The 144,179-nt window shown below is 35.9% G+C and overlaps 9 protein-coding genes and 2 long non-coding RNA genes across 17 annotated transcripts in view; 5 read left to right on the top strand and 6 right to left on the bottom strand.

Annotated features, from left to right (window-relative positions):
* LOC139773866 (protein O-mannosyl-transferase TMTC1-like) overlaps positions 1-2,201 on the top strand; it is a 166,975-nt gene extending 164,774 nt beyond the window's left edge. For both annotated transcript variants that reach the window (XM_071708648.1, XM_071708647.1), the window contains one exon: positions 1-2,201. This exon is cut by the window's left edge and continues 1,313 nt beyond it. The gene's annotated coding sequence lies outside the window, so the exon portion shown is untranslated.
* Positions 2,202-24,311: 22,110 nt separating this feature from the next.
* On the bottom strand, positions 24,312-25,473 carry LOC139773831 (uncharacterized). The gene is made up of 2 exons (XR_011718430.1): positions 25,129-25,473; positions 24,312-24,670 (listed from the first exon to the last, which is right to left on the bottom strand). It is a non-coding gene; the product is annotated as an uncharacterized lncRNA (long non-coding RNA).
* Positions 25,474-69,963: 44,490 nt separating this feature from the next.
* On the bottom strand, positions 69,964-72,910 carry LOC139773865 (myrosinase 1-like). Its single transcript, XM_071708646.1, has 7 exons — positions 72,745-72,910; positions 72,147-72,280; positions 71,732-72,065; positions 71,281-71,623; positions 71,030-71,180; positions 70,283-70,524; positions 69,964-70,187 (listed from the first exon to the last, which is right to left on the bottom strand). Exons 1-7 carry the CDS (start codon positions 72,893-72,895, stop codon positions 70,043-70,045), a joined length of 1,500 nt encoding a protein of 499 aa, XP_071564747.1. The 5' UTR covers positions 72,896-72,910; the 3' UTR covers positions 69,964-70,042.
* Positions 72,911-75,883: 2,973 nt separating this feature from the next.
* LOC139773864 (myrosinase 1-like) lies at positions 75,884-78,693 on the bottom strand. The gene is made up of 7 exons (XM_071708645.1): positions 78,528-78,693; positions 78,065-78,198; positions 77,650-77,983; positions 77,205-77,547; positions 76,954-77,104; positions 76,211-76,452; positions 75,884-76,109 (listed from the first exon to the last, which is right to left on the bottom strand). Exons 1-7 carry the CDS (start codon positions 78,676-78,678, stop codon positions 75,965-75,967), a joined length of 1,500 nt encoding a protein of 499 aa, XP_071564746.1. The 5' UTR covers positions 78,679-78,693; the 3' UTR covers positions 75,884-75,964.
* A 1,703-nt stretch (positions 78,694-80,396) lies between these two features.
* On the top strand, positions 80,397-83,166 carry LOC139773863 (myrosinase 1-like). The gene is made up of 7 exons (XM_071708644.1): positions 80,397-80,547; positions 80,875-81,008; positions 81,086-81,422; positions 81,523-81,865; positions 81,968-82,115; positions 82,596-82,837; positions 82,941-83,166. Exons 1-7 carry the CDS (start codon positions 80,397-80,399, stop codon positions 83,083-83,085), a joined length of 1,500 nt encoding a protein of 499 aa, XP_071564745.1. The 3' UTR covers positions 83,086-83,166.
* Positions 83,167-87,115: 3,949 nt separating this feature from the next.
* On the top strand, positions 87,116-89,894 carry LOC139773862 (myrosinase 1-like). Its single transcript, XM_071708643.1, has 7 exons — positions 87,116-87,266; positions 87,594-87,727; positions 87,809-88,145; positions 88,246-88,588; positions 88,686-88,836; positions 89,341-89,582; positions 89,669-89,894. Exons 1-7 carry the CDS (start codon positions 87,116-87,118, stop codon positions 89,811-89,813), a joined length of 1,503 nt encoding a protein of 500 aa, XP_071564744.1. The 3' UTR covers positions 89,814-89,894.
* A 487-nt stretch (positions 89,895-90,381) lies between these two features.
* LOC139773833 (myrosinase 1-like) lies at positions 90,382-93,026 on the top strand. Its single transcript, XM_071708587.1, has 7 exons — positions 90,382-90,620; positions 90,779-90,912; positions 90,994-91,327; positions 91,430-91,772; positions 91,873-92,023; positions 92,526-92,764; positions 92,873-93,026. Exons 1-7 carry the CDS (start codon positions 90,470-90,472, stop codon positions 93,024-93,026), a joined length of 1,506 nt encoding a protein of 501 aa, XP_071564688.1. The 5' UTR covers positions 90,382-90,469.
* Positions 93,027-99,490: 6,464 nt separating this feature from the next.
* Positions 99,491-106,023, bottom strand: LOC139773858 (UDP-glucosyltransferase 2-like). 3 transcript variants are annotated; one of them, XM_071708634.1, is made up of 7 exons: positions 105,909-106,023; positions 102,600-102,711; positions 101,672-102,156; positions 100,837-101,207; positions 100,452-100,671; positions 100,138-100,357; positions 99,491-99,903 (listed from the first exon to the last, which is right to left on the bottom strand). In XM_071708634.1, exons 3-7 carry the CDS (start codon positions 102,150-102,152, stop codon positions 99,609-99,611), a joined length of 1,587 nt encoding a protein of 528 aa, XP_071564735.1. In that variant the 5' UTR covers positions 102,153-102,156; positions 102,600-102,711; positions 105,909-106,023; the 3' UTR covers positions 99,491-99,608. The 3 variants fall into 3 exon arrangements, with proteins under 3 accessions (XP_071564735.1, XP_071564736.1, XP_071564737.1); XM_071708635.1 differs by having other exon boundaries at positions 102,622-102,711; XM_071708636.1 differs by lacking the exons at positions 102,600-102,711; positions 105,909-106,023 and adding an exon at positions 102,301-102,508.
* Positions 105,887-111,753, bottom strand: LOC139773859 (UDP-glucosyltransferase 2-like). 4 transcript variants are annotated; one of them, XM_071708641.1, is made up of 7 exons: positions 111,447-111,753; positions 110,518-111,002; positions 109,596-109,743; positions 109,373-109,469; positions 108,993-109,212; positions 108,679-108,898; positions 106,354-108,443 (listed from the first exon to the last, which is right to left on the bottom strand). In XM_071708641.1, exons 2-7 carry the CDS (start codon positions 110,996-110,998, stop codon positions 108,152-108,154), a joined length of 1,458 nt encoding a protein of 485 aa, XP_071564742.1. In that variant the 5' UTR covers positions 110,999-111,002; positions 111,447-111,753; the 3' UTR covers positions 106,354-108,151. The 4 variants fall into 4 exon arrangements, with proteins under 4 accessions (XP_071564739.1, XP_071564742.1, XP_071564740.1 ...); XM_071708638.1 differs by having other exon boundaries at positions 105,887-108,443; positions 109,373-109,743; positions 111,447-111,748; XM_071708639.1 differs by having other exon boundaries at positions 109,373-109,743; positions 111,469-111,749.
* Positions 111,754-112,779: 1,026 nt separating this feature from the next.
* On the top strand, positions 112,780-114,455 carry LOC139773861 (uncharacterized). The gene is made up of 3 exons (XR_011718441.1): positions 112,780-114,001; positions 114,091-114,212; positions 114,351-114,455. It is a non-coding gene; the product is annotated as an uncharacterized lncRNA (long non-coding RNA).
* A 311-nt stretch (positions 114,456-114,766) lies between these two features.
* LOC139773860 (UDP-glucosyltransferase 2-like) lies at positions 114,767-118,687 on the bottom strand. Its single transcript, XM_071708642.1, has 6 exons — positions 118,125-118,687; positions 117,324-117,805; positions 116,482-116,852; positions 116,102-116,321; positions 115,786-116,005; positions 114,767-115,552 (listed from the first exon to the last, which is right to left on the bottom strand). The coding sequence occupies exons 2-6, from the start codon at positions 117,799-117,801 to the stop codon at positions 115,258-115,260; spliced, it is 1,584 nt and encodes a 527-aa protein (XP_071564743.1). The 5' UTR covers positions 117,802-117,805; positions 118,125-118,687; the 3' UTR covers positions 114,767-115,257.
* Positions 118,688-144,179: the final 25,492 nt, after the last annotated feature.

Raw genomic sequence — 144,179 nt, 5'->3', positions numbered from 1 at the left:
TTTTATATCTTTCTTTTTGTCATTTGTACGTCGAGGCTGGAAGCTGTACACGAAAAATAAAATTATGGTGTCGAATTTTATCTTTTTGATGATAATGACAATAGCACAGTGCATAAGATGAGAATACGTATATACTTTTCGGACTCTTTCTCGGATCATACTTTGTGTTCCTCTCTCGTAGATACGCAATTTTACGCACGTAAATACACGGTGCCAATACTAGGGTAATGAATGTGCCGCTAATTTGTGGCGTTTGGTATGGCTTTTGTATGAAAATTAAAGAAACAAATAATTTTAAAGAAATACATTCTTCGATGAGCTTGGTATGGCAATGTTCTATTGCAAGTATATCGTAAAGAAAACTTGTATGAAAATTTATCTTTTCAACATTTATTAATTTATTATAAAAGAGATTAATTAAGCAGTATTTCACACGGATTAGATATTGAAATATCAAAATTATGTTATTTTATTCACTGTAATATTAAATTGCTAACGAGTTATTTAAGTTAAATAAAATATTGCTGGGAACATTTAGAATAGAATCGATTCTTTTGCGATTAATAATTCATCATATATAACTGTTTAGCGAAATAAATAAAATATAACTTGTTTATATATATGCATAATGTGTTGGATTCTAATTATTTGTATGTCCCTTTACGAATACTTGTAAAACATTGTCAAAACTTAATAGAAGACCAATGTATATACCTGTATACAGAAAAGAAATGTTACATCGAAAGTTTTGTCGATGCTTATTAAACTTCTCTACTATAAATTACTGTCATGTAATATCGTTATAACGAACGAGTAAATAAATTTTGGCCATCCGGTTACAACGGCCTGTGGTACTTTGCAGAACACTGCGGATAGTTGGAAAAATGCAACGAAACGAGAATAAGATCTAAACTATAATGGTATATGGAAATGGTAATGCATATGTATGAAGTTACATTTTCAGTTGCTATATCTTTCTGTCTACGACTCTTGTTTGCTATTCGCAGCTCGAATATCTTTATTTCAATATTTTGTTTTAACGTAATAAACATTAAATAGAATACCTATCAATTTCTTCGTTTAATTAATTTATATTTAATAATATCAATTACAACATATAAACTATACTTAATATTTTTTAATTTTATGTAAATGAGAATATAAATTCAGTTATACGTATATATTACCCTATATTAACAATCAATTAAATTGGAAAGAATTTAGTTAATAAACACAACAGCATAATATATAAATTATACGTTAATCGGCCAGCGTCAATCAGAGTTGCATCAATTTTGCGCAAGCATAATACTATCATTACAACTAAGAAATGAGGAATCAAGCTTTTTCCTCATAGGCACCGTACGGATGAGAAGCTATTAAAATAAGAGGTCATAGGAGAGTTGCTCATTAGCTAAGGTAAGAAATAAAATATTTGGAGGCTAATACATTTAATACAAGGTATGGAAGTGAACTGAGTATTCTATTTTTCGTACGTTTAAGCCTTAGGCATTTCTCCAATTTTAACGGAAAATAAGCATTTAGCACCACTGCATTTCATTATGAATTCAATGAGATAGCGTAGTTGCATATATAAAAATTACATTACCCGTGACAGATACGTCTATTCTGCTATATTAGTGAAGACAATTTTGTGATATTATGTAATGGTAATTAAACGTCGAAAAAGCCCGACGGTTAAAAATAATTTGCAATTCATATAGCTGCAGGAATTGAGGCCCGTACTTTTCATGTAAATGTTAGCGAATATAATTCAATTATTCAACATATATTACGATATATTTTGTTTTTATCGTAGCAATCGTTCTCTTATCAGGACGTTTGGCCGATCGACAAATCCAACAGCCAATTGGCGTTATCATCATACGAACGAAACTAACGGGTGGAATGTTTCGTAAAATGATTAGCATTATCGATCCGTTTAATACGACAGACGAAAGCAAGAACGTTTAAAAAAAGAAAGATACAAAATTGGAAAACTCGCGGTATTGAAGTGCGGAAGTTCGGTATCAGAAATTGAACGTGGGGCCGTGTATAATTAGCCGCAATTTGATTAGTCTAGGTTACTACTTGATAGACCAGTTTGTATATCTAATTATGATACGTTATTACTCATACTCATTGTGAATAATACAGCAATTATAAATTATCATAATAAAGTGTATGTTTATATACATATACCCACGTGTGTTTGATTTATGTGCTGGTATCCGACAATATTGGCGATTCCAGACTACCTATACCTAATCAATTATCCAGTTTTCCCCCGTTTAATTATGGTCGTCCGGCCAAAATTGCGGTCTCGTCGACCAAGCTACGGCAAATTTACAGATCGCCCTTCCTCCCACGGCAAGAATAGGTCGACAAACTTTAGCCGGAACTAACATGATAGCGCGGCCATAATTTTCATTAAGTGCGTTAATGTGTATTTGTTATTGCAATCGCAATAATGTATCGCAATTACGGTTGTACGTTTACCGAAAAGATCGTTTATTTAGTATCGTTAACGCGGTGTATTTGCTTAAATTGAGAGAATCCAATATAAAATAGCATTCATTTCTACGCCGTGTAAATATTTCAATTTAAACGAATTGCGTTCGACATGTATCATTTGAATAAATTTTTTGTTTTAGTAATAAATTTACGCACACAGACACTCTCCCCTATACCAGCGAAACGCGAGTCATTGCCAGAAACGGCCGAAATAAATAATCGTACGCGATTCTTTTCATTTTGTGGACGAATACATGCACGCGCATAGCCGGCACACACCTGAGCAAACCTACCAAGCCGTGCGCAGGTGGTTTTGAAGAGTCGCTGGCATTATGTTCGGCTCACAATGAGCGCGTACTAACACTTACACTCTATAGTCGGCAACGCCTGGAAATAATGGAGCCCGCCGCAATGCAGAATTTCGGTGCCCCGGTAAGTATCGTGTAATTTTAACGGTAATTGCCGGCGGTTTAAGCGCGCCACAATTGAAATAACCCTTATGCCGCCACTATCATAGAATGTCGACATAAGGATTGTGCGAGTAAAAATAAAAATTTTGAATTTTGCACCATTACATCGTAGGCTATTTTTATCTTATCTGCGCTTCGTCATTTAACCGAAAAACGTTATTTACATAGTAACAACTTTAAACTATCAAGACGATTTTCTTACGTCGTGAAACTTTCTTACGCGACCTCGGTCTCGGGGATTTTCTAAAAAGGGTTGCATGCCGTATTTCAGTCACGTAGAACTAGTAAATTGCTTCTCGCTACGATCTTTGAACTTGTGCAAAATTCTTCTTTTATCATAACGTTCTTTCGTACCATTAAAAGCGCTAGAGAAGCAAGCACCGATTCTATGGTCAGCGACAGCCATTCCTTTTCTATAGCTTAAGTTCACTCGATTGACTTTTACGGCTCTATATCTATGTTTCTGTAACAAGAAAACGAAAGCATTTATAGATGCATTTGGGGTGCGCCGAGCCGTGTGGTTTGATTTACACTGTGCGAAAGTCGGCTATCACGTTTTGGATAGGCGGATTTGCCGATAATGGCAGATGGATCTGCATGATCCGGGAACCAACGTGGGAATACGAATCCGGACATTATCCTGGCGCATCGTGACGGTTCGCTAACATAGAACGGATGCATGTACGTCCCGGGCTGCATCGAGTGCAGCTACGTGATCCGTATTCGCTCAACGTTCCCGAGATACGAAGGTCACGCCTTCCTCGTGCCTAATGACCCTTAACCTTTGCCCCCTGGGATCTTTTAAAACGTTGACGTGTGACACCTAACGGTATGCATATGCGACCGACAGCTAACATCGTGAGATAGCTGTCCGACTTGCGTATTATTATGAAAGACAATAGCCGTCGGCTGAGTATAGAGGAATGGCGTTCCAATGTCGGATATTATAATCTCAATTCATCCCCCTGTATACGCGCCGACCATTAACGTCATCGATACGCCGAGATCACCGACGAACCTGATTAAATCATTTTCCATGTACGCTCGCATTATTTACGCGCGGGCTCGCGCAAAATCCTTGACCAACTATGCCGCGTCGATCTATTATCTTCGTGTAAAGCGGATTTACGTACGAATACAATCGGTCGGTTAAATTAACGACCCCCGTACTTTCCATCCCGCCGCATGCATATAGCCATGATGCATCGTCGTTACGATAAAACTCTCCTGGGAGGCGTGCACGAGCGCCCGGGATAAAGCGGCGCGATATTAAATCGCGACCCGCGTCCGGGCGCTTATTTTTATCTATCCCCGTGAAACCTCTATGGATCGCGACGTATTAGATTCACATAGGGACAAGTTGCCTATGTTGGAGCGAGAAGAGAAATCAGTGGCGTGAGAAAAACGTGGATGCCGACACACATGTGTACTTCGCGCCCGCGTGCTAAGTTATTTCTTTTTTTTTTTTTATTATCGTAACAGCTCTACGTGTATCGAATACGCACGTTATTTGTCGGCCACTATGCTCTTCGAGGATTTTTATTCGCTCGATACCGTTTTATCCCTATTGCCGGGCGGTAAGATGGACGAGAGGGTGACCAAAGCCGAACGACGGCGCTTTCCTTTCTGTCGCGATGAACGTCGCATGATAGCGTGTTGAAAAGTATACGACAGGAATTTTCAATGGCATGAGTGAATGCGAATGGACCGCGTATTGCAAAGAATGAAAAGGTTCGCTCGAAGCCGTCTTATAAATCGATATCGATGCAACGCCCGAAATATTTCTACACGTCGCCACGTGCGTAAATATTCAATAAAATAATATGCAATTGTAATTGCGGGGTGAAATTTATTATTTTGTTACGCGGCTCCCCTAACGAAATTTACGATATGCAAATCTATTTCCGATATTAATGTCGAATGTACACCGCCGCGCTATAAATAAAATGTTTTAGGCAGTTGTAACGGCAGTTGCGTAAACGACCGATTCATTGCTCCATTCTTCCGTTCGGATCAGCAGATTTATTTAAAAAAATCATGCGACTTCGACATATAATTCTTTGTAGAATCCCGCGTGGGAGTCAAATCGTTGGAACTGCAACGCGAAACTCTGATTAAATCACCAACAATATTTTCGTTATACGTATTCAGTTTTAGTTTGTACGCGTCGTATCAAAAAGTCGATTTGGAAAACGAAACTCTATTTTGGCGAATACGACGAGAATTCGCCTCGCTCGAGAGAAAAGAACGTTTTATATTCTACCTACGCGTGTATCTGTGCACCGACTGCAGGCGAGGAGAAGCTGTAGGATTTCAATTTTGCCGAAAAGCAAATATTGTTGCTCGGTCACCCGAGTCGAAGATCCTCACCCTCCCCCCTTTCTCTCCTCTTCGCAGCGCTTATTGCGCGTTACGTAAAGTCAAACGTATACGGAACGAAATGGTCAAGGATGAACCGAGGCACGTCAGACGGTTGTATCTCTCCCTGGTTTCTCGCCAGAAGGCTGTCACGTCTTCGCGTAATTAAACTTCCGGGTCCGTCAGAGCTACCTGAGACCCATCCAAACACCGTCTGGGAGCCTGCAGCAACCTGCCTTTACACGCCAGATTCAAAGCGCATGTCACGGCGAGGAGAGGAAAGGAGGATATTTTGTGCAGCTTTTAATTTCGCTGTCTCACGGATCTCTCACTGTCGTCGTTGGCCGTCTTAGCACTTGCACGCGCTACGGAAAGTAACCCGATTTTCCTTTGTTTCGCGTTAATTATTAAATGAGCTGAATAATTTTACGAGATATTACAAAGTTCTTTAATCAAATTCCACCGTGCGCTCCGACCATCGTTATAATTTTGAAGGTTTTTGTTAACTTGACACACGAGGTTTTACGTACTTAGATTAATTAAGCGTTAAATTATTTAATGAGATCTTGGGCGAATAGTTGATAATTTCTTCTCATTACTTAGTAAAATATTGACGTACGTAGCGAAAAATGGTAACTTAAGGATATCCAAATGAGTAATTTGATAGATCTGATTTCGTTATATGTATAACTTAAATTTCTTAGATTTTTGTGGAAATATGTCTAGATAGTAGGGATTAAAGTCGGAAGAATGACAGAAAAATCATATACGCATTATATCGGATGAATTAATGTGGAAACACGAGAAAAAGAGTCGCTGCAATTGCAGAGGAGTCGGACAGGAAAATGCCAGTACGCTAATGAGCCGTTAATGGTAAATAAATGGACCAGCAAGCTCGCCTGCATTGCACCAGCCCATGGGACGTGACGTCAGCTCTACGTCACCGTTGATTAATGAGCGAGCTTTGTTCCTGCCGAGGTCAATTACATCCAACTCATCCCCCCAGCGCTACCCTTTCCACTGCAAATTCACGATTGCAGACTGCGCCTTTTGATCTAAATTTCTTTCGTATGACAGAAATATATGCGTTCACAGGAAGGAAGGGGGGGAGATATATATCATATAGAAGATAGATTTTAAAAAGTGAGAAATAAAAGGCTCGTGAATTTTTTCATACGCGAAATACATAAAAATAATTTAACAAGGGAATTCGCTTATGTATATAGAGTTACAATTATTACAATAGACTGCCCCGTCTTTCGGCGTGTCGCAAGTAATATATCAGCGCGTTTGTACATACGTGCGTGACTGCGTAATTTGTTGACCAGTTCAAAGATTCAAAGACTGAAAAGTTTATCGCTACGCGAAAGCCCTTGAAGGCTCGATCACTGGGTTAGCAGATAAAAGTTTTACGTGAAAACTCGCGGACATGGCGAAACGGAGTGTATTCGCCCATCGATCTTAGACTTTCGAACAAGCCCGCGGTCGGATCGAGAAAAATGAGTCTTTGTGAGTGCACGTGCAACGGTGCTGTTTGCGGTTAAGAATGGCGGAAGGAGCGAGAAACGAGAAAGGAAGAGAAAAGTTGCCGCGTTAGGTAGCCATGGCAGCGGATGAGATTGCAAAAGCGTTCCATCGGGGTGTAAATCGATCGATGTAAGTTCCAGCCGGTTCGCTCTTCGGCTCAACGAGAGTCATATTCTTGGAACAAATTATCGATTTCAGACAATATTAGCGAACGCAGCAAGAAACGTGATCGCGCCCAAGATGATTACGATATTGTAATTAAATTACGTTGAACTGTTAACGGAACTAATGTTTTCATAAAACTGCGAGGTCAGTGTTTTTTCAATATGCGCAAACTGGACGGGCTTCAGCAAAATGAACTGTATTTCACCGGCATACTAATTTCCATAATGCGTACTGAAATTTCGCTGTACTGCCTTTGTACTGACATACCCTCATGTGATCGTATTTATATATTATACGAAACCATATGAATTGACTTCCAAGCTTCATACATCTCTGTACATTTTTGTCCCGAAACTGCACAATATTCTTTTTTATCCTGTAAAACAGGACTCGGCATTTTATATTTACTAGCACCACAGACGCGCGCTTCGCGCGCGCTATTTAGCTTTAACATTATGCTATTACTATTACACTATTAATTTCTTGATACACACAACTGTCAAAATATACGATGACAGCTGCAAATGAAGTAAGCGCAGCGAGAAAACCAATCAGCATCGCGGAAAAGCGGCAACAATAAATTCGACTATCGACTTAACATGCCTTTTTTTAGAAAGGAAAGCAATCGTAAGATAATTGTCTTTTGAATCTTTTCACAGAAGAATTAAAAATTATTTAAATGTTATACTGAATTATATAAAAAATAAAACACAATAAATATTTTTATAAAATGACCTATGTATATATTAAGTTGTAATATATTGCCTTCGATGCAACGATTTAATATCTTTATTGTGAGCTGTCGGGATAAAAATTTGAAGAGATGTATGCAGCTTGGAAATTGTATCTCAAAATTTCAAATTCTATATGAAGTTTGGCGCTTTAAATATAATTCTCGTCCCTGAATTGTGAAAATTCTATTCCAATTTTATCAATTTAATATAATAATACAATAGGCCGATGATTACAAATAATACAATAAAGTAACGTAGATTAATGCACAATGTTTTAAATAATATTTGAATAATATCATCCAGTTATATAATATTTAAAATATATTTGACCAATATTCATCCCTATTTTTTTATACAGATGGATTTTTATATTTCGCAAAAATACACAAAGCAACTGAGAAATACATAAATTTATTCAAGAAAAGAGAAATATGATAAATAATTTAATTTTTTCAAGAAATAAGATAAGAATGAGATTAGCGTAAAAACGCAAAGCATATCAAGTGCAGGGCTTACATGAGAATAAAAATTTCATTTTATCAATTTCATTTTATCATTAATATAAATTAATGCACAATGTATATTTAAACAATATCCATCCAATGAAATAATATTTAAAATATATTTGATGAACAATATTCATCCCTATCTTTTTATATATAGAGAGATGGATTGCTCTGTATATTTCGCAAATATACAGAGCTACCGAGAGATACATAAATTTATTCAAGAAAAGAAATATAGTAAATAATTCAGCTTTTCAAAAAAAAAAAAGACTGTAAAAAAGCATATCGAGCGTAATAGAGTCTACATTGCACGAGAATAAAAATTTCGTTTTACCATCTAATTTGTGGAGACGCGTAAATACGATCGTTAATAGTTCACCAAAGCATTATCACTAGGAAGCGGTGACCAATCATTGTAAATAAATGAACAGTTAGAATCAACCGTAAACAAATGAAGCATAAATGACTTCGCTCACCGCGGTCGATATGCCATCGCTGCTTCCATGTGTCAGTTGCCATTGCAGATCTCACATACAAGCGCGAATTGGTCCAGAAAACATGATCACGATCGCGGGTACTAATTGTTATCGGATCCGACAATCACCACGCACCGCCGTTGGCAATTCGGCACTCGCGTCTCGGTTTACCGGCTCAATTTTTCGCGCGGATTCGGATTACATGCGTAACGCGCGTTACACGTAAAACAGTCGAGCTTCAGGAAAATCATTCACTTGCCACCTGCATCTTCAATCATAGTATCGTTAGTTCGATCGCGAAATTAGCCGCCGGAGTAATGAAATACCTTTTCGTTTCGCAGCTCAGACGACGCGAGCGGAAACTTCGCGACGGTTAATTACCGTATATATAATATAACATATACACCATCGCGAGATAGATAAACCGTGATAGAAGTTACGACTGTCTCTTGATTACCGCTCGAAATGGCCCGAAAATCGCGAATTATGGCGACCGTTTGTCGATCTAACGTTCAAATGCGCCGAAAAATTCTCAGTGGCTCAGTGGCTCGAGACCGCGGCGTGACGTGATTTCCACCAATCAGGGGGCAGCTAAGGCAGCTTGCAAATCGTACTTCAGTGCGTACGTGATAGTCGTTCGCGTCCGCGTCGCGTCGTCGCGACTCGCGACTTGTTTCGTTTCGGTACCGCGGTACCGGGTAGTCGGGTACGCTATTATTCTCGCACGTTTCTCAGGCTTCTCGGCGATCCGCGAGTATTCGGGGTTCCATGTGCCGTCGCGGGACGCGAGTCACGCGAGTGTCTTCGCGCGGGCCGAAATTCTCGGCTCGGAAACGCGCAGGTTGTCCGACGGGCCGACGCGACGCGGCGACGGGGTGTTTCGCGAGTGAGTATTGATCGAAGCGCCCGTTGATCGTTGCTCGGGACTTGTGCGAGTGACTGCGGCGACACGGTGCAACAAGCGAAACATCATCGATTCATCGACGAGTGAGTAAATTTATTTATTATATTCGCGGAATTTTAATTGGTACGTGGCGTCATCATGACGATCGCGCGTTCGCGAACGCTTTTGCCGGTGCACATCCGTGCAAACTAAATAATAATAAATAATTGCTATTGTGTCAAGTGTAACTGCTGTTGCAGAATTCGTTCTTCTATTAACTATTAAGTATTTTAATAGACCGGAACCGAACCAATATTTTCGTCCGGTCCGGGTCCTTGATTTTTATCGTAAAAGTGTTACTTTTAATAATTTGTAACGGAGGCAAAATTCTCTTAAAATTTTTTTCACTACCGTAATTAATTTTTATATGCATATTTAATAACTGTCTGAAATTTAATATATTTTTATTTTCTTTGCAGAGCGACGGCGATACCGATTCGAGCATTGCAACCGTCTTCTGCAGTGTCGGTGAGTTTTATTTAAAAAGTGACGGAATTTCTTGATTTTTGTCTTTCGATATGATATGTTTCGGTTCCGATTTCGGTTTTCTAGCTAACAAAAGTATCGGTATTGCGCAAATTAATTTTTTTCCGGTTCCGGTTCAATAAAATTTTCTTTAAATTATTATTAAATTAAATTTTTTACATACGCATACTGCGCCTGTGGATATGTACTTATATCAAAATTCTCTAGCGATTCATCTCTCGAATATTAAGTATACAGCAGCCAGACAAATCCGCGGGTGTTAGGCTCTCAGGTAAACGAGACTTCGATATCGCAACTGCCGTTTACATAAAAAAAAAAGAGAAGAGAAGTTTCCTACTATTTTTTAAAATATTTATCCCGCGAAAGACGGTTCTCTGCCGATCTTCTAGCCAGTTTCTGATCTCGTGTATGTACTCCGACAGCAGTGAGTCTCGAGAGAAAATCTGTCGTGCGAATTTCACGCTTCCTGCTTGGGTCGTTTCGACGTTCCCACGGCGATTTCGCGTTACGAAACTTTGATGGCTGCCATGCCTACTACGAGTACGCACTACGATAACTTGTCCAAGATCCATTCTTCACTATACCAAAGAGTTGTATAGCGAGTTTGTTCTATCGAATTTTCAGCGGCTCCGTACACTGCGTGCTTGAGGTAAGAGGAGCTTACCGAAACTAGATTACGTCTTGCAGTCAGGAAGAATAAAAAGAAAATAATAAAAAAATATATATATAAAACTTCGAGTTAAATAGACATATCAGTGTTTATAATTATTTCCTGCATATACTTTTGATTGGGTACCTCCAGAACATCCTTAACAAGAGTTTAAGTCGAGACATGAAATATTCATTTATCGATTTATTTAGGATACGTATAACTTTTATAAACAAGGACCCGGACCGGACGAAAATATCGGTTTGGTTCCGGTTTCGGTCCATTAAAATACTTAATATATTTAATATATTTTTATATTTTTTGCAGAGCGACGGCGACACCGATTCGAGCGTTGCAACCGTCTTCTTCTGCAGTGTCGGTGAGTTTTATTTAAAAAGTGACGGAATTTCTTGATTTTTGTCTTTCGATATAATATGTTTCGGTTCCGGTTGGGTCTGGGTCCCTGGTTATAAATGCGTTAGAAACGCTCCAAGATAAGATATTTATTTTTATAGAAAGGCTTATATTAAAATGCGTAATAAACTGACGATAGAGTAGCGATTGCATACAAATTCTATTAAACGAGACGTAAGTGCTCTGTAATCTGTAATCGCCCTCGTTTTGAAAGACACTTCAGCCTTAGCGATCGAGTTATTCGTAAATTGCAGTAACGTGGAATACAGACGGGCCAAATGTATCCTCGTTTACGTATAAACTCTTGACCATCGCCCCTTCCTCCTTTTCGGCATCGATATTTTATTAAATCCAGTGCGATGTTTGCGATTACGCGAACGTTCCGGGAACGATTTCCATTGTAAAACGCGATAATCGTCGTGCACTCGCGTGTGTCGGCAAATTCATTATTAATTCCCATCTCGACGCCATGTTATATTCCATGCAATAAACGAATCGTGTTGCCCTCGCGCGTTGTAACGCGCGCGTCGGCGCCGGATAATCTGCCCGCGGACCGCGAGCTCGTTCTCGCATTTTCGAAAATCGTTACGTTTCATGCAAATTCCGGCGTGCGATTTTCGTGCTCGGGTCGCGCCGGGGCAAACAAGCCGTCGGCAAGAGAGAGGTGTGGATATAATCCGCGCGACAGGAACTCGTGGATTACTCGTTATTAATTTTAATAGAATTTCCGTGCGCGCAATCGTAACGAGCTTGTCCATGGCCGACATAAATCGCGCTCGCGTTTCCGACCCTCGGTTATATTATCACCGCTATCGCGTCGCTCGCCGCGTTTATGATGATAAGCATGTCACGCACTGTTCCGTTGTGCAAACCGTGGCAACGACGATTCGATTAGCCGGCACGATAGCCTACCTTTTCGATAATTTATAAGGGCGCACGCGAACATCCCTCTGGTAGGACTGCGGGCGCCACCGCCACCGCTACCACGGCGTGGTGATCCATCAAATTTGCAAGACCTTCGCTATGTACGCTTGTATCTCCGCGGCAGGTGTGCTCGAAAAGCCTGTGCGAACTTAATCGATCGATTCTAACTGCTAACTCTGCAATCGGTCGCGCGCAAACGGAATATCGCATGGAATATTAAAATACATTCGGCATCGGTGGAGTCACCTGCCTGGATGGCATATTCCTACCTCATGGCGTATTAATGTTTTACAAACTTATTTTATAAAGAGCAAACTCGTTTCGCAAACTTCGCTATTCTTCCTTGAGGAATAGACCTTATCAGATTGTCAATTGATTTTTCGGCACTGGAAATTTAATATTCAATCATTATTTGTATTAACTTTTCAATCTTTCATAAGGTAGAAGGTCCAAAATTCGTCTCCGCGCCTAATTACGTCTCCTTCAATTTCTTGGTTCTGTCGCTAAAAACGCTATCGGCGCCAGCATGTGTGTATAGAGGAAGACAAACAGCCACTTGCAAAAGTTGAGTGATCTCTAGGGAGCTTCCGTACTCGTTTTACGAAGATTTTTCGTTTTCTTGGTAACGTGAGTTCTTGCAATGTCATTATTAATAGTTTTTTTACGCCTAATGTAAGCACTGTTTTTATATTTTCTGCATGTCATTGGCTTAGATACGTTGTCTTAATAGAAAGATGTGTGAGTTGTGTGCTGTCAGGTTAACTTGTTGAGAAGATAGGAACCGCGATGTTAGTGTGTGGTGTGTTTGAGGGTTTTTCCTAATTTCGTCCCTTGGATGAGTGAAATTTATTTGTGATACTTGCTTGGAAGGCTAAATGCTCATCTTACAAAATAATAATAAGGTTATTAATAATTGATAAGGTTATTAATGTTTTTTTTTTCAAGTAGTTATATATTTTTTGAGTTTTGCTAAATTTACGTTTTTAATTTTCTATAAGTATACACTTTTGTAATGACTTTTAGTAAATAATATGAATAAAGTTGAAAATTAAAAAAACAAATCGTAATTACTTCATTTTATTTTAATTCAGTATGGGGACGAAATTGGAAACACTTTTTTTGGTTTCGCCGAAAGTAGATACTTTTGAAATTAATTTTTTTGGGTACTAACAATTGATTATACAGGCGATTTTGTCTTGGTTTCTAAGTATAAAGGGATATTTAACGAAGGTAATGTCAAGTTTTTGAGCTCTTACATTATTTAATATACGGTCTCCAGGTACGAAGAAGTGACTAGGGGACGAAATTTGGGCCCCCTACCTTACTAAATCAAATTTTTCATTTTTCGCACACTTAATTTAATTAAATTTAAAAGTTAAATTAAATTTCCGTTAATGGAATTTTGTTTAAGATTAACTCGATTGACTCTTCTTTGAGGAACATTTGATTTTAATTTTACCAAAAAATTCGATGTTGATAAAAATGCAATACTACAATAGTCTAAAAGCATCGCGTACATTAGTCTTCTGGTATCTTTTATCATTGTCGAAGTTAGGGACGGCGAGAGATTATTGCGTGCTTGCTTCGGTCACTTGATGGCAACGGCTAAAACGTGCCATGGAAATAAATGATATAGCGTCCCGAACGTAGCTTCTGAATCAGTACATCCTTAGAATCCGACGTTTCCCGACGAGAAGGGAAATGTTACGGCCGTTACCGATGACGGCTACTGCTTGCGAAGGCTTGGTCTCGACGACAGCGTTTTCTATATAGAATAGGCTGTGTGGAACCAATGGATGCGGAGAGAGATATGTATTATGCATGTGGCTGGTTGATCCGTGACCCTTGCCTTCTCGCAGCCCTTCTTTTATCCTTACTTGCTCGCTCCTAGAGTGGCTTCGTCGTATAAGCGACTACTATTTTTTTTCGGTGAGCTACCTAAATATTTAAAGGCTTTTATCGTACATTGGCGAGGCACACCAATATACGCGCTCGTCGATCGTATACTTACTTAGGTGACAAGGTAGCTTAGACTGGCAGGATAGTAGAAATCGTGAAGAGAATTTTTCGCGGGTCATACGCATGCGCAGTTTAACGAAGTTCCGCGCGCTAATCGGCGAATGAATATGGATGGAGCATGCATTAATTCGTCATTTTTTAACCCGCCGTCTCGCGAATGCCTCTCACTATCTGCGTTTCATGACGCTTACCCGTCAACAATCTCCGGGCTGCGTGCGAGAATTCGTTCGCGTCGCCTTCCCTTTAATCGTTATCAACGATGTCGTATTCATTACCCGTACCTACCGATCGACTTGAAGAGAATCCCCCCTTCCTCCCTCCCTTGTTATCCGAATGGGTCTCATCGCCGAAGGCCGTAATGATTCGACTCTAACTTTGATGCAACCGCGTAATCCGCAGAGTCAGGGATATATCGTACACGGAATAAATTTTCAACGGAGGATCTTGAGCTTGGGATGATTACCGCCGGATACAGAATGTAAATGCTACTCGTGCCGCATGAGAGCTGAGGATCCCTCGAGTTACTTTATATCCACTTAAATATGCGTAGTCAGAGAACGGCCAAGCTGTCTAAATTAGATTGCGGGTAGATCCTTTTTATAATGTATTATAAATCTCTTGAATCGATAACGAAGGGACTTTCTGTTAATAAAAATGTTTGTATTACATAAATATACATATAAAATTACGTAAGGGTTTTTGCAAAAGTTAATACAGTTGATAATATTATTGTAGTGTAGGGTGTAAGAGTTGCAAAAGCTGCGGCGAGTTTTTAAAGAAACGTTTCACAAACTTTCATTTTGTTGCGGCTAAAGAGAATACCGTGACGCGTTTCTGCCCTCTTAGCGAAGGCCAACGGAGAATGAGACTTGTTATTTAACCCGAAGTCTAAATAATGCAAAGTTTTAATGACCTCGCGATTCTCACCAATGGACCTCTTACCTTGTGTGCGGCCCGCCATTATCTAGCCGTTCCTTGGTAATTCGCACAAACGCAGATTCTGCCTTTAGTTCCCTAAGGATACCTTGTGCTAATTTGGTCAATCTAATATAATTTTCGTAAAGCCATTGATAATAATTTCAATAATAATTGTATCATAATCTGTTTGTTTAATAAATGATAATGCAATACAATTTTCACTACTTTAACTGACCGAGAATAGTTGAAAACATTTTATAATTATATTGTGATAAACCACATTTCTATCGTTACAGCAGTGCATATCCTTTTTCAATTTCCCGTTTCTCTACCGTCAATATAGAAAATAATCTGGGGCATTATACATTTATTTTGCTTTCAGTCTGCCCGTCTTCGGACTCGTTACTTCATATTTTTGCATATCTTACTGATAAAAACTGTACTCTTTTAACATCTTTGAATATAGAGGAAAGTCCCCTATTATGAGACAGGATCCTAATATGAGATATGTTAAGCTAAAAGGCCCTATATAGGCCCCATCTGTTGATCCCACCATGAAAAAACTCCGCCGTCTCATATTAGGATCCTATCTCATAATAGGGGACTTTCCTCTATTATTCAGAAAATAATCTTGTAATAGGTATATAGGTTCATATCCTCGCTCGCAAAAGATACGCGATAACGGGGGCACGCGGTCGTATGGCGGTGGAATGTCGCGCTGTGTGGAATCCGAACCGCGATATTGCATATCGCAATGCTGCGGATGTCGGGTTGTGGATCGATTTTCGTTACGGCCCGGTACCCTGCTGCGCCTTCTACATAGGAACTCGGAATATTCGTGATAGTGTCTCGTCACCTCTCAGACGATTCTCGTGTCATGTCGCGAATATTACTGAGATGTACTACTGATTCACGGATTGTTCATCTCTCAACAGGTCATATATTTCAAAAATTGCTACATATTTTGTGTATTTTTTGTGCAAAAAAGAAATTTGCATAAATTGATTCACGTATATTTTGTTAACAGTAGCAAATGCATTTATCACTCGTTTTTATATATTTATGTATTGCATTTTCAAGATTGATTGTATTATCTATTGATTTTGTTTTTATTACATAGACAATTGTATTTACAAATTAAATTTGAGGTTTTTTTTACATTGCTCTTTTTTTAAAAGGCCAAGCTTAGTTAATATTATTAAAAAAATTTTATTTCATAAAACTTGTCTTGACATTTGAAAAAGATTAAGTTTTGTGCTCGTCATCATGTTGGGAATTTCCTTTGCACTTTGACGAAAACTTTCACGGATATTTATATTTTTATTCAGACGCCATATAATCTCAGAGAGTAATTATAAAAGATTATAAGTTTGCGAAACAGCCGCGATAGCAAAAAGGACAGAGTGGGAGCGGGGGGTATTATTTCGCTCGCTACTACGTCCTTCCAGATCCCTGACCATAAAAAACTAATTTATTCTCAAGGAAAGAGGGGTAAGGCCAGGACGGACGAGAAAGGGCACCGGCATGGCCAGCCTCGTGTTCTCAATGGCCCTTTCGTAGGCTGCGCCGTTTCGTACTGCAGCCGAGTACGTAGGTATATCATTTTAAAGACGTGCCGCGAAATAAGTTTCTAAGTAGTCTGCCGAGAGTTTCGTCAGGACTGCGTTCCCGTCTAAGTAGTTACCAAGTAGTTTGTGCTGCCGGAGTCAAGCCCTTCCCGATATATTATGCAGGTGCGGGGATACTCCTTTTCTTCGCGATCTCTCTCGCACCGCCTCGATTTCACCCCGCGTTTCTCTTCTTCCTCCCCTCGGTCTCCTACCACCCGACCGGATACTACCTGCTCTCGGCGCGTTCTTATTCCCGTATCTTCCTGCCTCGTCCTACGCGCTTGTTTCTTCTTTCTTGTCGTAGTAACTATAAACTTTATCAGCGAACTTTGACCGCGAACGCTTGTAACGAGGTGTTAGTACCGAGATATCGCGTAGGAAAATCCTAAAAAAAAAGCGCTATAGAAACTTTTGAAGCGGAACGAATAAAATCCTCATGATTCGCTTGTTTGCGATCTAAGTTATTAGGTACTCTATTAGAGAAATTACATCCCGAGGCGACATAGACTTCCTTAGCAAAATAACTGGAAGATGCTGCGTTTCAAAATTTATTTACTGCTTACGAGGATGTTTCAAGCGGGTAGAAAAAGGGAACGAAAGCTTACCGAGGATGACATAAGTGAAAGACAGTTGAAAGATAAATAGGACCTTTCCATTCGGCAATGGTATCTTGGCGGTCAGCCATCTGGCAGTGTTACACTTTTATTTTCGACGTGAAAGTTTAAATGGTGGGTTTGCCGTTGCTACTGCTGTTTCTTCCGAGATTGACGCCGCTGCTGTGCTTAAAAGCACGCAGCAGGGAGTAAAAGTATACCTATTTTCCACGGTAGCACTCCTGCTGCCAGCCAATCGTAAGTCACAAATTGCTGACTTCCATCACGAGTTCCACGTGATTTATCACGGAAGTAGCGGCGAAGGGTTCTGACCGTAATAAGTGAATTTTTATTATTCAGAGAAATAAACGAGTAAGTGCCCGTAAGCATTTTTTTTATTCATACAAGAAACAAACTCTTTTTTCGGTAATTTATTTCTGGATGATTGAAGATTGCCGATATGAAAAAAAATTTCATCGATATAAATTGAATTGAATAGTACCGTTGCAATTTTTTTCATTTTATTATAGATATCGGAGGAAAAAAGATAATTGAATTGACCTGATTTCCGTTTGTATACATCGAACAAGTGTGCAAACGTTGATCCACAAACGATGTTTCCTTTCACTTCGCCATTCGTTGTGTTTCTTCGCAAACAGAAATCACTCATGGAAATGCGCTGTTTTTGTTTTCCCATATTTACTGCGATCCGCGAATTAATTAGGTGTACACTAGAGAGGCCGGTCGAAGCAATGTTTACGAGAACGCGCGACAGTCGCTCGGAACTACCAAATGAACCAATCGAACCATCGCCGAATATTCGTTTCGTTATTCTTTGGATTTCGCTATTCGTCGGCATAGCGGCTAAAATCTACGAGCATAACGGGAAAACGCGAGAACGAATTCCGTCTGAGCGTCGCCACTACCGGCACTACCGCCGCCGGAGAATTTACCTCGAAGGAATTCAAATATATACTAAGCGCCTCCATTCGGTACAGCCCTTTCCTCGCACCACCCACAATCTAACAACCTTGGCACAGCATGAAGCTCCATTTACTTCCGTTCTACCTCCTACCGTTGCAGACGAACCACAGTACGTCCGCAGAATCCCGTACTGTGGAACATTGCCGGCTCGATTTGCCATGTAAACGATAAATTAGTAAGAACGCTCGATCTCGTGCTCATTTATGCATTCCAAGAATCACTCCGTAAAACATCTTTATTTCTTCTTTTTTCTTCGTTTAATTAATTAGAAAAATTAGTTATCTCATTAATGATATACAATAGTAAAATGCGTGGTGTATAACTGTGAAATAATAGGAAGCCATTATGAAAAGTGAGGTAAAATTAATAAATTACTCAAATTTCCATAAATTTTTAAAATTTGCATCTGTAAAAATATAGTCATATTGATAAAAAAGCATGTCATATAAATCGTGATAATTACAAGCGAGATTTTATAAATTCATATATTATTTACATTAATACATTTTCGAATATTTTTTTTACATATAAAAACGCGCATAGTCGTGTTTACTTAATGTTTCACGCTATCAAAATTAAAAGATAAAATATGAATACATTTCTGACATGCACGCTCTCATACATATACGCCATACTTGCACTTGCACTAAATGTTGGTTGAGTTATTGTATCCGGCAGTAAGGAATATTCGCGTGCTTTGCATCAAGCCACCGAACTGCAAGCTGCGCTTTCATTTTGTGCAATTCCGTTTGCATATAGACACGATTCTTCGTAACTACGCCATGTTACGCTGAATTTACGATCTTTGCGGTAAACGTTACTGGTAAGTTTTGTCAAGGGAATATGTATTTATGTACACATATCTAGGAATTAGTCTTTTCGCCAAGAATTTTTGTAACGCGCAACGTAATATTGAAAATATGTATCTTTCAATATTTTTTAAACATATTTTTTGGATTACACGAGATATCTAACATGAGTATATAGAACAGCGATGTCCCGCAAATGTTTTGATGTTTATATTTAATATAACGACATGTGGGAATATATCCGCATATAATACATACATATATATACTTCTAAAACTTTTCTTACGAAATTTTACTAGTATACGTATTGGGAAAATATAAATTCAATGAGGACAAACATGTACAACTCTGCAATTGCAAAGAATTGTATTTCTTGGAATACACTACGATCGTAGAAACTATCGAGAACTTTGAATCGTGTTGCGCAACTTCGAAATGTCTTCTACATATGTCTTTAAGTTCATATATCACGTACGATGCCATACGTGTGCGAAATCATACACTTCTGGAGGCATGCTCCTTCAAATATGACGCATATACGCTTGCACGTTAAACAATGCGCGGTAATTCGGTGCACGTGTTACTCGTGTGGAAGTCATGCATATTACCGTGCCTGTGTTAAATAACTTAACTAGACGTTACTTGGTTTGTTTCTAGGATTGTTAGTTTAGATTATTATTAATTTTATGTGAATTTAATTATAAAATTAGACATTTAAATTCCTTTGAAGTTATATAGATCTCAATTACAATCCCAGAATGCATTAAAAAAATTTCAATATGATGAATACGCTATTATAATTGTTTCTCCTCTCAAAAATGAAATGTAATGTGTGTCTGTCGAACATTTTGTTGTGTTAACAACATTGAAATCACTTTAACCAAGATGCTAAGCACAAGCATGTCAACGTCAATCTGGTAGACCCTTGCAATGCCATGTGATAGCTAAGTTAATCTGTTCGAAGCTCTCCTCGCATACTAAACAGCCTCTTAGTGCGAACAAGATGTTTTACTGAAGTGCCTCTGCACAAGCTACTTAGGTATGTAACACTGCGTCCCAAGTTCGTGCACGTCTTTAACACCAAGCAGCCGGAAAGACTTACAAAATCGTCCCTTTTTACGTTTCGACATTTCCCAGCATTATACCGTAGTAATACAATTGTTAATGCTCTATAAATTACTTGGATCTCAACTTAGAATCATCATTTCATGATTATAACGTGTTTAGAAATGTTCTATCAAAGGATGGCGTAAATATGTTCTATCACGTTATCAATACTTAAATAATCAATATTATTCCATAATGTCTTTTCATCAAAAATAAAAAAAATATTACTAATTCTTTTAGTATAAAAAATGTATTTGCATTATCCCACGCATTAGACTTTTGCATAAGATAAACAACATTGAAAATTATAGTTGACAATGTGTTACAGTTGGCAAATTGCATACATTTGTTTCCAGTCAGATGCTTCTGATTCGCACCTAAATGATTCAGACTCTTTATAAATGGTATGTCACTTTTTTTGCACGTGAATTTCTCGGAAACGATTTATGGCAAATCGTCCCATTGCAAGCCATCAACATAGTAATCAGATAGTCAATGTTCCATTACAATCGTACATACAATTCTAGGAAGTCTATTTCGCATTGTCCAAGAATCTAGATCAATGCATACATTATTCATAGTCCACACTTGCGCTCCTACTAAATCGAAATTTTTCTCTTAAAACCTTTCTAGATGAGCATGTTTATCGAGAATCGAATAATTGTAACAAGTATAGCTTAAAGTATTCACGCAGCGTGAATACTTTTCAGATTAAATATTGCTTTACACTTATTATTTTAACAAAGCTTGAAACATTTCTTTTTCCCGCTTTCGTTTAAATTGTTTATATTTTCTTCCGCGAAATATTTTAGGTATCTACGAGATAAATTTAAAATATGAAATACAAAATTATTAAACTGTTTTTCTAATAAATCTCACGCTACCGCATTCTTATCGCATTGTAGGAAATCAGGGATCGACCGTAGCGAGGCAGCGCAATTAGTCGCGGAAGAACTTTTTTCTCTTTTCTTCGCGCAATGACGTTTAGATAAGAGTAAAATAAAACGTAATACAGTCGCGTGATTACGACCGTGGACGGCGCGCTGGCTCGATCACGCAATAGATGCGGTGCGCTAGATGACGGGTTTTTAATAGTTGGCGGGCTGTACCTGATTGATTATCGAGAATTTCGATCATTTGCATGACTCGGGCTGGAATAAATTGGCGATCGCTGTAGCCTGACTGACGTTGATCGATGGAATATTTTATTTCGGAACGAGAGCCGCGGATTATACCTATAGCCTTGTCGCACTTCCCCTTCTCAACCCTTCTCCCGTCACTCTATTTCTCTCATGGTGCTGTCATCAGCCATGACGATTTTATTGGGACGAAATACGGGCTCACATAACGCTTCGACATATATGAGAACGTGTTTTGGATGAAAAACGGATTCCTGCATATGACGACGGTTCATGCAGGTTCTTTCGAAATTTAAGAGTCACGAATTAACGCGAAACTTGTATCAAGCGTGATAGCTGTAAAACTAAAATATTTATCTGTTATCTTTGGCAACGAATTACCTACAAAATTACAACATATTATCAAGAAAGTTTTATCTTAAAAATATCATTCCTAAAAATCGATCGCCAAGGCTCTGTTATAATTCTGTGTCATCGAATCTCTGAAAAAGCCGTTAACAACTGATGCAAACCAATTTCAATATACCTCGTGTTGCACAGCATCTATTACCTGGTCGAATAGACACTTTAACAAGAACTTTTGCTACTATGATCCATCACTATCAGTCTACCATACGTTATAGCAATAGCCATGGGACACGGACGCTTCTGTCCCCGGGCTTCCAGATTTCTCTATCAATCACAAGGTGAATCAATCACGGCACACCCTGCCTTCGTTAAGCGGAGGCCATTTTATTTTCTGCCTCCTTTGTTCTTTTATCGCTCCATCTCTAACTCGACAGGTACACGATAGATGCGACGCAACGTGCACACATCCATTTGATAATATAATCCGTACAGAATAGCTTCTAAAAGAGATGCTACGATATATGAATAAAACAGCCAATGAACGGTACAGAGACAAAAAAAAGTCTTTGTTAAATGGCTACACAGGGTTTTTTGTCAAACGCGAAACAGCAGCTTTGAATAGATTAAATGGATATTTGCATTTCTCCCGCATATTGCTTCTTTCTAATTTTTTTACATGTAAGCGTATGTGGTTTTGCACATTCGGTTGCTTGCCCGCATTGATGGTGGAATGTGCAAATAATTTTAATTGTTGGCGTCACAAAAGCTTTTCCTTTTTTTTATACTTCAAACAATTTTATTTTGTTTCGTATGATTATCCCTTTCCAATGAATTATTTATATAAATGTCAATGCATTATGATCGCGAGGGGGTTGATGAATGTATGTTCAAAAGATTTTGCAGCTGCATCAGCAATGAGCGATTAACTTAAAGGTTTATGCCAATGAAATTTTCGTATGGCTTTGTAATTTTCTCGCTCCAGTCGCTCTTCGGGTCGAGTGATACATTTTTTGTGTGCTTTTTAAATATTTCAGTAATCGTTAATTAATAGACCGTCGGTGGATGTCGTTCTATAAAGAATTGTTCAGGGAAGCGACAATTTACTTAACAATTGCATTATCGAGTGAAGTGACACTTCTACTGGTTTAACCCACGCAGACTCCTTTAGTTTTAATCGATGATCTGCCAATTGTTGATCCACTTGACAAACACGTTTCGAAACAATTCTTATGCAAATCCTGTTTCGGTGTGCATGCAATGCAATTCTTTCCTATTCATATTTAATAAATTTAATTCTGTGAATAACAGATTAAAACTCTCGCAGTATTGACGAAGAAAACTTGCATCATTATTAGTATAGTTTTACTTTTAAAATGTTCTTTCCACAATTGTATATCCGACATTTTTGTAGTTACATTTTTATGTGATTTTAATGGATGAAGAGTCATCTTGTTACAAGCATTCTAATTTGATTTCAGTCTAGATTTATTTCATTATAAAAGAGATGTTATTGGATGAAAAGGCATTACAAGAAGTTATTCTCGTGATATCTTGTTTTACTTCCATTTCATTTCGTTTCATTTCAATCAAGTAATAAAATAAAAATAGATTTTATCAGATTTACATTTAAGGTATAATTCTATACGAAATCTTATATTTAGCTAACCTTATTTGTGATTTTATAATCCATAAATTCGTCTTATATTTGTCAAATTTATTGGATAAACAAATGTCTTTTTATATACCTGTCACAAAATTCACAAATTCATCAGATAAATGATACCTTTATATATCTTGCGATTTTATAATTTGAAAAACATCGGAAAAACAGCTCATTGAAATGATAATGTCGCTCTAAGTGCGATTGCTGATTAGCTCGTTCGTTGAAAATAATCACTAGATCGACATTTCTGAAATTCTGTAGTCTGCTCCGATTTCGTCTTTGTTAAAACGATGGGAGAGAGCCTATGGGCTCCCCTAAGACCAAGATCGTGAGAGATGAGGAGTATTATGGCTCAAGCCTCGGATAAATGGGGATTCACGCGTCGTTAATACCGCACCGCCACCCTCGAATCTATACGGGGGAGCAGATGGCATCGATTAATCGGCTAATTACTCAAACACTAAATTCACAATACGATTTAGTTAAATGAAGGATGTTGTTGCATATGCGCATATACTCGTCCTTTGTTTAGAGATAATATTATAATAAAAAACCCCGTATCTATGGCCCGTATCTATAATTGCTAAAGAACTTATAACTGAAATTAATCTTGAGACTATACAGTTTAATAATCAGATTTTTAGAATTAATTTGATATTTTTATACGATATGTGCGCGTGTATGTATATTATGTCATGTTTGCTATTGTGATTTAATTGAGACATTCAGACAAAGTTCGTCTTCTACAGTTTGAGTTTTGTTTCTCGTGGTATAGTAATAAAAAATCTAGAAGTAAAAATAATATATTAATTTATATAAATAATTGAAGTAAATTAAATATCTCGTTAATTAGGATTCACGCGACAATATTCTTATTCCGAAATAATTTTTCAATTAAATAAAATTAATCGTTATTTTAGATAACGCTAATGAATTTATAAAACAAAACGTAAAATGTGCTGTAACGGTTTATTTATCGAAATTGGTTTGAATTGTATACAATATCCGGTATATGGTTACATAGTTCGTTTATATTTTGTAGAAAGTCAAACTAACGACATGTGGTACCGTACGGTGTTTGCGTGTGCGTGAAGTTGGCACCCTTACTTTAAAATTCGATAGTTCTGATTAGAGTTCCAGCTTTTTTTTCGAAGAGTATAGGAGTATTTTTATGTTTATAAAAAAAGTTCCGGTAATTAACACCATGAAAAAGGCAATTAAAAAATGCAGGGGTGCTAACTTCACACCCAACTTTAAGACCGAATTGTTCTGAAAGACAGCTCATCTGAAGCATTTTGGCGAGTACTCGAGTTCCTGAAAGAAGAAAAAATTTTTTGATTTTTTCAAAAAACAAAAAAAATTGAAAAAGTCTGATTTCAAGCCAGAATAGTTCTAAGTAGCTCATTTGATTCTTTTCGAAAAGTTCTAGAGTTCCTGATAAGTAAAAAATTGCAAAACCTTAGAATTGAAAAAAAAATTATCATCAAAAGTTACGTAAATGATGGTCACGGCAGACCTTCGAAGTCGAATATCTTCTTAACTATAGAGCGACATTTCCATGATGCGTGAATAAGAAATTCAAGGCTCTGGCTTTCGTTTGCGCTTTACAAAACCGATTTTTGTACCCGTACTATCGTTATCTATAATTTCTGCGTGGCCGACGTTACTTTGTACATGAGCATGAATAAATTGCATGTTATCTTTTTTAACCCTGAGCGATCCCCTTAAGGGTTCCAAGCCCTTTAAAGCATGCGATTATCTTTCATTTTAACCGGGGAGTCGAAGTTGGCCGGCCTTGCAACGTGGGAGAAGCGGACGCGATTTCCGCCACCGTTAGAAATCGCCAGTTCCGGCAGGTCTGTGCCGCCCTTAAGAGATCCTTCGGCTCCAGGAAGGCCAGTACCGACAACGCCAACTCTTTCGGCAGCAGCGATATGAAGTCTCGCTGAAACTGCGGCTCTATCACCTGCATCATGTGACGCACCTGCGTGGGCTCGCATCTCTCTATTAGTTCGTCTATCGCTAACATCCTTTCTGCGTTTGACCATCTCTGAAATTGTAAAAGCCAACTATTCATTTCCGGAGGAGGATTGTCCTTAGTAGGAATGACACATCTCACGCGTGTTTACCCTTATCATCTAGCTTTCTCGCACTCATTGTATGAGACTTTTCTTCTGGATTAAGTTTTTTACAAGGTAGACAACACTCTGTTTCACTCTTTCGCCGTTGGACAGCGTCCGATGGCACACAACTATGCGATACTGGACTCTCAACCTGTTCAGAGAGAAGAGGTAACGCTCGGGACTGTGACACGGGTGACTGACAATTGTTGCGAGTCGAGCCCCGGCGTCGGGCATGCTTGAAACGCAGTGCCCGTGCACTAGCGTTCGACACAGATGGATATCCATTCACGAAATAATTTATTACTATTTATTTCTATTTTAATTTGACACGGCTACTGGGGGAAAGTCTCGTCGAGACCGTGAACATGTTCGGACGTGTTTTGTTCTGAACAATTTTTGAACATTAATTGCTAATGCAATCAGCGCCGAGTTTGGATTGAATCTTTCGAATCTGTATTTATTATTTTTGACTTGTTCTTGGCCGTTATGTGATCTCGAGGGGGATTAGGTGCCATAAAATTTACAAAGAAGAAGAAAAAGGCTACTGGGGGCCACGGCTACTCGTAGCACGAGTCTCGTGCGTCAAGAGGCGTAATCGTTTCTATACCCGATAAATGGCTCCTACTCTGGAGGGGTCAGCTACGCACTCACTGGGTGTCTCCGGACTAATCGAGTCACCACTCTCGCATCGTGCGCGCAGTGCCCGGACCATCCGAGAACCCGGGCGTGAAGATTCATTCTTTGACTTTTTCATATTTACTGCGTGTTGGAGAGCAAACGGATTGACAGCCGGCGAGAGCTCCCCAGATAACCGTGCCCTTTCTTGGCTGTACAACTCACCGTGGACAGCGGTACTTGAGCCCGTATCACTACAGGCCCTTAGAGAGGCACTCAGATCGCCATTGACGCCACTTGGTTACTGCAGAGTGCGCCGGCCAGCCGACATCAGATCTTGCGACCGGAGCCGTACTGAATCGGAACAGCCTTATTGTAGCGTTCCAGCGAGACCACTGGGAACCCTGGGAGGTGGACGCATGGCTATATATTCGCATCACCAGACCAGTAACTGACTCTGACCCCAGGCCCAAAGAGATTCATGCAGAGAATCAAGAGCCTAAGAGAGCCTGACTTCTTCGATACGACAGTGCCTGCACCAGCGTAGTTTTCAGGCCACTCGGATCCTCGGATTCTAACACGGATACTTTTTCGCGCCACACTTCTTTCCACGATTCACAAAAGGTAGTAGTCTTTTTGAGAATCACGATTTCGTGGAACGATATAGGCGTGCAGTTATTTATTAATTTTGTTTGGCGCAAAATTTGTCAATTAATTCAGGAAGTAAGAAGTCTCTCTTTCTGCTCTGAGAAGCGAATGACGTTGTTACCGTCAGTATATACCGTTCAGCATCGTATTTCAGCAAAATGCTTCAGATTCTATTTAGAACTATTCGGTCTTAAAGTTGGGTGTAAACCTCATTTTTTAATTGCCTTTTTTATAATGTTAATCGCCGAAACTCTTTTTATAAACATAAAAATACTCCTATACTCTTCGAAAAGAAGCTGGAACTCTAATCAGAACTTTAAGTTAGAATTTTAGAGTAGGGGTGCCAACTTCACACATTCCTAGAAGATGTCAAGCACGACTACTTGTCACAACACAAAAAAAAATCAGTACACGCGACTAATTATGCTCTCTTAATTAATGATTGTGAAGTATTTTTTTTGTAGCCTATTTATAGTTATTAATAACTTTATATCAATTGAAACAAAGGTGCACAATATAATTATCGCGTTGTATATAATTTTATTTTGAATATTTTTAACTGATACGCTTTTTAATACGAGATTTATAACTATAAATATCGGTTTACAAATGTAATAAAACCGATTTATATGTTACTAAAGAGATAAGAAATAAGTACTACGAACTGATAGACTATTCTCGCAACTGGAATGTAATCGATACGTTTTCACAATTTGTTTTAATTATCTGCCGAACAGTGTGCTTGTTTTTTTTTTAATATTTAACGTGTTAATTTTCATATTCTCTGTGTATTTAATTGATTGCACATTCGACACGTAACTGCATATTATATGAAACAGGTGAATATTATGTGATATAACGTAGTTCAATGGAGTCACATAATACGGTCGAAATGTTTTAATTTGAATATTTTTTTACACAGAACGCTTGCATAAGTTTACCATTTGAAAATATTGAATAACCCGATCTCATTTATGTGGAATTTATCGAAAAATATAAAATCGATTATATCCATTTAAGTAAATATTAATAAAGTTTCGCTCAAATGTTTGAAAAAGTGTCTGTTATTATTGTTGATTTGATTTAATATTGTTTGGACGATGCAATTATGTCATCGAAATTCATCGTTTCCATCTCATTAAATGGACTTGACAAATGATAAAATTTTATAATCGTCAATGTTTGAAAATCGTAACATTTCTATGAAATGCGATATTATGACAAACTACAAGTCTCGAAGTCTTTTAATAGAAATTCCAAGAGTCTTGAGACACTTTGATTATTTTGTAGGACAATAAAAACATGATAAGGAATAAAGACAGTTTTATAGGATAACAGACTTTGCGTTGTGTTTTGTTACTTTATCTATGTAGAGTTCAATAGCCTTTATGGATCGCGTGCATTATATTACATATAGTTTACTAATGCACATAGACAGTAAATATCAGTTTTTTGCTCACAAATTAATATCAATATTAATTAAATTTGTTCACATACAGTTATGTCTGCAATAAATTTGTGGCGGTTTGTGAAAACAGCTTGTTCAGCAAAATTATAAATTTAATTGTTCTAGTATCAACGACGTTAATACGCGAGTCAATGTATTTTCGCGTGACAAACGAGGTACATTTCTCCCTCATCGTAAACACATTATTCGGCAAATTGCACGGATGATTCAGCACGCATGACAATTTCCTCGACGATTGATAAATAGAATCGAGCCACAAAACATTTTTTCTATAATGTTTGTGCGGTCGAAACAACGATTTACTCAATTACGCTGCAAATAATATATTAGCATGGGGTATGTATGTTTGGTACGTATATTAGTCGGGAGCTGCTTAATATTTTACTGTGTTTATTATAGCGGTTTAACGGTAACCGATAGTTTACTCGAGAATTTTGGCCTAAACAGAAAAATCGTGTTTCCGCGTGGCTTGCACGCTGAAATATACCCGGCGTTTGCGTACACGTAAATACGTAATGAACGTCTACTACGTCACTTACGAAGGCATTTAAACGGTTACCCGCACATTGGGCAGGTTCCACCCGATAGCAATTTACATGACCGTAAGCAAATACTCCGGATGTATTGACTGTCAAATATTATTTGCAGTTAGCGTGTCTAACGCTGATGCTGTTTCATTTTAGATCTATATTCGTGTATATATAGGGTGTCAGTTTGTAGCCGCGTAGCCAAATGATTAATTACTTAACGCGTTATGCCGACAAAAATAATGCGTGCAAATAAAAGCGGCCATTTAGCGATGAATTTTCATTAGCCAAGCTATATTATGGATACGCATACACTTCATATTTGCACATTCATCGACTCCTGCTGCGTATTTTACGTTCTTACTGAATAAATAAAAAATATTCATTATTTTTCATGATATATTTTTATATGAATATACGATGTACGCTGCTAAATGTTACGTCGAAAATTATTAATTGCCTTGGTTTTGCGTTGACACGCAAAGATATATGTATATACGCGGTGCTATTTTTGGAAATTACCCTCGTAAGCACATAAATTTATTTTTTCCCTGCACAAATAGTAAACGTTATTATTGGTCTCATATCATAAACATTAAACACCGAAAGCAAATCATTCTCTAGCAGAGCCGCATTAATTTGCAATAATTATTAATTATGCAATATATTTTACAAAACCAATCAAAGAATATTATCGGAGTTTATGTGCGTGTTTATTTTCGAGGTACGATGAGCAAACACAAACGTGTTTGCTGAATTTTATGGCGCGGTAGGTTCAACGAACGCGAACGAGCAAGTACTACACAAGCGTACTCGATTTTGCTGCGGTCGTCATTGAATTAATGCCAACAGCGCAAGTAGATACGAAGAACGGATGCAATCAATGTCGCGGTCGTTAATGTACCGTCTAAACTAACTGCGCCTGCAAGCGCCGACCACAGTAGTCGGAAGTAATTCCTTTCGAGAATTTGCGAAGGGTAAGGGTTGTCCGCTTAGACTTACATTAGCGTGGCTTACGTATGGAGTTAACGTTGATTGCGTTCACGCGCGACGTTTACTTAGCGGTGCTTTCGTCAACTAGGAAGATACCACACGTGAGACAATAACTTCGCACACACATAGGCGTACACGCGCGATGTCTGTTGTATCACCGAATTTTGATGCGAAATCAAAGCTTGATTGATGATCGCGGCCGTTCTTTTTAGTTCAACGCGCATAGAAACAGATAAACGCCGTTCCCACATACCCACAACATTTTTCTATCTATTTTGATTGATAGAATCGAAAAAGAATAGTTCATAAAAGAAAGAAATGCTAGGATCATTCTACGTCAATTTGATAACTATAGCACACATTAAAATGGATATTTTTTACTAACATTTCAATGACGTTTGCGATTGAGGAATCAAAGAATCTCAGAAATAATATCGGGGGTATTTATCGATATTTTTAGTAAAGCGAGACGTTAAACTATTCAAGAATATATTATTGATTTGTACATAATCTCCAAAGGTGAAAACAATAGAGTACACTGAGAAAAAAAGCTGTTGCTTCAATTAAAGTTGCTATCACGGAGTGCCAAAAACATAAGTAGTTTTCTCAGTGTATTTCCCCTTTCATTACAGTTTTCGTAAATTCAATTAGAATCGCGTGGCTACAAAGTCGCTGATAAAGTTGAAATATATAAATTGGATCGTGAAAGTAACGAGTGCGCAGATGTTGCCAATTTCCTCTTTGGTGAGCAAAGCAGATGCTTACGATGCTTACGCGCGGAAACGCGCGAATCCAGCTGCGTTGGAAAGCATTTCGACACTACGTGGATAGGAAATGTTTATACTTTATGACATCATCCTCGATGTGTTTCCCGATCTTGACCACGTTTATCCCAGAATACAGTGCATAAAATTTTCGTAAAATTGTATTCGATGCAATATTAAATATAAACCTCTATTATAATCCACCTTTACGAAAAAGACGAGAAAAAAGACAATTTTGCAGTATGTAAATTTTGTATTAGCGACTTAATTATTTCAGTAAGAATAGTCTGAATATTTTCTTAATTAATTTAAAAATCTTTTATTAATTAAAAATCTTGAGAAACATTCTTTTAACATAGTACAGAATTATTGATGTTATTGATGTTGTTGAAAGCTCGAAGTCGTTGCTCGGGTTACCCGCCCATAATCGCTGCCCAGAGATTTAATCTTATACGATTTCGTCACAGGTTGTTTCGCTTCACTTTCCCGCGACCGTTATCGGCGGTAATCATACCGGTGTAAATAGCAAACGAAGGCAATCAATTGCCAATTGAACGGTCATTCCCCACGATACGTCGATGTACGACACCATTACCGCAGCTATCTGTCGACTCACCAAATCCATCGGGTCGAACCCACCAGCCGCTGTCGCCTCATGTGCGACGATTATTTTGCTTGGTCGCGGTAGGTACGGGGTAAAATCTCTTCAAAACACCAGTTGTGCGATACCATGATTGGAAATATTATCGGCATGTACAAATATATGCGTGAACAAAGCAATCATTGATATCATATTAAAATTTTTCCATATTTAAAAATAATTAGTCTGAAGGGATGAATATAAAGGCATTATATGCGTGTGCGTATGCATGTGCATGTGCGTATATGAGACGTGTGTATGAGATAGACATATTTTTAGTTTGAATATGCTGTTCAACATACTATGATGTAAAAACATGCGTAGCAATTTATATAAAATATTCGAGCTGATTGCGCTGAAGAGGCACAGTAAAGTGAAGTTATTCGACGCATTTGTTACAAGCGCTCGTTTGAAGGCCACTTACACTTCATCGCGCAGGCAGCGGTTTGAGGTAATCGCTATGTAAAAATTTGCGAGCCGCAAGGAAATAACGCGCGGCTTTTAAGCATTCGCCACGCCGTGAAAACGCCCGTGGGTTTAAGAAAGAAAATTCATTGCCGTTAAGCATGTTATAAACAGCTCCCCAAGTAAGAAGATAGATGCGATAAAAAGAAATCTCTGCGTCGTTCGTTCCACAGTTATTAATGAAAACAACGAGCTCTGCGGCAACGTTCATTAAACAATTAGAAACACTGCATGCTATTTTACATGCTATTTTAGATAGGCTCTCTTTTTTTCTTGAGCGATATCGTAAAATAAAGCGTGTTCGTTGATTCAAGTTGATTTAAATAAATAATTTTTTAGGTTGCTAAGGAAGAAAAGAAACAAATAACTGTTAATAATTCGTCGATAATCTATAAATCCGTTGTAAAACAGTTCTACTTTCCCGAGTGGTCGTCGTAATTGATGCGTTAGCGACTTTCACGCTTTATTTCCGACAAAGATATACCGCACTCTTTCTCTTCTCGTTTCCGTCGCTCTTCCGCCTTTCCGTTCAGGTTCTCTTTCCGCCTCCCTCCATTACTATCAATCTAATCTCTCGCCCGTAGCTGTGCGTCTCTTAATCCGTTTCGTCGTATTTCTCGCGCTCGTTTACGCGCTCCTTCTACAGCACACTTGGCACCGTCTACAAATGCCAATTCCGTATCTTAGATTGGCCGTCTCGTTGCGTCGTAAAGTCACATCCACCTCATGCGGGAGTCGCTTATTTAAACGGCCGGAGAGATCGCAATCACTAATGTTCCTCGGTAAAAAAGAGGTGCATGTGTATTACCTGCGAGTAGGAGATTTCATCGCTGCTATCGACCACACGCTCTTACCTCTCGTTCTTACCTCTCGTTCTTCTCATAACGGTACTTTGATACTCTCGTCTAATATGGTTGCCCGGGTATTGCGCACAACAAGCGAACGAAAACGTGTGCGCTCGTACGTGAATGCTTTTTCCACTTCACGGCGAAGCGCATCGAATCGGAAAGTATACCGGCGAACACACGAGGCTAACGGAAAAGTCGAATTATCGTTGCTAGCTTACTATCGAATGGCTTTCCAATCTAAAGACGTGCTCTGCGAGGATTTCTCGCGCGCTTTTAACCGACAAATGAATTCGAAGAGGCAAGCGGCGTTCCGAGATATCGACGGTCCCGGACGGCGCAATTTCCATGAGCGTTTTCGAAAGACTCGCAAGCCTTGTATGGGATTTCCATTTTGTTCCATTCCTTGTCGAGTTTATCTCGGACAGAGCCTGTTGCAATCGACTTAAGAATCGTAAGATTTGTAATTTTATTATAGATACGGAGATTGCTGTCGTTTTTGCTTTCTGTTAAATTATACAAACTTGCGATTAATTGATGCTCGAAGAATCGGATAAGACAACTGACGTTCTCGGTGGCATTTTAATTTGAATTCAGGAAGCTTCTGTACTGGTTTTATGAAGATTTTTCGTTTTCTTGGTGACGTGAGTTCTTGCAATGTCATTAATAGTCCTATACGCCTAATGTAAACGTTGTTTTTATGTTGTCTGCATGTCATTGGCTTAGGTACGTTGTCAATAGAAAGGTGTGTGAGTTGTGTGCCGTCAGGTTAACTTGTTGAGAAGGTAGGAGCCACGATGTTAGTTCGAGGGTTTTTTCTAATTTCGTCCCCCTTTATGTTTCTAAATTCGTCTCCTGTCCTGGATGAGTAAAATTTATTTGTGATACTTGCTTGGAATGTTAAATGCTTATCTTAATAAAAATAAAAAAAAGATAATGATAAGGTTGTTAATGTTTTCAAGTAAAGTTATATTTTTTCTGAGTTTTGCTAAATTCATGTTTTTAATTTTCTAATAAGTATAAAATTTTATATTAATCCACTACAATTATGTTCTCTTTTGTAATGACTTAGTAAATAATATGAATAAAGTTGAAAATTAAAAAAACAAATCGTAATTATCTCATTTTTTCGGAATTTAGTATGGGGACAAAATTGGAAACACTTTTTTTGGTTTCGCCAAAAGTAGATACTTTTGAAATTAATTTGTTTGGGTACTAACAATTGATTATACAGGCGATTTGTCTTGGTTTTCAAGTATAAAGGGATATTTAACGCGAAGGTAATGGCAAATTTTTGAGCTCTTACATCATTTAATACGGTTTCCAGGTATGAAAAAGTGACTAGGGGACGAAATTTGGGCCTCCTATCTTATCAAAACTACAAAAAAATTACTGTTAGAAAAAAGTTAAAAAAATATATCTAATTTATATAGTGGAAAGTATTATTTAATTGAATAAAATTGTACGCCTCATTGAGAATCCGTGATATCACAAATACCAAAGCCATTTTATATGGCTTCAGAAAAGGAAAGCTTCCACAATCGCCGTCGGTGCAAGTTCCACTCGTGGCCTTTCCATCGGCCTTCATTTCTCGCTATCTCCTCTCAAAGCGGTGAAGTTGTCAAGGATAATACCGCTTCCAACTGCTATTGCAATAAAGCTTGAGCTTAATACTCGCCTGCAACTCGTGGATTTCTCGCGGGTCCGACAAGACGAGATTGAAAATAAGTTTAAAAAGCGAACAATTTCGAGAAACACACACTGACGAATGAGTAACCAATTTCTAATGTAATAGACACTAATTCTGATCAAATATATTTATGAAAAATTTGATATAAACGCAACATTAATTGTCACGCTGTAAAATTTAATTCGACGCTTGTCTGACTTTTTAATATTAATTTTTTCCTTTTAATATGTCCTCAACTTTACGACCAAAATTATTATCTGTCTGTAATTCTCCATCATGCACAATCTTCAATTTCCGGTATCGTTTTCGTTCGTTGGCAACGGATTCCGCTGAGCCGCTCGCTACTGTCGCAGATCGTGCGCATCCATTCGGAAACGCGTAGTTCCCATATATTGGTAACGACTTATCTTACGCGCGATTCGAAAACGGTGTCGATTCTACATATTCCCTGCTTGCAACTTCAGTTTCGGGAATATCCGGGAATATTTCCAAGCCAAGCTGTCGCGGCGCCGACAGTACGACAACGCTTCACGTGCCGGTTTTACAGTCGCCAGACTGGCTCTTTATCATACTTTATTGCAATAACTGGGCGAACTTTTATATCCATGACGGAGTTTAGATATGAGCTTTAATGAACGACGGACAAAACGAGAGGCGAAGATGTGGCATCGGAGGGGCTCGCTCAACGGAAGTCGCGAAGGAGATGTCCGCGAAAAGCTTGGTCGAGCTTTACGACGCTGTTTTCCGCGCAACTTCTTCCTCTTTGCTGCTTCATCGACCTCCCTTTGTTACATCCGCCTTCGATCGGGCCGGTGTCCTCTGTGCGACGGAAACCCTCTCTTGCTCCATCAGTATGCCAAGGCATGCTTGCCGTGCTACCGCATCTCCATTAATCCTCCGACTTCGACTCTGGTTTAAATTACCGGTCAGAATTTCTATGCCAGACCGGACTTTCGGCGCTCTGTTATTACGAACAGCACCGCCGCCGCCGCCGCCGCCGCCGCCGTTCGCATCCGGACCTTCTCCGTCACGTCTACGAACGTCGGATGCTATAAACGACGAGACGGGCATGACACGCTGTTTGGCTATGAAATCGATGCATTTCATAGATCGCTGCTTTCCAGTCGCCGCTGCATCGCGCCGTTTATTGGCAGTGATTGATCCGATACACGATATTGCTGTTACGTCGTCTATAGGATTAAAAATGACTGCGCTTACGTCAACACTGATGCTATTTTGCACGGGATAACATGCACTTTACTAATGCACGGTTACTAAAAAATAAATTTCTTTTTTCGTATCATTTTTTTACCATATTTCTACGATAATAACGCTTCACTCTATAATCCAGTAATTTCTGACGTTGATAAACGGAACTCTTGAACATCTAACATGAGACTTGTAATAGCTACATTTTTAGACATAAGGTAGGGGGCCCAAAATTCGTCCCCTTCAATTTCTCGGTCGCTAAAAGCGCTATCGGCGCCAGCACGTGTGTATATAGTGGAAGGCAAACAGAGCCACTTGTGAAAGTTAAGTGATCAAGGAAGCTTCTGTACTGGTTTTATGAAGATTTTTCGTTTTCTTTGGTAACGTGAGTTCTTGCAATATTATTATTAATAGTCCTATACGCCTAATGTACAGTAAGCGTTGTTTTTATGTTCTCTGCATGTCATTGGCTTAGGTACGTTGTCAATAGAAAGGTGTGTGAGTTGTGTGCCGTCAGGTTAACTTGTTGAGAAGGTAGGAGCCGCGATGTTAGTACGAGGGTTTTTCCTAATTTCGTCCCTCTTTATGTTCCTAAATTCGTGTCCTGGATGAGTGAAATTTATTTGTGATACTTGCTTGGAAGGCTAAATGCTCATCTTAATAAAAAAAATAATGATAAGATTATTAATGTTTTTTTTAAGTAAAGTTATAATTTTTCTGAGTTTTGCTAAATTCATGTTTTTAATTTTTTATAAGTATAAAATTTTATATTAATCCACTACAATTATGTTCACTTTTGTAATGACTTTTAGTAAATAATATGAATAAAGTTGAAAATTAAAAAAACAAATCGTAATTACCTCATTTTTTTCGGAATTTAGTATAGGAACGAAATTGGGAACACTTTTTTTGGTTTCGTCAAAAGTAGATACTTTTGAAATTAATTTTTTGGGGTACTAACAATTAATTATACAGACAATTTGGCTTGGTTTCTAGGTAAAGAGATATTTAAAGAAGGTAATGTCAAATTTTTGAGCTCTTATACACCATTTTATACGGTTTCCAGGTACGAAAAAGTGACTAGGGGACGAAATTTGGGCCCCCTACCTTAATCAGAATTTTGATAAAAGTAAATGTTTTTTATATTATTTTTATTCTTTAATTTTTATGTTATGAGAAATTTATCAGCTATAATATTACGGAATCTATAGCGAAAAAGATTGTAGAGTTATTTTGAAATATAGCTCAGTTAAACGTATCGCACGTTTTCATTGGCGATCTGTGTTCTACGTAGATCTGCAATCTGAAAAGTACTTGACATCGATATTCTTAGGATAGTCTCAGTTGAGAAAGGCAGAAAGTCGACGATCAATGGACAAGTTACGGCAAACGGAAATCCACCCGAGTGTACAGAGGACCTGATAGATTCCGCATCGGCGCATTGAAATTCAGAAACGTCGGCCGTCGTGCGAAAGTCGCGACGTTGCAATGAAAAAGCTCTTCTTCTCTATCGCTTTCTCTCGTGTCCAGGGAGACCAAAAGTCCGTCCGCCGCTCGAATCTTCGCAATACGGTGGAGATGGCGGGCGCGGGTAAGAGAGCGCGAAAGAGAGATATCCGCTCACTTCGCAATTGGGAACTTCTTGATGCACTACGGATACGTATACTCGGACGGAGAAACTGTGCTCGAATAAAGTCGAAAGGGTACTGGGGACTCTTATTTCATTGCGCTTTGCGAAGCGTGCCACGCAAAGTTATGCAGTCTGTCGGAGTGTTATCGGTGATGTGTCGGCTACTAGCAAGACCTCTCGTAAATATATTCGCGCGCGTACCCGAAAGAGAAATAGATAACATATTCCAGACACGCCCGACAGTCTCGATATCCTTGATCCGTGTATCTGAGATAGCAGAACTATTTACCGAGTTTGCATAATGGGACTTTCGGCGCGCGAGATAGACAGTTGATTCTTGTTCGTGAGACAGGATTATAGCATGTGATAGCGCGTGTCTCTTCTGCAGAGCAAATCTCTCTCCCTGCTTCTCATCTTTCCCCTCTCACTTTCTCTTCCTCTTTGTGACGTTGCAAAGTCACTTTTATTGCATTTGCTGGACAGAAAATTTACATAAATATGCAGCATAGCATGAATTTTACTATCGTATATATTAGCTTATATTTCGGAAATTCGGGTACATAATGTTTAAATAATTTAATGACATATATGGATGTGTGTCATTGCATATTTCATGCTTCGCATTTATGTATCCACATTGCTGACGAGGAACAAATTCGGGCGCTCCCCTAAACACGTTGTGACATTACTCTTCCTAATGACTCAAAGCTGGTTTACAAATATCGTACAAGGAACGCGACGGGAATCCGTTACAGAGACGGCTGAACGTGGCGCAAGAAAGATTACGGAGATTATTCGAGAGTTTCCAATTTGCAAATACGTTCAATATCACGCCGTCTCGCCCCTATCGCAATGTTCGATGCTGCGCGTTGCGATAGGTCATTTATATTCCACATTCCAATTTTGCTTCATTTGCGCAAAAGATTGGGCTTTAAAAGTTCAGCTGGCGCGAGTGCGTTCAGGATGCATTCCAGAAAACAATGCAGAATAGAATACGATGACGATAGCGTGTGCTATAGGAGAAAATCTCAGTCTTTCCTCGGATATTGCTCGTGTATTCAAACTTGGAGAAATAGTATTAAATCACGTGCTCAATTTACTATTGGCGACATCTGCGAAATACTTATACTTTTGTCATAATGGATAATATAGTTCCTTTGAAAGTCAATCGATATCGAGTCATCGAATGTGATATACGTAAATAAAGACATACGGGTTTATTTGAGTGTGAACTTATAACAATCTGGTACTTTCTTAAGGTAACGACCATGTTTCTATCTGCCGATACTTTTGAAACGGGGAGACGAAATTGAGCTGGAGGCGGAAGTAGATGGATCAAAGAGCGTGATATTTGAGAAATATACGATTGTTTGTATAGCACTGATGTGCAATTTCTTTAATATTTATTGAGAGCATTAATTACACATTAAATTATTTTACCAGTAGATTGTGATAACAAATAGGCTATATAAGAATAAACGCGGTTGTTGGTGCGTAAGTTTTTAGATTAACGGATTACTATTCCTTGTTAAATTTAAATAAATCCCTCTTAATCTGAAAACTTACGCACCAACAACCGCGTTGTACCTTTATAACCCCATTTATTACCTCAATTTATTGGTTTTATTATCGTGAGTCCCTCGTGAGTTAGTTTTTTCTTCTTACTTGAAGTTATTTTACAATATAAATTATTTTTTATGTGGATATATGTTATTTTCTAAATCTTATTTTATTAAGAACAATAGAGGTTATAAATGTAGAAGTAAAACAAGAAATAGTATACGCCCGTTTCATTCGAAGGATGACTCGTAATGCTTAAAGGAGTATCTTGAAAGAGGGAGAAATAAGAGAACGAACTCTTAACTACAGTTGTAATAAAATTGCGAAGCAGCAGCTCGCAAAGTGGAAAGTAGGTGTAAAGAAAGAGACGAGTGGAGATTTTTCGCAGTTACGTCTAATTGTAGCGGCGGGCGAGGCGGCAGAAACGCACAAGGGGAAAGAAGAAACTTCATGATATTTTCTTGCAATTATGTTACGGGCGCCGTGTCGGAACATTCGGCATCTCCATTGTCAGTTAACCGAGCATCAGACTGTTGGCGCGCGCGCGCGCTTCTAAATTAACATTAAAGAGGCACGTTAAAAGCGTCGACTTCGTTAAGGCTTGTCGAGCGTTTCCTGCTGCTTTTGTCCCGGTAATAGAGTATTAAGCAGCGAGATCTGATAAGGTCATTCCTGCAGTCGCGGCGTCCTGCCGAGCTGTAGGAAAAGATCGGCTACAAGTCGAGGCGGCCGGCGAAAAAAGGGGGGGACCCTAATGTCCGAGACAGGATCGAGCTTAATTTAAATTAGATCTTATCCGTGACGCTATATTGATCGCACGCGTATACGCGAGAGCGTCGGCTCCCTCGAAATTCTTCGCGTTTTCGCGCGCATCTCATTTCGCCAGGCGAAACGAACCGACAAAGTTCTCGGCGCCAACTTTTGCGTAGCGCGAGTTTTACGAAGAAGAGCTCAAAAGTTTTTCACCCCGTGAGCGGCAGAGCGGATTTTCTTAACGCTTAATTACTTCTGGACTCCGCGAACATACGGCGTATTTCGTTCGATAAATCAGTCAAGCCCTTGCCACTTTCTGCACTACACTATACATTTACTTGAAATAATTTTAGAAGAATATGAATTATTAGTTTTAGAAAAATATAAACGACCAGTTCAACGATATTTTTCATGAAACAATAAACCTATAAAAAAATAATCTGTCAAGTATAAAAGATATATCTATTTTTTCGCATATTTGTTTGACCAAATCGTTCGTTTAATTGATTAAATCAATTCGGTTGTATCATTAAAAGAGTGATTGAATTTTGGGATCAAAAGGAATCCGTTTATAGTAACTAGCGAGCCGGATGAGTGATCGTTTGAAGCAGGGAATAAATTTAAATCAAGCTTTATCCGCAGCGCTATCGATCATGACCAGCTTTCGGAATACTTAAGGCTTTGTCCGCATTTAATTTCGCCGTCAGCCTCAACATTTTTGCGGAAAGTTTTGATCCCGTATGACGTGTGCCGAATTTCTTAATTTCTTACAATTGTTAGAGCTTTTTTCATTTTAGGCGGATACGTGATATTTGTAATTCTATTTTTATTTTATTATTCTAATCGTTCGATAAAATTAGAGTAGCTTAAACTTAAACTTAAGGAGGTTGGTTGCTCAAATCAATATAAGAATTAGGTAGTTGAAATTTATGGAGAATATTCGTCTATGGGAATCTGTCGTCCATGCCAAAGTTGAAGACAATTGTCTGCATGCAACGAAACTTATCTAAACTCAAACGGTGATGGCTTCTATAGTTGGCATAAAGTTAAGTTGTGAAGTTTGCTTAAACGATATATGCGAAGCACGAGAAGATTTTTACAATCGAATCACGGACTTTTTCAAAGCTCGATCGGAGAGAAAAAGGAAAGACTATATTCGCGGAGGCTAGCAGGTCGAAGGTGGATAGGTTCTACCGGGATTCAACGTGATGCGATCCATCTTCGTCTCTTGAGCGAGCAACGGCTACAGCTTGACTCTTCTCTAGTTTCGGAGCACGCTCCTTCATCATGTTCACCGATACTCTCATCCACTGATCCCCGCATCTCTCGCCTACGTTCTTTCTAGCTTAGTGAATTCAGTTATGTGTACACAAGCGCCTTTTTCGTACAAACTGTTTTTTTTTATTGCTTTTTGAATAAACTAAATCATTTCTTGCTGGTTACTTTTCTCTTATTTGTCCTCTCACCGGACAAAATCATAATCAAGTTAATGTACAGTATCCAATATAACGAGATAGTTGTTTGTGTGTGTTATATGTAGGTAAAGGACATTAAAAAATTGCATTTCATAAAAAAAAATTAATTAAAAACCCAGATAATTAAATTAAAATCTCAACATATCTTTGTTCATTAATCAATTAATGAAGACTACGGAAATTTGGAGATATTTTCAAAATAATCAATTAATAATTATAATTATCAATATGATGTACCAAACTAAGCTAACATGCGTACTACGTGAATACTTTGAATCGTTAATTACACACAAACAACCCTAATTAATTAAAATTAAATATACATGTGTAACAATTAATAATAATACAAGCAGCACGAACTCTGATATTATGCAGAAATGTCATTATATTTAGTAGTGTAATTTCAACGAAGAAAAGAAATTTAAATAACAATTTGTATTTGTTTATATAAACAAATTGAATAATAATAGCAATATTTTGAAAAAATTTTATTTAATTGCTTTGTTAATTACGCAGATTTGCATTTAACTTAATATTACTGAAACTAATAAATACATTTTAGTAGAAATGGAAAAATTTTGTCGCCGTAATTTACGGCATATGCAAGCACATATAGTATAGCTTCCTAATCGACATTCAATAATCGATGTCCAAATTTCTCTCTACATTTAATACTGTTCGTAAAGCGAAATTCTCGGATATTCGGAAATGTAGAAGTACCTCCGTTATAATTTAACGACTTCGTGGGACCTTTGCCTCTGACAAACTTCAAGGCGACCGCTCGTTACGCCTAACAAACATAACTTGGACACATTGCCAAAAGTCCAATAGAAACTTGGATTGTAAATTGTGCGTTGGGTTAAGTAAAGGCCACTAGACAACGAAAAAGTTACAGTAAATTAGTTTAGCGTTAAATAAAAGTGAGTGCTCGGGACCTACTACTTTGCTACTGCTTTTGTGCAGTCACGCAAAGACTGAGAGATTCTGTTTCCGACTTGAAAAAGGATTTTAAATTCTATATACATTAAATTTTTCAAATAAATCATGAATTATTACATACCTCTCACAATAGTTCGGATAATTTCATTTTTTCCATGTCGATAAATCAACCGATATACTTTATAAGAATGCAACCATTTTATAAAATTGGATTTTATAATCATATCTCCAAAGTTTTTATAGATTACATTTAGTTATAAATTATAAATATATTATAAGAAATATTTTACTATTTCTTGTTAAATATATCTTTTCGTAGATTTCATAACTGTTCTCTTCCTTTACCGATACATCTATATCGATTTTGGTCATCTTTACCATATCATCTTTTCATACCGTAGCAGTGATTCGAAATCGAAAGGAAGACATCGCTATTTTTTGATAGCGATGTTTTTTTATTGAAAAGAATGAAAGATTCTTCCCCACACAAGAATCTTCGTACAACGATAAAAAAACACATTTTCCTAAGCCAAGTCGGTAGCAGCCTGGCCTGTCGGTTCTATCGTACTTTTCTCCGACGTAAACGAGATCCTTTTCCAAGAGAAACCCATTAATCGTGCGCGTCTACACCGAAGTGATACATTCCACCGGGAGGATTGGTTTCGATGGTTCTCGAGGAGTTTTCAGTCGATCTCATTTGCCGGTGCAGTCGGGCGCATCCTGTGACCCTAAACACTTTTCCTAGCTGATTCAGATCCTCGCAACTCGGCTTCTAGGAAGCTATCGGTGTTTCGTCTCGTTTCTAACCCCGTAGAGAGCGAGATTCCAACCTCCTTCTTATCTTTTCTCTCGTGATCCTTCATTCCCCCAGTGGGATAACCCGATTTAGACAAGTTTTTCTTTCCTTTCGTTTGAGGTCGATTATTTAAAAATGATGGTAGTCTTCTGTGGCCCGTCCCTATTGTCATGCGTTTCAGAAGAATTTGAAACGATGGACTATAATAAACGTATTTCATATTTGTTCATAAATATATAATTGTTATTATAAATTCGGTAATACAGAAAAATTATAAAAGAACTGATATTTTTGAGCAAATTTTTTAAATATTAAAGAAATATGTTCTCGTTGTTTATATTTTAATTTAATTTTGTTTTCTTATATGAGTATATTAAGGAGGTTGGTTGACGTCCCACTGCGGGACAGGCGGCGTGGCAGGGGGAAAGCATATAGGTTAAATTTTCGTCGCGTGAAATAAATGAATTTTAGCAAATGTCTAAACATGGAATGCATTCAATTGCTGTTTCTTAAGGTTTAAAAAGAGTTGTTTGTATTACAATTGAAACTCAAATACGTTATTATTCACGTTGAAATGTGGCAATAGTAAATGTGGTCCTGTTTTATTTTTACAATTTCTTGATAACTATATGTAGGTAAATCATTTCAGTCTTCAAAAAAGTCCTTCCTAAATATGTAAAGAATTATTTGCACCTATTTCATTAAATTCTTATTTTTAATATGTTTTCGAGAGTTACAGGTTAGCTAACATTTTTGCTATGTCGCTGTCGCCCGTGTATAAGAGAGAGACAAGAGTATAATTTCAATAATTAACTACTCGACAACCATATCAATTATTTTAATATTTTTTTTTTAGTTTTGAATTTATCACTAATAAAGTGAACGGCCAAAATATTGTAAATACCGAGTATTAAGATTGAGTGGTCGCCTGAAATATTTAAATAATGAAATTTAAAAAAAAAACTTGAACGGTTGGATGCCTAACTCATTGAAGAATGCAAATTTCGAGGGTGTTTTAATTAGCCGTCTCCCCGTTTCGTCGGTACGGGGCAGATCGTTTCGTGTCAGGCTCTGAGATCTAAGTAGAAATTGAATTTCGCCAAAGAATGAGAAGAGTTCTTCGCGGAATCGAATCAGGAAAGATCGTTCTGACATCTCGTTAGATGGAAAATTCCATCGAATATCAAGGAAGGACGAAAATGTTCGGTATGGAAGTTATATCATCTCGCTCTCTAGTTACACGGTGGTAATACGATTTAATTCAGAGTAACTAGGACCGTAGATGCTGTTAGGCGAAAGTACTCCGAGATTCTCTTCATCCGCTTGATAGAATTTCCAAAAGCAGCAGCTTTCTCGATAAATCGCGATAGTTCGGAAGCGCCGTGTAAAGTCGTGAGAGCCGTAGGTGAAAAGTTCACGCTTTCATACATACGTAGTTCCTTTCAAGGACGTAATAAATAATTTACCTTCATCCAGCTTCGTCGAATTTAATAGCTCTCGATAACAAGCGATCGATGAGTTATTTTTCCTCTCCCCTTCTCTCTCTTTCTCATTATTCTCTCACTTTTACTCACCCATACATCTACTGTTCTCTTTCTCTCACTACAATTTCTATAACACATCGGAATTATGCATGAAGGAGAAAAGGGAGGTTCCGTGAGACGAGAAAGGACTACTAGCTCCTGTATCTTATGGAGTATGTTGCCTGAAGGATGGGAAGATTCGAAGAGGCGGATGCAACTATCGCAAAAAAATACCCTATTACGAAGGCACCGTTGGAGATGCTCGAGATCTCGTCTTTTTCCTATATGGAGAATGCAGAGTGCGATAAAACGGCGTTTAAAAAGGAGCGGCGGATAACAGAGGCGAACTGAGTCATATATGTTTTATGACAGCAACATCAGAACAGAAGGTTCTTGGGAGGGAATCAGTTTTCATTATTCTTTTTTTAGATTATACATTGTTGGTGATGACTTGTATAATGCTTATTTAATTGCCGACCGATAGCTACGCTACTTCGTAATGACCTGCTTTGTATTGAAATTTTGATAAGCTGAAAGCGGTAATAGCACGAATAAAATATTAATTAATTGCATTATTACTGTGCTGTACTGATAAAAAGATGAACATCATGTCTGATTCGTAAATGTGTACATCATTCATATTTTATTTCAAAGGTGCGAATTTATTTCCAGTATTTGGGAACAATTACGTTACAGACTGGAAGATATTGAAAACTCGCAGGCTTTAATAGCAAATATCTATATACCGTGTGGGGCATTTAAATTAAGACACCTAAATATTTAAAAAATAAAGCAAAATAGAAAGAAATGTTTCAGACAAAAGTTGTAAGGTTTAAATAGACGCATTTAACAGCAGTTTTAGTTTGACTATATGTGGCGTTGCCAAAGTCAGATTTAAGTCATCTTACTTTTTTAAATAGAAACCCTTATTTTTTATTGTATCATCTTTTTCTACCAATAAATTTGAACAACTTTCGTCTGAAACATTTCTTTCTATTTTGCTTTATTTTTTAGATATTTAGGCGTCTCAATTTAAATGCCCCACCCTGTATATCTCTTATAGTAGATCTAGAGACGATGATCGTAAACATGATCTGTTAAACATGAGATTACTCTTTCTATTCCATTAAACGTATAATTCGTGATTCCGTAGTCTATATGCTTGCAGAGAAAATCGTTAATGTCGTGGATAGTTTTCTACATAGCGACACAAATTGCAACGCTTTACGCCTGATGAGATCGCATAAAGTCAGCGTAGGTCGATATCGTCTTAAGAAATACCACCTCGCCTCTCAAACTATTTTTCCTTCGAATCCAATTAAGTTTTAAAGGTTTCCAACGTGTCCAGAAATTATGTAACGATAATTTTTTCCAATACTTAAGTTCATCATTTAATTTGTACAACTATATAGATAGCCGTCGAGTGTGTATTTTTCCCATGTAAAAGCTATCTTTTATACATACTTCATGCCAAAACGATTATGCATGACAAGCTTAAAAAGGCAATAATTCTTTAACTTGTTATCCATTAACCTGATCTTTATATGGAGCTATGTATTTTTTCATCTTTATACAAAATTTGTTGTACTGAAATTGTATTATTTCGCTTGTAAAAATAAGTTCTCTACAATGTAGGTACAAAATCGAATAGTGTTACGGCAAATTGCATTGATTTTTCTGGACATGTTAATGCTACATTTATTAGTTTTGCATTTTACTTAATTTGGACAGTAGTCCGAATAGCATAGCGTTTATGAGCGCGACGATGTTCGACCGCAAGCTTCACGGGGCGGTGGAAGAACAAGCGTAGTTACATGTAGGTCGATCAACCTCGCGCGATTGTGTTTGTGTTTTCTCTGTGTGCTCCATACACCGAAACAATTAAAATTGCTTCTGCGCCGTAACGACTTCGCAAATTAGCTCGGGCAGTCAAAGGACGCTTCTAAAGGCCTCTCACCCGATGAAAGTAACGGCCCGCCAATTCGCAACGCGCTGACCTCAGGTAAAACTGCAACCTGCATCGGTGGTGACTTCCGGACGAGCGGAAGTGCCAAGTTCGCCCATCGTTACACCGCATACCGCGTATACCGCAGCAGTACTCACAGACCTCTCCGCAACTACTATTATCTCTTCTAAACGATTTGTTCGATGCATACTAGCGCGCTAATAGTCATACGAGCGAGGTTAGTCGCGGTCGAGCGACTTTGGGTTGCGCAACCGAGTGGTTTATTTATGATTTATTTATTCCTATAATGCAAGGAACGCACACTGTCCTTTTTTTACTAAATGGCATTTATGCAAAAAACAGAGCAAAAGTATGTCAATCAAAATAGATCTGGTCAAAATTTAGCATTGTTATTCTACAGTTAATGTATTATAGATAATTGATCCTTTAATTCATAATAGACTTTATAATAAAGCACAAATAATAATTAAGATATCAATCTCTCTCATTGCATGAATAATAATAACTCTTTTAATTTCGTATTCCAATTCCATTATCATGTCCACTGAGATTAATACCATATGCCATTATAATAGAAATCCTATGTTATCTATAATACTATATGTTAATAATACTAGTAAATATATATTGTTGTACTAGTTAAATTATATGTGCTATTAGTCAATTTAGATTCTAAATTAAAACGCCATGTAGGAAAAACTAATTCACAGACGCACCTAACTTTTCTAGAGATATATATGGGCTTCCTGTGAAACGAAGCACAAGTAAGTGCACTCTAATGGGAATAAGAGTGGGAAACTTTTCTCCCTTTTCAAAGTATGAGAGATTGTATCAGGAGAAATGCCAATGCTTTATTTTTCTACGTTATTGCGAGCAACAAGGAAGCAAGTCCCGACGGAATAAGGATCTCAGAGGATCCTTCGTGCGGGACAAAGAGAACGATCGATCGATTCTTGCCCAGAACTGTGGCTACCGTGGAGTCTGGCCTTGATCATAGAAATGGAGAAACCCAATATAAGTTGCCAATAAGACGGCAGTTGCCGTTGTTCCTACCCGCAAATTAAAACTATCCTCTTTTGCTGAATCCTCCTTCACCTTTATTTCTTCTTCAACAGTGTCGTCAAGTAATATTTGACATTGAAACAACAATAGAATAGCAATATTTTCTTAACAACAGGAAATTAACCAAAGACAATTACGCGAATGATTTTAAAATAAAATAATTGTAAAAAATAAAAATGATTTAATCGCGCGCGTCTATTGTTTCTAATTTATCGTCATAATAAATGTTTTTTGCTCTACAATTTTAAATTAAACCGCAGTGTTGTAATTGTGATTTAAGAAATTCCCAAATGCTTTTTTCTGTCATGTTGAACACTATTTTTGCGTAATTAAAAAAAGAGTTTGATCGTTTCTGAATTTTAAATGCCTAACGAGTTCGTGCTACATATATGTCTCATCATGCAATCTGGTTGCATTGTAGAAATTTGCATTTTGAAATGCATCAATGTATGGCAGTGATATTCCGAATACCGAATATCCTTGTGATAATAAGATAAAGCCGCGTATATCTCGTTCAAGCTAGTAGTAGTATTGACAGCACTGGCAAGCTTTTACATAAACCGATCATGCACTTTTAGAATAGTACTATTGAGATTAATACCTAGCTTTGTTTCTATTTGCTTGCTGATGGACTTTTTAAAAATTCCGTACTTCTCTATTTTCCAGAACTCGATACAACAAACATTCGTATGATACGCATTCGGGTAGCTATATAAAATAAACAAATCGACAAAAATAAAATTTTTTCTCTAACATCTAATAAAGCTTTGTGCAGGGTAAAAGTATAACTAACGGAATATAGTTTTTACTTACCGCTCATGCCGTCGCGTGATGTACTCTGTGCGAGACAATATCTCGCATTTCTTGATAATGTAACTTCACTATTATAAAGCATACATCTCGAAAAGTAAATTACTTGAATCGATTATTGTTCATTTGTATCATTTGTATTTAGTGTATTTATTGTGGTGCACTTTTTACCACAATATTATCATTTTAGTCATTAATATCTACATCTTATTAAATAGAAATATCACGTACATTGAATATGTTATAGCATCCACATAAAGGAAGTATATGAATATAATCGCCGTCCGTTAAGTGCGCTTCCATGTTTCACATCCTCTTATGTATATCTTACAAGATTATTTCTCGTTGATGCAACTAGAAAACCAGGAGCTGCATAAATAATTTATAACTTAATACGCTCAAACAGGAAAAAAAGGCTGTGGCCGTTAAGAAAGATATATGACGATTTCCTTTATTTTCAGTATATAAGTGCAGAATTTTAGTAATACACTATATTATAGTAATATACTTGGGTGATGTGTGGAACAATGTGTGTCGTTTATCTAGATTAACGTAAAACATTGTTTTTATTAATACTGAGCAAATTTTTATACAAACACCGTTAAAATGTTCTATAATTCGTGCATTTAGTTTATATAAGATGTCGTAAAATCATCAGTCATTTTTATATGAACAGATATTTTCTATGTTGTTGAACAGCAACATAAAATTGATATTTTTTTTGCATGCAAAAATGTAATTGAATGACGCAATCGATTTGTAGAATTTTTTTATTTGCATGATTAATTATTTTATTTAAAAATCACGCGATTTCAATCAAATACAATTAACTAAAGAATAAAGATAGATTCTTGCATTCCTGAATTTTTGTTTAGTAAAATCTCAACACTTACAATCAATAATTTTACAAATTAGAACTGTTATTTCATTTTTTTTACGTTTATTATTAAATAAGATTGTAAACTAACCAAATAATTCATAGGTAAGAGATTCTGCAGCGAGGCAACAATGATTCTGTTACATTCTGTACGTCTATATTTTACATGTTAGTTATGTTCTAACCCGTACATACTCGTGTTATCCTTGCAATGATGATACGCAGAAACACCGTAACGTGACAGATCACAGCAAAAGTTATATACACGTTGATGCAAGGATTTCGTACTCGACGTCACACGCGACGTATTATATGCATATCCAAGTTTGCATTGGTGTTATTGCTCGGAGATTTGACTACCTCATGTTTACACGGTATACTATATATGTTGCAATCTGTGTAAATAAAAAAATCATACAAGATTTAAAATGCGCTGTTGACATTGATAATGAATTATGCAAGAATTGCATATAATTACGTGTTCGCAATCGAATGATTTAAAAAATTGCTACCGGTAAATTTGACCATATTTAAAATGTAAATACGGCATCCAGTAAAAATATGCTAAACACTAGACATGACGAGTAACGCGACAAGCACGAATATTTTCTGTTTACACGTTTCTTCAGGCGACGTACGTGGTCGAACTTGTCCCTACGTGTTAGCCAACCTTGCTTCCCGTGGTTCGATAAAACTTGGCGTTTTGCATAAAAAGCACGGGCGATATTTGGCGCTGAATATCACCGAGGTGAATACCTGGCGATATACGTGCAAGAAATCTTGACTGATGCCGGAGGTGGCAATTCGAATACCAAATAGCGCGAAGGAGATGCGTTTGGTGTTGCGAATAAGAGGAGCGGTGAGAATCGCAAAACCGGAGCACGAGGAAACGAACAAGAGCGCAAGAAACGCGCCTTACTCGAAATATTAGGAACTTTCCACTCGGAAATATTTGCTCTGCTTATTATTTATTGATAAAGAAACGGCGCATTGTTGTGTAAGGCGAAACTCGTTTAAACTTTCTCGTGAATTTCCATTTTTGTGATTGTCGTCTCGCGAACGCGGCGAATTGGAATTTTGTCGAGGAGAATATAGATATCATTTTATTAATTTTTTATATCTCGATTCATATTATTTCAGCGCGCTCGCTGTCTGCACACCTGCCGATAAGCAAATTCGACAGCATCGATGTATAGATCGTATTGTCGGTTCCATTAAGAACTTAAAAACGAATTATTAACTTCATCCGTTGAGACTGCTCGTTATTGTTACAAATGACATATCGGTGCAATATTTTTCGCATCGCGACAATCTTTCTTTTCCCATTTCTCATTAATTAGATGTTAATTAAAAACGATTAAGAAGAAAATAAATCAAGCTTTATTTGTGATATCTCCATTAAATGGAAATTCAAAAAAAAGTGGAAATATATTTTTTATAATCAAGGTCATACCGATACCACGGGATTTGCGATCTTGAACAAGTGAAACTTGTTATGCTCCATGAAAGCTCTACAGGTGCACTAACGGCGCGGGCGGTGCGCATACGTACAACGCGCGTCGTCGGTGTACCGGGCCCGCTGTATAAACAAAAGAAAGAACAGTCATAAAGAATCGGGGTCTCGTGGGCACGCGGTAACGCAGGAAACAAGATACTCTGCGTTTACATAATGCATGAGAAAGAATATTTACTGCTCCATCGGTGAGTATGTATGTACGTACCTACATGTTGCATCGTATACACTTTCAAAGCTACTAGTACGTCATTGCAGGACGGTCTATTCGGCGCAATATCTAAAGCTAAAGTTGACGCTTTACGACGAATCTACTATTGACTACAATGACACTCATATAACATTAGTGATGTATACTACGTTTTCGCGATACTAACTTTATGCAATGTAACGTAATGTAACGCAAACTCTGTGCGGCTATTTTGAAACGGACAAGCCAATACAACATTCTGACGAAGGAAATGGGACACGACTGTATAACAATTCGCATTTAGCAAATGATATAATAAATGATTTTTAACTCCATATATAAAGTTTTTAATTTGACATCGTGATTGTTTCAATATGACAACAGTTTTGACACTCTCGTAACACATAAATATAACTTGCTACAAAATTTATATTCTCGCGTAAATCCTTACGAACTTTTCTGGATAATATAACTAAATTTTCTGTAAAAATAAAGCTCAAAGTAACATTTTTTATTTTGCGAAAATCCAGACAGCAAATGGGTCATGCTTTGCTGACATGATAAAGCTGTCATGAGATCATCATGGGTTTTTTTTATAAGTTGTGCTACGAATAAGAGACAAGGGCAGAAGCATAGAGGAGATTTACGTCAATCCAGTTTGCCAGCCGAGAGACGAGTAATCAAATTTTCCTCTAAGAGGTGGTGGCAAACACGTCGACGTATTTGCCGAACACTTGACAGAACTTCTCAAGCTCGATGGTTTTCTACGATTATACGTCCATAATGCTCGCGCGCTGAACAGCAGCATGATTGCGTGACAAAAAGTAGAAATTATGCGGGAACGAAATTTATTGCAAAAGATCGAGCGAAAATAACGATGTTTTTAACTTCGATTTTTTTAATAAAGATCTATTTTTGTTTGAATGTACAATTATTTAAGTGCCGTTATAATTATTTAGAGTGCAGTTATAAGAAGAACCTAGAACATCGTAGATCATGAGAATTCTCAATCCACTCCAATTTCGTATGAGAATGATGCATGTTTAATAACTCATTTTCATAATTTTCATTTGCATTTATACTCCCTTATTATTCTAGACGCAAAGTTTCTCTAGCATAATGACGTTTACATGATTATTCCACGCGCCGCCATGTCAACGCATGTTGCTTCCGTGCATTGAAGCGGATTCCACCAAAGTTTCGTGAGAATTTGATAATTAATATTCATTACGAGAATCATATAGGCGTAGAACAGAATGTGACGTATTCCAAAGTGGAAATGTGGATGACATAAAACTAAGTTGATAAATAATTAAAGTTTGGGTTTTTTAATAAGAAATGTTTCGATCAGTTCTATTTGACATATGTCCGTGTAATTTTCCAACAATCTATTACCTAATTTTGTTAATCTTAGAAAGTCTAATTTCCTGTCATTATAATTAGTAAAGTGGAACTTGAGAATCCTGCCACTCTAGCTAGTAAGCTGAACAAGAACGGCGGCATATACGAGCATAAAATATGTCGGAAAAGGTGTATGTGCCTTCGGTCGTTTCTAATAGAACATCTTCGCTTTTTATCCTGTTTTACATAGTGATATTACCGATGTCACTACAAGGAAAGAAGAAATCTTTTCAAGCATCTTTTTTCCTCGTTTTCGTTCTATCGCGGCGCCGGCTGTTTATGTTTTCGCACCGGCGCGTTCAACCGAAGACTCGTCCTCATTTACTTTGGAAATGAAGGTGTTACAACGAGGTGGGCGGAAGGCGCGGCAGTGCGCTTTTATTGGTACGCCTTACAGAGCCATTTTGCATCTTCTCTCCTCACACCAGTAGTCGTCACCGACTTTCTCCCTATTTACGCGTAGAATTCTACCTCTTTCTGCAGTTTTTCATTCTTTTCCTTCCCTATTTCTCGCCCTTTTCTCTCTTACCTTCTGTGAGAACGTACGATTCCTCCTGTTCGTTCGAGCATCGAGCAAATTACTTTCTGAGTGGCTCCGTCGAATCGTAACTCGTCTCACTCACGTCTATTCTTTTCCCTTTTCCGCGCCCATGTCCCAGTTCCTTGGGAATCTGGATGGATATCGACCATTATTAATCTTTACAATTCGAGGGGCAATGCTTCCAAGTTTTCATCCTACAGTTATTAAATGGGCGTTCTTAATCGTGTCGGATACAAAGGATAGAATATTGGAAATATTTTTATTTCTGTCGTCTGACGAACAGGAGTATTGCGCTGTAAGTTCTCACGCAGTATTGGAACTTACTTTCTTATTGAAGAAAATCAATAGCGTCGTTACCATGTTTCATTTTAATACGTAAATAGACTTTTTTATATTATACAAGTCCGACAAATAATCGGCGCGCAGTTTATTAAGTTGGAATATATGTATATGTATATTATATACATTGGAATTCGTTACTTCTGTAACTATTAATTTCTTTACTTGCGCACCACGTACCGCGCCTGACTCGTATCGTCGTTTATTAATTTGTTTATATCATACAATTTTATATTATACAAAATCTATAAAAAATACATAGAATTATTATTCTGTTTACATAGAAAAGTGTTGAAAAATAATATCTCGTATTAATTCCGTTTCGTTTCACTAAACAAGCTCGTTGAATAATCATATGATACAAGTTTATATAAATTTGGTCTTTGATGTTCAAATAAATTTATAATGCCTATCACATAAAGTTCTGAATTATTTAATAATAATATAGCGCATTGGCTTTTATGACGATTGGTAACACCGCTGTTAATAAATGCCCAAATAATTCGTCGACATATTCAGTGTATTAATATATTGAAACGTTTCTATACGAAATAAAAATTAACTTTTATTCTTACATATAGGTATTCCTATTCTTTTACTATTTTACCTTTTACATCTTTGAGGCGCACAAGTGCATAGCACAAATTTACGAAAACTGATGAATATAAAATCGAATTTTTTCTATGGACGCGATCTTCTGTGTCTAGTACATCGTGCAAAAGAACACGATGAATATATGGATGCGGAAGTAATACCCGATAGCGATCAACTTTCATCCATGTATCCCGTTTTTGTTGCTACCGTAATAATAGCCGTAGCAACAGCGAGAGCACCTCAAGGGAAGTATCGATCGTTCCTCGTGGACTTAAGGAACATGGAAGATGCTTTCCTTGTAAAAGTTTGACACGAGAGACGTTTACTTTTTGTTCAACCAACTTACAGCTTACCAAACACGAATGCGTAGAAGACGCGTTGAAGACAATACACAGATTGCCGAGAATAAAATTAGTATAATTGACACATGTTTGATATATTCGATATATATCCTAATATTGGTACTAATTAAGATTGTACATTTTAGCATTTAAATGATTACGATAACAGATTAAACCTCCATCTGAACATGACGCTGAAAAAAGCTGGAAAAACGTTAAAATATTAAAACCCAAATAGCTGAAATATTAAAAAACAAATAGTTATTGCATTCAAATTTATCTTGGAATATTGAGCAATTTAAACTTGGATATATATAAATGGGTATAGTTGCTTAGTACTCCAAAAGAGTAGAATACAAAAGTAGAATGCAAATCTACAATTTATATTTAATTTAATAATCATTTTTGTTTATGTTTAAACGTATTTTATACGTAGCACCAAGCAAACAGCAAAAACGGTATCAATGCAAAACTTATCAGCAGCATTAAATAAGAGATAATGCACAATCTAATATAACAGCAATAAATACTTCAGTTCATATACTTTAAGCCTTACGTAATAAATTTCCTGAGTTTTGTTTTCTTCTAAAAGTGCACAATATCAATCTGATAGCGTTTTAAATAAATTTTTCAATTTCATGCAACTTAATTATACTTAATCAAAACTAATAAATGCTCATATGAGAATGGACATTTTAAAATCATTAAAAATAATCAGATTAAGAAATATTAGTATAGTAAATCTCTAAATACATCATCACTATAGAACTATTTCTTTATATTTTGCTTGACATATCAAACACTTCTTTAATATTATCTTGTATATATGTTGTTAATTTGTGCCTGATAAAATCGTTTTAATGCTATCTCAAGATAAGTTGATTCGCCTTTATCTGATGTAACTTGTTTATTACTTTTTTAGTTAGATCCTATTTTATCAATGAAAATATAATTATAGATACGCAGCTATTTTCTACGCTAAAACGATCACTTCAGCGGATGTATCGCAAGCGTTATTCTAAACTCGTCGCATGTAGCATATAGACCATTGTCCAAGGCAGACGTCTTAATGTATTCGGCGCCTACAGTATCGACATGTACGTTGCCGATGTACAGGGTGTATCGTGCATTCATTTCCAAGAATTATTTCTCAAGTAAATATGATACTGCTTTCTTCGCGGCGAATACTTGATTCGATATTTTTTTATTTTCAACATTTAATATCTTGATAAATAAAATTTAAAATAAAAATAAAACGCATTTTGAATATTAATTGAAAACTGCTTCCAGTTCCAATTATCCTATTATTAGCTTACACCATTAAATTTTATTTTACGAATGCCTTGTAATAATCTATTTCTTGCAAAAACTAGAAACTAGAATTGTTTACTTTGAAACAACACGCATAAATTATTCTTATATAGAATTAGATAAAAATTATCATTTCCCATTCAGAGGAAGTATGCAATATTTCTGATACAACCTGTATCGACGTACATAGATATGTACGTCTTTGTCTCATCAGGTCTATAAGGTCAAGTCAGTGCAATTTACGTACCTAGGTCTACATTGAGACAATTGCCATTCGGACATTGGTCTCTTCGAATAGTACAACGACATAAATAGCGAAGTTCATCGAGTTTATGAGAGCCGCTTTGCATATGACACCATATTCCATTTTGATACTAAATATTCGAAATTATCGGAGAAAGAACACGCTAAAATTGCCAATAAAATTTAAATTATAGTTTAAATAATATATAATTGGAAATATTTATGACTACGAATAATTTGTTTCCGTTTAAAGAAAATAGCTTTCTTGTCAGAATTAGCTGCATAAAATGTTAGAAATAAAATTGACTGATTTCGGCGGTAAAGTATAAAAGCTTAAAAGATAACAAAAGCAAGGAATACGCTGATTAACAGTTATCCTTTTACAAAGCGAATCAAGAGCGGAATAAGATAAAGCTGAGTCTCCCGAAAAGTAAAGTTTGGCGGACTTTAGGCAATACACTTTTCATCACATGCTAATCACCTTACCTATATCGGTAAGAAAAGAACATATTTTTCCTATATATATATTCTTATAATCACTTTCTAGTTTATAATCAGGTCACTTTGTCTCAACGCTAAACTCATCGAGGTCTGCTTCGCGGAGGTGTATTCTACATTATTGATATTTCTCGGTAAAAGCTACAGAATGTTCCTGAAAAGTAGGTTTTGCTCGAGATTTCATCGTATCGCTCTCGTAATTTGCATATAAATAAATCAAGCTTAAATAGCTCGAAATAACTTTCATCTTATCTGTCCATACGCGAAGGTAAACCGTAAACTTCTACTTTTACCGGGAATGGGTGTTCTTCTCTCTCAAGTCATCACATCGCCGACGTATTTACGTAAAATTCGCAGTCTACGGGATCTACTTGACATGGTCCAGCGAATCGTGCGCACTTCCTCCATACGGTTACCAGAGTTTGCGCCGGTGTCGCGTAATAACAGCGTCTCGCGTCGCGCTAACAGTTTCGCAAGTTGCAAGCTGCTTCTGTCCCGTGGCACGGATCGAATTCGTGAATCCGGGGTTTGCAAGCCCCCCCTTCCCTTTCTCCGCTTTTCTCCGTCTCGGTTTCCCGCTCGCGCTGTACCTCCTATGTATCTCGAGCTCTATCTATCCTCCGTTCCTCCCTATTCCGGCTCCGCCAGAACGGCAAACAATGTCCGGAGTAGTTTGGGGAGAGCTTGGCAACGTGCAAATGCGGCTTAACGTACAAATGCGACTCTCACCTCCTCCGTGTCCGTTCTCTGCGACGGTAACTGGGCTGAATGGAAATATATGCATCGTCTACCCGCTCTGTAGCAACCTCTATTACGAAACCGCTAAAAACTATGCGCTAGATCTTCTCAGCGGGTATTCTTGACGAAACTCATTTCCATTTCCTGTCATTTTTTCCTTATATTTACTATCAGATTCGCAAAACTCGGTTTCGCGGGCAATAACACTTCTTAAACCGCTTATCTATATCTCACGCGCGACGTCATCACTATCACTTAACGCCGAAGGGTCGAGATGATTCTTATCAGATACTCGTCGTATACATGTTTTAATGCGCGTGCAACAAAATCTTGGCGCGACGTAACCCATTTTCACGCAGTGATAATGAGGTCATTAGAGATACCGCATTTCCGTCCGCTCCGTCGTCGTGCATACATCACAAATGTCTACCTAAAACCATATTTACATACGTTTTAAGAAAGTTATGCCGTAATTTCGTCATTTCTCTGTGAACGCTATTATACAATTTATCACGCTTGAAAATGTCTCGAGAATTTATGTTTTATAATGAGCAAATTTGCGATTAGCCTCGGGAAAGTCGTCGGCCCGGTTTATTAACCGATGAGCTCTTTATTGAAAAACCGCGATCGCGTTCGCTCTCGACGTTTTCGTGGCACTCGAAAGCCCCTTAGTTATCACAGCGACTCGTTTTCATGCGCCGCTCATGCAAACCCGGTCCTACTAAAACTCGATAATACCGCAACAAGCCTTTCAACTCGATTCTCCGGCGTGTCGCTTCAAAGAGCGCACTCGATTCACTTTTTCGCTATACCATCGATCGATGTATAACGCCCTGTGGTCGTCTCCCGAGAGATCGTTCCGTCGAGATTGTGGACGATTCGGGTGGTACCTTCGATCGTACCGGGAACAATGCTTAAGTGGCTGTTATCGCGTTTGAGCACAAGCCACAGGGCGTTCCTGACCCATTTTGGGGAAGGTCCTGCGGGATGCAATAATGTCGTCTCTCCTCCGCGAGAGCACGTATCTCGGATCCTGCCGGCGAACGGCGCAGTGTAATGAGAATTACATTGTGCATTATCGTAAACGTAGCCGCTTCTCGAATGTCCCCGAGGTAATTATCTGGCAGTTGGAGAGGACTTGGACAAGTAGCCGGCGTTCTTCGGCACGAGCGCGTTCGATTATCGGAAGTATCTTATACACGTGTAATTTTGTCCATTATCGGTGAGCGTAATATTCTTAAATGTGTACACCTATTTACGATACTTATTGCCTTACGTAATTGCAAATCACGTAGCACGTAATAAACTTATTTGGCGTGTTGACCCGACACATGACACGCGGAAGAAACGCGATATTAAATTGGGGCTTGTGCAGAAAAACAGCATGGACGTAGCATTGTCCAAAAATAAGGGCTATTTTTAACACACTGATTGCCACGCGATACTCACGAGGGTTGAAGCTACGTTGTAACGATCCCGCGGGAAATCTATTTCATTTCGTGTACGAATTATATTGCAAAACGAGCAAGTATCTTATCGTTTTACGTTTCATCGCAAACAATGCTCTTTTTTATTATAAACGCGAAATGCCTCCCGATTAAATCGAATTAAATCGCGCATTAAATGAAAAGTGATATAATATATTCATCAATTTGTTTTAAATAAATTAGAGATTTTGTTTTTGACGTTAAATCAAAATGGAAAACGTGTATGTGATAAAATTGGGTAAAGCAACAATTAAATGAAATATAAATTAATCCACGAGAGTCACACGTTTGATACGTATTCATCGTTTTCCCCCGGGACAAACTTCACCGCTTTTCTTTTCCGCGAACTTTCTCTCGCGCTTCTCTCCCAGCGGGAGAGAAGCGGGGGGTTACGTTTCGCGTTGGCGGTTACGGACGGGACGAAGTACGAAACGAGTTCGAAGCTCGTTAACATGAGAAAGCACGCGGGATCGGCAAAAATGTCGTTTCTTCCGACCAAGAGAACAACGGGAAAATTACGTCCAGCCATTTAACTGCGACGTTTGCTTTCAACGGCTCGCCGCCGTGCCGCCGACAACAAAAGGCAAGCGGAATAAGCAGGCCTTTTATTCTTCCCGTGGATTTATGAATATTTGCGGAATAAAAGTATACCCGAGAGCGATATATATCGCTTTGTAAAACGACCGCCGACGTCGCGTCGCACCCCTGCTACAATAGTTGCACCGCTGTTCGCGCCGCATGCCATGCATCGAAGCGTACGAAGCAACGATAGCCGAAGTCTACTACGGCCCGCAGACTATACACCGTTGTAGAAATTGGATGCAGGGATATAAATTTAGTTCACCCTCCCCCGTGCTATTCTTCCCCTTTACATCGAAATATCTCTCTGAAATTGGTTCGACGCACATAGAGCATAACTAACGTTTCTTGCAGTCTCCGCGCTACGCGCGTTAGTTTTCTTTTGGATCTGCCGGAAATTCGACTGAAGTTGATTAACGATAAATCGGCAAAAATATGTGAATAATGTTTTGCTTATTGGTGTTTGCTAACATCAAATTAAGTCTTGCACAACATTTAGAAATTAATTGGATCTGAAAATTTTAATAATTTTACTTCTCACGATGAAATAATTAATGATATTTTTTTTGTTGTGCAAAATTTTGTATTTTATAAAATTAGATTTTGTATTAGATATTTAATAATTTTTTTTAAGTGGAATTAGTTATTCGAAACGTTAAAGAATTAGATAATTTGCCTGTAACAGTTAAAATTAAATATATAATCAATTGCATCTTTAAGCTTATTGATTAAATGAGTTTTGATAAGTGATTGCATTTACCTTATGTTTTTACTAAATCTAGAATTTATTGGTATATATAGTATATGATTCACAAAAGAGTACTTTTTAATGAAAAGTAGATCACAGCGGATATACTGAATAATTCGAGCTTGTGAAAATATCATTTTGTTAATGATACCACGTAAATGTAATTATGAATTTCGGGTAGTTCGCATGACTCGCATCCGTAACGTTCGCGGCATTTGAAATTCGGTCGACGTTACCGCCGGCTACCCTCCGCGAACTTTCAAATAGCATTCCTAAACGTGAGTGCATAATAGTGGTGTAAATGCTCTTGCATACGATGTCACTGTAGCGGCCAACTGAAATTCCGGTCGAGCGCGCAGCAATGGGTTTGGAAACTTTATCGATACCTATACCAGAAATGTAATGAAATATGCAAAACATTAAATTTTAATACTCTTAAAGTTGTATCAATAGCTTCGAGTTGAAAATCATTTTAATCTAGTTTAATGCTTGCCGAATAGAGTTAGTGGACATTTCACGACGCGATATCGACAACTTTTCTCTTTCCCCTTATTTACGATCTATACTGCATGAAAAATATCAAAGTTTTCACGTTTAAAGAAAAAATATTGTTATATATAAAATTTTATTTTTTTCCGATATTTTTTATCGCGCTAAATAACTTCTATCGCTTAATACACAGTAAAAGTTTACTGTGCATTATCCAATTTATGTAATTCCGAGCTATGCGACTCTTCGACATGCCATAGTACACTGTCGTTTAGCGCAATCATTTAAAATTTCCGGATGTAAAGTTCTGAGAACAAAGAAAGGTTGGAATAAAAATTAGCGAAACAACATCGAGGATTCCGTATAAAACTGGGTCTTCTTATAAATATACTCTTTCGAAGTGTTGTAATATCGAGGTCGGATATCCTCTGTTCTGGCCTGTCCTTTGTGGCGGTCCTATCGAGAAGGTAGGACGTGGAAAAATTCCTCTTTGTGCAGCATGAAATCTTCTTACTTCATCACGAGAAGGATCATCCGCCTCTTCTAACAGTAGCAAAAAAAAACATTTTTTGTTCTATTTAAAGCTTTGATGTTTTCGGAAAAAGTCAGGTTGAAAACAATATTAAGCGCGAATGCACGGATTGCAAGAGAAAAGCACAGAGACATAATGAACTTTAGTACTTCTGTTGAATTATTACGCTTTTGTAACTCACGAGAGATTATTGAAGTTTTGACTACGCATACTTTTCTATCTAAGTACTCTCTAAATCTGAATCAGTGAATAGTACTGTGAATCAGTGAATAGTCACTGATATCAGTTATAAGTATACCACTGATTCATGAAAGTGGTATACTTATAACTGATATCAGTGACTATTCACTGATTCAGATTTAGAGAGTATGTGCTATACTTTGCGGTATATATAAAACTGCCTATTTATACTACTATTATTCTTTTTCCGATCTTTTTATTCCTATTTTCGTCTACATTAGAAAAAGTCTCTTTCTCAGTTTCGTGTTTAATTGCACAATTTCATTTACACTTACATGTCATGCCATTCATCTGTCAATCTTTGCACTTTTTAAAACTTGATTCTCGTGAGGAATATTTAGAATAGACATAATTCGGGAAAGACTAATTCCGCGACGAGGGACGAAAGCGGACAGGCATGTCGCGGATAAAATTATCTACTCTCCGAGATACGAAATAATGTCGTTCGCTCCGTGTAAGATGAACCGCCATTTGTTAGCAACGTCGCATTCTTAAGCGCCTCGAGTAACTCGATACCGGCACGTAGAAGTCTCGAAATGAACTTGCTCGCCGTATTCGATGCTGTCGTTTCAGTCGTTCTGAAACTGAAAATAATATATCTCCCCTTATACTACTCCTTTGTAAAATAGCAATATAAAAGTCGCCAGTCTATATGTTGCAATTGAATGGTTTGAGGCAATATAGCATAGGTACTGAGTTGTACAAAGAAAAACCTTATAACAATTTCATTTTAATATTATTTCTTCTTTGTTATTATCGTAATTGTTAGCGCAATAATTTGGTGCTATTATGTATATACAGCAATAAGCAGTATTTTAAAAGAATATATTAAGTAATACATTAATTAAGAGTTATCAAGTTGTATAGTAATATAATATAACATCTCGTTAATGATTCAACTTTCTTAGTTATTCTTGTGAAATTCACTTTTAAGTTTATTATTTGAAATCCTTCAATTGTGTTGCCTAGGAACAATCAAATCACGAAAATAATATCTCAGCATTCATTACTAATATACAGTCAGTCATGAAACCAATTATATCATATCATTGTCACGATTTTTTTTTTAATTCGTAAACGAAGATATCTGTAATAAGATCATAGATGTTTGTTTATTTATATATTATGTTAATATTGAAAGGCCGTTTTCGTCGATTCAAATTCAACCTCCTTCGATCAATTAGATGTAGATAATGTGTAGATTTTATTAGTCTTATGAGTTAGTGTAAATGCGAAAAGACATGTTATAACATGAAAATTTTGTTATTTCATAAGAAGCAATTAATATTTCTATATGTTACGTTGCGCTATGTTGCGCTAAACGCTCGTGCAATTGCGGTTTACCCCTGTATTTTGGTTTATTTATACGATATTTGTTAAGTGATTGACTAGATTAATTAATCGAGTGTGCGGTCGGCGGTGACCTCGTCGATGTAGTAGTAGAGACCGGTACCCAAATATGATCGTCGATGTTCCGTACGCCGTTGGTCGGTTTACAAGGGACGCCGCAGCTCCCGGAACCAGCGTTGTTAAATCGAGGAAGCAATTTTATGAATAATATCACGATTTGGTTGATTCGTGCGTCATGCGGGCCGCCGTGTAATCCGGTGGTTATCCGGTACGCTCGGTCTTCTCGCGTAATCTGTGCAATTATACTAGATCTCTCAGCGAATACCGAAAATTCCTCGCGGCTGGGGAAATGAGAGAAAGCACACAATGGAAAAGTTTAAGTGGCAAACCAACGGCTCGTTAGCCGGCGCGGAATGCGCAAACAGAAAGTACCGTGAAGGCTTTTATTGAAAACGCTGGTTACCGTAATTGGATGTAAGCATCATTCACCGTACAACTTTATCCATACCTGCTGAAAGTATTTAAATACGAATGGGAAATGTGCAAAGCTCGCCGGCATAACACGCGTGTAACACGAATATCTCTGCGTATACAGCGACGAAAATAAAATTCCATTTGTCAGAATTGGACTGCCAAAATTTAAGTTCTCACAGCAGATATAGCACACGTCCGTTTTTTTAAAACCAGCTTAATTTTCTTGAACAGAAGCAATATTTTAGACTACGAGCATGCGCATATTTCTCATGAAAGCAAATTCTCGAGAAGGATAATATTACGCGAAGTTAAAATTATATACAGAGAAAATAGTATTTTCCGTATCTCTTTTGGTCTACCGGCTGTGCCGTTACTATTCTCGCTGTATCAATGCTTTGAATGGAACGAGAGAAACTCTGGAACGTCTCGCTGGCAGAGTATTGATATTATCTGTATAATTGAAACTCGGTTTGGAAAGATATAATTATTTCATTTCCTTCGGCATGGCTCGAGTTCCGTAACACGCAGCTCCGTATAATTCAGCTTTCTTGCCGTAGCCGCGCTCACGAAGTTCCGGCAACAAGTTACAGCCTTCGACTTCTAGTCCGGTAACTTTAAGGGTGAAGAACTCGAGACGCGCAACGTGTCAGACACCATAGGCGCTCGCCTGATTCATGGTTGACGTCCCGCGGTGTGTAGGAGTTGCCCCTCGCTAATCTAAGAAGCTGATCATCATGCATGCAAGCATCGTGTAATTAACCGCGGCAGAGGTCTTCCGATGCTCGTACACGTATACTAGGCGAAAAACAGAGCAAATCGAGGTTGCGGTCAGACTGGCGATTTAGCCGTCGCGATATAATGCATAATTTTAAAGGTCAACATAAATTCATCAGATATCTTGCATTATTCGCATATCGGTTGCAATAATTTGAAAGCCTTAACTCTCTGATGGTGCGCTCGACTGTTTTTATAATGACTAAATCGCCAGGCAATTTTCAGAGAAAATTAATGAAAAGAAGGATAAAAAGGAAAATGGTAATCAGTATATGTCGAATAGAAAAGGACAACGTGCCGTCGCGCTGTCCGTGTAAGAAGAGATGGAAGAAGCGATGGACGGGAGACGTGCGTCAGAGGGTGCACGACGCCCCCGTGTTATGGCGAAAGGGCGGAAAGGCGGAGGGATATAGAGTGGGCTCGCCCGGGCACGACATGGCCACCCCCTTTATCAAAGGCCTTGGCACTTTGCCACGTCGCAGCGCATAATGAAGCAGCACGTTGGGCTTCGGTTATACTGGCGCCAGGGCTCGTGTTTTGCCTCCCAGAGAATAGTTTATTGTGCCGCGCTGCGCTGCGGCCCATCGCTGTCTCCTTCCGCACCGGCAGTTCTGTTCGCCTTGTCATGTATGATATTCGCATTAGTATTAAGGCGTTTAATACTCGCGGATCTGCTAATACTATATAGATTCTCTTTTGACGCGAAGTGCACCAGGCGGAGCGATTTCCGTAGGGCAATAATAGTCTGACACCACGTGTCAAATATATCGATGAATAACGTTGGAAATATCCCTATTCGATGTTCAATATAATCAATCCTCTCTGTAATATCTATCGCATAAGATATTACAAAATTACCGTTTCCTTTTAACGATAGATTACTCAGTGAAATTGATATTCTTAACGAAATTCTCGTTAGTTGAGATTGTTCATTATAAGTTCATAAATAAGATTGTATTTTAATCGAAAATTCAATTTCCTAAAAATAATGAGCAATGATTTCTGCGTTATATACTTAAATCTCCGAAGCTCAATATGCTAAAAAGTTTTCATTTTGAATTATATATAATTCTGAAGCTATTAATGCTTCGATATTGAAATAGTTCTGTCGTTTGTCTTAACTCGATTTATCATTTTATACTTGCAGCTTCGCTTGTTATTTCAATTCTGCATTATTTAATCACTCAGAATTCAAAAAAAAAAATCGGATCAAGATTTTCAAATAACAAGTAATGGATCAATCTGGATGCAGCCATCCATCAAAAAGTAGCAATATACTCATATGAGAGAGATCTCTCGTGTACAATGTATCGTTCTGTGAAACATAACTTCGTGATACGCGATTTCCATTAGCTTAGATTGGCTGAAGTGACGTTTCCAACTATTGTGGGAACGTCAAAACTTCCGTGAACAAAGACGGACATTAATGTCCGTTTATCTGCTAATCGTCGGGACAGCAGTGAAGCGTCATGGTTTGTTAGGCCACAGTTATATCCGCTTTGTATTCGAAAGTGCTGTTATCGGAGGAACTGTAGACGGCATAACGAGAAGGTTATTATCCAAGCCGCTTAATTTATGCAAGTAATAAACTCATGACGCCATTATTGGCTCTGTGGTTATACAAGCGCGGTGAATACACGCTAGGTATTCATAAGCAACGAATCTCGAAATTTCGATAACTGCCATTTCAAACAAACGATATCATATCAAGAATTTATGCAAACGGTAATTTCCAATTCAGAGTACGTTCGAATAATTTGGCGTAATAAAACATTAACGCAACAATAAATGTATACATTGATTTGTCTTATTGATTTTTATTAATCAACTGCTTATAGAACTAAAACTCGTTTGAGATGATTAAAGGTAATCATTTTAAACACGTGGCAAGGAATATCTGTTTTAATTTATCAACAGTTTTTGTATGTGCTTTATAAAATGTTCAATACTTATTAAAATATACAAATCGTGATTGTATATTTAAAAAGACTGCCCAGAAAAAACGTTGCGAAAAATGCGCGTACACATTCAGGATCGGCAAAAACAAGAGAGCCATTAATGAATTTGAAATTTACGTCCGAGGTAAACACAAGCGATTCGACTTGTGTAGTTTCCTGTTAACATACCAGAGCATATTTTGACAACGCGAGCTGCTGGTGAATTTGCGAAGACGCCGTAGCATCGTAATCGTTTACCTTGGCGACCTGAATTATGCAAGTTAGTCTCGACTACTACCCACGACCGTGAACGTTCGTTCGTTGCGCTGTAATGTGAATTTAACCGGAACTTTGCAGACGATCTAATTAAAGAGTAAAGGACCAAAAGTACTGCTCGGCGCTTGTTTTCAGTATTTAGATGGAGATTTACGGCGCGAACAAATTGCGTCCATTTATTCGTACGAGATGTCCAACTTTCGATATACTTGAGATTAACTTACGATTGAGAGTTACATGTATATATAATATGCCATAGTTTCGTAGATATAAACATCGTTGTATTAGAAATAACTTAGCGCTCTAGACGGACGCTAATTAATTCGTAAGCACGACCGAGAGACTCTAAACTGAGAAATTGCATGGCACGTATATGGACTTAAAAGCGATACATGTGCCGGGATCTTTATGAGAGGAGTTGCTGCGATAAGGCGACTTCGACTTAGCGAATGTCGGATAATCGGCGCATAAAGCTCGGTTTAATGTTTAATGCTATCTTTAAGGATCGATCGGTTATCCGCGTAGACCGGTAATACCGTGCTCTATTTCCGAAAGTTCGACCCTTGTTATCAAAGCTCGGAGTATGTACGTACTGGGATATATTTGCTCTTCCTGAAAGGATACCTATAAATCTAAGAGAAAGCCCCAAATGGATGGGACAGTAAAAGGCAGCGTAAGTAATATGAGAGTAAACAATGGATCTGTATAACTCCAAATTGATCATAATGGGAGTAAGAGTAGATAAATGAAATTTTGCGTTATAGAACTTCTATATGACAGATGGTCTCGCATTTCCAGAGAAAATATCTTTTAAAATTGAATATCAGACTCTAGCTCCTCCTACGCCTTGCTACGCTGCCTTACGACGAAAAACGGATTCGTCGAAAGAATAAGAATTCGCAAAGCTTCTTCTTCGGTCGTGAAAATATAAATTAAAGAGCTATCAGTCACGAAACAAAATGATTCATAGCTCAAGTATGGTTATTATTGCAGACTCTTTCGTTCGCGAAAAACGAAAATAGAAACTTGCGAGAAAATTTTTTCGGTAAAAGTCGCAAAAGTCGAGAACTTTTATATTCGGTCTGAGTGAAAATTAGAATTTATAAGCACGGATTACTTGGCACGCCACTTGGTTCGATTTTCTATCACTGAAAGACGAAGAATACTAAAAAAAAAAAGAGCAAACGTTACGTTATATCTATTCTTTCAAATTACTGTCACGCCTTACGACCGGATTGTACAACACGCCGAAATGCATACGCATACAGAATTCTTTGATCCACTTTCTTCACGAAGTATCGTAAAGCCGCGCATCGTACGCTACGTCTGATGTGCGCCTTACTCTATCGGGAACATCGGAATGCTTGGAAGAAGAGAAAGAATGAGAGAAGAAACGTTATCTGTTCCTAGCAACGAAGTTTTCGTGCTCCCAGCGTATTTTTCTGTTTAGGTTATATAACCCCGACCTTACCTCAGAGTCGAATGTTTCGCGGAGATTACCTGTCAGAATGCGTATTTTCTACGGGCGAGTAAATTTCTTTTCGGGGTGGGCTACAAAAATATTTCAATGTGACAGGACGGTCCTCAGAAACTGAGCGTGTTACTCTTCGTCCTATACGTACATCTTTGTCCTTTTAATTTAACGCAAAGCTATTAGACATTTTATAAAGAATTTTGGGTCACGAGAAAAAGGGGAACATGAAATCTTGGAAATTATTATGTCATTTAATATAGTTTGTCACTGTATCCTGAATTTCGCTATAATATTATAATTCCTCACGTAATCAACAGTTGCAAACAAAATGCTAGATTATTTTCTGCATTTCTTAATACTTTTAGAAATATTTCTATTGGCAAATACATCAGTAATTTGTGGTAGAAAATATTTTTGCTGGTCTACAACCTTGCTTTAAAGGGTATTTAAGCTCTAAGCCGTAAGAAATTGACCAATCAAAATCGAGTATTTTCCTCACATTCCATTGTGATTGGTAAATTTCTTACGGCTTAGAGCTTAAATATCCTTTAAAGCAAGGTTGTAGACCAGCACTTAAGCAAACATATTCTATGGTAATTGATTTATATTGCAAAAGGCGAAACGGACAAAAGTGGATGGACATAATGATATAAATAGCCACGATAAAATAGTGTTTACTGTTCGAATGTTTTCTTAGAACACGATAGAAAATAGAGACACAGAAAAAGAGATAAAACGTGCGCAAACTATAACGCTACTCTTATTTGACAATGAATTTTAACTTGTTTCTAAGTTCTCTAGAGAGTGTCAGTCTCTTGCGACAAGGTAAACCGCGAAGTGATAGAATTATAAGTTGCATTCTGGTACTCTATGTATTTCTCTTTGACTGCAGTCACGATATTGCACCGTCGGAGTTCAGTTAGCTGTATAAGCGAGTGAACTATTCTTCTTAATGCGTTATGTTTTTGTTTTTAGGTTTTTTCCACATGTCACACGTATGTATGTACATGTGCTTTTTAGATCTCGATTACGAGATAAGATAGCGAATGTTTCTTATATATATATTGATTTTTTGTTTGATATATGATTACACACACAGATATTATCACTTTAATCATGTGTAATACATGTTATGTACGTACATCTATTTTTCTTTGTAAAATTATGACACTTGCATATGGATGACGATTTTACTTTCCATTTAACTTGCATTTATATTTGTCTCTTGTATATAGATAATGTGAAACGATATATAAGACTTTCAATTACATTCAGATAATTTGAATAAAATCCTCTCTCTCTAATCTGTTATGATTGTTATCCGAAAAATATATATATCTTATATTATCTAATTGATAAAATTATTCCATAAATTATATAATGTAACCACTTGATAAGCTTGATAGTAATCTTTTTAAAAATCACGTATGCAACTGACAGCATTATTCAAAGTTGGGAACGTAATATATCGATATTTGCGACTATAATTAAAATTTTTTTTTATCGTAAATTCTATATTTTTTAAACGTTTAAAAATAAGAATATTTGGTCGATTATATGTTTAACTTGCGTCGACAGTTACGTTCAAATTTTGGATGCAATATGTTCTTATATAACTTTCACTTGCATTCAGATAATCCGAAAAAAATGCTGATTTAATCTGTTACGATTGTTAAGGTTATCAGAAAAGTATTTTATATTATCTAATTGGCGCTTGATAAAATGATTCCATAAAATTATGTAATGTAAACACATGATGAGCATCATTTCCTGTAACTGACAATATTTATTTAATTGTACAATTTCTGAAAGTCTGGAATGTACCTATAGCTTCACAAGTTTGGCAAACTGTAACAACGAAGAATATCCAACTACATACGCGAATCATATTTTTGATTTCACTGGTTTCGCGCAGATGGAGGAGTCCAATATGCGGAAATGTGGTTATCTCTTCGTACGACAGAGCCGTTTACCGTTTAACAGAATTCAGCCAATTACGTTAAACGAGAAGCATCTAACAAGATTTCGAGAGATTTCATATCGTCTCATTTCTTTTTCAAAACGCAGTTACTACTATTTTATGATCCTTAGTTGAATATATATCCGTGGTTTTTTAACTTTATTGTGCACTCACAGCATATTGAAAAGAAAATTGTATTAAATATTTAAAATTTAACATGTCAATCATGAGATTTACATGAAAGTTCTTTTTTTTGTAATATTCAAAAATGTGAAGGAAATAAGAACTTACATCTATCTTATTTACGGGAACGATAATAACATTTGTCTTAATATTGTATTATATGACGAATACATTTCACTACATTAATAAGTAATAAAATTTTGATCTTTTAATCTATTCCTTCGCTAATAGCATATTTGAACTAATTTACTATATATGATAAGGTTAAAAATCTATTAATCTATACGAGATTAAAAATTTATAAATTTATTTAACTAATTAAAATTTAAATTTAAGAAATTAAATTAAGTGATTAAAATTCAAACTTGACAGTTTATTAACTAGGATCTCGACAATAAATGTTTTCAATCAATAACAATATGACGTAAAGTGACGATATTAATGTAAAGTACTATACTTATCGCAAGAATAACCGTTCGGAAAGAGTTCACTACATTGAGAAGGTTAGTAGGAATAAAAATAATAAACTGTATGCCATAATGAGTTACTTCGTTCCACTGAAAGCGCACTCGTTACTTTGCCAAGGTTTTCGCTTTGAACATGGTGAAAGATATTTTCCGAGAGTAATGGTATGCGATTACTCCTCTTTGAAAACCTGTACTTTGTTTATTTCTTGAATCGCGATTGCTACGGTTGCTCTCTGATGCTTTTTGCAATCCGACTGATCGTAGATCGGAATATATTCTACACGTATATTACAAAAAATAATATTAATTGTGACATTTCTATCGTTCATACATTGTAGTTCATAGTTCTATCGTTTATCCATATATTTAGTCATCTTATAGTAGTATGCAAATCCATTTTGCATAATCTATATATATAAAGGAAGATGTCTATATATATATTAGACATAGTAGTTTTTACAGCATCTTAATAATATTGGCGGCTTCTCTTTTCAGAGATAGACACAGAAATATATATTATTATAACGTATAAATAATGAATCCAAAAATATTTCAGACACTTAGCGGAATATTTATTTAAGCAATTTTTTTTACATTATTATTCAACAATGTCTGTTTGGACATGCAGTTTAAACAATATTTGCTGTGATTGGAAGCTCATCAATAAAAAGTTTTTTAGTCTCAATCACATGTTTATACCAGTTCATTGACCATTTTGGAGTTCTTGTTCGATTTGGATCAGTGAAGTTGACGTGTACCAAGCCGAATCGTTCTCTGTCAGAACATAATTTTATAAATAAATATATATATATATATATATATACATATTTTACAGGAAGTTCATAAAAATGTAACAAATAATAACTCACGTATAACCCTTGTTCCATTCAAAATTATCTAACAAACTCCAAGCAGCATATCCTTTCACATTACATCCACTTTCTCGAATGGCAGTTAACATTGCCTTCATATAAGAATGTAAGTAGGATATTCTTAAATAATCAAAAGTACAACATCTGTCAGAAAATCCATTCTCTGTAATAAAGATAGGTGGGTTATCATATTCACTCGCAATCTTCTTGATAATCTCTCGAAATCCAGCGGGAATAACCTAAAATATTTATAAAACTTATTGCGTATAAATACAAATATTTTATTCGCGTCGGTATTTTATTTTTAATAAAAAAATTATTTTAATTTATGTAATTTTATTGTATTAAGAAAGATGATATTCGACATATTTAACTTAATTTACAGTGGGGCAACATATTCGTTACTTCGTAACACTACATCATTTAATAGCAATAGTCAATTACTAGTTTCTCCATAATCGGTCATAATTTCACTAGTTATTATTCGAATCGGCCGAATTGTCGGAATATGCATATATTTTCTGAAATACACTCGATTCTGATTTCCAATTTATGGCGTTGACTACAAGCTATGAATAATTCACAGAATAAATTATTCATAATAAGTTAAACCATCTGTACGACTTAATTGTGCCTGATGTGCTATCGGGGTTAAATCCTAGCAAGTTTTACACAAACAAGTTTCAAGCGCGCGAAAATTGATTGATAGTTTGATACATATGTAATCTTCTACTGCTAACTAACTCTGAGCCAATCCGAAGCGCTTTTTGGCCATGATGGATCTATGCTCGTTTTCACGCCGGAATAATCGTACCACGCTTGTCCTTTTGATCGTGGCACTGTTTCCACAAGTCTCGAAGTGTAATGATTCAATGCAAAGAAGTCCGATGTACCTCTTAAAAAACGGAAAAAATAATAAGAACCGGGAGATAATATCAGTCTGTAGTTAATTAGTAACGGTATTAATTATTGTATATTTTTGCTATATTTCTTACTTAATATATTGCACCCATTCTGACGAAAATACTGGCAAAATAGATCTCGGAAAACCATCCAGTTTACTGTTTTCAGCTATGTGGTTTCTCATGATCGCTGGATAATCACCAGTCTTTGAAAAAATTGTATGGGCTACCCACCCGCAATCAAATTGGAACTGTACGTCTACTGCTGTAGTATCAAAAGGATTTTTGGGAATTGCGCCTGAGCAAGAGGGAACTATGCCAATTTGACCTTTCTGTTGTTTTCGAAATTCTTTGTCGTAGATATGATAAATCTTGGCATGCGCCTTCAAAATATTATGCATGCACAAATATTTGCCAGGATAACCTAATTTCTTTCCTAAAAGCATGTTCCATTTTTAGAGATATTTAATGTCGCTAGAAAAATATTAATTAGTTATACGTTTCTCGCTAGATAACGAATATTATAGGTATGAAGAATTGATACCTGGTGCTTTTGTGCCATCGAAATACATCTCATTGCAAATGACGGCAGGTTCATTGATAGTCATGAAATATTTAACTTTGGGGCCGAGTTCTTTGAAAACGACTCTTGCATAATCAGATATCCATTCAACCATCATTTCATTGGTCCATCCACCCATGTTTTCAAAGATGACTGGGTGATCCCAATGATACAAAGTAACAAATGGTTTAATGCCATTTGCTAATAATTCATTAATAAGATTTTTATAATAATTGAGTCCCTCTTGATTGATCACATTAGCGTAACCAGTTGGTAAGATACGTGACCAACTGAGAGAAAACCGGTAAAAGTCAACCTAAAATATTATATTTTGATGTCGAGTATTCCACATCGTTATATCGTCGCTTTTAATAAAATATAGTCAGGCAAAATGTACCCCCATGTTCTTTAATAACTGTACATCTTCTTTATATTTGTGGTAGGAATCGCAAGCTACATCGCCATTGCTACCATCACGTATTAAATTTGGATGTTCGTGTACAAATTGGTCCCAAACATTCTCGCCCTTACCTTTTTGAATTTAAGCACACCATAATAAATTACTTATAAAATTGACGAAAACGCCTATATAATATTCCATAAATCTTGTTTATACCTAAGATACTAACATCTCTTAATGCTTCAATAACACAGGCACACAAAAAAAAAGTGTCTTGGCCGAGACACTACACTAGTGTTTTCCCATGTACTTTTTCCCGCTGAATCCGAATCCGAAGTCAGAATTGTCAGATTGGCTAAAATTTATGAGATAACCACAAAAAAACAATTTTTTTTCCTTTAATTCGTGTTTTTGAGCATTTTTTTGTGGTTATCTCATAAATTTTAGCCAATCTGACAATTCTGACTTCGGATTCGGATTCAGCGGGAAAAAGTACATGGAAATACACTAGTGTAGTGTCTCGGCCAAGACAGTTTTTTTTGTGTGCCTGTGTAATTAAGTGACATTGAGCGTTGGATAGAAATTCGTTACGTACCGCCTTCATTCCAAGCTCCTTCTATTTGATAAGCGGATGAAGCAGTGCCAAATAGAAAATCTTTAGGAAAAGATAATGTGTCGTCAGCATAACTATGCGTGACAACAAAAATAAAGCTGAAAGCGACTCCGAGATACGAATAGCTCGCCATTGCAAAGACGACTGAGCATAGTATCTCGGCAATTGTGTATTATCAGTCATGCACACTGACCTCTGTATATACTCTTCTAAAGATAAACATCCTTAATTTGCACTTCCTACATATCGTATATAATGTCTCAATTTTTACACACAAACGTCTACACGATTGTGTTTGCGATTAATATTTGCTTTCTAAATCTGAATCAGTAAAAAGTCACTGAAGTAGCATACTATAGACTGATATCGGTGAATAGTCACTGATGCATTCAGTGATTATTCACTGATATCAGTGTAAATGTAAATGTAAATGTAAAGTATGCCATGTCAGTGACTTTTTACTGATTTAGATTTAGAGAGTGCGCATTACATGACTTTGTCGAGTTTTTGCATTCTAGTGCTCTATGTATTTCTCTTTGACTGCAGTCACCATATTGCGCCGTCGGAGTTCAGTTAGCTGTATAAGCGAGTAAACTATTCTTCTTAATGCGTTATGTTTTTGTCTTTAGGTGATTTCCACTTAATGTCACACGTATGTATGTACATGTGCTTTTCAGATCTCGATTACGAGATAAGATAGCGAAGTGTTTCTTATATGTATATTGCAATGTACATAAATTACAATGATTTTTTGATATATAATTACACACAGATATTATCACTTTAATCATGTGTAATATATGTCATGTAAGTACGTCATGTATTTTTTGTTATAAAATTATGACACTTGCATATAGATGACGATTTTATTTTCCGTTTAACTTGCATTTATATTTGTTTCTCGTATATAGATGTGAAACAAGACTTTCAATTACATTTAGATAATCCGAATCAAATGCTGATTTCTCTCTAATCTGTTAAGATTGCTATCCGAAAAATACACATATCTTATATTATCTAATTGATAAATTATTTCATATAAATTATATAATATAACACGGAAAAAAAAGGATTTGCTACTATACGGACAACTAACATTTTTTGCTGCGAGAGCTAATTAATTTTGCAATAATTGCCAAACCTTTTGCTGCAATAGCAAAGTTCAGCAAAACTTTTTGCTATTGCAACAAAAGGTTTTGCTATTATTGCAAAATTAATTAGCTCTCGCAGCAAAAAATGTTAGTTGTCCCATATTTAACAAATAGATTTGCTGTTGCAGCAAAACCTTTTTTTTCCGTGAAACACTTGATAAACTTGATAGTAATCTTTTTAAAAATCACGTACGCAACTGACAGCAATATTCAAAGTTGAGAACCTAATATATCGATATTTGCAACTGTAAATAAAATAATTTTTTTATTGTAAAATCTATATTTTTTAAACGTTTAAAAATAGGAATATTTGGTCGATTATATGTTTAACTTGCGTCGACAGTTATACGTTCAAATTCTGGGTGCAATATTAAAAATTTGGCTATAAAACTTTTAATTTTATTTTCCAGTTATCTGAACCGACCAAATATTACATTAATATGTTCTTATATAACTTTCACTTGCATTCAGATAATAAGAATAAAATGCTGATCTAATCTGTTACAATTGTTAAGGTTATCAGAAAAGTATTTTATATTATCTAATTGGCGCTTGATAAAATGATTCCATATAAATTATGTAACGTAAACACTTGAAGAGCATGATTTCCTGTAACTGACAATATATTTATTCAATCGTACAATTTTTGAAAGTCTGGAATGTACCTAGTTTCACAAGTTTGGCAAACTGTAACAACGAAGAATATCCAACCACATACGCGAAACATAAGTATTTTCGAATATTTTCGATTTCACTGGTTTCGCGCAGATAGAGGAGTCCAATATGCGAAAATGTGGTTATCTCTTTGTACGACAGGGCCGTTTACCGTTTAACAGAATTCAGCCAATTACGTTAAACGAGAAGCATCTAACAAGATTTCGAGAGATTTCATATCGTCTCATTTCTTTTTCAAAACGCAGTTACTACTATTTTATGATTCTTAGTTGAATATATCCGTGGTTTTTTGAACTTTACTGTGCACTCACAGCATATTGGAAAGAAAATTGTATCAAATCTTTAAAATTTAACATGTCAATCATGAGATTTACATGAAAGTTCTTTTTTTGTAATATTCAAAAATGTGAAGGAAATAGGAACTTACATCTATCTTATTTACGCGAACGATAATAACATTTGTCTTAATATTGTATTATATGACGAATACGTTTAACTACATTAATAAGTAATAAAATTTTGATCTTTGAATCTATTCTTTCGCTAATAGCATATTTGAACTAATTTACTATATATGATAAGGTTAAAAATCTATTAATCTATACGAGATTAAAAATTTATAAGTTTATTTAACTAATTAAAATTAAAATTTAAGAAATTAAATTAAGTGATTAAAATTCAAACTTGACAGTTTATTAACAATCTCGACAATAAATGTTTTCAATCAATAACAATATGACGTAAAGTGACGATATTAATGTTACTACTTATCGCAAGAATAACCGTTCAGAAAGGGTTCCGCTGAAATGTATGCCATAATGAGTTACTTCGTTCCACTGAAAGCGCACTCGTTACTTTGCCAAGGTTTTTACTTTGAACATGGTAAAAGATATTTCCCGAGAGTAATGGTATGCGATTACTCCTTTTTGAAAACCTGTACTTCGTTTATTTCTTGAATCGCGATTGCTACGGTTGCTCTCTGATGTTTTTTGCAATCCGACTGATCGTAGATCGGAATATATTCTACACGTATATTCCAAAAAGAAATTAATTGTGACATTTCTATCGTTCATACATTATAGTTCATAGTTCTATCGTTCATCCATATATTTAGTCATCTTTATTAGCATGCAAGTCCATTTTGCATAATCTATATATATATATATATATATATATATATATTTGAGACATAGTAGTTTTTACAGCATCTTAATAATACTGGCGGCTTCTCTTTTCAGAGATATTATAGGCACAGAAATATATATTATAACGTATAAATAATTAATCCAAGAATATTTCAGACACTTAGCGAAATATTTATTTAAGCAATCTTTTTACATTATTATCCAACAATAATGTCTGTTTAAACATGCAGTTTAAACAATATTTGCTGCGATTGGAAGCTCGTCAATAAAAAGTTTCTTAGTCTCAATCACTTGTTTATACCAGTTCATTGACCATTTTGGAGTTCTTGTTCGATTTGGATCAGTGAAGTTGACGTGTACCAAGCCGAATCGTTCTCTATCAGAACATAATTTTATAAATAAATAAATAAAAAAAATATATATAATGTATACATATTTTACAGAAAGTTCATAAAAATGTAACAAATAATAACTCACGTATAACCCTTGTTCCATTCAAAATTATCTAAGAAACTCCAAGCAGCATATCCTTTCACATTACATCCACTTTCTCGAATGGCAGTTAACATTGCCTTCATATAATCATGTAAGTAGGATATTCTTAAATAATCAAAAGTACAACATCTGTCAGAAAATCCATTCTCTGTAATAAAGATAGGTGGGTTATCATATTCACTCGCAATCTTCTTGATAATCTCTCGAAATCCAGCGGGAATAACCTAAAATATTTATAAAACTTATTGCGCATAAATACAAATATTTTATTCGCGTCGGTATTTTATTTTTAATAAAAAAATTATTTTAATTTATGTAATTTTATTGCATTAAGAAAGATGATATTCGACAAATTTAACTTAATTCACAGTGGGGCAACATATTCGTTACTTCGTAACACTACATCATTTAATAGCAATAGTCAATTACTAGTTTCTCCATAATCGGTCATAACTTCACTAGTTATATTCGATTCGGCCGAAATGTCGGAATATGCATATTTTCTGAAATACACTCGATTCTGATTTCTAATTTATGGCGTTGACTACAAACTATGAATAATTCACAGAATGAATTATTCATAATAAGTTAAACCACCTGTACGACTTAATTGTGCCTGATGTGTTATCAGGGTTAAATCCTAGCAAGTCGTACACAAACAAGTTTCAAGCGCGCGGAAATTGATTGATAGTTTGATACATATGTAATCTTCTATGCTAACTAACTCTGAGCCAATCCGAAGCGCTTTTTGGCCATGATGGATCTATGCTTGTTTTCACGCCGGAATAATCGTACCACGCTTGTCCTTTTGATCGTGGCACTGTTTCCACAAGTTTGGAAGTGTAATGATTCAATCCAAAGAAGTCCGATGTACCTCTTAAAAAACGGAAAAGATAATACGAACCGAGAGATAATATCAGTCTGTAATTACTTAGTAACGGTATTAATTATTGTATATTTTTGCTATATTTCTTACTTAATATATTGCACCCATTCTGACGAAAATACTGGCAAAATAGATCTCGGAAAACCATCCAATTTACTGTTTTCAGCTATGTGGTTTTTCATGATCGCTGGATAATCACCAGTCTTTGAAAAAATTGGATGGGCTCCCCATCCACAATCAAATTGGAACTGTACGTCTACTGCTGTAGTATCAAAAGGATTTTTGGCGATTGCGCCTGTGCAAGCGGGAACTATGCCAATTTGACCTTTCTGCTGTTTTCGAAATTCTTTGTCGTAGATATGATAAATCTTGGCATGCGCCTTCAAAATATTATGCATGCACAAATATCTGCCAGGATAACCTAATTTCTTTCCTAAAAGCATGTTCTATTTTTATAGATATTTAATGTTGCTAGAAAAATATTATACGTTTCTCGCTAGATAACAAATATTATATAGGTATGAAGAATTGATACCTGGTGCTTTTGTGCCATCGTAATACATCTCATTGCAAATGGTGATAGGTTCATTGATAGTCATGAAATATTTAACTTTGGGACCGAGTTCTTTGAAAACGACTCTTGCATAATCAGATATCCATTCAACCATCATTTCATTGGCCCATCCACCCATGCTTTCAAAGATGACTGGGTGATCCCAATGATACAAAGTAACAAATGGTTCAATGCCATTTGCTAATAATTCATTAATAAGATTTTTATAATAATCGAGTCCCTCTTGATTGATCACATTAGCGTAACCAGTTGGTAAGATACGTGACCAACTGAGAGAAAACCGGTAAAAGTCAACCTAAAATATTATATTTTGATGTCGTATATTCCACATATATAGTTACAAGCTTTCAATAAAATATAGTCAGGCAAAATGTACCCCCATGTTTTTTAATAACTGTACATCTTCTTTATATTTGTGATAGGAATTGCAAGCCACATCGCCATTGCTACCATCACGTATTAAATTTGGATGTTCGTGTACAAATTGGTCCCAAACATTCTCGCCCTTACCTTTTTGAATTTAAGCACACCATAATAAATTACTTATAAAATTGACGAAAACACTTATATAATATTCCATAAATATTGTCTATACCTAAGATACTAAAGGCCATTGCACGTAACAAAGTTTTAGTCATAATCGTAAGGCCGTAAGAAAACAGACCAATCACAGTCGATTATATTCTCCTTGAGCTCAAAGAATAATCGAGTGTGATTGGTCTATTTTCTTACGGCCTTACGATTATGACTAAAACTTTGTTACGTGCAATAACCTTAACATCTCTTGATGCTTTAATAATTAAATGACATTAAGCGTTGGATAGAAACTCTTTACGTACCGCCTTCATTCCAAGCTCCTTCTATTTGATAAGCGGATGTAGCAGTGCCAAATAGAAAATCTTTAGGAAAAGATAATGTGTCATCAGCATAACTATGCGTGACAACAAAAATAAAGCTGAAAGCGACTCCGAGATACGAATAGCTCGCCATTGCGATGACGACTGAGCATAGTATCTCGGCAATTGAGTATTATCAGTCATGCACACTGACCTCTGTATATACTCTTCTAAAGATAACTACATCCTTAATATTTGCCCCTCCTACATACACACAAACGTCTACACGATTGTTTGCGATTAATATTTGCTTTCTAAATCTGAATCAGTAAAAAGTCACTGAAGTAGCATACTATAGACTGATATCGGTGAATAGTCACTGATGCTTTCAGTGATTATTCACTGATATCAGTGTAAATGTAAATGTAAATGTAAAGTATGCCATTTCAGTGACTTTTTACTGATTTAGATTTAGAGAGTGCGCATTACATGACTTAGTCGAGTTTTTCTTTCCGTGTACGTTTCTACGGATTATTTCTTTCTAATTATTTTTTATTATCAACTTCTGCAGAAGTTCAACGTATACAGAAAGAAAAACTCGATTAACAATAAGTCATGTAATGCGCACTCTCTAAATCTAAATCAGTGAAAAGTCACTGAAATGGCATACTTTACATTTACATTTACATTTAGGGGAGACCAGGGCACCATGAGCCACGGAGTACCATGGGTCATTGACTGTTTAGGCCGTTTAGGGTAATCCAGAATGTTTAGGTTGATTCAACTAGTATCATGTGACAGTTATTTCGTTGCCCATACTTCGTATCTAGGTGGCATTCATCAAAGTCCGTAGTCTTGAGACGCACGTGACATAAATGGTTTTCGTGATGCGTAAATAACTTTTTAACCATTTAGAAATGTTTTAATGTTGTTTTTGTAGTAAAATATACACGTACCTACTAAAAAGTAGGTGTAACTTTCTAGCATCTTTTGTCATTTTACTGCACTACAGATAATCATGTATTATTTATTTTTTTGATAACGTTTCACCGTTTTCTATATTAAGTGTATTCGGGGCACCATGGAATGCTGCGGCACCATGGGTCACACACGCCACCAAGGTTGATAATAGATAGGTTGATGATATGTTATTTTTGATTGAAGAAAACATGTCAAAAAAGTTAGTTTTTCTTAAAAAAAAAAAAAAGAAATTCAGTAGTGAGTTCTGACATCTTATTTGTTCTGCTCAATCCTAAACAGTGTGTCATAAGAAAACGTATGAAATAAAATTTCTTTTTAACTTTTGTAACTTTTTGTTATTTCTTGAATAAATAAACCTAGTTTTTGTGCGTGACTCACATAGTGCTCCAGTGACAGACCCATGGTGCCCCGGGTATGGGGCACCTTGGGTCATTTCTCAAAAAATGTGTTTTAATTTTTTTCTCAAAAACTAATCAATATTTGCTAAATACGCTAAATAAATTTTAAAATATACATGGTGCTTTAATTATTTTAAAAAAATGAGACAAAAAATCTTATATTTAAAAGTACTTTTCAGAGTTTGAATTTTTGTGGCTCATGGTGCCCCGGTCTCCCCTACACTGATATCTGTGAATAATCACTGAATGCATCAGTGACTGTTCACCGATATCAGTCTAAAGTATGCTGCTTTTCACTGATTCAGATTTAGAAAGCAAATATTAATCGCAAACAATCGTGTAGACGTTTGTGTGTATAAATTGAGGCGTTATACGGTATGTAGGAGGGGCAAATATTAAGGATGCAGTTATCTTTCGAAGAGTACATAGAGAGATCAGTGTGCATGAATAATAATACTTAATTGCCGAGATACTATGCTCAGTCGTCTTCGAAATGGCAAGCTATTTGTATCTCGGAGTCGCTTTCAGCTTTATTTTTGTTGTCACGCATAGTTTTGCTGACGACACATTATCTTTTCCTAAAGATTTTCTATTTGGCACTGCTACATCCGCTTATCAAATAGAAGGAGCTTGGAATGAAGGCGGTACGTAAAGAATTTCTATCCAACGCTCAGTGTCATTTAATTATTGAAGCATTAAGAGATGTTAAGGCTATTGCACGTAACAAAGTTTTAGTCATAATCGTAAGGCCGTAAGAAAATAGACTAATCACACTCGATTATTCTTTGAGCTCAAGGAGAATAATCGACTGTGATTGGTCTGTTTTCTTACGGCCTTACGATTATGACTAAAACTTTGTTACGTGCAATGGCCTTTAGTATTTTAGGTATAGAAAAGATTTATGGAATATTATATAGGCGTTTTCGTCAATTTTATAAGTAATTTGTTATGGTGTGCTTAAATTTAAAAAGGTAAGGGCGAGAATGTTTGGGACCACTTTGTACACGAACATCCAAATTTAATACGTGATGGTAGCAATGGCGATGTAGCTTGCGATTCCTACCACAAATATAAAGAAGATGTACAGTTATTAAAGAACATGGGGGTACATTTTGCCTGACTATATTTTATTGAAAGCTTGTAACTATGTGGAATATTCGTCATCAAAATATAATATTTTAGGTTGATTTTTACCGGTTTTCTCTCAGTTGGTCACGTATCTTACCAACTGGTTACGCTAATGTGATCAATCAAGAGGGACTCGATTATTATAAAAATCTTATTAATGAATTATTAGCAAATGGCATTGAACCATTTGTTACTTTGTATCATTGGGATCACCCAGTCATCTTTGAAAGCATGGGTGGATGGACCAATGAAATGATGGTTGAATGGATATCTGATTATGCAAGAGTCGTTTTCAAAGAACTCGGCCCCAAAGTTAAATATTTCATGACTATCAATGAACCTACCATCATTTGCAATAACTTTTATTACGATGGCACTTTATTAGCACCAGGTATCAATTCTTCATACCTATAATATTTGTTTTCTAGCGAGAAACGTATAATATTTTTCTAGCGGCATTAAATATCTCCAAAAATGGAACATGCTTTTAGGAAAGAAATTAGGTTATCCTGGTAAATATTTGTGCATGCATAATATTTTGAAGGCGCATGCCAAGATTTATCATATCTACGACAAAGAATTTCGAAAACAGCAAAAAGGTCAAATTGGCATACTTCCCGCTTGCACAGGCGCATTTCCCAAAAACCCTTTTGATACTACAGCAGTAGACGTACATTTCCAATTTGACTGCGGATGGGTGGCCCATCCCATTTATTCAAAGACTGGTGATTATCCAGCGATCATGAGACACCACATAGCTGAAAACAGTAAATTGGATGGTTTTCCGAGATCTATTTTGCCAGTATATTCGCCAGAATGGGTGCAATATATCAAGTACGAAATATATAGCAAAAATATGCAATAATTAATACCGTTACTAATTAATTACAGACTGATATTATCTTTCGGTTCTTATTGGCTTTTCCGTTTTTTAAGAGGTACATCGGACTTCTTTGCATTGAATCATTACACTTCGAGACTTGTGGAAACAGTGCCACGATCAAAAGGACAAGCGTGGTACGATTATTCCGGCGTGAAAAGAAGCATAGATCCATTATGGCCAAAAAGCGCTTCGGATTGGGGAGTTAGTATCAAACTATCAATCAATTTTTGCGCGCTTGAAACTTGTTTGTGTAAGACTTGCTAGGATTTAACCCTGATAACACATCAGGCACAATTAAGTCGTACAGATGATCTAACTTATTATGAATAATTTATTCTGTGAATTATTTATAGTTTGTAGTCAACGCCATAAATTGGAAATCAGAATCGAGTGTATTTCAGAAAACATGCATATTCCGACAATTCGGCCGAATCGAATGTAACTAGTGAAATTATGACCGATTATGGAGAAATTAGTAATTGACTATTGCTATTAAATGATGTAGTGTTACGAAGTAACGAATATGTTGCCCCACTGTGAATTAAGTTAAATATGTCGAATATCATCTTTCTTAAATACAATAAAATTACATAAATTAAAATAATTTTTTTATTAAAAATAAAATACCGACGTGAATAAAATATTTGTATTTATGCGCAATAAGTTTTATAAATATTTTAGGTTGTTGCCGCTGGATTTCGAGAGATTATCAAAAAGATTGCGAGTGAATATGATAACCCACCTATCTTTATTACAGAGAATGGTTTTTCTGACAGATGTTGTACTTTTGATTATTTAAGAATATCCTACTTACATTCTTATATGAAGGCAATGTTAACAGCCATTCGAGAAAGTGGATGTAATGTGAAAGGATATGCTGCTTGGAGTTTGTTAGATAATTTTGAATGGAACAGGGGTTATACGTGAGTTATTATTTGTTACATTTTTATGAACTTTCTGTAAAATATGTATACATTATATATATATTTTTTTAATTTATTTATTTATAAAATTATGTTCTGATAGAGAACGATTCGGTTTGGTACACGTCAACTTCACTGATCCAAATCGAACAAGAACTCCAAAATGGTCAATGAACTGGTATAAACAAGTGATTGAGACTAAGAAACTTTTTATTGACGAGCTTCCAATCGCAGAAAATATTGTTTAAACTGCATGTTTAAACAGACATTATTGTTGGATAATAATGTAAAAAGATTGCTTAAATAAATATTCCGCTAAGTGTCTGAAATATTTTTGGATTAATTATTTATACGTTATAACATATATTTCTGTACTTATCTGTGAAAAGAGAAGCCGCCAGTATTATTAAGATGCTGTCAAAACTACTATGTCTCAAATATATATTATATTTGGAAACATTCTGGGGGGGTGCCGCAGAATAAATTTAAAAGTCGAAAAATAAGGACTAATATATATATATATATATATATATACATTAGGGTGGTCCTTTTATATATATATATTTTTTTTTTTCGACTTTTAAATTTATTCTACGGCACCCCCCAGAATGCTTCCAATTCGCAAAAAAATAATCCCTGCCAAAGTTCAGCTTCTATATATATATATAGATATCCGATCGAGCTGAACTTTGGCAGGGATTATTTTTTTGCGAATTGGAAGCATATATATATATATATATATATATATATATATAGATTATGCAAAATGGATTTGCATACTAATAAAGATGACTAAATATATGGATGAACAATAGAACTATGAACTATAATGTATGAACGATAGAAATGTCACAAGTAATATCATTTTTTGTAATATAAGTGTAGAATATATTTCGATCTACGATCAGTCGAATTGCAAAAAGCATCAGAGAGCAATCATAGCAATCGCGATTCAAGAAATAAACGAAGTATAGGTTTTCGAAAAGGAGTAATCGCATACCATTACTCTCGGGAAATATCTTTCACCATGTTCAAAGCGAAAATCTTGGCAAAGTAACAAGTGCGCTTTCAGTGGAACGAAGTAACTCATTATGGCATACAGTTTATTATTTTTATTCCTACGAACCTTCTCAATCTAGTGAATTTCAGCGGAATCCTTTCCGAACGGTTATTCTTGCGATAAGTAGTAGGGGAGACCAGGGTTCGTTGGCATAAGAGGCAAGTTGTCAATGCGTTCCGTTTATGTATATTTATAGCGAAAGAAATAATGGAAAAGTTATCACAAAATATCTCTTTTATGATATAGGTACTTTTCCCAAAGTTTTATTTAAATCAAAAAAGTATTACAATAGAAAAAGAGAAAACTCTAATTCAAGAGGTAGCAAGTAAATTTTCGAGCGTTTCAGAATATCGTATAAATGTTCTTCAGCTTGAGAAGTAAATCAAAGTAACGTATTATTAGTTAAAAGAAAAGTTTCAGTTACTATACGAGATGTCATTTTGAGGAAAAACAGTAATTTATTGTAAGAAAACGACTGAAATCAAACTCATGTAGGGATGGGGTATGTTGTCTCATATCAAGGCATGCTTAGCTTGACTTGTTGCCGCGCGCGTGAGACCTGTGTGAGCATGTGATTTGCTATCTACAATGCTGATAGAAGCTAGATATATATTTATATTAATATTTTTATATTGAAGAAAGCTACATCTAAAATAATTTACAATTGTTTTTCTGTAACAGTATTTTGCTATTCGATCATTATAAAGTAACTTTAAAAGATACAATCTTTATCAAGAAGTACATATCTGTTACCCGTTTTGTGTTTCTATTACGTTTTCATTAATTTAACATGGACTTTTGTCGCATAGCCAAACTTACCCTATTATCGGGGCAAGTTGGCTACAATGCAGCATGTTCGTATTTCACTTATTACAAAGAAACTATACAATATACAAGAGCGTTCCTGGCATGAAAATGTAGAGAAAGGTTCTCTCTACCATATTAGTACTATTTAATCATGATAATTAGTTGTATAAAAACTCAAATGCCGAAATTGTGAAAACAGTGCCAACGAGGCCCGGTCTCCTCTATTTCCTTCACATTTTTGAGTATTACAAAAAGAAAACTTTCATGTAAATCTCATGATTGACATGTTAAATTTTAAAGATTTAATACACTTTTCTTTCCAATATGCTGCGAGTGCACAGTAAAGTTCAAAAACCACGAATATATTCAACTAAGAATCATAAAATAGTAGTAACTGCGTTTTGAAAAAGAAATGAGACGATATGAAATCTCTCGAAATCTTGTTAGATGCTTCTCGTTTAACGTAATTGGCTGAATTCTGTTATACGGTAAACGGCTCTGTCGTACGAAGAGATAACCACATTTCCGCAAATTGGACTCCTCTATCTGCGCGAAACCAGTGAAATCGAAAATATTCGAAAATACTTATGTTTCGCGTATGTGGTTGGATATTCTTCGTTGTTACAGTTTGCCAAACTTGTGAAATAGGTACCATTCCAGACTTTCAAAAATTGTACGATTGAATAAATATATTGTCAGTTGCAGGAAATCATGCTCATCAAGTGTTTACGTTACATAATTTATATAGAATCATTTTATCAAGCGCCAATTAGATAATGTAAAATACTTTTCTGATAACCTTAACAATTGTAACAGATTAGATTAACATTTTATTCTTGTTATCTGAATGCAATTGGAAGTTATATAAGAACATATTAATATAATATTTGGTCTGTTCAGATAACTGGAAAATAAAATTAAAAATTTTATAGCCAAATTTTTAATATTGCACCCAAAATTTGAACGTAACTGTCGATGCAAGTTAAACATATAATCGACCAAATATTCCTATTTTTAAACGTTTAAAAAATATAAATTTTACAATAAAAAAATGATTTTATTTACAGTCGCAAATATCGATATATTACGTTCTCAACTTTGAATATTGCTGTCAGTTGCGTACGTGATTTTTAAAAAGATTACTATCAAGTTTATCAAGTGTTTCATGAAAAAAAAGGTTTTGCTGCAACAGCAAATCTATTTGTTAAATATGGGACAACTAACATTTTTTGCTGCGAGAGCTAATTAATTTTGCAATAATTTCAAAACCTTTTGTTACAATAGCAAAAAGTTTTGCTGAACTTTGCCATTGCAGCAAAGGTTTGGCAATTATTGCAAAATTAGCTCTCGCAGCAAAAAATGTTAGTTGTCCGTATAGTAGCAAATCCTTTTTTTTCCGTGTTATATTATATAATTTATATGAAATAATTTTATCAATTAGATAATATAAGATACGTGTATTTTTCGGATAGCAATCTTAACAGATTAGAGAGAAATCAGCATTTGATTCGGCCCAGTGAGAAATACCTCATCAAAACAATATCAAATTGACGTCAAATAGATGAAATTTTCATCTATTTGACGTCAATTTGATATCGTTTTGATGAGGTATTTCTCACTGGGGGATTATCTGAATGTAATTGAAAGTCTTGTTTCACATCTATATACGAGAAACAAATATAAATGCAAGTTAAACGGAAAATAAAATCGTCATGTATATGCAATTGTCATAATTTTATAACGAAAAATACATGACGTACTTACATGACATATATTACACATGATTAAAGTGATAATATCTGTGTGTAATTATATATCAAAAAATCATTGTAATTTATGTACATTGCAAATATACATATAAGAAACACTTCTCTATCTTATCTCGTAATCGAGATCTAAAAAGCACATGTACATACATACGTGTGACATTAAGCGGAAATCACCTAAAAACAAAAACGTAACGCATTAAGAAGAATAGTTTACTCGCTTATACAGCTAACTGAACTCCGACGGCGCAATATCGTGACTGCAGTCAAAGAGAAATACATAGAGTACCAGAATGCTAAAACTCGACTAAGTCATGTAATGCGCACTCTCTAAATCTAAATCAGTAAAAAGTCACTGAAATGGCATACTTTATATTTACATTTACATTTACATTGAATGCATCAGTGACTATTCATCGATATCAGTCTAAAGTATGTTGCTTTTCACTGATTCAGATTTAGAAAGCAAAATATTAATCGCGAACAATCGTGTAGACGTTTGTGTGTATAAAGTGAGGCGTTATACGGTATGTAAGAGGGGCAAATATTAAGGATGCAGTTATCTTTAGAAGAGTACATAGAGAGATCAGTGTGCATGAATAATAATACTCAATTGCCGAGATACTATGCTCAGTCGTATTCGCAATGGCAAGCTATTTGTATCTTGGAGTCGCTTTTAGTTTTATTTTTGTTGTCACGCATAGTTTTGCTGACGACACATTATCTTTTCCTAAAGATTTTCTATTTGGCACTGCTACATCCGCTTATCAAATAGAAGGAGCTTGGAATGTAGGCGGTACGTAAAGAATTTCTATCCAACGCTCAGTGTCATTTAATTATTGAAGCATTAAGAGATGTTAAGGCTATTGCACGTAACAAAGTTTTAGTCATAATCGTAAGGCCGTAAGAAAATAGACTAATCACACTCGATTATTCTTTGAGCTCAAGTAGAATAATCGACTGTGATTGGTCTGTTTTCTTACGGCCTTACGATTATGACTAAAACTTTGTTACGTGCAATGGCCTTTAGTATCTTAGGTATAGAAAAGATTTATGGAATATTATATAAGTGTTTTCGTCAATTTTGTAAGTAATTTATTATGGTGTGCTTAAATTCAAAAAGGTAAGGGCGAAAATGTTTGGGATCACTTTGTACACGAACATCCAAATTTAATAAGTGATGGTAGCAATGGCGATGTGGCTTGCGATTCCTATCACAAATATAAAGAAGATGTACAGTTATTAAAGAACATGGGGGTACATTTTGCCTGACTATATTTTATTAAAAGCGACGATGTAACGATGTGGAATACTCGACATCAAAATATAATATTTTAGGTTGACTTTTACCGGTTTTCTCTCAGTTGGTCACGTATCTTACCAACTGGTTACGCTAATGTGATCAATCAAGAGGGACTCGATTATTATAAAAATCTTATTAATGAATTATTAGCAAATGGCATTGAACCATTTGTTACTTTGTATCATTGGGATCACCCAGTCATCTTTGAAAGCATGGGTGGATGGACCAATGAAATGATGGTTGAATGGATATCTGATTATGCAAGAGTCGTTTTCAAAGAACTCGGCCCCAAAGTTAAATATTTCATGACTATCAATGAACCTACCATCATTTGCAATAACATGTATTACGATGGCACTTTATTAGCACCAGGTATCAATTCTTCATATCTATAATATTTGTTATCTAGCGAGAAACGTATAATATTTTTCTAGCGACATTAAATATCTCTAAAAATGGAACATACTTTTAGGAAAGAAATTAGGTTATCCTGGCAAATATTTGTGCATGCATAATATTTTGAAGGCGCATGCCAAGATTTATCATATCTACGACAAAGAATTTCGAAAACAGCAGAAAGGTCAAATAGGCTTACTTCCCGCTTGCACAGGCGCATTTCCCAAAAACCCTTTTGATACTACAGCAGTAGACGTACATTTCCAATTTGACTGCGGATGGGTGGCCCATCCCATTTATTCAAAGACTGGTGATTATCCAGCGATCATGAGACACCACATAGCTGAAAACAGTAAATTGGATGGTTTTCCGAGATCTATTTTGCCAGTATTTTCGCCAGAATGGGTGCAATATATCAAGTAAGAAATATAGTAAAAATATACAATAATTAATATCATTACTAATTAATTACAGACTGATATTATCTCTCGGTTATTATTTTTTCCGTTTTTTAAGAGGTACATCGGATTTCTTTGCATTGAATCATTACTCTTCGAAACTTGTGGAAACAGTGCCACGATCAGAAGGACAAGCGTGGTACGATTATTCCGGTGTGAAAACAAGCGTAGATCCATCATGGCCAAAAAGCGCTTCGGATGGGCTCAGAGTTAGTTAGCACAGAAGATCACATATGTATCAAACTGTCAATCAATTTTTGCGCGTTCGAAACTTGTTTGTGTAAGACTTGCTAGGAGATTTAACACTGATAACACATCAGGCACAATTAAGTCGTACAGATGGATTAACTTATTATTATATTCATTTTGTGAATTATTCATAGTTTGTAGTCAACGCCATAAATTGGAAATCAGAATTGAGTGTATTTCAGAAAATATGCATATTCCGACAATTCGGCCGAATCGATTATTACTATAGTGAAATTATGACCGATTATGGAAAAACTAGTAATTGACTATTGCTATTAAATGATGTAGTGTTACGAAGTAACGAATATGTTGCCCCACTGTGAATTAAGTTAAATATGTCGAATATCATCTTTCTTAAATACTGTAAAATTACATAAATTAAAATAATTTTTTTATTAAAAATAAAATACCGACGCGAATAAAATATTTGTATTTATGCGCAATAAGTTTTATAAATATTTTAGGTTGTTCCCGCTGGGTTTCGAGAGATTATCAAGAAGATTGCGAGTGAATATGATAACCCACCTATCTTTATTACAGAGAATGGTTTTTCTGACAGATGTTGTACTTCTGATTATTTAAGAATATCCTACTTACATTCTTATATGAAGGCAATGTTAACTGCCATTCGAGAAAGCGGATGTAATGTGAAAGGATATGCTGCTTGGAGTTTCTTAGATAATTTTGAATGGAGGAAGGGTTATACGTGAGTTATTTGTTGCATTTTTATGAACTTTCTTTAAAATATGTATACATAAAAAAATATATATATATAAAATTATGTTCTGACAGAGTACGATTCGGCTTGGTACACGTCAACTTCACTGATCCAAATCGAACAAGAACTCCAAAATGGTCAATGAACTGGTATAAACATGTGATTGAGACTAAGAAACTTTTTATTGATGAGCTTCCAATCACAGCAAATATTGTTTAAACTGCATGTCTAAACAGACATTATTGTTGGATAATAATGTAAAAAGATTGCTTAAATAAATATTCCGCTAAGTGTCTGAAATATTCTTTGATTAATTATTTATTTATACGTTATAATATATATTTCTGTGCCTATCTCTGAAAAGAGAAGCCGCCAGTATTATTAAGATGCTGTAAAAACTACTATGTCTTAAATATATATATATAGATTAGGCAAAATGGATTTGCATGCTAATAAAGATGACTAAATATATGGATGAACGATAAAACTATGAACTATAATGTATGAACGATAGAAATGTCACAAGTAATATCATTTTTTGTAATATACGTGTAGAATATATTCCGATCTACGATCAGTCGGATTGCAAAAAGCATCAGAGAGCAACCGTAGCAATCGCGATTCAATTAGTTAAATAAATTTATAAATTTTTAATCTTGTATGGAGTTTCCCGAAACGTGCATTCGTCTCGAGGCACGCGCCTTTACCAGCGTGCACCCGACATACGATAAGATCTCGTTACGTCTTCCTATCTCCCCTCCTTTAGAATAGCTTTTCCCTTGCTATCCTTCAAAACCAAATATTTCACAAATTCCAGAGTTTGACGTAACAACTGATACTCAATTGCCGAGATACTATGCTCAGTCGTCTTCGCAATGGCGAGCTATTTGTATCTCGGTGTCGCTTTCAGCTTTATGTTTGTTGTCACGCATAGTTTTGCTGACGACACATCATCTTTTCCTAAAGATTTTCTATTTGGCACTGCTTCATCCGCTTATCAAATAGAAGGAGCTTGGAATGAAGGCGGTACGTAAAGAATTTCTATCCAACGCTCAATGTCATTTAATTATTGAAGCATTAAGAGATGTTAGTACCTTAGATATAGACAAGATTTATGGAATATTATATAGTCTTTATCGTCAATTTTATAAGTAATTTATTATGGTGTGCTTAAATTCAAAAAGGTAAGGGCGAGAATGTTTGGGACCAATTTGTACACGAACATCCAAATTTAATACGTGATGGTAGCAATGGCGATGTGGCTTGCGATTCCTATCACAAATATAAAGAAGATGTACAGTTATTAAAAAACATGGGGGTACATTTTGCCTGACTATATTTTATTGAAATCTTGTAACTATATATGTGGAATATACGACATCAAAATATAATATTTTAGGTTGACTTTTACCGGTTTTCTCTCAGTTGGTCACGTATCTTACCAACTGGTTACGCTAATGTGATCAATCAAGAGGGACTCGATTATTATAAAAATCTTATTAATGAATTATTAGCAAATGGCATTGAACCATTTGTTACTTTGTATCATTGGGATCACCCAGTCATCTTCGAAAGCATGGGTGGATGGACCAATGAAATGATGGTTGAATGGATATCTGATTATGCAAGAGTCGTTTTCAAAGAACTCGGCCCCAAAGTTAAATATTTCATGACTATCAATGAACCTACCATCATTTGCAATCAGATGTATTACGATGGCACAAAAGCACCAGGTATCAATTCTTCATACCTATATAATATTTGTTATCTAGCGAGAAACGTATAATATTTTTCTAGCAACATTAAATATCTATAAAAATAGAACATGCTTTTAGGAAAGAAATTAGGTTATCCCGGCAGATATTTGTGCATGCATAATATTTTGAAGGCGCATGCCAAGATTTATCATATCTACGACAAAGAATTTCGAAAACAGCAGAAAGGTCAAATTGGCATAGTTCCCTATTGTTCAGGCGCATTCCCCAAAAATCCTTTTGATACTGCAGCAGTAGACGTACAGTTCCAATTTGATTGCGGATGGGTAGCCCATCCCATTTTTTCAAAGACTGGTGATTATCCAGCCATCATGAGACACCAGATAGCTGAAAACAGTAAACTGGATGGTTTTCCGAGATCTATTTTGCCAGTATTTTCGCCAGAATGGGTGCAATATATTAAGTAAGAAATATAGCAAAAATATGCAATAATTAATACCGTTACTAATTAATTAAAGACTGATATTATCTCTCGGTTCTTCTTATCTTTTCCGTTTTTTAAGAGGTACATCGGACTTCTTTGGATTGAATCATTACACTTCCAAACTTGTGGAAACAGTGCCACGATCAAAAGGACAAGCGTGGTACGATTATTCCGGCGTGAAAACAAGCATAGATCCATCATGGCCAAAAAGCGCTTCGGATTGGCTCAGAGTTAGTTAGCATAGAAGATTACATATGTGTCCAATTATCAATCAATTTTCGCGCGCTTGAAACTTGTTTGTGTAAAACTTGCTAGGATTTAACCCTGATAACACATCAGGCACAATTAAGTCGTACAGGTGGTTTAACTTATTATGAATAATTCATTCTGTGAATTATTCATAGTTTGTAGTCAACGCCATAAATTGGAAATCAGAATCGAGTGTATTTCAGAAAATATGCATATTTCGACAATTCGGCCGAATCGAATATAACTAGTGAAATTATGATCGATTATGGAGAAACTAGGAATTGACTATTGCTATTAAATGATGTAGTGTTACGAAGTTACGAATATGTTGCCCCACTATGAATTACGTTAAATATGTCGAATATCAACTTTCTTAAATACATTAAAATTACATAAATTAAAATAATTTTTTTATTAAAAATAAAATACCGACGTGAATAAAATATTTGTATTTATGCGCAATAAATTTTATAAATATTTCAGGTTGTTCCCGCTGGATTTCGAGAGATTATCAAGAATATTGCGAGTGAATATGATAACCCACCTGTCTTTATTACAGAGAATGGTTTTTCTGACAGATGTACTTCTGATTATTTAAGAATATCCTACCTACATTCTTATATGAAGGCAATGTTAACTGCCATTCGAGAAAGTGGATGTAATGTGAAAGGATATGCTGTTTGGAGTTTGTTAGATAATTTTGAATGGAACAAGGGTTACACGTGAGTTATTATTTGTTACATTTTTATGAACTTCCTTTAAAATATGTATACATATAAATTATATATATATATATATATATATATATATATATAATTATGTTCTGACAGAGAACGATTCGGCTTGGTACACGTCAACTTCACTGATCCAAATCGAACAAGAACTCCAAAATGGTCAATGAACTGGTATAAACTTGTGATTGAGACTAAGAAACTTTTTATTGATGATCTTCCGATCACAGCAAATATTAAACTTCATGTCTAAACAGACATTATTGTTGAATAATAATGTAAAAAGGTTACCTTGTCGCAAGAGACTGACACTCTCTAGAGAACTTAGAAACAAGTTAGAATTCATTGTCAAATAAGAGCAGCGTTATAGTTTGCGCACGTTTTATATCTTTTTTCTCTGTCTTTATTTTCTGTTGAGTAATAAGAAAACATTCGAACAATAAACACTATTTTATCATGGCTATTTATATCATTATGTTCATCCACTTTTGTCCGTTTCGCCTTTTGCAACATAAATCAATTACCATAGAATATATTTGTTTAATGTGAAAAATATTTTCTACCGCAAATTACTGACGTATTTGCCAATAGAAATATTTTCAATATTTCTTAAAAATATTTCTAAAAGTATTAAGAAGTGCAGGAAATAATCTAGCATTTTGTTTGCAACTATTGATTACGTGAGAAAATATAATAGCGAAATTCAGGTTACGGTAACAAACTATATTAATTAACATAATAATTACATAATAATTTCCAAGATTTCATGTTCACCTTTTTCTCGTAACCCAAAGTTCTTTATAAAATGTCTAATAGCTTTGCGTTAAATTAAAAGGACAAAGATGTACGTATAGGACGAAGAGTAACACGCTCAGTTTCTGAGGACCGTCCTGCCACATTGAAATATTTTTGTAGCCCACCCCGAAAAGAAATTTACTCGCCCGTAGAAAATACGCATTCTGACAAATAATCTGCGCGAAACATTCGATGGATAAATATTAAACTTAAAACGCATGTGGCAATTGTAATGCATTTTTTATTTTTTTGCAATTTTATATTTTATTTTGCACTTTCTATTTTGCAATATAACATATACTGTCATAATATTTAAATGATTTAAAAATTTAAATTTTATTTTAATTTTTAAAAAATTATATTCTAAAATAACATTGTATAATATATTAAACGTTTGTATCAAAACAATACATAGACGATGGTTAAAAATTACAAATTATGTTGATTTTACACATATAGTGTTTTAGAAACAATAGTTAATAGTTACCTTGTTTGACGTCTATTAGCAGAGTTAATAATTCTGACTTTCGTAACAAGTAATTTGTATCACGAAAACTTACACATATGTATACGTTTCGCTATACGTAGTACGAACAGCAATTTGCTTGTACAATAATGGCATGGTATAAGAAACTCATATTTTCAATAATTATCGAATTATAATTTGTACCATAATATAGTAAGGTACAACAATTAATGCCATTGCTTAAAATTTCGTTTTATAATAAATAATGATACCTACACAGTTTTAAACAAAATAATCAATTAAAGTAAATTTATTAGATATCTAAGCAAATATCAAATTTATAGTAATTACTCATTAAGGTTTTTATGTTTACAATCTCATGCAATCCGTATGATAAATTGCAATGTTGTTACCAGGAAATATTTCTCGTAAGCTCATAATACGAAACAGTAACCAAAGAATATGATAGATAGTGTGAGGGACACGTAATAATTCAAGAAAAAATAACGGTCCATCTTCGTTTAATCCGATGCCAGGTTTATATTCTCTTGCGCTGGATAGATCGTATTCCTAGTGGATGAGATAAGGCGTTAAAACAAAAGCGAGTAGGTTGGGGAACGGCGAGGGGTGATGCTGGTGAATGCTTTCTAGTGCCTATCTCGTTTATACAGCTTTCTATGCACACCGCCGGTTAATAAAAAAAAGAAGGAGGCACGGAAATAACAGATCGCGCTTCGGCAAGCAGAATCTCATGTAATTACCCAGGAGCGTCGTTGTACGTGCACTCGTATCACGTTCATCGATGCTCCGTGGAGAACATACTCAAAGCCCGCTAACGAAAGGCAAGCGCGACACGTAAAAATAAATCTTCAAGATCGATGACACTGATTTACTCGCTATGCACGTAGTTAAAAATAAATTGTGTGTCCTGCAATTAATATTTAAGTTTTGCTTCGTCAAGATATTCTTATCTCAACGTTTATCTTAATCGATCTCAATTTCAAACGCGGATAATATATGTCGACGCCGATACCGAACGTATATTGTTACCATATAATCGAATAATCGTCAGCATTCCCAGGTATCTTTGGTCATTCAATATCGGTTTCGCGGATGTTAATTGCACCCACGCGATGTGTATACTGCATCATCCCCATGCACACAATAATTTACGCATAATTGGTACAATTTGGATAACTCGCAGCGTATCAAATTATACCTACCGTGTAAACACACGCGAACCCGCGCGCGCATATAGTCCGTAACTCGATAATTATGTATTCGTACATATTAAACGGGCCGCGCGAGCCGACTCGACGATTTCGGCAAAGTACTAAGAGGTGTCTAGACAGGAATATGCATACGCGCCAGCAACTCGGGCTGCTTGAAGATCGTTTACATTCTAGTGTAAATATTGTATATGCACAATATATGCACGTAGACCGAAAATCCGTGCCTCCAAATCCTATGGGGAAGATTAGCTGTGCGCTGTGCGGAGAGCCGAACAAATTTGTGGTGGTGGGACGAGACGAAAATGCCGTTTTCACGATTAATTTTATTGTCTTGGTTCAAATGATATTTGATTTCTCGAGTGGATCTGGAGGATCAAAATGGAGAAAGGAAAAGATGGCAACGATGAAGAGCTTAGGAGATACTTTCCCGCAGGGATGACTGATCCGCATAGTCATTTGGGTTTAGCGAACTTACGGACCCGAGCTCAATACACTGCGGACACTCACATCTACATATACAAATACGCTGTACATACATTTACACTCGTATACATACGTTTATTCACGTAGATACATATATATTGATTAAAGCTTTTTTTGTCATATATCTCTCCTTCTCTCCCAAAGGAATAACTGAATCTTATAGGAAATAGCTTAGAATTTCTCTTTTGATTTTCCCATAATGTATGAGAACTGATCTTTTCATATTGAAAAGAAATAACTTGTCTTTGACATGCTTCGTAAATCAATAAAATACTATAAGCGCATCATTTCACATTAATTCATATCTCGCGAGTTTAAATCTATGTTATGAAAGTCTCATGAAAGAATACTCAATAGTTATTTTAAAAAAATTGCAAAAATATTTTGCACGTCGGTAGGAAAAATACAGAAAGATCTTCTTTCTTCTGAGAAGAAAATATAAATGGCTGTCTCGCGAATAAACGATGTGCTTCCGCCGCTATCCTGAAAACAACCGATTTCAGCCATGATGCGTTTAATCATCAAGAAGTACTTGCCGTGAACCTCTTTCTGTATACGCCACTTACTATCTATTTTTACTCACCTCGTGTCTCGCGACATTCCGGGTTGATAGCACTTCGGCGAGAAATGCGGAAATATCGCGGAAAAGTGAGGAGAATAAGAAACCCTTACTCGCTCTCTCTCTCTTTCTCCCTCTCATTCAGAAATCTTCCGCGAATCCCGAACAATCCAGCAGAGTCGGTATGCTACGACGGACTCTCGACAGCAACCGCTTTTGTGCCCTAGGGAATAGTGGGAACGGTAAGACGTCGGCGTCGTGAGAGACGAATCCGTACAACGATGTCGGCGTAATTGTGTAACTTCGTGGCTGCAACGTACGAAACAATAACTGCTGGCAAATCGCATCAAACAATACCACGGCAGATTGCATCTTCCAAGGTGCGACGCGCGTCTCTCCTTTTTTCTCACTGATCTCCTTTGTCCTTGGTCCTCGCGTCAACTTCGCCGTGTCCTCTCTTAACAAATAACTGCGCGCCTCTATCGTTCCACGAAATCGTGATTCTCAAAGGCTACTACCTTTTGTGAATCGTGGCAGAAAGGAGCGCGAAAAAGGTGGCGGATAAAATGCGTTATCGGGTACAGAAACGATTACGCCTCTTGACGCGCGAGTTTCGCGCAGGAAAGAGAGCGAGGAAGCGCAAAAGGGCACTCGATGAGGAGAAAACGTTCTTTTCTATCGGTTTTTGATAATCTCCCGGAAATGCTGTCCTTGTGATAAAAAGATGAGGTCTTTTCCGTTTTCGATAATGGAACAAGAAGGGGAAAGGGGATAAACTGGTAAAAAAATATTGTGATTCGCTAATATAATGTCGGATATTATTTAAGTTATATATAACTTAAATATAATTTCTTTATTTTATTTGTTTTATACTTTTGTATTTTACAATTTTTATAGTTATTTAATTAAGTAATTTATTACAGTAGTTGGTCAAGATTTGTTTATTTTATACTGTATTAATTTTATTTCTATGTATTACGTTCTAATATATTTAAATATTAGTTTATAAATTTTGTAAAAAATGATGAAAAAGTAAATTTGTATTTTTCTCTTCTTTTTTTCTTCTCTCAGGGTTGCGTACACTCATACACAAAAAGCTTATTGTTAGATTGCATAAATTACAATAGGGTTTTTTTAAATTCTAAAATACGAAAAATCCAATTAAGAGAGACTTTTGATTTTTACTTTAGAATAGAGTATATATTTTATCGATATAGTTTATCGATAGAGTCACGAATAAATAAGGTTTTTTAAGTCATCAACTACAGACTTTTTCAAATTCGCATATATAGTTTTTAGAAAAAAATGCTATAAATATAGAACATCGCTCATCAATTTTCGCATGAAAGAACATTAAAGAAATTGAAGTGCATAATATGTCTATTATAATGTCGTTTCTACTATATAGCTATTAATGTCATACTATACTTTTATTTTTCTATTTGTCATTTCTATTTGTTAGTTCAATCTATTAAATCTTAATCTATTAAAAATAAGTAATTATACGGAAATCTTACTACGCAGATGTATGAACCAAAAATATTTAACATACATATATAGAAATATGAATAATAATAAGAATAAAAAAATATATAAAATAATATTCAAAATTTACTATAATATTTATTTATAAATTATTGATTTAATTATAAACATCTGAATTTATTTTATATAGGATGCAATTGAATTTATACAGTATGTATATCATAATGTTTATGCTTATTATATAAAAAACAATTTACCAAATGTCTACAAATAATGAAATATATTACAACAAATAATAATAAAACAATTTTTGTAATAAATAAATGTAATTTAATGTTAAATATATTTGCTTAATGGAATTTTTAAATTCTATTTTAATCTCAGAAAAAGAGAAACAGAAGAATATATTTTATGTATTATTTGTATTGATTTAAACCAATGTGTAATAATCCTTTGTACACAAAACATCCCATTCAAAAATTGATTATAACCCGCTATCTTTAATTATGTATTTATATCGCTTCCATTATAACTGTCCTATTCATTATTACACGAAAATCAGACAGGCAAGGACTTTCCACTACGACAATATAATTATTTAGCAGGCATGAATTACGTTTCAACGAACAATTATTGATGACAGCGATATAAATTTAAAACTGCGCGATCCGATTGCGGCAATTACGTAACGTTACTCACGTGGTAAACGATGAGTGATAATTTATTATAGATTCTCTCCATTTTTAAATATATTTCCATTAAATTTGTAGGCTATTTTTAATATAATTTGTAGAATTTTGAATCTCCTATTTAAAGTTTTATGCTGTTTTTGATATATTCAAAAAAATTTCTAGTTATATGTATATAAATGTGAGATACATATAAGACTCCGAAATATAGGATGGCAGTTTTACAGTTTTGTTTTATAAGAGTTGTTATTAGTTTTGTTTTATTCATTTATCAAATTTAGTCATAATTTTTAATAAAATTATTAAGCTACTATACAGAACGTTCAAAAAACATTAGATTTTAAAATTTTTATTTCTTAGAACTTGGAACATTTTTTCATCTGAGAGCTAAAAAATTCTATATTGTATAATAGTAATTAATGGACTTTATAAGTTATTTTTTTAGGGTAGAGATCAATATAAATAAGAGATCACATGCTGTAATAAAAATTATTTTGTGTATTTTGTATTAATTATTTTGCCTTAGAGAAAAAATTATACAAATTTTATATTCTGCAACAGCTTACATTACCAATTTTTGTAAGAAGTTTTGTACTTTATATGTATACATATATGTGTGCGTATGGGGGCGGCAGTGTGGTCTAGTGGTAGAGCGCCAGACTCGTAATCTGAGGAACCAGGTTCGAGTCCACTAGAGCCATGGAAAGTTTTTTCCGAAAGCTGCGCCCTCCGTGCAAGATAGGTCTCTTGTGCGGGACAAACTGGGCTCCGTCTTTCGGAAAGAGACGTTAAGCCGTTGGTCCAAAGGGTTAAAGTGAGAGGAGAAAGGGTAGTAGTGTGAAGGTTTGGGTAACGTTCCTTACAAAAACGCCTTGCAAACCCTGCGGGGATAAGCAATAAAGATAGTTTATATGTGTGCGTATGTATTATTAAGTATACTTAAAACAAAGTAAAGTATATAACAATAAGAAATATGAAATTATAGGTAGGATATGTTTGTATCCTAGAAGAAAATACAATGTTTTTGTATTTATGTACAGTAAATATTTTAAATTCTTATACTAACACTTCTATTATGGAGCGATTTATAATAATTATTATAACAAACATTGGATAAAACTATAAATTAATTAATCTTTTTCTTAGTAACTACTGACATTTCCATAAGATTAAATATCATTTTTAACGATTTATAAATAATTATTAGTGTACAAAATAACGTTACAAATATGGCAATTGATAAAATTGCTATAACGTCCATTTCGTATTTTTGATACCAAGGTTCATGAGCGATACTGCTACGAAGATGAGGAGCACCTTTATGACGAATGACGAATTCAATCCACCAAATTACATGCTCCAAAGGATCATAAGGTTTATCTTCATTTAGTGCTTTAATTTTGAGCATTCTTTTTTTATATCTAGAGAAAAGTAATAATTTTATATAAAAATATGAAGAAAAGTTATATATCTTATATGAAAGAATATGCATTACTTTACAATTGCATTTTGATTATAATTATATGAGAATTTTGTATGTGTAAGATATAATGTTGCGTAGAAAATTAGACATTTCTCTAAGATAATTAGATTTCTACGAAAATAATTAATGATATAACACAAGAGCAGAATGCTTATGTAAAAAAAATGATTACCTTTTATCGGTCAATATATCTATTATGGATGCGTTCAATTTTTCTCTTGATATATCCATAATATTTAAACGTTTTGCAACTCCTAAAGATACCATTTTATTAACTTGAGTAAACTGATCAGCTACTATTGGTAATCCTAAAAGTGGTACTGTATAATAAACGGCTTCTTCTGTACTTTGAAGTCCACCTTGATATATAAATAATTTAATGTTTGGATGAGCTGCAAAATGAAAAACGGAGCGAAACGGCTAATGAAGAAATACGTATAAACATATTTTTATTAATCTGATTAAATTATGGCACTATATATTTACCGAGAATGCTCTGTTGAGGAACCCATTTAGCGGTATAGATATTGTCAGATTTATTTAACAATTCGCTGTCATATTTCCATACAACTTTGTATGGCAAACTTGCAAATACATCTCGAAATGCGTTTCGTACATGCTCTGGAAACATTGATGTCATGACATTTGTGCCTAGACTCATATAGATAAATCCATTCGGTGCATCTGCTATAAATTCTTTCAAGTCCTGAAACGAAATAATAATTTGATTTATATACTATATTTGAGAAGAAAAAATATATTGTACATATAGAAATTGATTTTAAATATAAAGCAAATGAAATGTATAATTTTTTAAACAATGAATTTTTAAGAATGTACATAGTTTGAAACGTTTGAAAGCAATGATCACCTTCGGTAAAGCCGCGGGTTTTTTTGAAATATGAAAATTTCCAAATACTAAAATATTAGGCTGTGTCGGTCTAACAAACGAGAGAGCTTCTTGTTGACTGTGGAAAGCAAGACTCATGTTTCTTTCCATATCTTTTATGTCTGGTATATTTTTTCCGAGATATTTTTCTGCTATCGCTTGCTGTTTAGGGTAAAAATAATTTATTGAGTAATATATGTGATACCATTGACGAATAAAATTCTTTATCCTCCGCCACAATGACAGATTTAAACCGGTGTCATCTTCTATTTCCCAAACCGAAGGATGTGATGACAGAACAGGTGCACCGAGTAGATAATAATTTATATTACGATATCCTAATGATGACACACCTGTAAATAAATACAGAATAAGTTTTGTAAGCGTGATTAATTTAAACAAGATTTGAGTTTAGAAAATTGTGTAAATAATATCATTATAAACATATACGCACATGTCAAGATACATGAAAAATAATCAGGCTAATTTTAACGTTTATATTTTATATAACTTTTATGTTTCTTTGGATTATATAATGATGATACAAAGAGAATAAGAAATATCTTGACATTAAACCATGTGGATAATGATATTATATTTTTTAACTAATTTTATGGACATAAAACTTATTTAAATAGAATATAAATAAGTAAAGTAAATAAGTTAAATAATATGGGGTTTAAGTGTACGAAGGTACAGGATATTAAAAATTTTAAAGTTGGAATAATTTATGGCTTTCTTCAAAGTTTTCGCTAATATAAAATGAATTTTAAATGAAACATTTGTAAAATAATTTCATATATATCATTATTCTTACCTATGAGAGGTGCATTAAATCTATGCGCCAAGGCATAGAAGCTAGGCATTTTTACAGTTTCTACAATTATTAAGTCGAATTTTTCATCACTATCCGGTGCATACATCTTACGTACTTTTGGATGCTTAAAAATGTTTTCTGCTGCATCTCCACACAGAGGCCATATTTGTGTGCGTGATGTCCTTAACCACGCATGAGTCCCCGCCATAACGTTTTTGACGAAGTTTAACTTTTTCATTAACTGGTAGTTAGATTGGAAGTTAATTTCTGTCAAATTGGTCAAACTAGGATCATTGATCGGATCTGTTGTTATAAGGACGACTTCGTGTCCTCTTTGGCTCAAAGCGATCCATAATGATTGATAACAAATTTGGTGACTGTAGGATGGTATTGGAACAATCGCCAAGATCCTTGCAGTTTTTACTGGTGCCGCGATGTATAAAAAGCTTATCCAAAATATCGTTTCAGCAATCGGCTTCATTTTACTGTCAATAATAAGCAGAGCATAGTAAACTTAATTATCATCGATGATAATTCAATAAAATATTTGTTCTTATTTGTTTAATTGTTCTATTTTTTTATTTGTATAAGGTTCACATATATCTTTATTAATAATGATTTGTACACACGAAATAATTATTGCAATTAAATTTTGAGCAATATTGCAATGCGCTTATTTTCAAAAGTGCATATTTGATATCTATAACAAATAATCCATTCCGCAAATCGGTTTTTTTTTGCTGCACTAGACTGCACGAAAACTTCTCTTCTTGTTTTTGCTAAATATCAAACATATACCTATTTTACTATAAGTACAGAGTTCACTTAAGTACATAGTAGTGTACACTAGTTTAGCTAAAAAGCAGATCTTATTTGTTTTCCCAAAATAGATGAAATAATTAATTATTAGTACGAAGTTGTTTCTTACCTATCAAGTACGTATCAATTACGTATCAAGTACGTATCAATTACGTATCAAGTACGTATTAAAAGTATGTAATAACAGCTTCAGAGATCTTCACACATTCCATGACGTGCAACTGCGCGCAAAAATATATTTGAATTGTACAAATATACTCATCTGATTACCAGAATGAGGTTTTAAGTGAATCATGCACTACTTAAAAGACTTAGGCCTGTATTTATAATCGTTACTCAAATTTGATCTCAAGAGCGTATCATCACGACTCAAAACTCACTTCAGGTGAGTTTTCAACAGAAACACGACTTTAAATACGGGCCTTATCGAAGCTTGCATTTACATTTAGAATACATATTCAAAATGTATTATTAATAATTAATAAATCTAAATGTATTAGCAATGTTGATAGTTGATATATTTAGTAATTATAAATATTCAATATAATGTTATCTACATAATCTACATTTTATTAGTAGTCTCGCTGGATGTACAATTATACATACGGCTGTTCAAATACGATTTTACGTATATAAACAGAAAATGTTCATGTGGTATTGAATTCTATATTATGACAATTAAGAAAGAGAATATTTTCCTACGCTTTTCTATCGGTACGTGACTTCGTGTCACGGTCAAAATGTTTGGGTGAAAAGTGAAATTTGTTTGAAACCGATAGTATACATTGCGCGTACATATTCGACGGACCGTGATAGATTGTAAAAACTTGCGGAATAGATGGACCGAAACTGTGGAAGTTCGTTTCTTTCGTCGTCGTCCTCTTCTTTTTACACACCGTCTATTTCTCTATCTGACCACGTGGACCAGGTCTTGTTTTTCTTTGTACCGCAAGAAAGTGAAATCTGGTTGTTGCTTGTTGTTGTAACGCGGAACAATAGTTTGTAATGAAGTCTACTAATGCAACTCCAGCAAAAGCGTGTTAATTAAAGATAATTATGACTTCAAAAAGAGATGTTTGACTCCTTAATAAGATCATAAAATAATAGTATATATGAAATTATTTACATTATATACGTTAACCATTTATTTCGTTATATTTTTCCGATAGAGAAAACTTTGACATTATTGATATAATGTAAGAAAAAGAATCCGACAAAGTGTACAATATCTTATAAGGAAGTTACGAAAGCGAATGTTTTGTAGTTGTAATTTTCAAGTTTGACTAACAGAATCTATTTGATAAAATATGAAATGGGGCTTTGATAAAATATATCAAGTAATAGGGGAGACCGGGACTAGTTGTCACACTTTTCAAATACTGATTTTAAAGAAAATATTAGCAATATTTTATAATATCGTATACTACTTTATAATGTAGCTACACTCTTTAGGTGTAAGAAAAAAAATATTAGACTTGTATATATTTATACACAAAAAAGTTATTTAATTCTAAGCAAAACCGCGCAAATGTGACAACTTACCCCATACCCAGGGTTGGTTGTCACATGACTCTGGATTGATTGTCATGTATCTTTCATGTAGAGGAAACATACGACAAATAGTTCTTGTTTTAATATTTTATTAATAAAATATTAAAGTTAGTTATTTAAGTTAGTTACTATATAAAGTTAGTGCCAGTTTTTGGTAAATTTAATTTAATAATATATTGCAGCATGAATTAAACGATAAATTAATAATTTTCATAAACTTTGTAATACTTTCATGAACTTTGAGTAAATAATAGAATAATAATTCTCATAAATTTTGAATCCCATCTCATTTGAGACAACTTACCCTGAACGGTCATTTTGAACAAAGAAGATTATATTTATAAACTATGTTGCAATGACGGTTAACTAAATACAGGAAAAATTATCTAAAACTATAATATTTCTTATGACCAAAAAGAAATTACAATTTTAATAAAATTCTTAAAATTTATGCTTTTATGCTTTCATAATGCATTTGAAAACTTGTGACATGTGTCACACTGCCATCAGTAGTACTATATATGAATATGTATCAAGTGCACTGAAACTAGAACGTAACTTGTGTAAGACTCTTACTCTTTAAAACGCGATATTTTGATATTGCTGTTACACATCGGATGTGTATGTCGACGGAATATTTGAATCAATGTGCTTACGGCCATATTAAATAGAACCAAGAATTTTCGACAGCGTGCATCTTCGATCATTTATGATTTTTCGCATTTAGTTAAGAATCAATCATAGAAAACTTAAGTAAAAGAGAAAAAATGCGATAAACTTTACTTGCTTTGTTTCAATTAGATTATTATTTGATTGTCAAATAATATAATAAATGAATAACGCATATTTTTCTTTTTTCTATATCCATGTTAATAATGATCGGACTTGAATAATCTTTTCTGTAATAGATTGATGCGTCTTTAATAAAATATTATGCCATCTCTTTGCCATCTATAATTCATGACAAATGGACGATTTGTTCGTAATGACGATGAATGTCTATATATATATATATTCCTGTGTCAAATACATAAGAGTACTTGGAAAGTTACCTCCGTAACCCCGCGACATTATTGAGGCTCCGTAATTCTGACAACCCGAGGATAAGTTCAATAATAACGATGGAAACGTTATGGTAAAGTGGTCTTTTCTGAGTTAGTGTCGTATTATACATATACGAGTCGTAATAATAAAATTCACATTAATCTTTCACGGAACATTCAGCGAAGGAGAGAAAAGAGAGAGAGAGAGAGTGAGAGAGAAAAAGAGATGGAATAGCATGGGTGCTCGTCGTGCTTCAGCCCAGAACTGCGGAACTATTTATGACTCCAGTCCATTTGTCGAACGTCACGAGGGATTTCCGGAAATTGCTTTAAACGCGTAATGGCACGTCCGCTTTCGGAGTTTACCGGTCGGGTTACCAGCTGTCATAATAAAAACGTTGTTATTGTCCGCGATGGCACGACCGCTGTGCGTGACTATTGCGAATTGACGAGAACGATCAGTAGACGCCTGGCAGATAGACATTTCTTCGCAAAAACGATTTCCGACAATTACACACGAATCATAGGCCTAAAGTAAATTCTGTCATCGAATTAAACTCTCTTTGCGTCGACCGTCTCAGTTTACGGAAAATAAAACTTTAGTAGTAAATATCATAAATTTTTAAATTAATTTGTATATAGTAAAAAAATATGAGAATGTAGCAGCAATCAAATTGAATCCTTATCTTTATTCGAATAATTGAAAATATATCGTCAAACACATAAAACCAATAAAAGAAAAAGATATATAAAATTAAATGTGGTAGGATGGCTTTTTAATAATTTATACTAATATCAGGAGTATCGTTATGTTATTACGTTACTTTATTTCGCGGAATGATGAACAATGTAGGAACGGACGCTTCGCTCTTCGTCGGATCGACCCCGTCGTATCGCTCGTCTCCAGGACTGTCTCGATACTCTTCTCTGGCGTTCTGGCTTCCTACTGACGGAGAGAATTCCACCCCACTCGGCAATTAATGTTCTTATATATTATCTCGTAAGTGTTTTGATTCGTCTTCTTCAAAATCATAAACACTGGAGGGATAAATAGGCCCCTTGCACAATGCTAGGCGATAGCTATAGCGATAACGACCAAATTGCCGACAAAGCTACAGCATTGATACATGGCTTCTGCTAGATTCAAAATTTTGTCGCTATAGTTATCCCTATCGCTATCGTTATAGCTATCGCTATCGTCTAGCATTGTGTAAGGAGCTTTTGACTTGTTACCAAACAAATACGATCGAGTCACGCTCGCTACCGACGTCTCTTCGAATATATGTATATTTATTAGTCTACAATTAAATTATTGTGTCCTGAAAAAATACAAGGAATACATCCGGAGCATCGATTGTAAACACAAGACGAGCTCCGAGCTCGTGATAGGAGTGAGGACTGGGGTTCGCCCGGGGACAAGGGCAGTAGCGCAGAGACCGTGAGAGCTATTGATACGCTTGTGTGATTCCCGAGAATAAAGTTCACAACATATCGCTTTCATAAATATATATACAGTAGGGGAGACCGGGGAAAACTCGACACCGGGGCAAACTTGACACTAGGCTTTTTGCCAATTTAAATCTATCGTAGGAACTTGCCTTTCCTACTGTAAATGTGTCTTTATGTACCAGTATTATCAACGGAATTTGGTGACATTCTGAGTTATGGTGTAATTTTTAGCGCGATATAAGCGTTTTTGATGGTGAAAGGTAATTTTTCTGATCTCTCGAAAATTTCTACTCTTTTATCGAGCTTTACTCTTGCGAATCTACCGGTAAGTGATTTTGACGGGAACATCGATGCTCTATACGAATCCGATAATAGTTTTTGCATATTTTCAAAATTTTTATGTTTTTGAAGTGACAAAAGTGAAAAACGACGTTCGGGGCAAAGTCGACACCACGTCGTTTCATCGGCTCCCAATAACAAACGATGCTTGTCATGCAACCGTATGGCTCATGACAAATGTATGCTCACGTCCGATCGCGAGTTTACCTGTATTAATTTTTTTTCAGACATGAGTTTAGATGAAGATAATTGAAAGTTCAACAATTTTTGTTCTCATTATTTCCAATGATTGCTCTATCTTATTCCGAATTTTTGTACTTTCTAAATACGCGATAAACAATGCATTTTTATTTTCAGACAATAAAGAATAAGTTCCAGATCAAATTGTGTCAGGCAAAGTGTCGAGTTTGCCCCGGCATTTTTCAATTTGAAAATTTTTCTTTGCGTAACTTTTCCTTCCTTGGGGACAAAACAAAGCGACGCCGCGACGTACAGCAAAACTTCCTTAAGCAATTTTGTACCTGAAGAAACACTCTTTAAATGTGTATCATTACTCTCTAAATCTGAATCAGTGAATAGTACTGTGAATCAGTGAATAGTCACTGATATCAGTTATAAGTATACCACTGATTCATGAAAGTGGTATACTTATAACTGATATCAGTGACTATTCACTGATTCAGATTTAGAGAGTAAATTCGCTTGAAAATTTTAATTAATTGTTGAAAATTGCCTTTGAAAAATTCGTGTCGAGTTTGCCCCGGTTTCCCCTATACATATATGTGTGTGTGCGTGTGCGTGTGCGTGTGTGTATTATTAAGTATACTTAAAACAAATTAAAGTAACAATAAGAAATATAAAATTATAGGTAGGATATGTTTGTATCCTACAAGAAAATACAATGTTTTTGTATTTATGTACAGTAAATATTTCAAATTCTTATACTAACACTTCTATTATGGTGCGATTTATAATAATTATTATAACAAACATTGGATAAAACAAGAAAATCTTTGCGATAAATCATAGTGGCATTAAAAATATCTTAACAAATGAGTAACTTACTGGCTACCATCATGTTTTTTTATTCTTTTTAAATAAATTTTGTTTTTTAATTTTCGAGTTTTGGAAACCATGTCTGATTGTTTATAGATATAAATACTAAAATCTGATATTTAATCTATTAAACCCTTATTGTATGAGATATGAATATTTAAATAATTTTTTGATATTTTAATTCTTTTGTTAATATAATTATGCTGTGCATATTAAAAGTCAATTAATCTTTTTTTTTAGTAACTAGTGACATTTCTATAAGATTAAATATCATTTTTAACGATTTATAAATAATTATTAGTGTACAAAATAACGTTACAAATATGGCAATTGATAAAATTGCTATAACGTCCATTTCGTATTTTTGATACCAAGGTTCATGAGCGATACTGCTACGAAGATGAGAAGCACCTTTATGACGAATGACGAATTCAATCCACCAAATTACATGCTCCAAAGGATCATAAGGTTTATCTTTATTTAGTGCTTTAACTTCGAGCATTCTTTCTTTATATCTAGAGAAAAGTAATAATTTTATATAAAAATATCATGAAGAAAAGTAATATATCTTATATGAAAGAAAATGCATTACTTTACAATTGCATTTTGATTATAATTATATATGAGAATTTTGTATGTGTAAGGTATAATGTTGCGTAGAAAATTAGACATTTCTCTAAGATAATTAGATTTCTACGAAAATAATTAATGACATAACACAAGAGAATGCTTATGTAAAAAAATAATTACCTTTTATCGGTCAATATATCTATTATGGATGCGTTCAAATTTTCTCTTGATATATCCATAATATTTAAACGTTTTGCAACTCCTAAAGATACCATTTTATTAACTTGAGTATACTGATCACCTACTATTGGTAATCCTAAAAGTGGTACTGTATAATAAACGGCTTCTTCTGTACTTTGAAGTCCACCTTGATATATAAATAATTTAATGTTTGGATGAGCTGCAAAATGAAAAACGGAGCGAAACGGCTAATGAAGAAATACGTATAAACATATTTTTATTAATCTGATTAAATTATGGCACTATATATTTACCGAGAATGCTCTGTTGAGGAACCCATTTAGCGGTATAGATATTGTCAGGTTTATTTGGCAATTCGCTGTCGTATTTCCATACAACTTTGTATGGCAAACTTGCAAATACATCTCGAAATGCGTTTCGTATATGCTCTGGAAAGATGGATATTATGACATTTGTGCCTAGACTCATATAGATAAATCCATTAGGTGCATCTACTACAAATTCTTTTAAGTCCTGAAATAATTATTCAATTTTTATACTATATTTGAGAAGAAAAAATATATTGTACATATGGAAATTGATTTTAAATATAAAGCAAATAAAATGTATAATTTTTTAAACAATGAATTTTTAAGAATGTACATAGTTTGAAAGGTTTGAAAGCAATGATCACCTTCGGTAAAGCCGCGGGTTTTTTTGAAATATGAAAATTTCCAAATACTACAATATTAAGGATTGTCGGTCTAACAAACGAGAGAGCTTCTTGTTGACTGTGGAAAACAAGACTCATGTTTCTTTCCATATCTTTTATGTCTGGTATATTTTTTCCGAGATATTTTTCTGCTATCGCTTGCTGTTTAGGGTAAAAATAATTTATTGAGTAATATATGTGATACCATTGACGAATAAAATTCTTTATCCTCCGCCACAATGACAGATTTAAACCGGTGTCATCTTCTATTTCCCAAACCGAAGGATGTGATGACAGAACAGGTGCACCGAGTAGATAATAAAGTGTATTACGCAATCCAAATGATGACACACCTGTAAATAAATACAGAATAAGTTTTGTAAACGTGATTAATTTAAACAAGATTTGAGTTTAGAAAATTGTGTAAATGATATAATTATAAACATATACGCACATGTCAAGATACATGAAAAATAATCAGGCTAATTTTCAGGTTTATATTTTATATAACTTTTATATGTTTCTTTGGATTATATAATGATGATGCAAAAAGAATAAGAAATATCTTGACATTAAACCATGTGGATAATGACATTATATTTTTAAACTAATTTTATGGACATAAAACTTATTTAAATAGAATATAAATAAGTAAAGTAAATAAGTTAAATAATATGGGGTTTAAGTGTACGAAGGTACTGGGGCGGCAGTGTGGTCTAGTGGTAGAGCGCCAGACTCGTAATCTGAGGAACCAGGTTCGAGTCCACTAGAGCCATGTAGTATGGAAAAAGTTTTTTTCCGAAGAAACTGCGCCCTCCGTGCAAGATAGGACCTTGTGCGGAAAAACTGGGCTCCGTCTTTCGGAAGAGACGTTAAACCGTTGGTCCAAAGGAAAGGGATGAGTGGAATAGGGTTGGGTACGTCCCTTCAAAAACGCCGTAAGATACTAGACTGTGAACCCTACGGGGATATACAGTAAATAATAGTTTACTAGTGTACGAAGGTACAGGATATTAAAAATTTTAACGTTGAAATAATTTATGGCTTTCTTCAATGTTTTCGCTAATATAAAATGAATTTTAAATGAAACATTTGTGAAATAATTTCATATATATCATTATTCTTACCTATGAGAGGTGCATTAAATCTATGCGCCAAGGCATAGAAGCTAGGTATTTTTACAGTTTCTACAATTACTAAGTCGAATTTTTCATCACTATCCGGTGCATACATCTTACGTACTTTTGGATGCTTAAAAATGTTTTCTGCTGCATCTCCACACAGAGGCCATAATTGTGTGCGTGATGTCCTTAACCACGCATGAGTCCCCGCCATAACGTTTTTGACGAAGTTTAACTTTTTCATTAACTGGTAGTTAGATTGGAAGTTAATTTCTGTCAAATTGGTCAAACTAGGATCATTGATCGGATCTGTTGTTATAAGGACGACTTCGTGTCCTCTTTGGCTCAAAGCGATCCATAATGATTGATAACAAATTTGGTGACTGTAGGATGGTATTGGAACAATCGCCAAGATCCTTGCAGTTTTTACTGGTGCCGCGATGTATAAAAAGCTTATCCAAAATATCGTTTCAGCAATCGGCTTCATTTTACTGTCAATAATAAGCAGAGCATAGTAAACTTAATTATCATCGATGATAATTCAATAAAATATTTGTTCTTATTTGTTTAATTGTTCTATTTTTTTATTTGTATAAGGTTCACATATATCTTTATTAATAATGATTTGTACACACGAAATAATTATTGCAATTAAATTTTGAGCAATATTGCAATGCGCTTATTTTCAAAAGTGCATATTTGATATCTATAACAAATAATCCATTCCGCAAATCGGTTTTTTTTGCTGCACTAGACTGCACGAAAACTTCTCTTCTTGCTTTTGCCAAATATCAAACATATACCTATTTTACTATAAGTACAGAGTTCACTTAAGTACATAGTATAGTGTACACTAGTTTAGCTAAAAAGCAGATCTTATTTGTTTTCCCAAAATAGATGAAATAATTAATTATTAGTACGAAGTTGTTTCTTACCTATCAAGTACGTATCAATTACGTATCAAGTACGTATCAATTACGTATCAAGTACGTATTAAAAGTATGTAATAACAGCTTCAGAGATCTTCACACATTCCATGACGTGCAACTGCGCGCAAAAATATATTTGAATTGTACAAATATACTCATCTGATTACCAGAATGAGGTTTTAAGTGAATCATGCACTACTTAAAAGACTTAGGCCTGTATTTATAATCGTTACTCAAATTTGATCTCAAGAACGTATCATTACGACTCAAAACTCACTTCAGGTGAGTTTTCAACAGAAACACGACTTTAAATACGGGCCTTATCGAAGCTTGCATTTACATTTAGAATACATATTCAAAATGTATTATTAATAATTAATAAATCTAAATGTATTAGCAATGTTGATAGTTGATATATTTAGTAATTATAAATATTCAATATAATGTTATCTATATAATCTACATTTTATTAGTAGTCTCGCTGGATGTACAATTATACATACGGCTGTTCAAATACGATTTTACGTATATAAACAGAAAATGTTCATGTGGTATTGAATTCTATATTATGACAATTAAGAAAGTGAATATTTTCCTACGCTTTTCTATCGGTACGTGACTTTGTGTCACGGTCAAAATGTTTGACTCTTTAATAAGATCATAAAATAATAGTATATATGAAATTATTTACATTACGTTAACCATTTATTTCGTTATATTTTTCCGATAGAGAAAACTTTGAAATTATTGATATGATGTAAGAAAAGGAATCCGACAAAGTGTACATTATCTTATAAGAAAGTTACGAAAGCGAATGTTTTGTAGTTGTAATTTTCAAGTTTGACTAAAAGAATCTATTTGATAAAATATGAAATGGAGATTTGATAAAATATATCAAGTAATTGGGGAGACCGGAGCTAGTTGTCACACTTTTCAAATACTGATTTTTAAAAAAATGTTAGCAATATTTTATAATATCGTATACTACCTCATAATGTAGCTACACCCTTTAGGTGTAAGAAAAAAATATTAGACTTGTATATATTTATACACAAAAAAGTTATTTAATTCTAAGCAAAACCGCGCAAATGTGACAACTTACCCCATACCCAGGGTTGGTTGTCACATGACTCTGGATTGATTGTCATGTATCTTTCATGTAGAGGAAACATACGACAAATAGTTCTTGTTTTAATATTTTATTAATTAAATATTAAAGTTAGTTATTTAAGTTAGTTACTATATAAAGTTAGTGCCAGTTTTTGGTAAATTTAATTTAATAATATATTGCAGCATGAATTAAACGAAAAATTAATAAATTTTCATAAACTTTGTAATACTTTCATAAACTTCGAGTAAATAAAAGAATAATAATTCTTATAAATTTTGAATCCCATCTCATTTGAGACAACTTACCCTGAACGGTCATTTTGAACAAAGAAGATTTTATTTATAAACTATGTTGCAATGACGGTTAACTAAATACAGGAAAAATTATCTAAAACTATAATATTTCTTATGACCAAAAAGAAATTACGACTAGTAATTTCAAAAATCAACGGTACAATAAAAATAGTGGCAAGAAAAATTTACTCACGACCTCCAATTTTTAAAAAGTGCTCGTAAATATCACATGCGATGTTTTTGAAACAAGCTATTTCGTACACCCGACTAACACAATAGGAGCAACCTACACTATAAAGACGAATATTCCACTCAATCTATTAAGTGAGATATATAAGCTTTGTGACAACTTACCCGTGTGACTTCTAGCCCCGGTCTCCCCTAGCTTTAAAAGAGAACTTATCTTACCATGGTATGCTCCCCACTACATTTATGTGGAGCAATATTGAGATAACAACTCTGAATAATATTTTTAATAAAATTCTTAAAATTTATGCTTTTATGCTTTCATAATGCATTTGAAAACTTGTGACATGTGTCACACTGCCGTCAGTAATACTATATATGAATATGTATCAAGTGCACTGAAACTAGAACGTGACTTGTGTAAGACTCTTTAAAACGCGATATTTTGATATTGCTGTTACACATCGGATGTGTATGTCGACGGAATATTTGAATTAATGGGCTTACGGCCATATTAAATACCAAGAATTTTCGACAGCGTGCATCTTCGATCATTTATGATTTTTCGCATTTAGTTAAGAATCAATCATAGAAAACTTAGAAGAGAAAAAATGCGATAAACTTTACTTGCTTTGTTTCAATTAGATTATTATTTGATTGTCAAATAATATAGTAAATGAATAACGCATATTTTTCTTTTTTCTATATCCATGTTAATAATGATCGGACTTGAATGATCTTTTCTGTAATAGATTGATGCGTCTTTAATAAAATATTATGCCATCTCTTTGCCATCTATAATTCATGACAAATGGACAATTTGTTCGTAATGACGATGAATGTCTATATATTCCTGTGTCAAATACATAAGAGTACTTGGAAAGTTACCTCCGTAACCCCGCGACATTATTGAGGCTCCGTAATTCTGACAACCCGAGGATAAGTTCAATAATAACGATGGAAACGTTATGGTAAAGTGGTCTTTTCTGAGTTAGTGTCGTATTATACATATACGAGTCGTAATAATAAAATTCACATTAATCTTTCACGGAACATTCAGCGAAGGAGAGAAGAGAGAGAGAGAGTGAGAGAGAAAAAAAGATGGAATAGCATGGGTGCTCGTCGTGCTTCAGCCCAGAACTGCGGAACTATTTATGACTCCAGTCAACGAATTAAACCCAAGTATGTCTCACAGATTTTCCATACCTGAGTTTCAATTCGTTGCCATTTTGTTAAAAAAATCGATTTTAAAAATCGGCGATCTTCACCGACTCGTCTTTATTGTTAACTTGAATAACCCCTTTGGTTTTTTTATTTCAGATAGAACGTTTCAACTGGACAGTGTCCACCGCCGAAAAAAACATCATCATCAGCCGGCGGCCATAATTTTTTTGTTTTTGGAAATTTTTTGATAACAATTTTTTTTAAAACTCTCAAAACATGTATCTTTAAGTACAAAAAAATTCGTTTTATTCCCACTAATCGTTTCTAAAAAAAAAAAAAAAAAAAAAAAAAAAAAATCTGAATTTCGACCTATTTTTCGGGCCTTTAGGTGGATGTAGCCCCTTAAGTATACTTAAAACAAAGTAAAGTAACAATAAGAAATATAAAATTATAGGTAGGATATGTTTGTATCCTACAAGAAAATATACAATGTTTTTGTATTTATGTACAGTAAATATTTTACATTCTTATACTAACACTTCTATTATGGAGCGATTTATAATCCTCTTCTAAAAAGGAGATGTGAAGTTTATTGTTGTCGCTTTTCCGCAATGCCGATTGGTTCTCTTGCTGCGCTTACTTCATTTGCAGCTGTCATTGTATATTTTGACAGTTGTGTGTATCAAGGAGTTAATAGTGTAATAGTAATAGCATAATGTTAAAGCTAAATAGTGCGCGCGAAGCGCGCGTCTGTAGTGTCTAGTAATTATTATAACAAACATTGGATAAAACAAGAAAATCCTTGTGATAAATCATAGTGGCATTAAAAATAACTTAACAAATGAGTAACTCACTAGCTACCATCATGTTTTTTTATTCTTTTTAAATAAATTTTGTTTTTTAATTTTTGAGTTTTGGAAACCATGTCCGATTGTTTGTAGATATAAATAAAAAATGTGATATTTAATTTATTAAACCCTTATTGTATGAGATATGAATATTTAAATAATTTTTTGATATCTTAATTCTTTTGTTAATATAATTATGCTGTGCATATTAAAAGTTAATTAATCTTTTTTTTAGTAACTACTGACATTTCTATAAGATTAAATATCATTTTTAACGATTTATAAATAATTATTAGTGTACAAAATAACGTTACAAATATGGCAATTGATAAAATTGCTATAACGTCCATTTCGTATTTTTGATACCAAGGTTCATGAGCGATACTGCTACGAAGATGAGGAGCACCTTTATGACGAATGACGAATTCAATCCACCAAATTACATGCTCCAAAGGATCATAAGGTTTATCTTCATTTAGTGCTTTAACTTCGAGCATTCTTTTTTTATATCTAGAGAAAAGTAATAATTTTATATAAAAATATGAAGAAAAGTAGTATATCTTATATGAAAGAAAATGCATTACTTTACAATTGCATTTTGATTATAATTATATGAGAATTTTGTATGTGTAAGATATAATGTTGCGTAGAAAATTAGACATTTCTCTAAGATAATTAGATTTCTACGAAAATAATTAATGATATAACACAAGAGCAGAATGCTTATGTAAAAAAATGATTACCTTTTATCGGTCAATATATCAATTATGGATGCGTTCAAATTTTCTCTTGATATATCCATAATATTTAAACGTTTTGCAACTCCTAAAGATACCATTTTGTTAACTTGAGTATACTGATCAGCTACTATTGGTAATCCTAAAAGTGGTACTGTATAATAAACGGCTTCTCCTGTACTCTGAAGTCCACCTTGATATATGTATAATTTAATGTTTGGATGAGCTGCAAAATGAAAAACGGAGCAAAATGTCTAATGAAGAAATACGTATAAACATATATTTTTATTAATCGAATTAAATAATGGCACTATATATTTACCGAGAATGCTCTGTTGAGGAACCCATTTAGCGGTATAGATATTGTCAGGTTTATTTGGCAGTTCGCTGTCATATTTCCATACAACTTTGTATGGCAAACTTGCAAATACATCTCGAAATGCGTTTCGTATATGCTCCGGAAAGATTGATATTATGACATTTGTGCCTAGACTCATATAGATAAATCCATTCGGTGCATCTGCTACAAATTCTTTCAAGTCCTGAAATAAATATACAATTTTTATACTATATTTGAGAAGAAAAAATATATTGTACATATGGAAATTGATTTTAAATATAAAGCAAATAAAATGTATAATTTTTTAAACAATGAATTTTTAAGAATATACATAGTTTGAAACGTTTGAAAGCAATGATTACCTTCGGTAAAGCCGCTGGTTTTTTTGAAATATGAAAATTTCCAAGTACTAAAATATTAGGCATTGTCGGTCTAACAAACGAGAGAGCTTTTTGTTGACTGTGGAAAACAAGACTCATGTTTCTTTCCATATCTCTGATGTGTGGTATATTTTTTCCGAGATATTTTTCTGCTATCGCTTGCTGTTTAGGGTAAAAATAATTTATTGAGTAATATATGTGATACCATTGACGAATAAAATTCTTTATCCTCCGCCACAATGACAGATTTAAACCGGTGTCATCTCCCATTTCCCAATTCGAAGGATGTGATGACAGAACAGGTGCACCGAGTAGATAATAAAGTGTATTACGCAATCCAAATGATGACACACCTGTAAATAAATATAGAATAAGTTGTGGTAACGTGACTAATTTAAACAAGATTTGAGTTTAGAAAATTGTGTAAATAATATAATTATAAACATATACGCACATGTCAAGATACATGAAAAATAATCAGGCTAATTTTCAGGTTTATATTTTATATAACTTTTATATGTTTCTTTGGATTATATAATGATGATGCAAAGAGAATAAGAAATATCTTGACATTAAACCATGTGGATAATGACATTATATTTTTTAACTAATTTTATGGACATAAAACTTATTTAAATACAATAGAATATAAATAAGTAAAGTAAATAAGTTAAATAATATGGGGTTTAAGTGTACGAAGGTACAGGATATTAAAAATTTTAAAGTTGAAATAATTTATGGCTTTCTTCAATGTTTTCGCTAATATAAAATGAATTTTAAATGAAACATTTGTAAAATAATTTCATATATATCATTATTCTTACCTATGAGAGGTGCATTAAATCTATGCGCCAAGGCATAGAAACTAGGTATTTTTACAGTTTCTACAATTACTAAGTCGAATTTTTCATCACTATCCGGTGCATACATTTTACGTACTTTTGGATGCTTAAAAATGTTTTCTGCTACATCTCCACTCAAAGGCCATATTTGTGTGCGTGATGTACTTAACCACGCATAAGTCCCCGCTATAACGTTTTTGGCGAAATTTAATTTCATTATCTGATAGTTAGATTGGAAGTTGATTTCTGTCAAATTGGTCAAACTAGGATCATTGATCGGATCTGTTGTTATAAGGACGACTTCGTGTCCTCTTTGGCTCAAAGCGATCCATAATGATTGATAACAAATTTGGTGACTGTAGGATGGTATTGGAACAATCGCCAAGATCCTTGCAGTTTTTACTGGTGCCGCGATGTATAAAAAGCTTATCCAAAATATCGTTTCAGCAATCGGCTTCATTTTACTGTCAATAATAAGCAGAGCATTGTAAACTTAATTATCATCGATGATAATTCAATAAAACATTCGTTCTTATTTGTATATTGTTCTATTTTTTTATTCGTATAAAGTTCACATATTTCTTTATTAATAATGAACAATGATTTGTACGCACGAAATATTTATTGCAATTAAATTTTGAGCAATATTGCAATGCGCTTATTTTCAAAAGTGCATATTTGATATCTATAGCAAATAATCCATTCCGCAAATAGGTTTTTTTTTGCTGCACTAAACTGCACTAAAACTTCTCTTCTTGCTTTTGCCAAATATCAAACATATACCTGTTTCACTATAAGTACAGAGTTCACTTGAGTACAGAGTAGTGTACACTAGTTTAGCTAAAAAGCAGGTCTTATTTGTTTTCCCAAAATAGATGAAATAATTAATTATTAGTACGAAGTTTTTCTTATCTATCAAGTACGTATCAGTTACGTACAATAAAAATAGAGGCAAGTAAAAGAGCAACCCTAAAAATTGGCCAAAATTAGCCTGTTTTCTGGACCTCATTTACTCACGACCTTCAATTTTTAAAAAGTGCTCGTAAATATCACATGCGATGTTTTTGAAGCGAACTATTTCGTACACCCGACTAACACGATAGGAGCAGCGTACACTATAAAGAAGAATATTCCACTCAATCTATTAAGTGAGATATAAGCTTTGTGACAACTTACCCGTGTGACTTCTAGCCTCGGTCTCCCCTAGCTTTAAAAGAGAACTTATCTTACCATGGTATGCTCCCCACTCATTTGTGTGGAGCAATACTGAGATAACAATTCTGAATAATATTTTTAAATAAAATTCTTAAAATTTATGCTTTTATGCTTTCATAAAACATTTGAAATCTTGTGACATGTGTCACACTGCCATCAGTAATACTATATATGAATATGTATCAAGTGCACTGAAACGAGAACGTAACTTATGTGAGACTCTTTAAAACGCGATATCTTGATATTGCTGTTACATATCGGATGTGTATGTCGACGGAATATTTGAATCAATGTGCTTACGGCCATATTAAATACCAAGAATTTTCGACAGCGTGCATCTTCGATCATTTATGATTTTTCGCATTTAGTTAAGAAAATTTTGTCGCTATAGTTATCGCTATCGTTATAGGCATAGCTATCGCTATCGTCTAGCATTGTGCAAGGGGCTTTTGACTCGTTACCAAACAAACACGATCGAGTCACGCTCGCTACCGACGTCTCTTCGAATATATGTATATATATTAGTCTACAATTAAATTATCGTGTCTTGAAAAAAATACAAGGAATACATCCGGAGCATCGATTGTAAACACAAGATGAGCTCCGAGCTCGTGATAGGAGTGAGGACTGTGGTTCGCCCGGAGACAAGGGCAGTAGCGCAGAGACCGTGAGAACTATCGATTACGCTTGTGTGATTCCCGAGAATAAAGTTCACAACATATCGCTTACATAAATATATATACAATATATACAATACGCACTTACAGTTCGAATAAATAAATTGAAATCACGGTGAATATTATATCCAATATCGATGATATTTCACGTGTGGTTCAGTTACGATAAGGAGACATGTAATATGCAACGAAACTATATATGCAGAGGCAATTACTTACACTTAGCGTGATAACAACACAACCTGAAGGCATTCCTGGTACCGCCTGAATTCTTCTAGAAGTTTGGCATACGTTTCAGCAAAGCTGAAATTATTAACCGCAACTCCCATATTGTGTCTCGTGCAGAACTGGGTGGCATAATTAAGAGGACTCCCGCTGTCGTTGACTAGCACGTGACTCGACCTCGGTACGGCCTGGCACATACATTTACAGACATGCAAACCGACGCAACCCTGTGAAACCGACGACGTGTCTTAGGTTCAGCTTAACTCGGCTATCTGGATCTAGTTACGAATTTGCATTATAGGATAGACCGCCAGAAGTTTCTTCGTAAAATTGGAAGGGCTTTCGTGCATTTGCTTAAATTTTTGTCGTGTTGGTTATTCATTTAGAAAAAAAAAGAATCTTTAAATTTCTGAATAAAATTAAATTTTCAGGAAAGAATTTCTATCTCTAAAGAAACGTTGATTAAATGTAATATATTCTCTGTAGTATATTCTCGAATTCAAGATATTTTTCCCCATATCTCCGTATTTTTTATTTCTGACACGTTCGAGGATGTTCGCTCTTTGCATATAAGATAAAACGCGAATTGTATACGCCCTGCTGGTACCTGGAAAAAAAATTGTATATGCGACTGGTGACACACCATAAACACGTTAAAATTTCGCACGAATTTCGTCGCGCAGTCAAGACGCTTCACAGATGGTGGGTTTGAAATGCACAATGCGAGAAAGCATTGCCGGTGCACCAGTCAGCGCGGCGCGTTGATGCAACGTGAGAATTCGAAGGTGTTACAAGCGGGTACTCTTAACATCGCTTTTAATACGACAGCGCACGCAACGCGTTGCGGTTTAGTACGGACATGTTTATTTAGTAGTTCGCTGTGAAGAGGGTCATCCGGAATGTGCGGAAATAGGCGACGATACCATCCCGGGGGCTATGAGAAAGCTTTAAAAGCGCATGAGTGTGGTAGTGAACGAGGAGAGAAGAAGATGCGAAGGGAGTCCGAGGGGCCAGACCGCGGTTATCGCATCCTGTAAATCATGTATAATTGTAATTTATACCGCGCATCAGCCTATGTTAATTATAACGCAGCGTCACGCCTCGACCACGACGAAACGAGTTTACGAACGTGCCGCAACGGTAGGATTTACGAGCTTCGCGGGTGGAGAGCCCTCTCGCACTAGGGGGTGTTCGGTCGCATTTCGCTCTCGAATATTCCCTTTTTCCCTTTCGTATCCGCCTTTTCTTCTCTCTTTTTCTTTCTCTCTCTCTCTCTTTCTCTCTTTCTCTCTCTATCGGTATATGACGCGATATCTCGCGGATAGCTACGAACAGTCCGCGCAAACGTAATGAACGACCTTCGGAGCTTTCCCAACCAGCGTGAGTCCATCGGTGGATAAACTACGAAATATTATCCTGCCGCATTCTGTCCGGGGATTGTCATCTGACATGCATGTACGTAGCGAGGACTATGGGATACTTGCCGATGTACATCGTGAGTTACGAGCGAATGAATGCAGGTTTTATTCTTTTCTCGCAGCTCTAGTAACGCGCAGCTGATGTATTGAAAGACTTGATCCGGTGTATAGACGCACCACAATGTTATTTGCATTTCCAAACGCTTCATGGACCAAATTTTAATTGGAACTCTCGTCATATTCATGCATGGACGAGAGAGCCATATATGATAAGTCCTTCAAAGTGAGATGAAATACGAGGGCGAAGCATCTATAAGAGCGCACGATGGGCATATCTCGAAAGAAGAGGCTATAGAAAATTCAACGTAGCGCGTGCTCAGCTCAACGCTATATGATTTTATCGTAGTGGAATACGGTTTCGAATTTTTATTACGATTTCGCACAACGATACGCACATTTTTAACCGGCCAGATTTTTCGTAATTCCAATTTTTCCTCCATCTTCGTCGCTCATATCCGACCAAATGCACTCGCGGCGTTTGGGCTTTGGCGCTTTAGTGCAGACACAAGCGGCATACTGCGTATAAGCGCTCACAAACGCGAATTCGATGCAATCGGGACAGAATGGCATAAGAGAGCACTCGAGAGCGGCGAGCTCTAGCTCCCGGCAGTAAATGGCTGGCGAAGCGCCGGACATTCGATGCCTCCGAAGCTCATCGGTTCGCAACTGACGTGTACAAGGAAATGGCATTTAACGGATTAAAATCAGCCGTCCGGAGAGTTAACGTGCAAGAGCCCGATAACGGCCGAGTGTATTTAAATTTTTGTGCATTCGATTTTTTTACCGAGATCGCCGATCAGGCGGCAACGTACAACTTATCAATTTCGTTATAAAACTGTCAACCAATGCAAGCCATTTTATTACGTTACAGTTTTGCTGACGGAAATGAGGAAAAAATGATTGGTTACAATGTGAGTAATCAAAAATCTATGCTATTATATGCTTATGAAGAAAATTGAGTTTTTTTTAAACTTTATTTAAAAATAATATAAAAGCATTATTATGTCATATACATACTAATCGAATTTCTATAAAAAAGTATTACTCGATTTTCTTTATTAATTACTTAATATAATTTACAACTTTTTATGCGAATACGCTAATATATCGAGTCTTAAATATCTTAATAGCTTAATTCTTGATAGTTAGAGTAATAATCTTATTAAACAAAACATATTTGAATTCGATATTAATAAATACGTTCCCTAACAAGATACGAGCCGATGAACCTCGTCATATTTCATCTCACTTTGAAGGATCAAAATTGGACATGCCGTCGAACCCTGAAAAAAGGGTTAACGAAAGCCGATGTTATCTGTATGAAATATACCATGTAGAACCGCACAATATTTTACCTCGCAACGATGTAGCCGCCTTTTTTCGCATTCGGCGATACCATATCGAGAAGCATAACGAGATTTTGGGATCGATGACGCTAACTGTAGGCGCCATCATCGAATTTGCTAACGAGACCCGTGACGATATACCATGGCATCGACTCAGCGGAACTGTCATTAAAAAAAGCCAGTTATAGCGAGCCGCCTAGGTTGGGGAGAAAAACACGCGGTCTCGCGATTGCGGCAAACGAAGCCACTTTGAAACGGCGAACATAATCGATACGTCTGCCGTACGGGCAAACGAAACGGATGGAAAAAGCTGAACGCGGATTAAGCCGCGGCGCGCAATGTCGTTGACAATTCAGCGAGGTGAAAATGTTTTGCCGGCGTATCTGGTTGCGCCAGCTGTTCCGTATATAGCATCAACCACGCCAATAGCTACGTGCATTGGGAAAGATAATTCGATGTGTAACGAATTGCTTTCTGACGAACTTTCATGTCTCGTACGCCCTTGTAGACTGTGACCATATCGACTGGATGATTCGTATCGATATTAGTGATTCTTTGCGAATTACTTTGCTGCGGAAAATAAAAATGATTATACGAGATGTGTCTATTTCTTACTTTAATTTAGTCAATTATATCTATGATTTATATTTCGCTTAACTTTAATTTTATATTTTAATTTATATTACTTGGAAGAGATTTTGATATCTCTCAAGAACATGCTTTTAATAAACTGTATTTAATTTATTTTTTATGCTATCTGAATTAGATTTCCATTACAGAAAAGTACTAATAAAGTACTAATTCTAAATCATTAATTAATATGATTATGCATATGGATATCGCATATGGAAATCAAATTATTTGCAATTTTGTATCTAACGTGATTTTTAACGTAAGTGATGCATTCTTGATAGACGTTAAAAATTAAGCATATAAAAGTTAAGAAGTTAAAAGTTAAACATATTTCCATATCACATAATCATAAAATTTCAACATTATTATATTATTTCGTATGTTACGCCAGAGACAATTTTTATATAAAATAAAAGCAGAGATTTTTGAGAGATAAGTAATATAATTCGTGAGCGTGTGCGTATATGGTGCTGTCCTTCCAGAAAGCATTAACCTTTGCTCTGCCGGTGGCGCTCTAATGCGACCTCATTTAAACACATACAAATTATTTTACTAATTTACCTCGGCTTAATCACCTAGGTCATTAATTTTTAACGAAATTTTTTACATCGACCCGAATATTTTGTACGGGTGTGATAATCAATGCGAATAAATTGACAATTCGAATTATAATAACTTCTCCGATGATTACTAAATAAAAATATTGAAAATTACATGGAGAAGAATTGAGTTAAATTTAGTCGTAAAATATGGATAACTAACATTTTTTACAGCGAGAACTATATTTTTTGTAGCGAGAGCTATATTTAGCAATAATAGCAAAACCTTTTGCAAAAAATGTAACTCTTGTTGAAAAAAATGTTAGTTATCCATATATTACGACTATTTTAGCTATAGTAGCTAATCTTTTTTCCGTGTATCAATGTTATAATAACTATCTTTATTGTTAAGAAATTGATATATTTGACTGCATCAATTATCGTGGTCATTTTTATTTAGTCTTCTTTTAAATGAGTTCAGACTACCTGTCATTAAAATAATTTGGCAGCTAATCGACATTCTTCGCGAAGAGTACTTCGGCCGAGAGGTCATATTACTCGATGGCCGAACAAGAATTGATCCAGTTATGAAGAGGTCAATTTCACTTCGTCAAGCCACCGGCCGCGGCGCGGCGTCGTTAAATCTGATTGCCGCAGCGCAGCGTCGCAATTCTTCTCGGCGGCGCGGGGCCGCGGCGGCCACCGTGCATTCACGATTAACGGCGAATGCATGCCAGCCGCGTCTGCATTCTGTTTGGCCCGGCGCTAACGAACTATGAATTCCAAAAGTAAAGAAGTAAAAACAAAAAAAGAACACAAAAGAGGAGCGGGTGACAGAGCGGTTATCCCGCGTGAGCCGCGGACGGCCGAAAGTGCGGTCGGAACTCGATGAATTATTCACGTCTATCCTTCGTCCAACCGATTCCGTACGCAGAGAAGAGCGACGAGAGGCCGCAGCGTGCAACTACTGCGAGTGGCCAACTCGTGCGAGGCTGATTCGCGATAACGACGGTGCCAGATGGAAATTCCGTTCGCAGTCCGTTCAGCTGGCCGTAGGTATGCGACTTAGGGAGCTTCGCACACGCGTGCCTGCACGCGCGTGTGATGGCGCGTGAAGTAGCGAGAAGCTTCGCGTGCGCTCACGCCTCCGGTCATGTAAATTGGCGAAGGTAAATACGCGGGGTCCACACGCTCTGCAGCATGCACGCGCGTACATACACACGGAGGACCGGCCGGTTTATCTGAGGCATAACCCGACGACCTGCATTAATTGTCGTCGTCAATCAGAGGAACCCGTCAGTCCCGTCACCACTGACGGAATGCGATTAATATCGATCAGCTTGCGTCTCTACCGTGAACGAGCGATATCGACCTTGCGGAGAATCGAGTTGCTCACGGTAATGGTTTCCGCGCGATACGATGTTTATGATGTAGCGAACGGAGACTGCTCAACGTGCAAGCACGTATGCAAGCAAGTTTGAGAGAAATTTAGTAGAGAGAATCCATTATTCACTTTATTATAATATTTATTTTCCATGATTATAAAGCGAGAAATCGAAAATTTTACATTGAATATAGAACCATTCATTCGTGGTTTGCGAAATATACAATTTATATATGTTCATTGTTCAACGAACTCATATAGTCTTCTAATGTGCCGTTTTCATTCTTAGTCAGTTCAATCGATGTTAGTTCATTAACAGCTTAAGTATAATTAGTGAGCAGAAAGTTCATGCGAAAATGTCCTGAAGGGTCAAGATTTCCATTATAGGTTTGCGATCTTTATCTTCTGACACGTCAGACTCAAAGATTCAGCGAATTTCTCATCAGGTTGTGGTAAATGGAAGCTGATTAGGAGCGACTCGGGCGAAATTATCTCCATAATCCGTTTCTAATGCGGATTGAGGGGATCATACTCAAATAAGATTCACTTCCAAATTTAAAGGCGCCTTACGCCGGAGATCGTTTTTACCCGATCTTCATCGGTGCCGCTGATCAGATCCACTTTCGTCATTTCGTGCAAATTGATGAGAAAGTGAGTGATCGGCACAAATGCATGTGCAAAAAAAGAATAGAACTCGGCCGTGTTTAATCTTGCACCTCCAGAAATTAATTTCACGCGAAACTCGGATTGTTTAACGAGAGACGCGTTGGTGAATATAGTCATTCCCATTTCACTGTCAAACTGGATTACGTAAGCCGCGAAAGCTAGATTCTTAGATAAATTTATGCATGGAATTATGATGATAATCTCTAAGCGATAATCTCTATGAAAATAGTTTGAATAAAATATACATGATTATTACGACTTTAAACAAGAGGAATTTTATATTACATTAATTCTCTCAAATATAAGAACTCTGTGTAATTAATTTATGGTAAGAATATTTCTAAATAGCTAGAAATTAGAATTGTTAAATCCTGTTGCATTACATTAATTACAAATAGATCCCCCCGAAGGAAATGGAGAGCTTCCGCCGGGATATACTTGGAACAGTGGGCAGGAATAGATTTGCATGCTGCTTACTAATAAAGATGAATAGTAATTCAGAAAGCTAAAGCATGGCTCAACAATACGCATACGTTGCATTACCAAAGAGAATGTACACGCGCGGAATGTATATTAAACGCATATCTATGTCAGTATGGCTTATCTTCTCTCGTCAACATAAATATCTTGACGAACGTGCGAGTCGCGATATGAATAGTCATATTCATATCGTTACGTTTCATATAAATAATATTGGTAGAGTAATACATCTCCCTCTTATCTGTTTTACTTGTTGGTTCTGCAATTTGTTATTTTACAAATTTACAAGATATCTCAACGATTGAACAATCAGTTATTGAATCTTTCAACTTGAATTTTTTAAATGTAGGTATGTAGGTACAATAACTTTTCTATTTTTAAGATTCGTGGATTGCCAGCGTAAATACTATTGATATTCACGCTGTCTTTTCGTATGAGATCACAAGTTTATTTGTTCAGGATAGTACAATTGAATATTCACAACGACGTTTTCAACGTTTAAAGTTCTATTACGTAACACATATGAAAAAAAGCTATGTATATATAATCAATTTGATATGTCCGTGAGATAATAATTATGTACGTTGCATGTGCTGCGCACATAATTATAGTAATTTAATTATTACGTAGAAGTGTCAGTAATATTATGACGCTCTTACAATAATCATCATTGTCAATTTTAATAATAATTGTTTGTAGTAATATTCACCGATTTTAATAGTTTTTATTTTATAATATAACAATAGTTTATAACAATAATTGCCAAAAGGAGTAGCAGCAATGATTACACCGATAAAAACAATGAAAAATAGTGGTTCGATGAAGCGATTAATGATTATTATTTTATACTTGCTAGTATCATTTTTTTCTCGTAAAAACGCGCTTCTGCGATCGAAGTTCATCGAAGCATTCGCGATCCTTCGTTAAGGATTACAAGCGTTATACGTTCAGGGCGCAATCCTCTTTTCTAAATTAACCACTTCGGTTGCACCCGTCCCCCATACCACGGTAGTATGGGTCCATTATCGTCGCGGATTCCGACCCTCTCTCGACGAGGGGTGGATCCTTCTTTCTTTACGACGGCGGTTTTGGCAACAAGCTCGTCGTAAATTCGGCAGATAATTCTTCCACTCTGGCATTAACCTACATTTAAAAAGATTTATTACAGTTTATAACTTTACGGTATTCGGCGTCTTTCGACGGTTAAGTTTCAACTTCGTGAGTTCTACAAGTGCGTATTTGCCAAGTGGCGTGAGTAGCATTCCGACGAATAGTATTTGGAGAAAAAGAGTTCCACGCGAAGCGCTAAAGTGGTTTCCTATATGAAATCTCGTAATAGAAGCTAAACATTATCACCATCGCCGACCATTCGTTATCGGACACTTACTCCACTCCTCGGCGATCATCACGGCAAAGAAACGTGTACTTTTAGAACTTTACTTATCGAAGTCTGGCGCCGATGGTTCTTAAAATTCAATAAAGTTCAAATTATTATTTTCTTCTCGTTATCGTTAAAGGGTTTTTGAAGTAAAATTAGATGTTGCATTGACACGTGTACATAAAACAATATATTAAATTCGATTAAATTAGACTACACTTCTAAGAAGAACGTCGGTTGTTTTACTTTTAAGAAATCAATTACGCAATTATATGCATTAAAATTCTTTAGCAAATCTAACAAATTAAGTTGTGGTGAGCGTAAATACTATTGATATTCACGCTGTCTTTTTGTATGAGCTCACAGGTTTATTTGTTCACGGCAGTACAATTGAATGTTCACAACGATGTTTTCAGTCTGGAATATTCGGTTCGCATACGCCTTTATTCGCGCTTGAACTTTATAGGTGATTGATCCGCGATAACGCCTTATAGAGATAACTGCCCTGAGTCGCAATCAGCTCGGACACACTCTTCGCGATAAACGTCTAGAGGTTCGTCTCGAGATCGCGACGTGAACTCTAGCCTTGTCATAAACTAGACAGTCGACTGTTCTTTTACGATCTTTTACGCAACTCCCATAATTATGTTTTCAACAACGTTATTAAGATATAATTGAGAATGATTGCGTTATATATAGATCGATTTATATTTATTATTAATTTTTTTTAACTAAAGAAATTTTTAAATTTATTTCAAGGTTTATTGCAAAATTTATATATATATGGCAAATCGTTATAATCATTATCGCTGATAAAGAACTCAATTTCATCGACGTTACATACATGTGAGAAGTCGCAATTCTAACGCACGACGCGTTTTTCTAATTTCTGAAGTCAATTGAGAACGATCGTTTCTCTAACGCTACCGTGAACATCGAATTCCCCTTGCGCGCTCTAAGAGAAACTTTCCTTTATCCTATTATCTTCCCCTCGCAGCCCCTCCGCCATCGCCATCCACGACTGACCCTTAAATTTCGTTTTCGCAGGACGGCGCTCGCATGAAAACCGCTTTAAAGTGCCGAACTCCCCGTGAAACTTTTCCTCCAGTCTTTCTACTTCCGTTCCGCCTCCGGCGGTGGTGGCGGCTGCGGAATCGTCGTCTTTTGCGCTTTCCACGCACGCGCGGCGTTCGCGCTGACTCGATACACATCGAACTTTATATTGCCGGTCATTAAAAATGACCCGGGGTAGTTTGCGAGACAAAAGCAGCGAACAGGAAACCGCAAGTTTCTCTCTCCGGCTATTACGATCGTAAAATAAAGGCCGTACTCGGCTACCGCCGAATCGGATACGCCACGCTGCAATTCCAGTACGACGGCTATTAGTCAGTAAAATTTCCCTCTGGAAGCGGATAACCAAGTACCACGATGGCTTTCCAAACGACGCGAAAGTCTGACTCGCGGAGATAATAGCGGGCTCCGAAATCTCCATTTCGGAGGCATTAGTCTAAGTTGAACTATGCATGGCTTCGGAGATAAGAGGCCGTTTTATTATTGCGTATACATTGCTGTAAACTCGAGAGAGCAATCTATCATTCATTTTGAAAAACATATACTTTTAACGAATAACACACAAAGCGCAGAGCATTATTTTGCACCATTTAGAATTCATCGCTTTATCTCTAAAAAGCTTTCGGATTATATATAATGTACATAACGTACAGAACAAACGTTTTAGAAAAAAAATAGAGAAAAAATATACTAATTGCACGTTTTTATATATTTTTACGATATATTTAAAGATATATATAATCTTTATTATTTTGAAGAGAGAGAGAGAGAGAGAGAGAGAGAGAGAGAGAGAGAGAGAGAGAGAGAGAGAGAGAGTGTGTGTGTTGACTGATATGTTTAAAATTTTGATTATTATAATACTTTGAATTACGAGCATTCTATCTTGGTGCTAATAAAATATATAATATGACCTATTATTTTCAAATAATAAATATCAATAATGCATATTGAATCAGATTTTTCGCGAAGCAGCTTTATTGTTGAATACTTACTTTTAGACGCTGATAAAAATTTAATCCTTTCCAGAGAAAATTACGATTGCGCTTCAACCTGAAATAAAAAGAACAGTAAATCGCGGATATTATCACCTTCAGAAAAATTCCGAACTTTTCATGCTTCATTCATGCTCCACGATTAATTCTTTATTTTCTCTTCAAAATTGATTTATCGTAAATAATTCGTCAGCATACTCGTCAATATTGTAAATATTGTCAATTTTGTCGTTGTGACTGCATTTTTGTGTGATTTATCGCAACAATATTACGGGCATCTCGTAACAAAAATCAATCTGTCAGACGCTGATGTTTCATTAAAAGTTATATTTTATCCCCTTGCGCGGAACATACCACTATATCACTTGTAAAACTTGGCGTTCCAACAAGATATATCGCTCTCCATTCTCAAGCGCCCGATATATCCCATCTAGTTGTTAGAAATTATAGTTAACATCGCGAATTACGATTGTCGCGCGTACAATATCGTCACTCTGGACTAAATGCAGCGTGAGTTGTAAAACGTTTCGTCGCGCGATATATAGTACACCGTGCACTAATTTACAGAGTGCTACAATCACCATTGTCATTACACTGATTGTAACAAGACCGGGTTTAATCACAGTATATCGAAGCGACATTGCGAAACGCTTATGATACAACAAATTCAAGCGAATATCGGACCTATTATATGCGGAAGAACGACATCGCGATAATTAATGATAACCAGTGAGAAATGTATAAGGCTAAGTTTTGATTCATAATGATATTTCAATGCGCTGCGACGAATTAGTTTCCCGCTGCTCAAAATCCATCTCAACTTTTCTCTCGCGTATATTTTTCTTGAAGAGACACAGCTAGAAGAGGATGAAACGCGACAGACAGAAGTGTTTTATTCGTTCATTAGTCACATAGACCAGATTGAATTCCTCTCGAGTTTTCTTCCCTGGATACGATTGTAGAACGGACGTTGGTGGGAGCAAGCTGAGGTTACGAGAAGATCCTTCGTCTCCGAGGTTTTACGACCGGGGGGAACGTAGGGTGAAAGTCAATTTTTCCGAGGATTTTCATTAGTTAGGCTGAGCCGGTAAAATCGAAAGATGACGCAACTGTCACAGATAGAACGTGACAGTAATTGACGATCCTCAGATTGATCTTCATAGAACTAATATTATAAAATCTACTACAATTTTTTTCGCCGAAATCGTACTTATATATTTTAATGGTATCCTATTTAAATCAGTTTGAGATAATTTTGAATAAAAACGTGGCAAACTTAACGATTGTCTTCGAAAATCTTTTAACTGTAGATATTAAATTTCAGATTAAATCATTTCTGATCTTTCATTAATAATAATTGTAAACGCATTACTTACCATTTTGTCATTAACTATCATCTCGATTTCATTTTTAGTTACTTGCTATTAAAAATACATATATCGATTGGTTTAGAAAATGTCGTGTGGCTATACTATACATCATCGGCTTTAACTAAATTTGTCCGAGAACTTTAAAAAACTTTTATATTAATAACATTGTGTTTCAAATTAGATTATTAATTTGCTCAAATTACCATGAAACGCATTCACTCAAAACCATCGAATAATACACGATGATAATTGGTTGAATTCTTTCGAATTCAATGAGATGAATCGGCTTTAATCGGCAAAATTGTACTTTCAATGCGCATACCGAATGCAAGATATCGGAAAGCCATGGAATTAATTGACAAGCGAGGCTCGCCCTCGTCTGCTCCATACCGATACATTCCTAAATTCGAATTCTGAAATACTCGCGACACACACGTATACACTTTAAATCGACGGACGATGTGCAACGGTGTCGCGACCGGGTTCCTGTCAGCCTCCCGTATGATTTATTGCCGGCACGAACAAGCTCCTCGTAATTTACGCACCCTATTCCCCGCATCCCTTCATCCCCCAGCCTTCGATGTTATTTCGCGAAACGTCCAAACAGTCGCGCGGTCGTGTAACGTTGACGCGACGAAAGGAACAATTCGCCTCCCGTTCATGGCGTCGCATATCCGTTCGGGCTCGTGTTTCGCGATAATTATTCCGCAAAGTTGATAATTATGACGTCTACTAGGAAGCTGTCATCCTTGCGAATGATTAATAATGTTAATTTTTACATGGCACTGTTGAGATCGATTAACCGTGAACAAAAATGAGCTTTAATGGACGCTTTTATGCTAAGGACTAACAATAGGATGATAAAGGTGTCCAGACATAGGAACGTGTCCACCGACTGTCCACAGGCATTGGTCCCTTTATTTTGCTTAATGTTTTCTTTAATGAAAAATCTGTTTAGAGAAGGAATGAAATTTTATCAAAGTTCAAGTGATTGAAGTAGGATCTGGTATCGTTATCGTCCACACTTGTTTCAATTCAGCTTTTTCTTAGCGAGAAAACGATTTAGGTGCTGGCACAGAGGATTTGTATAAATATTTATTAGTACGTGACGAGACGTATAGTTTATAATTTCCAGAAGCACGTTCGGCTTAGACACTAGGCACGTTCGCCTAACGCATTGCCTACTAGGTGAGTCGGATGTATTACTGTCTGGCACAGAACGTGGTCAGACTACTGTGCTCTGTTAAAGTTTGTTCACGTTTATGATGATATAACGTGTAGATCGAATATGAGCATTATAGCTCTCGGATTTATAGCACTATGTTGTAAGCACTCGTGCCGCCATTATTTCATTTGTCCCTACCGCGACTATACGCGTACTATGATCCTTAAATATAAGTAAAATTGAATGGTATTTATTATAGATATTTTTGTTCACACATATTTTAACATCTTCATGGTTATTTTGTTAATATTAATAACAAATGTTTTAATTATTTTTACTATATCCATCGAAACATATGGATATTAAGTATTTATAAATGTACGATTTAAAGATGGTTATGAAAAGATATATGCTTTGTTTCACATATTATATCGTTATATGCGTATCACGGACGTATCTTAATGACTGACTTCTTCGATCGACGATCAATTGAATGCAGCAAACTGTAGGTAGCACCTGTAAATGAAAAATCTATTCGAACATGGACGTACGTTCGCGTCTGAACACGGCCAACTGAATCGATTGGCAATTGGATTAATAGCCCCCAGCGATGCTCGCAGTCGATTTCTATACGAACACACACGTAATCCCAGTTACGTATCTGTGCGTTGATAAGTGCGATAACAAAATGCTCCACGCTGAAGAAGCATCGAATGGAGGCAGAGCATTGCTTTTTTCTTTTGTTTTTCGTAGTACATAGACCAATTTTTATCGTAATGTTATTTATAGTGCGGACCGATGTTTTATATTCTTTCTCGACTAACGGAATATTTGTGGATTAAAATTTGGGGGAGAAATTAAAAAACATACATTTATATATTTAAATTTTACTTTACATATTTATTTTAATTATACATAATACTGGTTTATGAATGCTAAATAATTCCTAAAATTTTAGAGGAAATTTTAAAAAATTAACGAAAACTTTTGTAAAATATTGGTCGAATAATACATCTATTGATATAAAGAGACCTTGATAAAAAATTTTATTGAAAAGTTTTTTCACGAAATTATCGTAGGGCTATTGTATAGGATATATATTCTCTCATCAATATTTTTACAGAATAAAGATAACGGAGTTTAAGTAATTTAGAATCATCAAAAATTGATGTTGCATTTAGTTGAAGTAATCGTCGATAGCGTTTTAATGCTTCTCCGTGTCACGAACATTAATGATTGAAGAGAGACGATCGGAGTGCCTTTTTTCGCGATGACGAGTCCGTACTCGGCAATTATTCGGTCTCTGTTGATCTGTAAAGAAAACAAAAGACTATGAAGAACGATCTTACAAATAAATACTTATTACGAATGCTCGAATGGCCTTGTCGAGTGACCGTTGTTGAACAAGAAGTTTTTTTTCGATTCGCGGCCAGAAGTTTCGAGTGGAAAATATTGTACTCACCTGCCCTTGCTGGCCGAGTGATTTGAACGAAGTGGCTAGCGAAAAAGTTAACGGAGTTCTACCTTTCTTTCGTGGAATGGTCTTGTTCACAATCGCGCGGCGCCCTTGTGAAATTTTTTCTCTCGCGTCAAGTGGTAGTTGATGGTCGAACGAACTATGCTAAATGCTCTCCAAGACTCGTGACCAGACTTCATGGTTATTTTGTCTCTTGTTTTGTATGAAATTAATCCGAACCAATTTTTTTTTTAAGAATGATTTATTAAAGATGATATCTCTACGACTTGTTATAATGAATTGATAATCAGTTTAATACGCAAAAGAGATGTCATTTATGCGCTTTTGACGCGTTATAACTTCACTGCGCTGAATACGTTATGCAGCAAACTAAGTTCATCCCTCGTAATTTTGTAGCGATTCTAGCATTAATTAAAACGAGTTTCGTCGTTAGTTGTGAAGAGGCGCTCTCGCCACGCACGCATTATTTTGACTCGGCAAAATTGAGATTTATTATTAGCTCGTGTCAGAAGAGAGCGCGTTACAACGTATTACTTCATATTTCTGGATTAAGCCCTCCCTTCATACTACGGAAAGCTACGCACGAAACAGCCGCTTATCATGCATCTTTTATCGTACGCGCCATTTCCTGCTCGGAATTTTTCCGCCTTTTTCCTCTCGGTCGTACGTTGATCGCTGTTCTTCCTAACCGTTCGCGACGAAAAATGTGGTTTGTTTTAGCGTAACGTAATGGGAAATTTAATGTGAAATTGCTCCGTTACAGCATGCGTAATATATGGGCTCTGTGTGAGCTTACGATCAACGTATCGCAATAGAAAGATAAAAAAAGGCTTGCTGGAATATCAAATCAAAATTTGCTCAACTCACTAATTGCCTCTTTACATGTGCCTTGTGCAGTTGCTACACTGTGTACATATGCGTGCATGCGTATGTGCGCATATATCTGGATGTGTACATAGCGTAATTTCGTCACAGCCGGAGTGAACTGTCCCATTATAGGTATCGCGGCTCTTGGACGTTGGTGCCCGACGGGAAATCGCGATATCTGCAGCTGACTCAGCACAAAACGTACTCTAAATACTTAATTCACATTTAATTACAGTCCGCTCTGTTTTCCCTTTGTATGTAATGGCTGAATTCACTCCGTTAGCTCTGGCCACCTCTCGGCATTAAGCCAATATGACATTTAGTGATTTCACGACTTTTTACGTGTCGACCGGATAAATAAATAAACTCGATGTTTGGCAGAAGCGCGGTGTACCATACTTGCGTAATGTTTCTTTATAAATAAAAAAATATTTCAAGACCACAGATTCCCGTAAATAGAAGAGATTTACAGTGCACAAAGTTTTAACACGATAATTGCATTTGCGTAATTACCGTCAATTGTGTACAAACAAAGCCACAGCTAACAAAAATTTCGTGATTTGCGTTTCGCAAATTGTATATATTCACACAGCGAACGTTCGTATAGCGTTATAATTAGTTTGACATTGAAATTGGATAACTATGGTAACGTTACTCGTCATTAATGCCCGCTATAACTCGCAGCGAGTTTAACGGAATATTAGTTTGCAATCAGTTTGGGAAATCGCGACGATGCGCTTCCATGTATCTCGCGTATCAGTCCTAGCCAAAGTTTCTACCACTTCGCAGAAATCGTGTATTCAACATGCAGCAGACACTATGTACGGGAATCTCCCGGGAGAGTTAGTCGGGACCAAGTTTAAGTGTCTTCAAGACGTTGGTACTGACCCACTTGTGCGCGTAGACAGGCTAACCATTGGCTTCGCTCGCTGTACTTCATCAACGGGATATGTTCAAATAAGCTGGCCGCGCTCGACGGGAACAATATGCGGTTAAAATGGACTTGACAATTGTGGCGTACGATACTATGAACTTTCTCTGGTATGGTATTCTAGCACAGAAATTGCCTTTCTTTATTAAAATCTAGAAATAGGATTTTTCTTTTTATCCATATATCTCGTCACTATTGTCCGAGATTATGTCAAATTTGGATAGACGGAGAATTATGTCAAATTTAGAAAAGTCGTCGATGTTCGATGTTGGCGAGAATATCGTTGGACTTTTAATTTGTTTACAAGCCCAAGAATTGACGAGTTTATTTATCTCTTTGACATCAGCGATTTAAGAAATGTCGTTGGAACAGAGATGTAAAGGAGACGGTCATTAGTTAACAACGTGACAAGACGGTCGAGTAATCGCGAACGTCCGATCAGTTGTAGAAGTATAATTTATTTTATTAAATCATTATATATATCGTTAAGTAAAATTGTGGAGCGAGTTTTCTTCTACCATCAATTCCATACATTCGAAATGATAATCGAAAAATATTATTATTGCCTGATATCTGTGACGAATGACGAATAATATCGTTTCATTAAATCGGTTTTCTTTCAGGATCGTTAAAACTATAACCACAATTTTCCTAAATCTTGTCTGGGCACGAAGTAATTACCGCCATGTTTCACCTACGCGTGATATATGTACTTGTCGGTGTACCCGGATAACTTTAACACGGAACACGCATACTTTGAATGCGGCTTGTTAAAAGTTTCCTGGTTAGACGGAAATGGATTTCGCATTCGGTGGTAGGCGCGCGACTCGTAGGCACGAAACAACTTTACGATGTCGACCCCTTCTCTGAGAATTAGAGAAGGGGATCGTTCTACAACGATCAATCGATCACGTGACGAATCAATTTAACCAGAACGATGACGAAAAAATTTATTATTATTTTTAATAAAAAGTTAGACACAGAATTCAACATTTGGAAAAATTGCATATTGAAAAAATCATTTAAATTCTACATTTTCCTTATTTTTTCTATTCTTGGTATATAATAATACTTGGCGCGAGACACTACCGTGTCTCTTGATAGCTAAGAAAAAGTTTTCAATAAACTAGCAAAAGTATAATTTCCTTTTACTTCGTGCATGTAATACGTTTTATAAATTTCACACAAGAAAAACGGAAAAGCAATAAAATAAATCGTTTTACATTCGTACAGTTTACATTCGCAAGTGAAATTCTTCCTCGTATCAGAATAGTCTTTGATGTTCGCAATGAGGTAAAGAGACTAAAAGTATTACAATGTGCAGTGAAAATTAATGAGTAAAAGAACGGCCGCGTCTCATCTGTTTCCTCAGAACTAACGTAGTAGAGAGTCGCCAGATCGCTCATAAAATCCAGCCTGGCACGACGCGATTTATACCGGCGTTGCCTAAGGATTATCATATTTCCCTCGACGCACGAAAACTCGCGCGAGAAAGTGTCGGCCAAGATTGCGCTCCGTTATCGCCTGCGAAATGGTGACAGCTATGCAAAGGGACGAACGGCGGCAATGGAGAAAGCCTCTTAATGTGTCCGTAAAAAGCCGTACAACACGAGGGAACAGTAATCGGTCGGGAATAGCTTTATGATGCTTCGGCGAGCAGCAATATCACGGTAACCGATGGTAACGTATTGAGCTTTTTTTTTTATTTCTCTGAAAAAGACTTCCGTAAAGCGACATGGGGGCGGCGTGAACGATCGCGAAAGAGAGAGGGACGGCCCTTTCATAAAGAAAGGGCTGCAAAAAAATCGACCGATTTATTAACATGCCGCCGGTGACGGCGTGCGTGGCTATACGTCTAAGTTAACTCTTTTGACGGCACGCATGATCGCTCCGACGAGCACACACGGGACACGTATGTATAACGCTTCGAACACAACGCCGATCGAAACTTTTTGCTCGCTCGCTATTCTCGCGTGATATCAATCCGCGCTCTCGCTTGCTCTGTTTTCTGTTTATGCGAAACGAACCATTTACTTTGTGTCACGCGCGCGCACACTTTTATAGCGACTGGATGTATTATAAAGCTCTTCTTCGAAATGACTTTCGCGACATGTTCGACAACGATCGACAAATCGATGGATGTCGCGCCGTAGAAACAAATGTCACTTAAGCGTTATTACGTGTCGTAAAATACGTCACTCGGTTAACAAGTGTAATACCTATCGCAGTAATAGCGCTGTTTAACGTGCCACTTACGTGCCGAAATTTAGCGTAGCGCTTGAGTTCTCAAACGGAAAGCATACTTGTTCTGCTCGTACAAAAAGCAGGCAACAGATATTATACCAACGAATGTCGAAGCGATAGCGCGGAAGTGGAAATTGGCTCTAATTAGCAAAAGATGGCGGCGATTTGATACGTTTGCACGGCATGGGCTGCTTTTTACGTCCAGCCCGCTTACTGGGCTCTTTGTTAAGTGAACGCTGTTTAAACGATAATTCGATCAAAAGAACCCGGTTCAACCGAACAACGGCATTTAATTAACAAAAGTGCTAGCCGAGAGTTTTACCCGTCGCCCCCCGACCCCTATCTCGGAGGGAGACTCTCTTCGAATTCTTCCGCTCTCCTCACTCGCCCTTACTCTCATCCTTATCCACCCTTATTCCTACCTCTGTTCTCCACTAACTGCCGGAGAATAATTGTGAAAACATACTACTACCGAGCAGTCCCACTGGATTTTGCCTTTTTCCACCCTTTCTATCTTCTATTATAACTGTTCTGTTCCTCGTTCACCATTTTTCCCGTACTCTCGTCTGCCACTTCACCTTTCGAAGCATATAGCCGGCGAGTAGGTATACGATTTTAACATTTTTATATCGCAATTATTAAATCGGCCGATTTGTCACTTATACGAGCTCGCGAGTAACAAACGCACTTACAAATTAAAAAAGAAATTGAATTAGTAATTTATTGAGCGAATATAGCTAGCAAATAGGAAGACATGCTGTACATACGTAGGAATAAATTGGATTATTTACAAAAGAGTTGCAAAAATGAATAAGCAACATGTACTGTTGTTTTTTTATTCTATTGATTATACAGCATAGCATTTTTTATACTACGCTTGTTTAAAAAATAAAATAGTTTCATGTAAAAAACTAGATTTGTCTTTAGATGCGACGCTGGGCATTGGTATAAAAATTTGTTTTTGTTCGCTACCAAACAAATTTTGAAAACGTTTCAATAGTTAAGCTTGTTTATCTTTTCATGCTCATTTTATCAAATGTAGCAACAAAAGCGGCCCAGTTTGCTATAAATCATGTTATAAAGTAAAATAAATTTTTATTATGTTAGTTTGCATACAAATAGTTATAAGCAAATAACTCGTAGGGATTATGAAGATGACAGATCTGATCGCGAGATTATACTTGAATTAACGAGCGTCGAAATCCGGCGATTTATAATACGATAACTACGACGTGTGAAAAATATCGATTGGTTCATACAGATTGATGGGACGGACGAGAAACGCGTTGCAAGTTCGCCTTAAATCTTCTCGACAGCGAGTAAAAGTCATGCACGTCGTAAAGTCGAGCGGGCGTCGATAAAAGGGTGAAGATGAAATGCTTGCACATCGATTTGTTTGTTCTTCTCTTAAGCGTCGGAATGCTCTGCAACCCTTCTGTCGCGTCTCTGACGCGTCCCTGACGCGTTTGATTCCTTTCGATCTTTTTTCTTTGTTACTTCCGATGGAATCCGATTGACATAAGAATCCTACTTAAATCTCCCGCGTTCACGTCTCTTTTCCAGGATTCGTTTTTCTATACTTACGCTTCACTTATTTCAGTTACGCATATAGACGCGTTTTGCTTTCGCTCGCGCTTTGATATTTTCCTTGCTCCCAAGAATAACAACCCTCTTTGCTTGACGAAGCGGCAGAAACTATAGTCTTCCTTATAATAATATAAGTTAATATAATTATTACAGGATGATGTTACTTAAAAATATATATATCATACTATTATAAGAGAAATTACACCGCTACAAACTCATTGCTTTTATACTTTTCGAGAAAAAAAAGTGTATCTCATCAGTGTTACAAACATCTATTCTATATTTTAAATTTATATTGTCTATTTTGAAACGCGTGGCATATATTCACAATATGGGAACATTTTATTTTTGGATGGATTTGAAAAATTACGTTTTCATATTTCATTCATTAAGAATATAAATATGGGTTATGGTGTTTTTTTTTTCTTTTTCTTTTACGTCGCGCGTTTTGACAACCGACCGCTGGCGTACCATTAATTTTGCTCGTTTACAACGAATAACACCGTGCATCGTTTACACGGGCAATCCCACAACCGCGCGAGCACCGATTCATCATCGACCCAAAACATCGCACGGAACATTTCGTTCCATACCGGTATTCCGAACGTGCACTTTCCGCGGAATTACACCATCCCCTTCTTAAATCGCCCACCCGGAAAGCGCGGAACGAATTTCAGTTACCAGCCTTAGCAAATATTCGTTCAACATCGCCGACGCGCGATGCAACTGACAGCAAAAGCAGACGATTTCTGGGAACTTCTGCGAATCCTACCCACGTACCTCGTGGCTGTGGCACCTTGTGATTTCACGATCTACAATCTCCTTTTTGTTATGCTCGATGAAAATCGCCCAACGTTGTATGAAACTGCAAGAAAAAAATCCCGAGACTTGGAAGTTAAAAAGACTTGTTTCTTTACAGGACTTTTTCGTAACAAAAGAAGCCAGAGGAATAGTTACCGAGTTGTAGGAAGACCGAATGAGAGTGGCGCGAGTAAGGATCTTCGAGGGCGAATTCGACGGAGCAATTCAATCGCAATTCCGTCGCGCTTTGACGATTGTATAATTGACCGCGTCGTAATTAAGACACGCGGACCTTGTCGCAGCTGTTAATTAAATAATTCCGCCAACATCATCGTTCGCATGCATGTAGCGAATTTCCGTCTTGAATTCAGTACGGGTTTCAACGTCTCGCTGGGTCCGTTCGTAAAGGGGTGTTGCAGTGGGTGCTCTGTGAAGTGGAGGAGAGGGGACGGGGAGACGGTGGAAATGGTACGGGCTATGAGTTTCCAGCCGGAGTTGCGAGTGAGTTATGTCTCCTCCGTGAACTCCATGCTCCGTCCAAGGTATTCCTATTCAATTTAACGTATCCCAGCAGTATCTGCTAATTTCCCCTTATATCTTACGAATTTCGTTCGCCCATTCGCACTATTCCGCCCGGCACCTATCGTTCCTTTTGCCCACCACCACCGAGCTTTTCCTGAAAGGTCCTTTCAGACCCGCTTCTTTTGTGTCGTTTTCGGTTGCTTCTTCGTACGGACGAAGGATAAAAAGCGTTTGCACGAATAAGAGGAGCTTTTTCCGCAAAACTCTTTGGTTGGCTCTTTATCCTGGCCGTTTCTCGAAGCAAAGAGCGATTTCATGGGAGAAGTGCGTTTTAGCAGGTCCTGTGTTGAAAGAGACGAGACAACACGCTAACACTAGTATATTTACCACGAAAATATATATAGGTTTAATTTCACACTCAATTCTGTCAAAAGTACGAGAAAGAATTACGGTAAATTAAGAATTTACGCATTACGCTCGAGCATACGTGATTTGCGAAATCTGCGCTAGATATATATGTACAATATTTATTCGTTATAAGCTTACATACGGAAGAACCGCAATCCCCGACACAGCGCGCTGCGCGATTTATCGTTGACATTAGCGTCATCAAGAAATTCAGAGCGAGACGAGATTAAATGTTTATTCTGCTAATTGCCTCGCTGTGGTAGCTCTCATCCACAGTGGAACAATTATTCGTCCGTCGATTGAAATTCTGCGGTCTTAGCCGAAAGGTAATTAACTTTTAATCGAGAAAGTTCAGTGGCTCCGGGTTACCCCGTCTCCGAATTACTTCTTGCCTATTTCTCACTCTATCCTTCCCTCCCGTCGATCCTTCCTCAGCCGAGTTCCTGCCACTCAACGTGTCTAAACGTCCAATCGAGAAACGTGCGCGCTATGCGATATATCTCGACTATATACCAGCGCTTCTAAGCTCTTACAAGTTTCGGCGTTCTAGCGCTGATCGATGCGCATTCCTTCTTCGGCAATGAATGTAGCGGATCGCATTATTCGCAGGCGCGCGCCGACTTTTATTTAAAATGCAACAAATTCGCGCGTCAGACGCCCGAGCAAAGCGATAAAGGATGCGGCCGCGTTACGGAGCATGACCAAAAAATACAAACGGAAATGCCGGGACGGGGGACCCTCGCGCGCAATTGCGCCATTTCGCCGTTACTTTAGCAGCCTGCCGCCACCAAAAGCGGATCACTCTCGCATTCAGGAGACACGTTATCACGTTTCACCGCATCAACGGAATTTCGAGTATTTTCAATTTCCCACGGTGCACAACAACGAGCGAGTGTTGACACGAGTGTGCGCGATTCTCGTAGACGAAGCCGCGGCCCGCAGCCGCCAATAAAGGACAACCGTGTAGAATCGCATACTGAGTCCGGTGAAATCGGTCGTCGCATGCACGCGACGCAAACGAAAAGTCGCGTCCACTGTCCCATCCGGTTGACATGCTTGTTCAATTACAAAAATTCGAATTCAAGCCACGTATATTCTTATAGCACTTATTGTTATCGTTCTGTTTGCTTCCTGCAATTACAATTTGCAATCTGCAACGTTCTAGACGGAATCTAGGTGAACGTATGCCGTATCAAAGGTGACCGTCATAGTAATGAATTTACGATATTTTATTATAAATTGAATTAGGATTCTCAGTAGCGAATAAGTTATATATTAATATACTTATGTCGGGGAAAAAGACGAAAAAGATATTAAGATACAAAGGATGTAATTAGAGTAAGTGTCTCTTTACGTGTGATGTGTAAGCTTTCCGAGAGTTTCCATTAGAGTGAATTTGAAAAGTCCAAATCCTACTGGCAATCGTTTTGCGATTGCGATTTATTAACAACGAAAGAGCGTTGGCAACATTCGCGTGTAGTATTCTCTTTCCGCCTGCTTTCCGTTAGATCGGCTCGATCAGTCGATGAGTCCATCGACGATGAATCGAAATAATCAAGTACAGATGGATTTGCATACAACACGAGAGACAGCTATATCTCTGTAAGTTACAGTGAAAGGATTCCTGATTGCGCACCCCATCCTTCTGCCCGGCAAAGGGACGCGTCCCTACCTCTTTGATCGAACGTTGCCTCTGTTCTCTTTATCGAGATCGCATTAGCCGAACGAGGAAGAAAGAAAGAGAATTCCAATATCGCGCAAAAATTTGTCTCCAGGCAACCAATAGTCCGCTCGGAACGTTAAACCGGATTTTTATTTCTCGTTCGGTACTACAAACTCGGCGTGAAACAGTAATAAGTCAAACTAAAACGAAGTATATCCGCTCTTCATCCTGAAAGCCGGATTTGACTTTAATTTTGAGATTTAAACTAACGAATACGTCATTGAGTTTTTATCAATGTTAATAAAAGTAAAACGTATTAATCGCAATTATTGGAAAAATGACATTAGTTGCAACGTGGGATAAAACACAGGTACAAAATGTAGCACGATTTTTTTAAATTAATGAATTACAAATTTGAATTGTGTAGAAAAGAGAAGAATAAAGAACAGCTTTTAAAAATTTTTTTTAATGTTTATAAAAATAATTGAATACATATATATATATATATATATATATATAAGTATAAATATAATGTACATATGTTGATTTATAAAACTGAAAAGAAAAGATGCATTTAAATGTCTTAAATAGATATGACAGAAAATTAAATGGTTCAACATACACAGCATTCAACCGCAATATTTGAATTTTTACAATTCGTATGAATTCTTTTCTCGCATTTCCCAGGATAGTCATAAAGTGTTCTATAAATAGCTCTTATTATGTTGGCCAACAAGATCTTTTTCGCCCGCCAAGCCAGCAGTCGCGCTATCTCTGAGATTTATTTTAATTCGTTCTCAGAATAGGAGGTTCTCGCAGTCTCGGCACGAAGTTCAGTATAATTACAGATAGTAGACAAGGCACTCTATCAGAGTCACAGAAGCCATGTGCGTACGCGGGGTATTACGCGTCTTGAAACTATGAAGGAACAAGTGAGGATGGAAAGGGAGCGAGAATAGAATGCGTCGTATTTACAGTTACTCACTTCCATTTCTATTATTTCCTTTGTGATGAAAAGATAGTATAACACAAAGAAGATTGATTAGGGAGGAAAAGTGAGGGGCAGTGGAAGTTAAAAAGAAAGAAGAACATATTCGATATTAGAAAGAGAAAAAAATGAATAAAAATGATAGAATAATTTTCATTAAAGTGTATAAATAAATAAATTTTGACAAAAATGCAGGGAAGAAGGAGCACTTCCTTCACGGCTGATGATTTCTTCGAGCGACCTGCTCGTAAATATTTGCTCCTGCGTTAGTGCGGTGAAGGTAAATTCTGCACCAGGTCGTAATTATATTTGCATGATAGAGATTTACATTTGTCTGGCGGGTAGATTTAAAAAAATCAAAGAAGAGGGACAGGAGAGAGTCTTTAACTTTGAAACAGCCCGCAAAGTTAAAAGTTATGTAAATGGATAGAAGAGCATATGCATAGCATAACATCTCCACCAATGAGATACTGAGTGTAAGTTGTTATATTGTTTTGTATAAAGTTTGCTTTGAGCATTTCAGTGGTAGAGATGCTTATATGCTATCCTCGTATTTAACCGCCGCTCCTCAGCGGCATTTCCATCGCGATACATTATCATTTTATAAAATTAAGCTCAGTCGCTCTCTCTCTCTCTCTCTCTCCCTCTCGATTGTTTGCCTTTCCCTGCCAGGGGTTAATTGCGAGATACATCTTTTAATTAGTTACACGTCAAATATTTATTCTGAGATA

The sequence above is a fragment of the Temnothorax nylanderi genome, unplaced genomic scaffold (assembly GCF_030848795.1).
Source record: "Temnothorax nylanderi isolate EJ_2023f unplaced genomic scaffold, tnyl_v1.0 TNYL_tig0070_pilon, whole genome shotgun sequence".
NCBI lineage: Eukaryota > Metazoa > Arthropoda > Insecta > Hymenoptera > Formicidae > Temnothorax > Temnothorax nylanderi.
The sequence above is the reverse complement of the archived record's forward strand: the minus strand, read 5'-3'. Positions and strand labels throughout refer to the sequence as shown.

What these genes read in the sequence shown, in the direction of transcription:
- LOC139773860 (XM_071708642.1), bottom strand. Translation starts at nt 117,801, where the DNA reads ATGAAGCCGATTGCTGAAACGATATTTTGGATAAGCTTTTTATACATC. An exon ending in ATTTAATGCACCTCTCATAG is followed by an intron (nt 116,853 to 117,323) that starts GTAAGAATAATG and finishes ATTTATTTACAG; the next exon opens with GTGTGTCATCATTTGGATTG. An exon ending in AACCAGCGGCTTTACCGAAG is followed by an intron (nt 116,322 to 116,481) that starts GTAATCATTGCT and finishes TATTTATTTCAG; the next exon opens with GACTTGAAAGAATTTGTAGC.
- LOC139773862 (XM_071708643.1), top strand. Translation starts at nt 87,116, where the DNA reads ATGGCAAGCTATTTGTATCTTGGAGTCGCTTTTAGTTTTATTTTTGTT. An exon ending in TGGCACTTTATTAGCACCAG is followed by an intron (nt 88,146 to 88,245) that starts GTATCAATTCTT and finishes ACATACTTTTAG; the next exon opens with GAAAGAAATTAGGTTATCCT. An exon ending in GAATGGAGGAAGGGTTATAC is followed by an intron (nt 89,583 to 89,668) that starts GTGAGTTATTTG and finishes ATGTTCTGACAG; the next exon opens with AGTACGATTCGGCTTGGTAC.
- LOC139773864 (XM_071708645.1), bottom strand. Translation starts at nt 78,678, where the DNA reads ATGGCGAGCTATTCGTATCTCGGAGTCGCTTTCAGCTTTATTTTTGTT. An exon ending in AGTTATTAAAAAACATGGGG is followed by an intron (nt 77,984 to 78,064) that starts GTACATTTTGCC and finishes ATAATATTTTAG; the next exon opens with GTTGACTTTTACCGGTTTTC. An exon ending in CGATGGCACAAAAGCACCAG is followed by an intron (nt 77,548 to 77,649) that starts GTATCAATTCTT and finishes ACATGCTTTTAG; the next exon opens with GAAAGAAATTAGGTTATCCT.
- LOC139773833 (XM_071708587.1), top strand. Translation starts at nt 90,470, where the DNA reads ATGGCGAGCTATTTGTATCTCGGTGTCGCTTTCAGCTTTATGTTTGTT. An exon ending in AGGAGCTTGGAATGAAGGCG is followed by an intron (nt 90,621 to 90,778) that starts GTACGTAAAGAA and finishes AAATTCAAAAAG; the next exon opens with GTAAGGGCGAGAATGTTTGG. An exon ending in CGATGGCACAAAAGCACCAG is followed by an intron (nt 91,328 to 91,429) that starts GTATCAATTCTT and finishes ACATGCTTTTAG; the next exon opens with GAAAGAAATTAGGTTATCCC.
- LOC139773858 (XM_071708634.1), bottom strand. Translation starts at nt 102,152, where the DNA reads ATGAAGCCGATTGCTGAAACGATATTTTGGATAAGCTTTTTATACATC. An exon ending in ATTTAATGCACCTCTCATAG is followed by an intron (nt 101,208 to 101,671) that starts GTAAGAATAATG and finishes ATTTATTTACAG; the next exon opens with GTGTGTCATCATTAGGATAT. An exon ending in AACCCGCGGCTTTACCGAAG is followed by an intron (nt 100,672 to 100,836) that starts GTGATCATTGCT and finishes ATTTCGTTTCAG; the next exon opens with GACTTGAAAGAATTTATAGC.
- LOC139773863 (XM_071708644.1), top strand. Translation starts at nt 80,397, where the DNA reads ATGGCAAGCTATTTGTATCTCGGAGTCGCTTTCAGCTTTATTTTTGTT. An exon ending in AGGAGCTTGGAATGAAGGCG is followed by an intron (nt 80,548 to 80,874) that starts GTACGTAAAGAA and finishes AAATTTAAAAAG; the next exon opens with GTAAGGGCGAGAATGTTTGG. An exon ending in AAAGCGCTTCGGATTGGGGA is followed by an intron (nt 82,116 to 82,595) that starts GTTAGTATCAAA and finishes TAAATATTTTAG; the next exon opens with GTTGTTGCCGCTGGATTTCG.
- LOC139773859 (XM_071708639.1), bottom strand. Translation starts at nt 110,998, where the DNA reads ATGAAGCCGATTGCTGAAACGATATTTTGGATAAGCTTTTTATACATC. An exon ending in ATTTAATGCACCTCTCATAG is followed by an intron (nt 109,744 to 110,517) that starts GTAAGAATAATG and finishes ATTTATTTACAG; the next exon opens with GTGTGTCATCATTTGGATTG. An exon ending in GATATATTGACCGATAAAAG is followed by an intron (nt 108,444 to 108,678) that starts GTAATTATTTTT and finishes ACTTTTCTCTAG; the next exon opens with ATATAAAGAAAGAATGCTCG.
- LOC139773865 (XM_071708646.1), bottom strand. Translation starts at nt 72,895, where the DNA reads ATGGCGAGCTATTCGTATCTCGGAGTCGCTTTCAGCTTTATTTTTGTT. An exon ending in AGTTATTAAAGAACATGGGG is followed by an intron (nt 72,066 to 72,146) that starts GTACATTTTGCC and finishes ATAATATTTTAG; the next exon opens with GTTGACTTTTACCGGTTTTC. An exon ending in GAATGGGTGCAATATATTAA is followed by an intron (nt 71,181 to 71,280) that starts GTAAGAAATATA and finishes CCGTTTTTTAAG; the next exon opens with AGGTACATCGGACTTCTTTG.